Raw genomic sequence first — 144,179 nt, 5'->3', positions numbered from 1 at the left:
ATTAAGAGGCATTATTTCAGATTTGTTATTATTAAACCAAAACCCGTACACAGAATAGAATCGAGACAGTAGACCAAAGAACTCGGGGATAGAGGTAAGAGGGTCAGAAACATAAAGCAAAATATTGTCAGGATAAGAGGTACATTTAATATGCAGATTCCTATGAGTGAAACCAGGAAGGGTCGCAGAACGGCATAACGTTTCTAAAAATTGTTCTAACGTTAGAATAAACAACAATGGAGAGAGAGGGCAACCTTGCCTGGTGCCTCTAGTGAGAGGAAAATATGATGACCGAAGACCATTAAGAAAAACAGAAGTAGAAGGAAATTAAAAATGAGCTATAATATTATGTAGACATTTGGGACCAAATCCGTAACCAATTAAGAGCTCTAAAAAATAAATCCCAATTAACACAATCAAAAGTTTTTCAGCATCCGAGTTGACTACAGCTAGTTTGGAATTTGGTAATAATTAGCGCTGTAAATAATATTTAGAAAGATGCGAGAATTATCAGAAACATGTACAAAGCCGGATTGTTCAATGCAAATTCAAAAGGGATCAATTCAGTAGTACGCAGAGCCAATAATTTAGAAAACAATTTGCAATCTGCATGAATATAGGAAATAGTCCTATAATTTTTGCATTCTGGTAAATCTCTATGGGGCATATTATCAAGGACGGGCGTTAAAATTATCGCTGCTTTAGCAGCAGAAAACTGCCGCTAAAGCGGCGATAATGAGCTTGATAATATGCCCTTGTGAGTTCCCATAGAAGCCCAGGTTAACACCAGAACCTGGGCTTCTATGGGAATTCTCAAGTGCATATTATCAAGCCCATTATCGCCGCTGTAGCGTCAGTTTTCTGCCGCTAAAGCAGCAATAATTTTAACGCCCGTCCTTGATAATATGCCCCTATCTTCCTTGGAGATCAAACAAATCATGGCCTCCATAAATGTCCCCACCTTGACATCCACAGATAAAATATATTGGAAAAGACAGAGCAAATGAGGGACTACAGAAAAAGAAAATGTAGTGTAGAACTCGACAGTAAATCCATCGGGGACTGGAGCTTAATCTATTGGGAGCCTGGAGATGGCACCATGTATTTCGACAAGGAAAGAAATCAGCTTCTGAAGGTATAAAACAATTTGTTAGGTTTGTGGTTTAGAAATCATGTAAAAAAAGAATTGCAAGTACTCCCCAGAAGGCAAAGTGTCTTCAGTGTAGAAGTTAGTCTAAAATTCCACAAAGAGGAACATAATTTCCTGATCGTAGAAAAAGTTATGATCAAAGGCCTATGTCTTCTATCCTGGATTTTGTTCCAAAATTTAAAAATAATTGACCAACATCCTTCCTGCTTTGCTAAAGGCACCATAGTATTTTGAATGTATTCATAGTAGGGTATTGTTGGCATCCGTAACAGAGGGTCATTAAAATCGAGTTTGCTTCGTACGAGTTGTTCCAATACCTCTTTGTAACAAGCATTTGCAATGCAATAGGTCTCGCATTTGCGAGAGTTTAAGCTAATGGCATTGCAAATGACAATGTCTTTATTTTTGTTTTTTGATAATTAGCACATAAACACGTTGTCATTTACAGTGATCAAACTAGAAAAAGGGGATTGAGGCTACTATGCCCGCACTGGTAATAAAGTCCGTATAATTTGAGAATATGAAGGTGCTGGTGATCTGGGACACAATCCCCTGGATCCCAATAATAGAGAGCCAAGAAACTTGGCTTTCCGAACAAATGGCACAAAAGTGACCCCGCATTCTTCAAATGTAAATACATTATCAATGCAATTTCAGCAATGTATATTCACAAACTTCAATTCTTCTTCTTGTTGTTCTCCCAAGAATTGCAAAGTCAAGTTTCTTTGTCAAAAAAGATTCTTTATTCACAAATGATTATTAAAATCAATAGCGTTGTCATTTACGCTGCCGATAGCTCAAACTCTTGTAAATGCTAGACCCTGGCCGCCATTGTCCCGGGCTGCTTGAAAAGTGAAAGTGCGCATGGTGCGCTGTATGCTGCAGGAAAGCATGTAATGCCTGCACTAAATAAGACATGCCATGTAAAAACAGAAGTAAAATGGCCAGTCCTCATGGGAGGTTACAAATGAAGACAAGATGGTATTAAGGAAGGACTAACAAGCCTACTAACAAATCAGAAGCCAGCATTTACAAAGGACAATGACACAAGTCAATGAAAAATGTGGGCGGAGAGTGGGCGGGGCTTCAAGTCCATACTCGAATACAGCATGCTTCACAGAGCAGCGCATGTGCTGCCGAGGCTCAACCTCCTAAGGAGAAGGAAATTTCATTCACGCCACCTCTTCTCTCCTGGCCAGCTCCTAGGAAATGAACAACCTAAAAGAAAACTGGTAGAGTACCAGTTAACATAGGCAGAAAACTGGTATCCTGCACACTCAATACAAATGCACTGCAGACATATCACCTCCCTGTGCAAGCCACAGTGTAGACTTTGTTTGTGAATAAGAGTAGAAGGACGACAGACTGCCCCAGACATTGTCTGTGACATCAGCATACGCGCAACATCGTCACGCAACTTAGTCCGCTTTTTATGCGTGGCTAATGACTATTTGTGACAGTGATTTGTAAAACTACCATGACATTAATTATGTCAGAGGTGTGTCGTATTAATTAAGCAATGGCACTAGAGGGTAGCTCCGGTTGTGTTAAGGGGTACATAACGATGACCAAAAGGCAAATGCTCAGACCAAGCTACCTGATGAGAAGAAAGCCACACAGAGGAACTGACATCAACGATCTCGTGAGGCATAGGAGCTGCATTATAAGGCAAATGATGGGACAATATGTCAAGAAAACAAAGCAATGCTGGCCTGGCTTTTGTCACGCAGTTAGTCGTCCTTCCTCTGTCTCTGGGGGAGGGGCGCTTGATGTATTGCTGCTCGCATATTTTAACATGAGGCCCGTTGTAAAAGTTTAGCTCCAACCCCATCATTTTTTCACCCACCCACCCACCTTTGGTTTTGTTTATTTTACCCCACAATAAGTCATCGCGCTGAAACCTGTTGGTTTACTGGTTGTGCAGATTTCACATGGCACCCAAACGTCCTTCCTTCAGTCCACTGCGGGTGTGTCTGCTATCTCGTGCCTTGTTAGTCGAAGATGACCCTTCCGGCGGACTGTGTGCAGTTGACTGGATAGCGCTCGAGTTTCAGCAACCGTGGCAACCTTGAGAGGTTTCTACATCAATGTTTTTATTGACACCCGTCATGAAAGGAAAGTCGGTGTGCGTGAAGCAGGCCTGTGGAATCGGTTGACTGTTCGAAATAAATAGGAATGTGGGGAGGGGGCTCCCACGGTTATGAATACCCGCTTCCTCTTTCTGCTTTTTTGCCTATTTTGTCACCAACACATGCTCGAATTTGTTAGGTTGGACATCCTAGTTTAGAGATTTGACGTCCTTACCCATTTCAGACCTTATCACCTCGATTGAACTATGAAGCCTTTGTTGCATTGTACTGCTGTTAAAATCACACTTTCTCTCTGTCCACTGGCGTAAAGAAAATTGAGGGGGCCTCCCTGCACGGTGTGAAGAGGGGACCCCTCCAGGCTCAGTTAGGAGCTCTCTGGCCAGAGTGCAGTGCCAAGGGGGCCCCTTGGAGCTTGGGCCCCCCCTCACTGCAGGGGCTGCGGGGCCTGTGTTACGCCCCTGTCTCTGTCCAAAGCAATTGAGTTTACAGAACATGTCTGAGCCTGACCACCTGCCCCTGAAAAGTCCTTCTTCAGTGATATGCTAAAAATTGCTTCCTTAAAACTAGTAAATGTAAGCGTTCCTTTCCTTTGGCGTTTCAATGTTGCTCCTGTTTACACACATGTGAATCACCAACGCCGAGAACACCGGGTAAAAAAGTGGGGCTGAGGATGAGAGAACCGAGCGACCCGCACTCTTCCCACTCCACCGTTTTGTGTATGTAGATAATGTATGTGAAGTACACCAGTGCAACAATCTGCTGGGTGCTGGGGGACTCGTGTGCCTCAGTTGCTAACTGACCAAACTTAAATGCGGGCCCGGGTCGGGTAGCAAGGAGCTGTTATAATGAATGTCTGACAGAATATCGATTACAAAAATATCTACCTACAAAAATATCGCAACAAAAATGTCGATTACAAAAATATCGGCATGCTATCTCTAACAAGGCAAGTACAAAAATATCGGAAAAAAAAATCGATGTCAAAAATATCGTTATTAAAACAAGATAGTTTTTTTAAATTAAAAAAATATGTAATATAAATAAAATAATACTTATAAATGTAATGAACATAGTTAAAAATATGTTTTAATATTTAAAATTAATAAATAATATACGGAATTTAGTAAAAAAATGAATTAATAATATACATATAATACATACTATATACTTCCTTAATAATAACTCTTAAAATAATTTTAATAACTTATAAGTAAATAAAAATATTATAAATTACAAATAATTTTATACACATAAAATAGTAATATAAATAAAAATTAATACAAATGTAAAACGTAAGTAAATGTTGGATAGCGAAGGGCTAAAAATTACTATTCCCACTCCAGAGAGTGCAACAGTAGGGAAAGTGTTGGATAGCGTAGGGGTATAAATCACTATTCCAACTCCAGAGAGTGCAACAGTAGGGCAAGTTTTTCATAGCGTAGGGGTAAAAAGTACTATTCCCACTTCAGAGAGTGCAACACTAGGGAAAGTGTTGAATAACGTAGGGGCAAAAATTACTATTCCCACTCCAGAGAGTGCAACAGTAGGGAAAGTATTGGATACAGTTGAAGTTAAAAATAACATGCTTATAAATAAATATTTTAAAATAATAAAAAAATAATTATTAAATAAATATAAACTATTTACAAATACCAATACATAATTATTAAAAACAAGATTAGCAATAAATAATTAAGTAAAAATAAAGTAATAATAAATACCAATTAATAATAATTAATCACCAATTAATAATTATTTATTAATATAATTAACAACACAATTAATTAAAATAAATTATTACTTAATTGCATTTAAACTACTTCTCACCCTATTCCCCTATAAACCCATAACACGCTACAGAACATAATTATCAATTAATCAAGTAATACAAATTAATTACCAACTAATTAAAATTAATTTATATTTCCTAAAAATTAATAATTAATTTAGTATAATTAAATTACTTCCCACCCTATTCCCCTATAAACCCATAATCTGCTACAGAACATAATGATCAATTAATAAATTAGTTAAAATTAATTACCAATTAATAAAAATGAATTACCAATTAATTAAAATTAATTTATAATTCCTAAAAATTAATAATTAATTTAGTATAATTAAATTACTTCCCACCCTATTCCCCTATAAACCCATAACCCGCTACAGAACATAATTATCAATTAATCAATTAATTAAAATGAATGACCAATTAATAAAAATGAATTACCAATTAATTAGAATTAATTTATAATTCCCAATAATGAATAATCAATTTAGTATAATTAAATTACTTCCCACCCTATTCCCCTATAAACCCACAACCTGCTATGGTACTAAAATAGAAAATGTACTTAAATTACATAAATAAAAATTAAATTCATAATAAATGCATAATATACATAAAAATCATATACAAATCGATATTACTAACATCGATATTACTAACATTGATATTAGTAACATCGATATTACTAACATCGAAATTAAAAATATCGATTTAACTTACCTTCTATATTATGTCCCTTCGATATTTAAACATCGACATTATTGTATGTCGATATTTAAAAATCAATATTTTGTCTGCCTACCGTTATAACAGGTCACAGCCGCTGTTGTTGTCTGGGGCTACCTTCTGAAACACCAATGGGGTGTGCATCCTGGGACACTGGAAGTACACCAGGGAACAAATCTTATAAAACCGCTCCCCAGGCATCCGCTGTTTATTTTTGTATTGTGCTTTCACTTTAAAGTGAAAGAGAGAGGCAAAAATAAACATGCAGCGCCATGACTCCTTTTTTGTCTGGCCCAATCAGAGAGCCGGACTGGCGCTGGTAAGGTAGAGCGACAAAGCTTCTGATAAGAATCTTCGTCACAACAGTCGTAATGCAGGCGAGCCAGTCCAGGTGAGCCGGAACAAAAAGCCAAAGGGAGGCAACTGAAAACCCTCCTTTTCAATGGGAAGCCAGCATTTAACATAAACGCTGACGCTACCCGCATGTGCGCTCCAACGCCAGGCGAGACCTTCAAAGGAGAATAATATGCATGTTGTAACTTCTTCATATGTTGAAGTAGAGTGGAGGACTCCTTGGCAGTAGCCTTTTTCTTATACAAAACATAATTGATAATATAACCTTTCGCTGTAGCCTTGAAAGATTCCCAGACATGGTGGAACTCAACATCTGGACTGATGTTAGTATCGAAAAAAAAGCAAAACGATCATGAATTGCTCAACACATGAGCTAAATTGCTGATACTGTAATAGCCAATTATCGAAACACCATCTATTAGAGTGAATGAAAGAAGTTGTATACTCTAGGTTTATTTTCACCAGGAGATGATCCTAAACAAGACCCCATTTCAGCCTGTGAAAGATAGGTAAGGTTCTTATCCCAAAAACATAGTGAATTCTAGTGCAAGAGCGATGGGTAGGGGAAAAAGAAAGAATATTCTAAAAGGTCACGGTTATAAACACGCCATGCATCAACAAGCCATCTATGCATTATGATTCTGTTAAAGGCCTATTGCATATTGTTGGGAATGTACTTAGATTTTCGATCTAGAAAAGGGTTAATCAGTTGGTTAGAATCAGCCCCTAAAACTAAATTATCATGCAGTACAGATAATAATTTAGGTGAGAGCGAATCCTCGAAAGAGGCATCAGCATGACATCCGTTATTTCATCTGAACAGCAGTGTGAGGATATGGCAACTTTCTTTGTTGTGAAAGTTCCTACCATCTATCGATCCTTCCCACAAATGACCATTCCTTCTCCTACTGCTCTTCCTAGACCCTTGCCACTGCCTTTTCTAATAGCTATCTCCAGTATTTCACAGGATGAGTTCATTTGGCCGAGCAGGAAAGTCAAATCTGGCTCTCCTGCGAACCCTTTAAAGGCGGCTCAATTTAGGGGGTCACTCTCTCTTTTTCTGGCCCTGTTATGCCAGAAAGTTAACTCTTCATTTTCCACAGCAATTGTCCTGGTGCAGTGGAAACAGGCATGGGTATCCCCCATCCTCAAAAAAAAATCACTTGACTCGGCTAAACTCGAAAACTTCAGGCCTATATCTCTCCTCCCCTGGGTGGCTAAGATATCAGAGGCGCATGTTAATAACACACTAACAAATTTCTTGAACACCAACAACATCTTGGATCCATCTCAAAATGACTTCCGCTCGGGCCACAGTACGGAGACTGCTCTCCTGGCCATGACTGAACACCTGCGGTCCATTCTCGATTACGGTCAGACGGCGGCACTGATCTTGCTTGATCTTAGTGCAGCCTTTGATACAGTCTTGCATGGCATTCTGCTACAGCGGCTGAAGGAGGAGTGTGTGGCTGGGCCGGCTCTGGAATGGTTCAGATAATTTCTGATCGAAAGGTCTTTCCGAGTGTCAGCCCCCGTTTCTTTGTCAGGCTCATTCCATCGACCAGGGGGTGACCCAGGGCTCGGCGTTAAGTCCCTCACTGTTTAATCTGTATGTCCAGCCTCTGGCAGTGGTCGCCAGGCAGTGGGACCTCACCATGGTCTCCCATGCGGATTATAAGCAGCTTGTGGTGGCCCTGGCTGAAGATTCTACACTGAATGCCTCTAGGTTTAGAGGCGGCCTGGCTGCCGATGCAGAATGGATGACCGCTAATTGCTTACAACTGACCGCAAGCAAAACCAAGGTTTTGTTAGTAGGGAAGAACTAGAGCTTGTGGAGTGAGCAATGGTGGCCGGGTGTTCTGGGTCATACTCCTAACCCCAAAGCAGTGGTTAAGAACCTGGGGGTATGGATGGATTCCTCCCTCATTTTTCAGGACCATACCAAAAAAATTGCTGGCACCTGTTTTTGCCTCTTGTGGGGTCTTAAGCCCCTTCTGAAGTTTTTTGGCCCACCAGTGTGCCAGATGATTGTCCAGTCAGCTATTCTATCACGACTGGACTATGCCAGTTCTCTCCTACTAGGGACCAATCAGTCTGAAATAATACGGATGCAGCGTGTTCAAGACGCCGCAGCCAGAGCCTTGTTGGGGCTCTCGCGGTCCTGCCCCTCTGCTGGCGCCATTCAGAGACTCCACTGGCTCCCCATGGTGGAGCGCATCCAATTTAAGACGCTGAGTCTTTCTTTTAAGATTCTGAATCTTGCTACGCCTAGCCTGCTTGGTAACTTGCTTACCCCATATGTTCCCCCATGCCAGCTGTGCTCCTTGGGTCAGCACCTGGTCATTGTTCCCCGTGTGAAACTTCTTCGAGCGGGGGCCCGGTCGTTTTGCTGCTTGGCAGCCAAGCTATGGAACTTCCTGCCTGTTCAGATCCGTAGACTGGAAGGTCTGTTGGACTTTAGGAAAGCTATCAAAACTTTCCTCTTTCCTTTAATTTAGTCTCCTTGGCCGCTTTCTATTCTTCAGCGTTCCTCTGTCCTGGTGTTTAGGTCCGTTTTCTGATGCTGGCAGCGCCGGGACGCCCCTTTGCTGGGGCAGCTGCGCGCTATATAAATCCGAATAACATAACATAACATATGTTCATAAACATTAAAAAGGAATAGGAACAACCATTGATATTAACAGAAAGAAGTAACCATCCTCCATCAACTTTAGTTTCTTTTTTTTAAATGGCAACATTTAAAGTTTTATGAAACAAGATAACTCCATTCTTGTGATTTACGGCAGGTGAACAGTAAAGCGAAGCAACTCATTTCTTTTTTAACAAATGCATATCTTTTTCAAGGAGATGAGTTTCTTGAATCATGGCAATATGACGAGACAAATTAGGGAGATGAGTAAGAACTCTCTGGGCCAGATGTATCAAGGCTTTTACCGGTCACAAATTAGGAGATTCGCAGAATTGACCCGTTTGCAAACAGTAAAAGGTCTTTTGGGATGTATCATCCCATAAGGCAATCGCAAAATATGGAATCGCAAGTTTTGCGATTACCTATTTTGCAAATGCATTTAGGGAATCGCAATTTGCGAATACCTAATTGCAATGCAGTAAGCAGTAAAAAATTGCGACCTTGCTTTAAGTAATCGTAAATTACCACCAACATCAAGTTTGGGTAATTTGCAACTCCTTGGAAAAATGCAAATTTTTGCATTTTTCCAAGTGCCATGTGGCACACACACATGCCCTTAGGGCATGTATGTGCGCCTCAAGTGCACTCTTACATTTTTGGGGATGCATCAGGGTGGCCTTTTGCCCCACTATCACCCATGAAATTGCATTTGCAATTTGCGAGTACCTATTTGGTACTCACAAATTGCAAATGTCTTCCCCTTCATTCCTATGGACCTCTAGGCCAATAGGAATTAATGGGAAGGTATTCCTTAATAGCGAATCGCAATTTTAGGTTAGGAAGGTTTTAGGACAATAATTTTCATATAATTATAACTCCACGGAAGAGCGAAGCAGCGGAATCTTCGAGTTTTAATTTTGTAAGGATACAGTCTATAAGCATAAAATAGTAGGTAGTATTAGATCAAAATGTATGCGGTACATCATTTAATTTAAATGTTATTACTACATGCTGACGCTTACCTAAATTGTAAAGCATTTCGCCATAATAATTCAACTCCAAGAGTATTGCTTGGTTATAACATAGAAAGCGGCGGCGTGGGTGTATGATGACCGATCGTCCGCTATTTGTAAACCAAAGGCACGATATATCTAAACAGATAAGAGAAGAGAAAGAGCCTATACCTTAGGGGTAATCCACCAATATTAAAATAAATTTAATGACGCAACGCTAACAGTTTCTTACCGGAGGATGCACTTTAACGTGGCGTTTCAGGCGGGAAGATATTTGGTTTTACTTCAATGTTCCCAGTTGGTAGTTACGGTATATCTAGTTTAAAGGCGGAAACCGTATATGTTTAGGCATGAGACGACTTTATTTAGCTAAATTAGGTAGAGGATAGAATCACGGACTCTTACCGAAACTAGATATACCGTAACTACCAACTGGGAACATTGAAGTAAAACCAAATATCTTCCCGCCTGAAACGCCACGTTAAAGTGCATCCTCCGGTAAGAAACTGTTAGCGTTGCATCATTAAATCTATTGTAATATTGGTGGATTACCCCTAAGGTATAGGCTCTTTTTCCTCTCTTATCTGTTTAGATATATCGTGCCTTTGGTTTACAAAATAGCTGACGATCGGTCTGAAACGCCACATTAAAGTGCATCCTCCGGTAAGAAACTGTTAGCGTTGCGTCATTAAATTTATTGTAATATTGGTGGATTACCCCTAAGGTATAGGCTCTTTCTCTTCTCTTATCCGTTTAGATATATCGTGCCTTTGGTTTACAAATAGCGGACGATCGGTCATCATACACCCACGCCGCCGCTTTCTATGTTATAACCAAGCAATACTCTTGGAGTTGAATCATTATGGCGAAATGCTTTACAATTTAGGTAAGCGTCAGCATGTAGTAATAACATTTAAATTAAATGATGTACCGCATACATTTTGATCTAATACTACCTACTATTTTATGCTTATAGACTGTATCCTTACAAAATTAAAACTCGAAGATTCCGCTGCTTCGCTCTTCCATGGAGTTATAATTATATGAAAATTATCGTCCTAAAACCTTAGGGTAAGAGAGGTTATGTTCGTGTTGATATGGCACATTAAATTGAATTCTTGAGAATTTAAAAGCATTTCTTTAGAAGAGTCACTAACAAAACAATGCTCTTTGTCTCTGTGGCTACCGTTGTGTTATAAACTGCATTGGAATTTACGGTTTTAAAAAAGAAAAACTAAACATGTAAATAAAATATGGTTATTAAAATAGGGTTGGAATTATCTCTTGTAAAAAGGTGGCAGTAGTCACCACATTGTGAAATTAATAATTTAGAGGCCAGGTCTTGAAAAACTATAACCTTTCTTTATTTGCAGACCACTGAAAAATAATTATTCTTGAAAATCTGAAATCGAAATATCCATTTTTATAGGAAGTTAAACTGTCCTGATATATATTCCCATAAAGGTAAGAATTTGAATTAAATACAAAATGCGAATACGTATATTTTCGTGAGGTAGACCTGTGATCGTGGTCTATGCCCAAATTCAAGCGTGTAACCATCTAGCCTGAAACAAATACGAAATTAGCAGGAAACCGAATAGGTAAATTGTTTGGAACTTAGTTAGATAGACATCGGTTTGATAGGATCCTTCATTCAAATAAGAATAAACTTACAGAGCATAGGAAAAGGGTACTCTAGCTTTCCTGTTACTTACTATCTTTTTTTTCCTTTCTTTATTATCTTTTTACTACTTTTCCTGCTAAAATTCTCTACTCTATGATTAGTGTCTAACTTTAGCAAAATATCCTTTAGTCATGAATTATTATCAGAACCTCAAAACAGAATCATGAAATGTTAATGATCAATGTAGCAGAGACTGCAACCAGCTAATATGAGCAAGTAGGAAATGTAAACTTTACATATCAGTAAGAAGAAGATGAGAACTTAATCAATGTTTGTATTATAACAAGTGTGATAATAAGTTGAAGATTTCTGGTTTTTACTCATAATGCTTTCAGAAAACATATAATGCATAGGTATCTGATATGAATACAAGTTTTTGACTACTGAGCGGTACACCATGATTTGGATAAAAAATTGGCAATAGAATGTTTTTGGCAAACGGAAACTGATTCAATTATAATGTTATAATATTAAAAATATAAATAGTAAAAAATCTTTATAAATTTCTTTTTACAGAAACATGATGGTAAAAGTCCTGATGAAGGCATAGTGTGTATGTCGAAACGCGTCGACAGGAAACCATCTACCTTTTTAAAGAATAATCTTTTTATTGTGAAACATATGTATTAGTACAACGTTATTTTATCAATCTGGATCAATGTATTGATTTTTATTGTATGTCTTTATTATATTAAAAATTAATTTTTTCATATTGAATTAGTTATGTGTTTGCCTTAATCTAGTGTGCCATACCTTGTCTGTATGCCTGGGATTGTTATCTCACATATGAGGTCTGGCCTGGGACCAGGGTTCAATTCCTGCCTCGGCGGCTCTTAGACTCAATTTCCCCGGACCTGATAATTCTCGCCTCGGTGCCTAGTCTAATCATGGGTTCCACTCTGTGACTCTGGGCAATAGCTTGCTTAATCTCCACAACGGCCCCAGCAGCGCTTGGATGCCTGGCTTCACCTTGGGGGGTGCCTAGGAGTGGACATCTCACAGGAAAGCCAGGATGTGTTCCACAGCAGTATGAATACAGCGCTACGAGACCTCTCGGTAGAAGTGCGCTATATAAATACAAACACATTTACATGTAGTGCACCATTTTGGGAAGACCGACCCAAGTAGAGTGGCTCTCAAGCATCAATAAATCAATCAAACAATTTATAAAGCGCGCTACTCACCCACTAGGGTCTCAAGGCACTGGGGGGGTGGGTCTGTTACTGCTCGTACAGCCAGGTCTTGAGTTGTTTCCTGAAGGAGAGATCGTCCTGGGTCAGCCGTAGGTGGATGGGGAGGGAGTTCCATGTCTTGGCCGCCAGGTAGGAGAAGGATTTTCCTCCGGCGGTGGCCCTGCGAATGCGTGGTACGGTGGCGAGGGCGAGGCTGGTCGAACGCAGCTGGCGGGTGGGCGTGTAGAAAGTGAGGCGGTTGTTGAGTACTTGGGGCCCAGGTCGTGGAGAGTCTTGTGAGTGTGGGTGAGGAGTCTGAACGTGATCCTCTGGCTGACGGGGAGCCAGCGCAGGTCTCTCAGGTGGCCGGAGATGTGGTTGTGGCGGGGGATCTCCAGGACGGGTCGTGCGGAGGCGTTCTGTAGGCACTGGAGTATTTTCTGTAGTTTGGCTGTGGTTCCCGTGTAGAGGGTGTTCCCGTAGTCCAGTCGGCTGGTGACGAGTGCCTGGGTGACCGTCTTCTTGGTTTCGGTGGGGATCCATCGAAAGATCTTTCGGAGCATGTGCAGGGTGTTGAAACAGGATGACGAGACGGCGTTGACTTGTTTGGCCATCGAGAGGGAGGAGTCCAGGATGAAGCCCAGGTTTCGTGCGTGGTCCGTTGGCTTGGGGGTGGTGCCCTGGGCAGGGGGCCACCAGGAGTCGTCCCAGGCGGAGGGGGATGATCCCAGGATGAGGACTTCCATCTTGTTTGATTTCAGTTTCAGGCAGCTGTTCTTCATCCACTCGGCGACATCTTTCATTGCTTCGTGTAGGCTGGCTCTGGGGGTGGCGGGGTCGTTGGTGAGGGAGAGGATCAGCTGGGTGTCGTCGGCATAGGAAATGATGTTTAGGTTGTGTTTGCGTGCGATGGCCGCGAGGGGGCTCACGTAGACGTTGAAGAGGTTGGGGCTGAGCGAGGATCCTTGCGGTACATCGCAGGCGACTTCGGTGGCCGCCGATCGGAACGGGGGAGGCGGACTCTCTGGGTTCTTCCGGCGAGGAACGAGATGATCCACTCCAGTGCCTTCTCTTGGATTCCGGTGTTGCTGAGGCGCTGTATTAGTGTGCGGTGGCAAACTGTGTTGAACGCTGCAGAGAGGTCCAGCAGGATGAGGGCAGCTGTTTCCCCGTTGTTGAGCAGTGATCTGATGTCATCGGTGGCTGCGATGAGGGTGGTCTCGGTGCGGTGGTTGGCTCGGAAACTGGACTGTGAGGGGTCGAGGGATCCGTTCGTCTCAAGGAAGGCGGCGAGCTGTTTGTTGACGGTCTTCCCGATGACCTTGGCAGGAAAAGGGAGGAGGGAGATGGGGCGGAAGTTCTTGAGGTCGGTGGGGTCCGCTGTTGGTTTCTTCAGGAGGGCACTGAGCTCGGCATGCTTCCAGCTCTCCGGGAAGGTGGCGGTGGTGAAGGAGATGTTGATGATGTCCTGGAGTTGGGGTGCGATGACGGAGTCGGCCTTGTTGAAGACGTGGTGGGGGCAGGGGTCGGTAGGGGATCCGGAGTGGATGGTGTTCATAGTGCGGGTGGTGTCTTCGGTGCTGACCGGGGTCCAGTTGCAGAGGGTGGTGGTGGGGGGCATTCGTTCGGTGGTTGGGTGCGTGGTCTGTGCGCCGAAGCTGTTGTGTATGTCAGCGATCTTGCGGTGGAAGAGTGAGGCGAGTGAGTCACAGAGGTCTTGCGAGGGTGTGATGTCGTTGTTTCCGGCGCTGAGGTTGGAGAGCTCTTTAACGATGCTGAAGAGTTCCTTGCTGTTGTGGGTGTTGTTGTCCAGTCGTTCTTTGAATGTTGTTCTTTTGGTGGTGCGGAACAGCTGGTGGTGTATGCGGGTGGGGTTCTTGAGGGCTGTCATGTTTTCTGTGGTCTGGTCGTGGCGCCATGCTTTTTCGAGGGTGCGGCAGTTTTTCTTGGATGTTTTGAGTTTGTTGGTGAACCAAGAGGCTTTCTTGCTGCCGGGTCTACTGGGTGGATTCTTCAGAGGTGCGAGGTCATCGGCGCAGTTGGTGAGCCACTATGTGAAGTTGTGGGCTGCTTCATTGGGGTCCGTTGCACTGGCGGGAGGGTTCTGGCTGAGGGAGGTGGCGAGCTGGTCGGCAGTGATCTTGTTCCAGCTCCTGCGGGGAAACTGTTGCGGGTGGTGGTGGGTCGTGGTTCTCCTGAAGTTGAAGTGGACTCAGCTGTGATCAGTCCAATGAAGTCCGGTGGAGTGGCTGAAGGAGATGTGCTTGCTGGAGGAGAAGACGGGGTCAAGCGTGTGGCCGGTGTAGTGGGTGGGGGTGTTCACCAGTTGCTTGAGTCCGAGGTTGGCGAGGTTGTCCAGCAGGGTGGTGATGTTGCTGTCATTGTTGTTTTCCAAGTGTAAATTGAGGTCCCCTAGGAGGATGTAGTCAGAGGAGGTGAGGGCGTGCGAGCTGATGAAGTCTGCGACGGCTTCGCTGAATTGTGCGTGTGGCCCCGGGGGTCTGTAGATGAGAGTGCCTCTGAGGGTGGTCTTGGGGTCGGTGTGTATCTGGAAGTGAAGGTGCTTAGTGGTGGTGAGTGTGCCGTCGGAGTTGGTCGTGATGCGGATGGTGTTCCTGTGGACGATGGCGATGCCTCCTCTGGTCTGGTTGACGCAATCCCTCCGGGTGATCGGGTATCTGTCAGGGATGGCTATGGTGATGTCGGGGGTTGAGGAGGCGTTCATCCAGGTTTCCGTGAGGAAGGCGACGTCTGGTGATGTCGTGTCGAGCAGGTTCCAGAGTTCAGCGGCGTTTCTGTTGACGAAGCGGGTGTTGAGCAGGATGCACTTGAGGTGGTTGTTGCTGGTGCCTGGCCTTTCAGGTGCGGCGCAGGTCCGGAGGCAGGTGAAATTGCAGGCTTGGCAGGTGAAGGGTCCGTGGGTGCGTTTCGGGGTGGCTCGGTAGCAGGCGGGGTTCTGGCCGGGTTTGAGTGCGTTGAGGGTGGCGGCGTCGTAAGTCCATCGTGTGGGCTGGCAACGTCGTGGGGCAGGGGTCCTGGCACTGGGCGTGGTCCAGGCGCGGACGGGCGCAGACGGGCATGCCTTTGGTGCACCTTTGGCGCGCCAGCGGCACAGCCAAGCAGCGGTCGCCATAAGAGGGAGGAGGGGAGGAGTGGTCAGCTGGGAGGTGGGAGGGAAGAGCCAATGGGTGTAGGGGGGGCGGGCCGCATGGGAGGAAGCGGCGGGAAAGACGGGGGAAGCGGGAGGGGAAAAAAGAACCAAGAAGCACGGGATGCTTACACAAATGCGCGGGGTAAACGAAAGAAGAGAGGGGGCGGCACACGAGGCACTCACTCAAAAATGCGGGGTACAGAAAAAAAAGAGGCAAGGGGGCAGGCACACGAGGAGAACCAAGTCAGGCCAGGCGGCGATCGAGTAGAGCGCTGATCTGGGGAGGATCTGGCGGCAAGCGGCCAGGCAGGCAGAGCCACAGCAGTGGAGAAGTGACCTACCCGAGGGTCACGGGTCCTTAATAATGGCAGGGGGAATGCTAATTTTAGCATCCGTGTGTACCCTCTCTCTGCCACCTGCCATCATTGAGACATCCAAAAACAATCATTGCTGGCTTAGACGCACTGAACCTGCATCAGATTGTCCACAAACCAGCACACAACGCTGGACACATCCTAGATGTTATTTTTGCAAATATTGAACTAGTTACCTTTCAATTACTCCAGTCGCATGGTCAGACCACCATTAGCTTGCTTTCCAACATAAAACAAAACAAAGCAATACACCTAAAACTACCTAACATGCATTACCTCCTCGTAAGTCTTCCTCGCCACAAGAGTTAACAAAGTGATCTTTAGCTCCACCCACCAGAACCCTCCAAAGCAAATTAGCATCCCATGCCTCCCATCCCTCCCCAACTTGACCGACCCCTGTCACCCTTGACCCAGTATTAGAGGAGGGATGACCCACCCCATTACCTGTTATTTTTGTTCCGCGTTGCAGACTCTTCCAGAGCATGTTTCAGGTAAGTGGGGGCGAGGTCCTGCTCTAGCGGGTCCCATGGCCCTGGGTAGGAGGCCATGCGCTTGCTGGGTTCCCCTCCCTTCCCCCACCTCATGGTTGCCTGCTGGTGTCAGGGGTTTCTCTACTTGCGCTGTTGGCTTCTGCGGCTGCCCTGCACTAGCGGGTGTTGAACGTAGGGGGCTATGCTGTTTTATTCCGCCTGGCTCTTCGGGCTCTGGTGGTTTTTGGACGCTGCTGTTGGTCCTGCCCTAGTCTAACAGGCACTGGAGGCAAGGGTAGCTGCCGTCTCTAGTGTCCCTTGAATTCCCATGTGGGCTCACCTCTCTTTCCTGCATCCCTGCTCCAGCGGTGGTCGCGAGCATGCAGCAGGTTTAGCTTACCGGCGTGCCTGTATCCCGGTCTGTTTATTTTCCACATTTCTGCCTCTGCGCTGTCACTCTGATGGGTTGCGGGACACGGGACGTGCTCATGCTGTTGCAGTGGGTGACCCGGGGTTCTTCCGGCCTCCAGTCTTCCTTCCTGTCCTGCCTCCTGGGGAGGCTTGCCTCGTGCTGCTCATGGGCCCTATGCGGTCCAGCTTTTTGCTTGCACTTGATAGTGCATGGCTCACCTTGGTAGTGGAAGGTTCTGGATAGTGATTGGTTCCAGGTCTGGTGGTTTAGTGGTCTGATCAGCCCACTGGAGGGGCCTGTGCTTGGTGCATGTGGAGAGGAAGACTATACTCGGAGTAATGAAGATTACCAGTAAGTAACCTGGGGCATCCACCTATTGATAGTGGAACAAACTCAATTTTGAACACTTAGACACACAACTAACATCCAATTTAGATCTAGGCACAATACATTCCATTCAAAAATGGTATGAGTGGTACAGGAAGCTTTTGATATCTTAATACCACAAAGAACAACAAAACAGGAGAAAAGAAAACAGGCACCTTTGAGAAATACAGAGCTAAAAGAGATTAAACAGCAAAAAAGAAAGCTGCAATGCACCTGGCTCAAAACAAACACCAATCAAGACAAACTTCACCTAGAGAAACGTAACAGATTATACAAATCAGCAGTCAAAAAAGATACTTTTTAGACAGATTTCATAATGTGAAATGTTCAAATAAAGAGTTGCAGACAATTCTCACCGAATTTCCCAGAAGAATCTCATCCCATTTCTCAAGAATTCACAGAGAAACTGGCAAACCATTGTACAACCAAAGCAGACATGTTGAACTTCTATTTAAAACAAAGGAAAACCACCAACACCAACCCTTTCCCAAAAAATACCTCCATGAGTGGGACAACCCAGCCACTGCATTCCTTTCAACAAATATCACTCACTTAACTGGTCAAAGCAAGCAGGCAAGCTGGCAACCCTTCTTACCCATGTCCACCACAAACCTTCAAGAGAATTCTTCTAACTACCTCTGTTGCCACACCAGTAAGAAGAATCATCAACGATTCTTTAACTATGGGAATATTTCCAGAATACCTAAAAAAGTCTTACGTATGCCCAATACTAAAGAAAACTAACCTGGAACTGATTAACCCCGGTAACTACAGATTACCTTTTGGGCACAAGCTGTAAGAAAGACAGAGCAGCATTTGCCCAGATGTCATAATTCACTTAAGATAACTCCATACTTTCAGATTTCCAAACAGGTATCTGTTTAACCAGAGATATAGAATCTGCCCTCCTTGCTATCTGGGATGACGTTAAGAGCACAGTTGACCACACGAGGGCTTTTCCACTACTTCTCTTGGACCTCTCAGCTGCTTTTGACACGGTTGACCATGATACTCTAACACAAAACTCTACTAAGTCAGCATAGAAGGGACTCCTCTAAACTGGATCAAATCCTGCCTTCAAAACAGAACAAATGTCATCCATACCCCCTCTTTCTCCTCCAAACTGTACATCACAAAAGCAGGGGTCCCTCAAGACTGTATCACCTCACCCATGCTTTTCAGCATCTTCATGAAGTCATTACTGGCATGGATCAATATTTTTCCCCTCAAATGTTACAACTATACAAATGGCACAAATACTTATTAAAGTGGAAAGCCCCAACAACACTGGAAACTCACACATTTTAAGTTGCTTCAGAGCCGTTGATCAGTGGATGACTTGGGGCCATCTCAAATTGAGTAGTTCCAAAACAGAATTACAATTAGAAATATTATGACCTACTCACCGCAAGGCCTGACGATCTGGGAACACCGCCTAAAGCATGGGTACTCACAAACTTTCTCTCGGGCCAAATTGACAGTGTGGTTTGTGTCCGAGGGCCGCACCGGTGGGGGTGGGGTCAGTGGGGGAGTGGGCAGGGTTAGAGCTTGAACACAGGTCCCTGCAGCAGAAGCCTTAGTTCACTGAGCTACCAGACCTGGCATACACCTCTCTCTCTGTCTCTCTCTCTCTCTCTCTCTCTCTCTCTCTCTCTCTCTCTCTCTCTCTCGCTCCCTCCCTCTCTCTGTCTCCCTCCCTCTATCTCTCTCTGCCTCCCTCCCTCCATCCCTCTCTCTCCCTCTCTCCCTCCTTGGTCTCCCTCTGTCTCACTCACTCTGTCTGTCTCACTTCCTCTCACTCCATCTCTCTCCCTATCTCTCCCTCATTCTGTCTCACTTCCTCTCCCTCTCCTTCCCTCTCCCTTCCCTCTTCCTTCCTCTCCTTTCCTCCCTCATACTCAATCCCCTTCCCTTCCCCCTATTCCCTCTCTACCTCCCTCACTCCCCTTCCCTTTCTCCCTCCCTAACTCCCCTTCCCTCCCTCACTCCCCTTCCCTCCCTCCTTCCCTCCCCCTTCCCTCTTCCTTCCTCTCCTTTCCTCCCGCATACTCAATCCCCTTCCCTTCCCCCTATTCCCTCTCTACCTCCCTCACTCCCCTTCCCTTTCTCCCTCCCTAACTCCCCTTCCCTCCCTCACTCCCCTTCCCTCCCTCCCTCCCTCCCCTTCCCTCACTACCTCACTCCTTTCTCTCAATCCCTCCCTCTCTCTCTCACTCCCCTTCCCTTACTCCCGCACTCCCCTTCCCTCACTCCCCTTCCCTTACTCCCTCACTCCCCTTCCCTTACTCCCTCCCTCACTCCCCTTCCCTCACTCCCCTTTCCTCACCCCCTCCCTCACCCCCTCACTCACTCCCTTGACTCCCCCCCTCACTCCCCTCACTCCCTCCCTCCCCTTCCCTCACTCCATTCCCTCACTCCCTTCCCTCACTCCCCTTCCCTCACTCCCCTCCTGTCACTCCCTTCCCTCACTCCCTCCCTGTCACTCCCTTCCCTCACTCCCTCCGTCCCTCCCTTCCCTTACTCCCTCCCTCCCTCACTCCCCTTCCCTTACTCCATCCCTCCCCCACTCCCCTTCCCTCACCCCCTCCCTCACTCCCCTTCCCTTACCCCTCCCTTGCCTCACTCCCTTTCCTCATTCCCCTTCCCTCACTCCCTCCCCTTCCCTCACTCCCCTTCCCTCCGTCACTCCCTCTCTCCCTCCCTTACTCCCTCCCTCTCCCCTCCCTCACTCCCTCCCCTTCCCTCATTCCCTTCCCTCACTCCCTTCCCTCACTCCCCTTCTCTCACTCCCTCCCCTTCCCTCACTCCCTCAATCCCCCTTCCCTCACTCCCCTCCCTCACTCCCCTCCCTCACTCCCCTTCCCTCACTCCCCTCTCTCACTCTGTCTCCCTCTGTCGCCCTCCTCCCTCTGTCACCCTCCTCCCTCTGTCTATCTCCCTTTCTCTGTCTCCATTTCTCTGTCTCCCTTTCCCTCCCTCTCCCTCTGTCTCTGTCTTCCCTCCCTTTCCCTCCCTCCCTCTGACTCTGTCCCTCTACCTCCCTCTGTCACCCTCTGTCATCTCACCCTGCCTGTGTGTCACCCGGGCTGACACAGCTTCCCCAGCCTGCTTCCCCAGCGCGCACAGACACACAGCCCCACCCAAGCACTTCACAGGTCTTTAAAAAGACCATTTGCATGTGAATGGGGCGTTGCTGTATTTCACCTCCTCTTAGTGCCCCTGCAGCTCCACTCTGGCCTCGCAGGAATGAATCACCCGGCCCCCACAGAGCAGCAGCGTGTCTGTCTCACTTCCTCTTACTCCATCCCTCCCCCACTCCCCTTCCCTCACCCCCTCCCTCACTCCCCTTCCCTCACCCCTCCCTTGCCTCACTCCCTTTCCTCATTCCCCTTCCCTCACTCCCTCCCCTTCCCTCACTCCCCTTCCCTCCGTCACTCCCTCTCTCCCTCCCTTACTCCCTCCCTCTCCCCCTCCCTCACTCCCTCCCCTTCCCTCATTCCCTTCCCTCACTCCCTTCCCTCGCTCCCCTTTTCTCACTCCCTCCCCTTCCCTCACTCCCTCAATCCCCCTTCCCTCACTCCCCTTCCCTCACTCCCCTTTCCTCACTCCCCTCCCTCACTCCCCTCCCTCACTCCCCTTCCCTCACTCCCCTCTCTCACTCTGTCTCCCTCTGTCGCCCTCCTCCCTCTGTCACCCTCCTCCCTCTGTCTGTCTCCCTTTCTCTGTCTCCATTTCTCTGTCTCCCTTTCCCTCCCTCTCCCTCTGTCTCTGTCTTCCCTCCCTTTCCCTCCCTCCCTCTGACTCTGTCCCTCTACCTCCCTCTGTCACCCTCTGTCATCTCACCCTGCCTGTGTGTCACCCGGGCTGAGACAGCTTCCCCAGCCTGCTTCCCCAGCGCGCACAGACACACAGCCCCACCCAAGCACTTCACAGGTCTTTAAAAAGACCATTTGCATGTGAATGGGGCGTTGCTGTATTTCACCTCCTCTTAGTGCCCCTGCAGCTCCACTCTGGCCTCGCTGGAATGAATCACCCGCCCCCACAGAGCAGCAGCGTGTTTACAGACACTCTTTGAAAACACGAGTACGATGTCTCATGGTCGGCGGGCTGCCACGGAAGGCTTGCCGGGCCACTGCCAGCCTGCGGGCCGTACTATGTGTACCCGTAGCCTAAAGTATCTAAAGAAATAAGAAACCTCAGAACTAGGGAACTGGCAAGATCAAAGTTCGTTACTATAAAACTCTGTGACACGTCTTCCCCCACCTGGTGTTTCTACACGAGGTCCAAGCTACCATCTCTCTTGTACTGTCTTTCTTTTACTTTTCTTTATTGAAGTTTTCGAAGCATTGCAGAATTACAATGTTATCAATCAGAGAGGCATCATCTCTTAAGTTCTTCTGAAACAAAAAACAAACAAAATAAAAAGCAAAACTAGCAGAGAGCCCTTCTCTGCGAGAAGGAATAATATAACAACTAGTCTGCTTTTTCTTGGTATTTGTCGATAACAAACATGTTGAATTTGTAACACATCACTTTTGTAGTCCCATAGTCCAGCGAGTACTCAGAGGTAGTCCAATGAGGGACAGGTACTGTTTCCATCAACTAGGGGCCTCTCTGTGATTCAGGACTTGTAGTCAGCCTGTATGGACATGTAATTCGCTCTCAGGTAAGTGGCAAACACCCAGCACACGGAAGGGCATTGTCATATTTCCACCATTTATCCAAAGAACCACATTAGGGAATGTCTTGCGAGAGGGATTGCTGTGCATACATATTAATCTGCATCTAACTAATGTGCCAGCAAGTAGTCCCACAGTGGTTGCCATATTTTTTTGGGCCGTGAGGCAGGTGGCTGTAGTGTGGCATATATGTCGCTTGTGGTGTCGCAGTATATGAAATCGCACAACCAGGCTTTCAGTGTTGGAACCGGTGTTCCTCCCCTGTTCATTGAGACCTGTCTTTTGGCAATGAGTAAGGCAATGGCAGCAAATCTCCGCACTACCGCCTGTAATGACTTGTTGTAACCCGGCAGAGCCATCAGCGGAGTGGATAACATCGTGTATTTAATCATCAAGGACAACTTGTGTAAAACCATACCCCCAATATGCCTATATGGGTCCACAGTTCCAAGCAAAGTGTGTGAAGTCTGCAAGGTCTAGGATACATCTAGCACAGGTGTGTGGTTTAGTTGGGTCCATATTGGCCAGCAGGTGTGGTGTAATGTATGCTCTTTGTAGGTATTTAAAATGTAGCAATTTGTGCCTATGATTATTGGACACATAACGTGTTTGTTCACAGCAGTACAGTCTGGTCTGGCAGAGAATAACCTAAATCTTTTTCTCAGGCCACACAAGCTTTTGCCCCAGCTAGTGGTCGGAGTGTTAGTGATGTGTGATAAAGTCGTGAAACTAGATATGCGCCATCTGATGCTGTGATGATTAATGTGAGCTGTAGGAAATCTGCCGGCTCCTGTGAAGTGGATGGGAGTCTCCTGTTCAAGGCTCTGTGTGTGTAAAATGAAGTTGTCCATGTATGATGCATCCCTATGTGTTGTTAGGTCTTCCACTGTACGCAACCGCACACCCCATGAGAAGTCACCGACAGTATGCAGACCAAATGGGGCTAATGTTCGCTTAGTGAGCGTTTTATGTCGTTGGAGATCGACAAGGGTTGTCGGGCAATGGTATGTGCGGAGAGTAGAGAGAGTGTGCATGTAAATATCTTTGTAATTTGGACCAGGCACAATATGTGGTTAGTGAAGTTTGAATCTTGCCTGGATTCCTAGGTAGCCCCTGTGGCTCTGTTCATGCCTCTGTTAATGAGGCAGCCGAACTCTGCACCGTCTCAGCCCAAGAGAGGCAATGAAGGAGCAAGCCAAAAAAGGTGAAGGCGGCTCCGGAGCTTTGGAGTCAGGTGGCCATCTTGGTCACTGGCTCGCCAACACCACCACTCTTGTACTGTCTAAACTAGGACTGGGTGGAGTTGGCAGAGTTTTACTCCGTGGAACTCCGAAAAGTGCTAGAAAAACTCCATCACTTTCCGCAGAGTTCTGCAAGCGGTGAAGTCTGTTAAGTCGCGCTGCTCGCACTGATTTTTAGCACCAGGAGTTTGTTCAGCATGAACAGCACCACACATCGCACCAGAGGGCACTGCTGCTTTCTGCCAATTCGATTAGACATCCTACTCGAGTGCCAGCTTCCTCAGCGTGAATGGCAGATTTCTCAACTCGTGCGGACGCAGCCTGCCGCAACTGCCCATGATAAACAATCTCTCTGGGAGGAGGTCTAGCATGTGAGTTTTTTCACGCTAGAGCCCGCCAACTTGCTGTTGTCACTTTGCTGAGTTTCTCAGTACTCCACAGGAGCAGAGAGTGGGCAGAACTCCACAGGCAGAGTGGAATTCTTCACCTATCCCTTGATTATACCAATAGCCACTCCCACGGATCATCTTCAACAACTATGAAAATATTACAACAGATTCAGAACTCTGCTGCTAGACTACTATTTCATGTAAAGCCACAAGCCCACATTTCCTGCCTTGAGGGCACTACATTGGCCACTGGTTGACAGACATCCACATTCAAGCTACATTGTATCACCCAGAAAGCAATAAATGGAGCAGGAATGCACTTCATCAGGATTCAAATCACTAAATAGCAAAGACCTCTTCAACACCATCAGGAAGCAAACCTCTTCTATCCCTCAATACTCATTAACTTTTTCTACCAAGCACTGTGAAGAAATTGCAACATTCTTCTCTGAAAAAAAATCTAACATTGAACTCTCTCTGCTGCCACCCACGCCCATGCCCCATGATTGCCCCCCAGAATGAAGAGGGTCCACCCAAGGCCCTACCTCTACCCAACCGCTGTCTCCCCAATATCCATCTAGAAGCCATCGAGAACACCAACCGCATTCCTATAGGATTAAAAAGTGATGTAATTTGAACTTAATACAGCTGTATCCCTGAAGAAGTAGTCTGCAAACTACTCTCATGCATAAAGCCAGGGTTGAACATCTCAGACACCCTCCCTACTGCACTTGTCGGAAATCTTAGCTACATCATCTTCCCCATATGGTCCAAAATCATCAACTCCTCCCTATTGAGTGGCTCCATGCTGGCCGGCCTCCCTTAAACATGCACACATCACCCACCTCATCAAAAAAACAGATGCCAAACTGAAAGACCTTAACAATGACAGACTGATAACTAACCTCCCTCTTTTTGCAAAGCCATTGAAAACTGGGTGAAAAGAAAAATCTTGCACCCACTCCTTCTCGAGGGAACGCTCTCAGACTATGGAACTCGCTGCCACAGGATATATGTGACATTCAAACATTCCAACACTTCAAGAAGAAACAAAATGTTACTTCTTAAAAAGTACCTAAACCTTCCCCCTACCAAGCCACCCCCAGACCCGCTAAATAAATCTGAACTTCACTACATACTACCTCAAGGAAAACTGTACCTCCAATCCCGACCCTCACTATACTTTACCATAACTTCCTCAGAACTGTTTTGTTTACATATCCCACTGCTTCGCCCATACTGTTTGTATAAACTGTGACTATGTACCTGTATCTATTTCATGAAACTGTATTTATTCCATATTTACCTTGTGTTACCTCTATTTTGTCTACTCTGTAAAGCGATTCGATACCTAACTGGTCAAGTTTGCGCTATACTAAACTTGATAAATAAATAAATTAACCTCTGCTTTGTTTACCTTAGCCTGATCTGAGAGTATGTGATACATCTTTTTAATTGTAATTGTTGCTATTTGGAATATGACGTTTTTATCCAATTTTATTTAACTGTTTTTATATTGTATTATGATGTTTTATATTTCTGTAAATGATCAATTTATTTTTTGATCGAATAAATGTACTTACTTACTTACCTCCGCTCTAGATTGACACCTCGCCTCAAAATCCCACCACACAAGAAAAAAAACATAGGTGGCACAACCTTCTCTTTTCCAGAAGCCACACTATGAAACTCTTTGCCCCCAAACATAAGATCCAGGGATAACTGTCTTCTCTTCAGAATTTACTCAAGAGTTGACTCTTCCCCACCATACTCAAACATAAATGTACAGGACATCCCTGTGTATATAGGCATGTATTTGGATTATATGTATGTACCTAGATATGTGTATTCCTTTGTATAAATGTGTAAAATAATTATGTTTATAAATATATATTTGTTAGGTGTGGTTAACATTTTTTACATAGTAGCTAGGGTTATAGTATTCTGTGTTTAACTTGTATGTAGGTCACTACATAAGTAAGTGCATTTTTATCATGACTATTTATCTACAATAGTTATAAATTAGCAGCAAATATAACCTTAAATCTAGCTATATTAACTTTTGTATACATATATACCTTGCATGCACTTATGTATCTTTATATTACCATATTCATAATTCTGCATCTCCAATTCACTACCATATAGCTCACCATATGCCTCTCTCAATAGATCCTCTACCTCCACTCTATGACAAATTCCAAACCCAATTCTCCTGCTATGATACCCAGAATAACTCTTTCTAGATTCTTCCCTCCTCTACCCCTCCTTGCATCGTCTCAAACCTCTTTTGCTATTCAGATCTCCCAAACAAGCCTTTATAAACCCTTCTCTCATGTATCCCTCCTAGACTCATCTGATACCTCATCTTTCTCCATCATCCACTTCTAGAGAGACTTCCCATCTCCATCTCTATGTTACTCATCCCAAACCTCCTCCTACTGCTATGATCTCCAAATAAACAAGCACTTTCTAGACCCTTTCCTCTTCTATCCCTCCACTATCCTTTTCAATCCAACTAACAGACTTACATGTTCACCGCTAAAATTAATTTCATATTTCCCTATATAACTTCACCATTAATCCTTTTTGAGTTTGGGGTAGTGTGCTAGGCACCAAAAAGCACTTTGATACCTCATCAGGCAAAGTACACTCTATCTAAATGCAATTACTCCCATTCCCTGTATGTCTGAGTTGGAGTCTAAAATGTTTATGGTATCCTTTGGGCTGCGTTTCCCTCCATGTCTGAACTGATGTCTGGAATTTGAGTTGTATTTTTTTATTTATTTATTTATAATTACATTTATTAAGCGCGCAGCTACCCGAAGGTTTCCCGGCGCTAGGGCAAACTGAACGGTGAGAGGAGGGAGGAAGATAAGATCATAATATTAGTTGTTAAAGAGCCAAGTTTTTATTCCCTTACGGAATTTCAGAAAGCACAATTCAGTGCGCAGAGATTGAGGGAGAGAATTCCATAAGGATGGGGCCAACAGGGAAAACGAACGTCCTCCCATCTTGGCTTTGTTGGTGCGTGGAATCTTAAATTTATTCTGCGTCGAGGACCTGAGCGTGCGAGGAGGGATATATTGCTGCACCAGAGCACAGAGATAACGAGGGGCTCTACCAGTCATGATTTTATGCATGTAGCAGAGTGCTTTGAAGTTGACTCTGCTTTCAATCCGCAACCAGTGCAGATTCCGCATATGGTGAGCGACCGAGGATCTGGCCGGAAGGTGACAGATCAGGCGGACAGCCATATTCTGTACCACCTGGTACTTCTTGATTACCTCTTTAGCGGCACCTAGGAGCAAGATGTTTCCATAGTCCAGGCGTGAGATGACAAGAGCCTGGACTACGGTCCTCAAGGTGTCCGCAGGCAGCATCCAGGTGATCTTTCTCAGCCACCTGATGATGGTAGTACAGGTGGCTGAGACTTTCACAGCGTGTTGTTTGAAAGTGAGTTGGTTGTCGAAGATCACACCAAGATTTCGGGCCGACACAGATGGAATGGGTAGAGGACCCATCTCTGGAGGCCAATGGTGTGGGCCCCAGAGAGAGGTGTCTGGGCCAAACAGGAGCAGCTCAGTTTTGTCCCCGTTTAGTTTTAGTTTGTGCTTCAACATCCAGTCCGATATATGTTTCAGCCCAACTTGGAGAGAGGAAGAGGGGAGGTTTTTATTGGTGGAAAGGGAGTAGATGACTTGAGTGTCATCAGCGTAGGAATAAATTGTGAGGCCAGCCTGCTCCGCCAGGAAAGCAAGAGGCCTCACGTACAGGTTAAAGAAAAGGGGACTAAGGATAGACCCCTAGGGAACACCGTGAGAGGAAGGGAGAATAGATGAAACAGATGTGGAAGAAAAAACTTGAAACGTGCGGTCAGAAAGAAAATTAGCAATCCAGGCCAGGGCTGTGCCACCGACACCGACTGTCTCCAGGGTGGACAGTAAGATGGAGTGGGAGACGGTGTCAAAAGCGGCACTCAAGTCAAGCAGGATGAGTGCCACCGTCTCACCATTATCCACTTGGCGCCTGATGGTTTCTGATACGCCAAGGAGAGTTGTTTCTGTGGGGAAGCCAGCCCTGAACCCGGATTGAGAACCATGAAGAAAATTGGTAGATTCAACAAAAGAGTTAAGCAAAGAATTAACATGTTTTTCCAGAATCTTGGAAAAGCAAGAAAGCAAAGAAATAGGGCGAAAATTGGAAGGATTATTGGGGTCTGCATTGGCCTTTTTTAGTAGAGGTACCACCATTGCCTGCTTCCATTCATTTGGAACAATCGCTTCTGTTAGGGAAGCGTTCAGGACATCCAAAATAATGTGGAGTAGGGCTGGATCAAGGGAGCTCAGAACTTGAGGGGGCAAAGGGTCAAGGGGGGAGCCAGATTTGATGTCCTGGAGATACTTTTTTAGAAGCGCGGGGGAGATAGGATCCCAAGCGTGAAGTGCAGTGGTGGTGAGCAAAGAGCAAGGAGTAATAACCGAGGGAGAGTTACAAGGGTCTTGGGCAGCGTAAGTTGAGGGGGCAGAAGTAGAATTAAAGATGGCATAGATTTTCTCAATTTTATCACGAAAAAAATTAGCCAGAGCGTTACACTGGGCTGTGTCTAGACAGGGATCCTTAGGGACAGAGGAAGCACCTGAAAGCTCCTTGACTATTTTGAAGAGGGCTTTGGGTCTATTATGAGCTGTAAGTATGGTGCTGTTGGCAAAGTTAGCTCTAGCGGTGTCACATGCCGCATGGTAGGTTTTGAGAGCGGACTTGTATTTTGCTTTGTGCTCAGGGTTATAATTTGAGCGCCAAATCCGTTCCAATTTTTTGCAGTTGGATTTATCAAGGCGGAGGGAGTCGTTAAACCAGGGTGCCGGGGGGTGGTGAACTTGAGATTTGTTTTTTTGGATAGGGAGGCAGGAATCCAAAGCAGTGGTTAACCATGATTTAACAGCAGGTAGCTCTTTGATAGTCATATTAGAAACCAAAGGTTTGGAATTGGCAAGGAGAGAATTAAATTTATTTAGATCCAGACGTTTCCAGTTCCTGCTAGCTTTGTGAGGAGGGTCTGGCCTAAAAGAAGCAGCTTCATACGTTTTAATCGAAAAATTAACAACAAAATGATCTGACCAGAGAACGGGGGTAGAGGATTGATATGAGATGCCAGTTAAGTTGGAAATAATGGGATCTAAAAGATTACCGGCCTTATGAGTAGGGTCGGAATTAAGAAGGTGTAAGTCTAAGGCTTCAAGATCCTGTATAAGGCGTTTAGCAGTGGCACAAGAGACAGAATTAAAATGGATATTTAAATCCCCAACAATAGTGAAGTTGGTAGATTGTGCTAAAAAAGGGGCAATAAGTTCAGGAAATGACGCAGCCCAGCAACTAACTGAGCCTGGCGGGCGGTAAATCAGGGTGCCGGATAAGGTAAACTGAGGAGAGAGAGTTAACTTAAATAAACCTGCTTCACAGTTTGGAAAGTCAAGGTCTTCCCATTTACAAGAGAATTCTCTCTTGAAGATGATAGCAATTCCCCCGCCATCTTTAAGTGCTCGATTTCGTCCCACATAGGTGTAATCATTGGGAAGAGCCATGGCGATATCGGGGCTAGAGCTATCATTTAGCCAAGTTTCGGTGACAAACATGGCAGCAGGATTAGCTGTCACCAACAGGTCGAAAATATCTCTCTTGTGTTTAGAGAGCGACCGACAGTTAATGCTGATGAAGTTCAAAGCAGGTACGGAGTTGTGCGGAGTGGGAGGGAAGGTGCGCCTAGGGGAGGGGAAGTTCCAGAACGTGGATGACAAACTGTCAGTACATGAATCGAGGGAGTCCAAGGCAAGGGAGCAGTAGGGACAGGAAATAGGAGCATTCTGACAGTTCAAAGCGATATGCGAGGGGCACGATGGTCCCCGCAGCAGCAGTAGGGCGGAACGAGAGTAAGAGTTAGGGATAAGAACAGAGGGACTGGGCCCTGGGCCCGTACTGGCGCGGACGGGCGCAGACGGGCAGGACTTTGGCACGACTTTGGCGCGAAGTCGGCGCTCCCGCTGCGCTCGTCCGCTGCGCTTCCGCCATTGTGGCATTAAATACACCGGGAGAGATAACCACTACACCGCTAACCTGCCAATTGGGGAGCAGGGCGGAAGTGAGGATGAGGGCGGAAGTTGGAGTGCGCTCGTGTGGCCACCGCCGCTGTAAACGGCACAAGCCGTGGCGGATCGGTGCCAGGAGCGAAGGTAAGGAGGTGTCAATCAGTAACACACGTTGCGCCAGAAGCGGCGATCAAATAACAAACGTTGCGCCAGAGCGGCGATCAGAGAAGGTGCAAATACACTTTTAAAATGAACAAAATGCAAAGTAGAGCGAAGCGCTGAAAAGCGCTCACTCCAACATAAAATAGTGCTTTTAAAGGTTTAAAATATCAGGTAATGCACGAAGCCTCAGCAGCCTCACGTACCAGCAGTTAGCACCGAGCAAACAGCAAGGCAGGATTTAAATAGTGCCTTCTATTCCAACCACTACTGTATCCTGTGCTTACTTCACACAGGGAGAGCAAACAAAGACCAACCTAGTTGCAAAGTCTGAAAGTCATATCTAAACACAAAAGAGCAACCAGGCTCTTAAGAAAAGAAAATACAATAAAACAAATTGAAGGTTCTACCGGGAAAGACAACATTTTTGGAATAGACGTCTCACCCACTAAACAGTGGCATGCTTCTTCATCTACACCTATCCACTATCTTGGCCTCCCGTTCCCTGTAAGTCTGATGCGGTGTCTGGAATGTGTGTGGTATCCTGTGCTCCCATTCCCTGTATGTCTGAGCCGATGTCTGGAATGTGTATGGCATCTTGTGCTCCTATTCCCTGTATGTTTGAGCCGGTGTCTGGAATGTGTGCTGTATCCCGTGCTCCAATTCCCTGTCTGTCTGAGCTGGTGTCTGGAATGTGTGTCATATCCTGTGCTCCCATTCCCTTTATGTCTGAGCTGGTGTCTGGAATGTGTGTTGTATTCTGTGCTCCCATTCCCTGTGTGTCTGAGACGTTGTCTGGAAAGCTAAGAGTGAAGGATGTAATAGAATGTTGGTGTGCAGTTGTGAGGAAATGGGGTGCTTTACATGGTGTGATTGTGCAACCTCCCCATGTAATATATTAACCCCTTTTAGGATCAATATGTTTCGTTTTTGAAACTTTAGCTCAACCCTGGGCAACTGTGGCTCTGAGCAGCAAAGCTTACACAAAGGAACAAGTGTAAAGCATTTAATAAAGGGCTAAACAATTGAAGAAATAACTGAGACACCCAAGAACTCTGACACCAATTTATGAACATAAGGTAGACTTTATATATTTCTACAAACCACATTGAAAAATATCCTCTAGATGGTTTCGAAGCTCTGGAATTTGGCATTTAGAATTATTTTCACAAAAAATTTGGACTAGTTGTAATGCGGTCAGAGTTCCTTTGAGAAACCAACTCCGGCAGGTAGCCAGTGAAGGGGACCCGAAAGGCCCTCAGAAACAGTTACCTGCACAGAATAAGCAGTCTTCCAAAAGTTCCAGGCACTTTATCCACATTGCAATGGATTCCTATGGAAGTGGTCCTGATGCTGAGGATGCAGGATGCTGAAGCTGCACAATGATGCTGTGGCCGCGACATGGTCAAAAGAGGTAATCGTGCAGCTGCTTCTTGATCCACAGGCTTTGTGAGATGATCCTGGCCTCAGGTCGCAGTCACTACATTCCATGTATCCCTACATTGCTGGCGATGGTCAAAGCCATTGGAACCGTAGAATGATCAGACAAAGTCCTAAGTAAATGTGTTATAATTTCAACTCACCAATGTCATCTGTTGATCCTAACTAGGAATCGATCCTGGAAGATGTTTCATGTACTATGGAATAGAATTTATATCCTCTGGATTTGGGGCATTCCACACAGTATAAGACTGTCAGTTTGTACTGGGGCATAATATGCCTTAGATTGTCCCTGGGGGTATCACCTGGTCCCCCTGCCAGTGCTATTCAAATCAGTTTTCAGCATTAAGTATTCTCAACAAATTACAAAGCGAGGGGAAGAGGTCTCAAGCTTGTTCCTAACTTTAGTGGAAAAAACTGAAAAAAAGCAGGATCAGCAAATTGCAGCTCATATGTATTAATTAATTTGATGCATTCCGAACCCAACAAACCCTGCACAACCACGTACCGGCCCTCTCCATCACATAACGCGTCCAGAGACCTGAACCTTAAGCCTTGTTTAACCAATATTGCCACTTCCCTAGTGATTGAGGAACAGAAATAGAGGTACACGCTCAAAATTTTGGAAAAATGATTAACCCCCACAGAAGCAGCATGCGTCTCCTGAATGAATGAAACTTTCACCTTTGGCCTATTGAGGTATGCAGTCACCAGTCGGACCTTGTGGTGGTCATTCACCCCTCTCACATTACAGGCAAGCAGCCTAATCTGCAGTGTTGACCCCCTCCTTTCACTAAGGCTTTCTGTTGGGTCAGAAGTATTTCTGCTATCAAACCTCTGTGTCACCTGTGTTTTAGTAACAGTCACCCAAACAGCCCTCCAAACAAACACCTACCCACATTGCCTTATAACTTTCGCATCCAGCCTCATGGTGGCTAAACTGGAATCAACCACATTATTGCCCAAACTCATGTGATGCGCTACAGTGTTAGATATAAATAACAGTAGTGTTAGAAGCCGGTCCTTCTTCCATATCGATGAGAGATTTAACTTGTCTTGAGACTGTGGGTGTTCATTGAGGATGTGTAGCTAGAGCATTATGGGCGGAGGAGACCTTTTATAGCTCACAGACGGAGTAACTCCCTCTTTTAAAATCTTTAAAGCACGAGAGCAAGCCATGTTCATTGTGGAATTAAGATAAGTTTGCCTTTCATAAACAAGTGAAGAGAAGCGTTCTGTTTTTTATAGTATCTATCCAAGTATCAATGTCTTCAGGATGGTCCATCGACTAGGTGCTCATGTTTTATGAGACTAAGGGGTCGGGTACACACTGCTGATATTTCGAGTCCCTCTCCATGACCTCTAAACATAAATCCTCAGTTTGATTCTCCTCATTACCCCCTACCATTTTTCCCTTATGGTGTCCACAGAGTTTATCGTTTTGGAACAAGGCGCATGGTGAGATAAGACCTTTGCTTTGTCTTTCCCTGTCCAGGCAAACAGATTTATTTACTAGTTTTTTCTAGTGCGTAGGTGTAGCCTGAATGGACATTAGCGTGCCTTAAGAAAGTAAATAACTATATACACAGTATGGTTTAAGAAAGTTTACAGTGTTCAAACATCTAGGATTGCAGTTGCTACTTTCAGCGGATGTTCATTTTATTCCAGATTAGCGTGTTAAAAAATACACTGTACAGAAGTAGAAAGAATACAATTGTTGCCTACACGTGATATAGGAGATTGTAGTCACTAACTAAGTAGAGACCTCTTATTCACAGGTTGGCCAGCAAACTGTCCTGTAATGTCTGTACAAGTGGTGTCAGCTCCTGACCCACATGAAACCATAAACCTGATGTGCATGTACTTTGAGGGCTTCAAACCTCTAAGGCCAGTGGCATCTGACTTTCAACCGACTCCAAAGCTCCACCTGCCCTCTCCCGGGTAGTATTATTAATGGAAGAAATACAATATCAACCATAAACAGCATGAACGGAACATCATATATAACAAACTGAATGTTATTATCACAAATGTCCTAAAAACTGTGGATACGAGCCCTTGAAGGACTTGCAGAACAAATCTCACATAACTGAGTAAATAGGCAGAGCCAGGTCTTATCACAAGGTGGACAAAATAGTCCTTATGCCATAGTAGGTTAAGAACAGGGAAATAAATCTAGCTGTTGCTTTCGGTAACATTTGCATTCTGAGAAAGTTTGATGCTCTCTGGAATTTGCATATTGTCACCTCTGTGGGTGAGGAGTAAGTTGCCCTGGTACCTTTTCTTGACTAATCCTTCGGCATCTATGATGACTGCCACTATTTCTGTTCCTTTGTTCCACATTTTGCTCATGTATTTCATCCCCTAAATCTGTGATGAGGTGTGGATTTTTTGTTGTAGCAACTGATAACAGTTTCAAATGAAAGTCTTCACAATCAGTACATCTTACACCCAGGTGGCCTTTTTGATGCCTCATCAGAGAGTGTTTGAAGGAAATGATCTTTCATGATAATAATACTTAAATGGCTTCTATCCAGTGTATAATTTCTGATCAAACATAAGATATTCCTTTGTAATGGATGTCTTGTCACCCTGAAAACAGACACAGTTTCGCTCTGGAATGCATGTTGACAAATTTGGTTCCTCCAATGAAAAAACACTTTATAACAAAAAGTGGTTTCTGCCAATATAGCTATTGGATCATCACCTGGTCACATTTATTGCTTCAGTTACTTCCCATGTCCATTTGTAATGATTGCTTTGTCATGTTTAAAATATTCCTATAGTGTTGCTCCTGTGTGGAGGACAGGTGTCCTACTAGTGTCCTACTAGGTGTCCTACTAGTAATGGCTTTCTGATGTTGCATTAGCTTTGTGCTTGTAAAGGATGCCTTATTGCTTTGAGTGCAGTGATATGTATTCTCTATCATCATGACTTTCTCCTCTGTGTTAACTTCCTGTTATTGTAGTAGCTATGCGCTGCCAATAAATTAATTGTTACATTCAGTACATTTATATGGTTTCTCCCCCTCTCCCCCACCCCCAGGTGGACCTTTTGATGTTGTCTTATGTCTTTCTTTTTTGACACATGCCAGGACACATTTGTTGTGATATGAGTTCTATGTTTCATGACTTTCTTCCCTGTGTGGACTTTGATGGAACACTGGCTGTGCCTTTCTAATAAATCCTTTGTTGCATTCATGTCATTTGTCTACCATGTGAACTTTAGGATATAGTGTTAGTTTGTTTTGTTTTAAACAAATGCTTTGTCATAGTAAGTGCACTGAAATGGTATCTCCCATGTGTGAACTTTCTGATGGTATATTGGCTGTGCTGTATCCTTCTAATAAATGCCTTTTCACTTTCTGTACATTCATGTGATTACTTCATTGGGAACACTTTGTCTCATTGTGCACATGCATACAGATTTTTCCCAGTGTGAACTTTCTGATGCTGTTTTAACTCTCCCTTCCTTCCTTGCCACATTCAGTGTAGTCTTCAGTTTTGACTTTTGAGGTTGCGTTAGCTCTCCATTAGTTAAAAATGCTTTTCACATTCTATACATTGATATGTTTTCTCCCGAGTGTGGATTTGTTGATGCTGCATTTACTTATTCTTCCTGTAGAAGACTTTATTACATTCTGTGTATACACAGGATTTCTCTCTATGTGGATTCTCTGGTGTTCCTTTAGCTCTCCATTAGTTATGTATGCTCTGTGGCATTCAATACATTGATATGGTTTCTCTACAGAGTGAACTTTCCGATGTTAAATACAATTTTATTTACAAATAAATCCCTTTTCACATTCCGTCTATTCATATGGTTTCTCCCTGTTGTGGATTTTCTGATGTTGCTTTAGTTTTCCTTTTGTTATAAATGCTTTGTCACATTCTGTACATTGATATGGCTTCTCCCCAGTGTGGATTTTCTTATGTTGCTTCAGGGCATCCTTTGTTATATATGCTTTGTCACACTCTGTACATTTATATGGTCTTTCTCCAGTGTGGATTTTCTGATGTCTCTTCAGAAATCCATTTGTTATAAATGCTTTGTCGCACTCTGTACATTGATAACGGAGTTTCTCTCCTGTGTGGATTTTCTGATGACGTTTTAGATCTCTATTTATTATAAATGCCTTGTCACATTCATTACATTGATATGGTTTCTCCCCAGTGTGGACTCTCTGATGTTGTATTAGACGTGATTTTTGAATAAATGCCTTCTCACATTCAGTGCAGTTGAATGGTCTCTCTCCAGTGTGGACTTTTTGATGTCGCTTCAGATCGTCACTTTTTATAAATGCTTTGTCACACTCACTACATTGATACGGTTTCTCCCCAGTGTGGGTTTTCTGATGTAGCTTCAGCTCTCTCTTTGCGATAAATGCCTTGCAGCATTCGGTACACTGATATGGTTTCACCCCAGTGTGGACTCTCTGATGTTGCATTAGACGTGACTTTATAAAAAATGCCTTCTCACATTCAGTGCATTTGAATGGTCTCTCTCCAGTGTGGACTTTTTGATGTCGCGTCAACTCTCCATTTGTTATAAATGCCTTTTCACATTCTCTGCATTGATATGGTTTCTCCCCTGTGTGGACACTCCGATGTCGCAATAGGTTTCCACTGGAAATAAATGCCTTGTCACACTGAGTGCAGTTGAATGGTCTCTCCCCAGTGTGGGTTTGTTGATGCAGCTTTAGATTCCGCTTAAATCCGAATACTTTATTACATTCAGTACATTTATACGGTTTCTCCCCAGTGTGGGTTTTCTGATGTCTTATTAGGTTTGCATTTATTTATTTATTTATTTATTATTACACTTATTAAGCGCACAGCTACCCGGAGGTTTCCCGGCGCTAGAGCAAACTGATCAGTGAAAGGAGGGAGGGACATTAGTTGTTAAAAAGCCAGGTCTTTATTCCCTTACGGAATTTCAGAAAGCATTGGTAATAAACGCCTTGTCACATTCTGTACAATGATATGGTGTCTCCCCAGTGTGGGTTTTCTGGTGGAGCTTCAGCTCACTATTTGTTATAAATGTTTTGTCACATTCTGTACATTGATATGGTCTCTCTCCAGTGTGGACTTTCTGATGTTTCATTAGGTTTCCATTGGTAAAAAATGCTTTGTCACATTCTGTACATTCATAAGGTCTCTGCCCAGTGTGAATTTGTTGATGCCACTTTAGATTTGTCTTCCATCGGAACACTTTATTACATTCTGTACATTCATACGGTTTCTCCCCAGTGTGGACTTTCCGATGACTTGTTAGGCCTCCATTGGTAATAAATGCCTTGTCACATTCTGTACATTTATATGGTTTCACCCCAGTGTGGATTTTCTGGTGAAGCTCAAGTTGATCCTTTTTAATGAATGCCTTACAGCATTCACTACATTCATAAACTTTCTCAACAGCGTGGATCTTTTGATGGTGCTTTAGGCTCTGCTTCCTTCGAAACACTTTAGTACATTCTGTACATGTGAATAGTTTCTCCTCTATGTGGGCACTCTGATGCTGCATTAGGTCTTTCATTGCAAAGAACAATTTGCCACAGTCAGTCCATCAATATGGTCTTTCTCCAGCAGGAAGTTTCTGAAGTTGCACTTGCTATTTCTCTGCCTAATAAATGTTTTGCCACATTCTAGATATTCATTTAACTTTTCTCCTGTGTGCTCTTTCTCATACCAGGTTGGCTCTTCCTTCGTAATGAGCACCCCAGACTTGCTTCAATATGTCAGTGTGTTATGTCTTCAATGTTCATCAGCTGATGCCTAAGAGCCAAGTACATACCTCATTGGGCAGTGTGGGTTTTCTGCTGCAGAAAGAGCTTGGTGAGGCATTAGCCTTCAAGGGAAGAGATTTTGAGATATACTGTTTTTATATCACTTCCTACACAAGTGATGTTTAATGCCTTTACCATTTTCGTTCATCACTGCATTCATTTGACCTGTTAGATTAAGAAAAGGAAACACAGAACAAGCTTAAATGCAGAGCCCATCAGAAAAATCTATTGCCATTTAATGAGACTTTTAACTGTCCATATAGACTAGTGCTTTGGAGAAATTCTAGATTACACTTTCAATGTAAAGATACAGTAGGCAGAGCAAGGACATAGAATCCTTCCATGATTCCCTTCTATTTAGGAGTAAGGACTCAAGGAGAAACCACACACCAGAGAAGGTTACTGTTCGGTGCATAGTATCAAAAAAGAAAAACATAAGGTGCAATGAGGTGGCGTCTGTTACATCATTCTGTACGTATGCCCATTTTTCTCCACAAATGTGCGCTCCTAAAGAATTACACATGCACAGTTTTCCGTTTAGTCTGGTGTTACCCAATAACTTTTATTTTACAAAATACAAATATGATTTACTTACTTAAAGCGGTTTCAGGGGGGTGTGGTCTGGCCACGCAGGAAGATGGCCGCCTGCTAAACGAGCTCCGCCGAGGGATAGACCGCTGACGAGCTTTCTTCACTTACCTGCTTGTGTGGGTCATTTCTAGAATGACTGCAGCACTTGGCATGGCATGAGGATTGCTGCGGTGGTTTTCTTTTTCAGCTGACGGCTTCCGTTCCCGAGATGGCGGAGAGACGGTGAGGAGGCTGGTCACTTCGACGCGCACCGCGGTGTTCACGCGCTTCTGACACTGCGCTTCTCCTCAGCGAGGGCGGCGTCCTCATTACTCCAGGGCCGCGCCTCCTCGGATTGTAGGCCGTGCCCCCCCTCAGACGATGAGGGCGTGCTTCACCGCAGACTGCTTCCCTTAATGCTCCTGCCTCTCTTTTTAAGGACACAGCGCCCTCCTCAGGATTTTGTTATAATGGTTTTCTTGAAGTTACCAGCGATTTATAATGAAAAAGGCACCATAAACAGGGAAAGGAATGGACGTCTATAGGGCTGGCACACTCGTCATTATAATGAAGTGCGCTTTCTCATAGTTACATGTGTTCTACTGTCCAAGTGCAATAGCAATGCTTGCAGGTCTTTAATAACATGACTTTTTATTTCATAATAATTGTTATCACCTGCAGAATCAGGCTGTGACTGTCCCTTAAACAGCCAACGTTGCCGGTATGGGCAGAATTACTTGCAGCAGTACCGTTCCATGTTCTTTCTTGACTGTTACCACTTAGCTTTTACATTTACATTTACATTTACATTTACATTTAGCTTTGCCATTTTTCTTCAGTTGTATTAAGGGACATATATGTTATTTGGGTCAGACTAACTTGACTCTACCAGCTTTATCACTGCTCCTTAATGTGTCTTCTTGTTTTCCTACTGTGACACTTTGCCAGTTCCGCTTATAACGGAGGAAGCAGGCATTTGCTGTATGCTGATCGTACGCATACAACTTCTTACCTCCCTGTTATTTGATGCACCTCTGGCCTCATCATTGCTTCATATTCCAAATATTCCAATGTTTCCTCCATTCGCTATTGCAGACCACCGCTACAATGGTACAGAGACATGTCTAACAGTAGGAATGGTAGTCGTGGGCCTAAACAACCACCTTTCAATGAAGTGGTAAAACAATCCTCTTCCTTGACAGTTAAAGGTTATGGTTCTACGTCACCTCCTTCGTCGCAAGCTGCATTACCTCAGAGTGATAAGTCTCTTTCTGACAGGATGCAACGCATTTTACAAGAACTTTCTGGGGTCAATCGACTATTAAAGGGCCTAGATATTGCTATGACTTCATTAACTGCAGATACTAAGTCTATCAGAGCAGAACTTACTACTTTCACAACATGATTGACGTCATTGACTCTAAAATAATGGACATAGAGGGTCGACTGGATTCTGTTCAGGGTTCAGATCTAGACCTACTCTTCCTCCACAGTAAGATCATCGATTTGTAAGATCACAGTCGTAGAGACAATATCCGTTTTTTTTGGTTTCCCAGAAAATATTGAAAAGCAAGACATGTCCTTTCTTTGTGATGCCCTCCCAACTCTGACCAGGAATTTCTTTCACTCCTCCTCTTGAGCTCCAACGCGCTCATAGAATGGGTCCACCACGTCCTGGATCTTCTACAAGACCTAAACCAATCATTGCCTGTTTCCTTCGGCATGAGCAAACTAGACAGATTCTATCAATGGCTCGTACACGTGGCTCCTTTCTGTTTCAGGGTCATACCATTCACATGGCTGCAGACTTCTCTAAAGAAACGAATGACCGGAGGAACGCGTTTCTTTTCATGCGACCCCAGTTAATCAATAAATCAATCAATCAAAGACATTTATATAGCGCACTACTTACCCGTAGGGTCTCAAGGTGCTTGGGGGGAGGGGGGGCCGTTACTGCTCGAACAGCCAGGTCTTGAGCTTCTTCCTGAAGGAGAGGTGGTCTTGGGTCAGGCGCAGATCGGTCGGGAGGGAGTTCCAGGTCTTGGCGGCCAGGTAGGAGATGGACCTTCCTCCTGTTGTCGCTCTTCGGATGCGGGGGACGGCGGCGAGGGCGTGGTTGGCTTATCGGAGGTGGCGTTTGGGAGAGTAGAAGTTGATTCGGTTGTTGAGGTAGCTCGGGCCTTGATCGTGTAGGGCTTTGTGTGCGTGGGTGAGGAGGCGGAAGGTGATTCTTTTGTTGACGGGGAGCCAGTGCAGGTCTCTCAGATGTCCGGAGATGTGGCTGGTTCGTGGGATGTCGAGGATGAGTCTGGCTGAGGCGTTCTGGATCCGCTGGAGTCTCTTCTGGAGCTTTGCGGTGGTACTGGCGTAGAGGGCGTTGCCGTAGTCCAGTCGGCTGGTGACGAGGGCCTGGGTGACGGTCTTCCTGGTCTCGGTAGGGATCCACCAGAAGATCTTCCGTAGCATGCGTAGGATGTTGAAGCACGACGAGGAGACGGCGTTGACTTGCCTGGTCATGGAGAGGGAGGAGTCCAGGATGAAGCCCAGGTTGCGTGCGTGGTCCGTCGGTTTGGGTGGGGTGCCCAGGGCGGGGGGCCACCAGGTGTCGTCCCAGGCGGAGGGCGAGGAGCCCAGGATGAGGACCTCCGTCTTGTCTGAGTTCAGTTTCAGGCGGCTGGTCGTCATCCACTCGGCTACATCTTTCATCCCTTCGTGCAGATTGGCTCTGGCGGCGGCGGGGTCGTTGGTCAGGGAGAGGATCAGCTGGGTGTCGTCGGCGTAGGAGATTATGTTGAGGTTGTGTTGGCGTGCGATGGCCGCGAGGGGGCTCATGTAGACGTTGAAGAGGGTGGGGCTCAGCGAGGATCCTTGAGGGACGCCGCAGATGACTTCGGTGGCCTCTGACTTGAACGGTGGTAGGCGGACTCTCTGTGTTCTTCTGTCGAGGAAGGAGATGATCCATTCCAGTGCCTTCTCCTGGATACCGATGTTGCTGAGGCGCTGCACTAGGGTGCGGTGGCAGACAGTGTCGAATGCCGCGGAGAGGTCTAGGAGGATGAGGGCCGCTGTATCTCCGTTGTCCATCAGGGCTCAGATGTCGTCAGTGGCGGCGATGAGGGCGGTCTCGGTGCTATGGTATGCTCGGAAACCAGACTGTGAGGGGTCGAGGGATCCATTTGTCTCGAGGAAGGCGGCCAGCTGTTTGTTGACGGTCTTCTCGATGACTTTGGCTGGAAACGGGAGGAGCGAGATGGGGCGGTAATTCTTGAGTTCGATGGGGTCCGCTGTGGGTTTCTTGAGTAGAGCGCTGAGTTCGGCGTGCTTCCAGCTCTCTGGGAAGGTGGCGGTGTCGAAGGAGGTGTTGATAATGTCCCGCAGGTGGGGTGCGATGACAGCGTCCGCCTTGTTGAAGACGTGGTGAGGGCAGGGGTCGGTCGGAGATCCGGAGTGGACGGAGTTCATCATGCGGACGGTGTCTTCGGTGTTGACCGGAGTCCAGGCACGGAGAGTGGTGGTGGGGGGCGGAGGTTCGGTCGTGGCGTGCGTCGGTTGAGTGCTGAAGCTGTTGTGTATGTCCGCAATCTTGTTGTGGAAGTAGGAGGCGAGGGAGTTGCAGAGGTCTTGCGAAGGGGTGATGTCGTTGCTTCCTGCGTTGGGGTTGGAGAGCTCTTTCACGATGTTGAAGAGTTCCTTGCAGTTGGGTGCGTTGTTGTCCAGCCGGTCCTTGAAGGCAGTTTTCTTGGCGGTGCGGATCAGTTGGTGGTGCTTCCGGGTGGCGAGCTTGAGGGTGGTCATGTTGTCCGGTGTTGGTTCCCTTCTCCAGGCTTTCTCGAGGGCTCGGCAGTTCTTCTTGGAGCTCTTGAGTTCGTCGGTGAACCATGGGGCTTTCTTGCTGCCGGGTCTGTTGGGCGGGGTCCTCGGAGGGGCGAGTTCGTCCGCGCAGTTGCTGATCCACTTCGCGAGGTTGTCGGCGGCCTGGCTGGGGTTCGCTGAGCTGGCAGGAGGGTGCTGGCTCAGGGAGGCGGCGAGCTGGTCGGCCGTGATCTTGTTCCAGCTTCTTCGAGCAACCTGTTGCTGGTGGTGGTGGATCGTCGTTCTATCGAAGGTGAAGTGGACACAGCTGTGGTCCGTCCAGTGGAGTTCTGTTGCGTGGCTGAAGGTGATGTTTTTGCTGGAAGAGAAGACGGCGTCGAGTGTGTGTCCGGCGAGGTGGGTGGGGGTGCTCACCAGTTGCTTGAGTCCAAGGTTGGCGAGGTTGTCGAGCAGGGTGGTGGTGTTGCGGTCGTTGTTGTTCTCCAGGTGGAAGTTGAGGTCCCCCAGGAGGATGTAGTCAGCGGAGGGGAGGGAATGCGGGCTGACAAAGTCGGCGATGTCCTCGCTGAATTGTGTGCGTGGTCCCGGGGGTCGGTTGATCAGGGTGCCTCTGAGGGTGGTCTTCGGGTCGGTGTGTATCTGGAAGTGCAGGTGTTCGGCGGTGGTAAGGGTGTCGTCGGTGCTGGTCGTGATGCGGATGGTGTTCCTGTGGATGATGGCGATACCTCCTCCCTTCTGGTTGGCTGAGCGGTCCCTCTGGGTGATCTTGTATCCCTCTGGGATGGCGATGGCGATGTCGGGCGCTGAAGAGGCGTTCATCCAGGTCTCCGTGAGGAAGGCAACGTCAGGGGCTGTGGTGTCGAGGAGGTTCCAGAGTTCGATGGCGTGTCTGTGGACGGAGCGGGTGTTGAGCAGGATGCACTTGAGGTGGTTGCAGCTGGTGTTCGGTTTGGCAGGTGCTGGTGCCGGGCAGGTCCGGATGCAGGTGAACCTGCAGGCGTGGCAGCTGAAGGGTCCGTGGGTGCGTCGTGGGGTGGCTCGGTAGCATCCTGGGATTCGGCCGGTGTTGAGTGCGATGAGGGTGGCGGCGGTGTACGTCAGGCGGGTCGGCCGAGGTCCTCGTGGGCCAGGGGTCCTGGCACTGGGCGCGGTCCAGGCGCGGACGGGCTTACCTTTGGCGCGCCTTCGGCGCACAATCGGCGCGCCCGCTGCGCGTGACCGCTGCGCTTTCGGGGGGCGGAGCAGCTGGGAGGCGGGAGCGGGGAGGGTACAGAAGGAAAAAAGGGGCGGGGTTAGCGGCGGTGGCGGGAAGCGGGGAGCGGGGAGGGAGGACGAAGGGGGATAAAAAACTACAGGCAATGCAGAAAGAACAAACAATTACAGGAAACCAGGCAATATTAAATACTTAAACACAGTACAAATGCAACAAAGACAGCAGGGGCAGGTCAGGCGGCCACGGACCACGCCGCTCGAAGGCAGGGGGCGTGGTCACGCGGCGGCAGCCGGGGCAGCGAGGCAGATAGGCGGGGAGGCGCACGCAGCAGCTGGTGGCCGTGCGGCGCGGGGGTGTCTGTCAGGATCGGTCATGGCGCCTACCTGAACTATAGGGACTACAACTCCCAGAAGTCCCTGAAGGGGGGCGTGGCCTATAAAGGCGGGGTGAGCCCTTCAGACACTGTTCGTGATTTTGATGTTTGCAGTACTTCTGGGTTCCTACGTTGTGTGCTGTTATCTGTCCTCTCCCTGTAATCTACAGCGAGAGGTTTTGACCCCTTTCATTCCGCTGTTTGCGCGAGTGGAAAAGAAACGCGCTCAGTCATTTGGATTTAACTCGGAGTTTACTGAGTAAAGCGCGGATTGTGCTTCTGGTTGTTTTTTCCTCCTGGCGTTCCTGTTGGCGGCCACATACCGTGGCGGGAAGGAGAGCAAGGTTCAAAGAGGAGGAACGGACAGTGACGAAGTGGCAACAGTACTGTGAGTTGTTCAGCAGTGCGTGCCCTTTAACGCATTGTTAAAAATGTATTGAAAACTTCCTCTGTAAGGACAAGAGATAAACGGAAGTGTTCTGTTAAGGATTGTTGGTGTTAAGATACAGGAGAGCGGAGTGCATTGCGGGGCAAGCCTTCTGCACACTGCCGCTACGAAGAAAAGCACTAGTGTCTACAGGGGTAATTGCCAAAGCGGAAGGTAGTGGGGGGATTCCTACACCTTGCCGTATTTGGAGCGTTCTTCAGTGAGGACACTTTGATTGTTGAAGTGAGAGCGGAAGACTGTAGTAGGAAGCTACGTCTTGCCGTATCCATTAAGGTTTATCTTTGTACATTTCTGAAGGAAGAACTGTATTCTAAGAGGTTGAACTATTTGATTTATTCACGAATATTGGTGGAACTATACACGTTTAATTTGAGCACTGACCTATTCACAAGGCGGGGTATGTACAAATCCTTTAGCGAGTATTGAACATTTATTCTCTGGGTTATCTGAGAGTAACAGGTGTTTATATTCCATAGGGACTAGCTGTGCAGTTTGTTCACATTCTGATAAAAGGAGGAGGTGGAGTGCATTTCTTCTGGAAAGGTGAAGCCTTTACTACACTTAGAGAGAATGCAAGAGAGTTGGTTTCCCCTGTGACCAATAATAACCTGTATGCTTGTTTTCTTGTCTTTCAGCTATCGCTTCCCTGCTGTCCCCTTCCGTCCCCTCCTTGTGCTATTCCTTTTTTATCCCTCGCCCTATCCCACGAACACGCTGTGTTGTTAGTGCCAGCGTGTTGGTGAGGTCGGGAGGAGGACATATATGTGCAACGACCGTATCCTGCAGCGTGGAGTCTGACAGAATCACGAACCCACGAATTGCATACTGCCTGGTACGATCGGAGCACATATGGCCACTTTGGATGATGTGTTAAGGGCTCTGGTTTTGGTCCAACAAGAATTGGCTTCGTCTAAAGCTGAGGCGGTAGCTCTTAAGGATAGGGTTGAGCAGTTATCAAAGAATCCTTTTTCTTCCGGCCCCTCCCAAATTCAGGTTACAGTCCCTCCACCTATTCCGTTAGCCACCCCAGAACGTTATGGGGGGGATCCACGCAAAACGCAAGCATTCATGACTCAGATCATGCTTCACTTCTCTTGTAAACCAGCCTCCTTCCCTACGAATCACTCTAGGGTTGCGTATGCTATATCTTATTTGGTGGGGGATGCAGCAAATTGGGCAGTCCCTTTGGTAAAACGTGACGATGCCATGTTGTCCAACTGGACTGCGTTCAGAGAGGAATTTGAAAAAGTCTTTGACAGAAGGGCCACTAATTTCAGCGCTGACAAAGAGTTACTATCCCTGCGTCAGGGGAGGAGTGATCTAATAACCTACCTAACCACGTTTAATCGGTTAATAGCTGAAACAGAATGGCCAGAGGGCAAAAGGATGTCCTTATTTTATCAGGGTTTGAAGGATGAATTGAAGGACGCCGTGGCACACATAGACCCTCAACCCACTACCTGTGTAGATATGGTGAACTTGGTATTGAGGTTGGATGGGAGGTTGACTGAGCGGAGTGGGGATCGGAGAAAATGGGACAGAGGTTATACCCGTAATGTAAGTTTCCCTCCTAGGGCTATGGGTACCGCAGAAGCTGGGGTAGAACCTATGGAAATAGGAGCTATTAGACCCCCTTTGTCCAAAACTGAAAGAGAAAGCAGAAGAGTACAAGGCCTTTGTATGTATTGCGGGAAGAAAGGACATTATGTCCGAGAGTGCCCTTCTAAGCCCAAGACTCCGAATACTTGGAACAAAAACCAACGGGTGGCGGTGTCCAATACAGCTAGAGAACTTGAAGCAGGGTTGGTATCCTCGCCTAGGGAGGAAGAGACACCTGACTGGAAACTTACATCTTTGTCTTCCTCAGGGATAGGGGAAACGGAATCCCACCTGGTGCTAGCTATGACATTGGAGTGTGAGCAAAAATCCCATCAAGTAATGGTTATGCTGGACTCAGGGGCCACAGGTAACTTTATAGATGATGGGTTGGTGGCTCGTTTGTTGATACCTAGAGTACCCAGAGGCAGTCCAGAGGAGGTTTTGGCGGTCGATGGGCAACCCATTAAATCAGGTCTCATAACTGAGAAAACCGCAGAAGTGGAATTGTCTATTGAGGTGTCCGAAGGCAGACATGTAGAAAAGATGGAGCTGAATATAATCGATGCTCCGCAATACGAGATTATACTGGGGATGCCGTGGTTTACGTTCCATAACCCTTCCATCGACTGGAAATCACGCACAGTGCATTTCTCTTCAGCATTTTGCAAGGAACATCTAGTGCCTTATGTGTCTTCCCCAGTAGCAGTATTAGCCTTGCAATTTATGGTGGCTACCGCCGCTGAAAAGGAGGTGGAGCTTCCGAAACACTACGAAGCCTTTCAGGATGTCTTTAGTGAGAGCAGAGCGGAGAAGTTACCTCCACACAGAGCATATGACTGTCGCATTGATTTGGTTGATGGGGCAGTGATTCCTACATGTCGAGTATATGCTTTGTTGGTCCCCGAAACCGCTCACTTAAAGGAGTACATCGATAATTACGAGAGCATAGGCTTTATAAGACCTTCACGGTCCCCTGCAGCCTCTCCCCTTTTCTTTATAGCAAAAGCCAATGGTGATTTGAGGGCGTGTGTGGACTACCGCGTCTTGAATAAGAACACCATCCGCAACCGATACCCTCTCCCCCTCATTACCGTATTGATTGATCAAGTGAGGGAGGCTATGATCTATACTCGCTTGGACTTGCGAGGTGCCTATCACTTGGTCAGGGTTCGTGAGGGGGATGAGTGGAAGACGGCCTTCAAGACGCGGTATGGCCTTTACGAATATCTGGTCATGCCATTTGGGCTGTGTAATGCCCCTGCGGCTTTTCAGTTCCGGATCAATGACGTTCTGAAGGAGTTTATCGATTTGTTCGTAGTTGTCTACATCGATGATATTTTGGTATACTCAATGAAGGAAGACAGTCATGTGGAGCATGTATGTAAGGTCCTGGCCAAGCTGAGAGAACATAGTCTCTTTGTGAAACTCAGTAAATGCGAGTTTGGAGTGTACAGTGTAGAATTCCTGGGTGTGATGATTAGTCCTTTGGGGTTGCAAATGTCGGAGCGCAAGGTGGAGGCAGTGCGAAACTGGCCTGTTCCGAAAAATGTGAGAGAGGTCCAGAGTTTTTTGGGTTTCGCGAATTATTATCGTCGCTTTATTTTGCATTTTTCATTACTGGCTGTGCCTATTACAAGGCTTTTGAGGAAGGGAGTGCCTTTTGAGTGGACATCTGCAGCAGGGGATGCATTTCAAACCCTTAAGACTTCATTCACTACTGCTCCGGTACTGTCTCATCCCAATCTGGAACACCCCTTTGTGGTAGAGGCTGATGCTTCGGATGAAGCTATCGGGGCGGTGTTGTTGCAGAGAGATGTAGGTACAGGGCAATTGCACCCAGTGGCCTTTCTGTCAAAGAAATTGAGTTCGGCTGAACTCAATTATACGATAGCAGAAAAAGAACTACTGTCTATAAAGAGGGCTTTTCAAGAATGGAGGCAATATCTATGGGGGGCCCGTCATACCATCACAGTATACACTGACCATAGAAACTTGCAATTTATGTCATCTGCCAGACATTTAACACAAAGGCAAATGAGATGGATGCTCTTTTTTGCAGAGTACAACTTTGTAGTCACTTTCCGCCCGGGGTCTGAAAATAGAAAGGCTGACGCCTTATCTAGACAAACCATGCCAGTGGAAAGTGTGGAAGAGAAGCAGGCCATCATACCTACAGGGAAAGTCTTATGTGTGGTGAGAGCAGAGACCTTTTTGGATGACGTGAGAAGTCATCAGTATCCTGGAGGGTGGAGGTCATGGGCTCAAGGCGTAGTGGAGAGGAAGGTGAGAGACGGGTTGCCCTTCTTTCAGGAAAAGCTGTTCCTGCCCTCAATTCCCTTGCAGAAGAAGGCTTTTTGCTGGTGTAATGAGGGAGAGCTTGTGGGACATCCTGGTATACGTAAAACCCTCGAAACCATTCAAAGGCATTTCTGGTGGGCTAACCTGATTAAGGATGTTACGCTGTGGGTGACCCGTTGTGATGTTTGTGCTAGAGCCAAGGGAATAACCACTAAGAAAGCGGGGAAACTGATACCCATGCCTACACCCAGTCAACCTTGGCAGCAAATCAGTCTGGATTTTGTGTCTGGTCTTCCGTTGGATAAGGGATTTTCAGCCGTTTTGGTAGTGGTAGATAGCCTCACTAAAATGGGGCATTTTATTCCCTGTAAAACCCTTCCAAATGCCAGTCAGACGGCCCAACTGTTAGCCAGCAATGTTGTCCGGTTGCATGGTATTCCTAGGGTGATTGTGTCAGATAGAGGACCGCAGTTCATTGCAAGGTTCTGGCGCATGTGGTGTCGCGCCTTGAATATTGAGTCTAATCTGTCCACCAGCTTCCACCCCCAAACAGATGGGCAGACAGAACGTCTGAACCAGACCCTAAAGAAATACTTGAGATGCTTCTCTAAAGAAGCTCATGAATCCTGGGTAGAACTTTTGTGGATGGCGGAACTAGCCTATAACAATGCTTGGCATAGTTCAACGGGGATGTCACCCTTCAAAGCTAATTACGGTTTTGATGCTAACACCTTACCGGTTGACATTCCCGCTGATCTCCACGACCAGCCTTCTGTTAAAGAAAGGGTCTTGCTGTTGAGGAAGGTACACAAGGGGGTGCAGGTGCATTTGAACAAGGCAAAGGAGGTGTACAAGAAGTGGGAGGATCGCCGTAGTATAGAGAGCCGTCAGTATGTAGTGGGCGATAAAGTCTGGTTGTCCACAAAGAATATTAAGTTTAAGTTACGCAGTGTATTCCATCCAAGGTTCATCGGCCCTTATCCCATCATGAAACAGGTGAATCCTGTAACATACAAATTGAAATTGCCAGGATCTTTGCGCATACACCCAGTGTTTCATGTACAGTTGCTGAAGCCTGCGCTTACCTCTCGCAGAGCGGCCCCTCCACCGGTCTTTTGTGACGGGGGAATGGAATACGAGGTGAGGAGCATTAGGGACTCCAAGTGGAGCAGAGGCGTCCTTAAATACCTGGTGTCATGGAAGGGATATACCGCGGAGGATGATTCCTGGGAGCTCAGTTCGGATGTGCATGCTCCAGCGGCGGTGCGTTCTTTCCACAGGAGGTTCCCTGCTAAGCCTGGCCCTAGAAGGCGCTAGGGACGGGGACATACTGTCAGGATCGGTCATGGCGCCTACCTGAACTATAGGGACTACAACTCCCAGAAGTCCCTGAAGGGGGGCGTGGCCCTATAAAGGCGGGGTGAGCCCTTCAGACACTGTTCGTGATTTTGATGTTTGCAGTACTTCTGGGTTCCTACGTTGTGTGCTGTTATCTGTCCTCTCCCTGTAATCTACAGCGAGAGGTTTTGACCCCTTTCATTCCGCTGTTTGCGCGAGTGGAAAAGAAACGCGCTCAGTCATTTGGATTTAACTCGGAGTTTACCGAGTAAAGCGCGGATTGTGCTTCTGGTTGTTTTTTCCTCCTGGCGTTCCTGTTGGCGGCCACATACCGTGGCGGGAAGGAGAGCAAGGTTCAAAGAGGAGGAACGGACAGTGACGAAGTGGCAACAGTACTGTGAGTTGTTCAGCAGTGCGTGCCCTTTAACGCATTGTTAAAAATGTATTGAAAACTTCCTCTGTAAGGACAAGAGATAAACGGAAGTGTTCTGTTAAGGATTGTTGGTGTTAAGATACAGGAGAGCGGAGTGCATTGCGGGGCAAGCCTTCTGCACACTGCCGCTACGAAGAAAGGCACTAGTGTCTACAGGGGTAATTGCCAAAGCGGAAGGTAGTGGGGGGATTCCTACACCTTGCCGTATTTGGAGCGTTCTTCAGTGAGGACACTTTGATTGTTGAAGTGAGAGCGGAAGACTGTAGTAGGAAGCTACGTCTTGCCGTATCCATTAAGGTTTATCTTTGTACATTTCTGAAGAAGAACTGTATTCTAAGAGGTTGAACTATTTGATTTATTCACGAATATTGGTGGAACTATACACGTTTAATTTGAGCACTGACCTATTCACAAGGCGTGGTATGTACGAATCCTTTAGCAAGTATTGAACATTTATTCTCTGGGTTATCTGAGAGTAACAGGTGTTTATATTCCATAGGGACTAGCTGTGCAGTTTGTTCACATTCCGATAAAGGGAGGAGGTGGAGTGCATTTCTTCTGGAAAGGTGAAGCCTTTACTACACTTAGAGAGAATGCAAGAGAGTTGGTTTTCCCTGTGACCAATAATAACCTGTATGCTTGTTTTCTTGTCTTTCAGCTATCCCTTCCCTGCTGTCCCCTTCCGTCCCCTCCTTGTGCTATTCCTTTTTTATCCCTCGCCCTATCCCACGAACACGCTGTGTTGTTAGTGCCAGCGTGTTGGTGAGGTCGGGAGGAGGACATATATGTGCAATGACCGTATCCTGCAGCGTGGAGTCTGACAGTGTCCTAGAACTAGGTCACACTCACCTGCGTCGCACGGTCGCCATATATGGCCAAGTGCGCGGGGGGCGGAGCAGCTGGGAGGCGGGAGCGGGGAGGGTACAGAAGGAAAAAAGGGGCGGGATTAGCGGCGGTGGCGGGAAGCGGGGAGCGGGGAGGGAGGACGAAGGGGGCTAAAAAACTACAGGCAATGCAGAAAGAACAAACAATTACAGGAAACCAGGCAATACTAAATACTTAAACACAGTACAAATGCAACAAAGACAGCAGGGGCAGGTCAGGCGGCCACGGACCACGCCGCTCGAAGGTAGGGGGCGTGGTCATGCGGCGGCAGCCGGGGCAGCGAGGCAGATAGGCGGGGAGGCGCACGCAGCAGCTGGTGGCCGTGCGGCGCGGGGGTGTCAAATGGACATCAAATATGGATTATTTGAACCTGCACGTTTTCGTATTACTAGGAATGGAGAGTCCAAAGACTTTTACGATCCTGTACTTCTACAGCAGTTTCTGAATAGTATCAGGTCTGATGATATGGAAACTCAGTCTCCTTCCAATGCCCAATCTTCTCAATCCAAGCCCTCATCTACGAATCCATCAACGTCCCATTTATATACATCTCCTGACTCTAGACAAGGTGGCAGAGATCTTACTCGCCTGCCTCGCTCTTAGGATGACAAGGATCCGGCTCTACGCTCTGTCTCTTCTCACACTAACACGCAGCAAAGAGACAAGTCTAGATCGCCTCTTAAGACGCCATCTGATGCTGACTGAATTCTTTTAATGCTTTAATGCTTTATTACTTTTCTCCTTATATAAGCTTATAGTAGAGTTTACTGTCCACAATGCTTTTGTTGCTCGCTTTATACATTGAGATTTTATTGCATGGTATAATAAGGTTTTTTTTCATTAATGTTCTATATAGTGTTCTATGCCCTGTTGCTCTTCTATATATTTACTGCTACTATGTGATTTTCAGTTTTGTGGTTATTTCATCATTTTCAGGCTTTGCTTATTATACGTTATAAGGCCATTATCCATTTCACAGGAGACCTTTATTTTTCCCATGCTCATTCCCCTAGCTACGGTGTTGTTATTGTTATTGCTCTTATTGCTAAATGTTTCATTTTTTACTTTCTCTGGTTTTATATGATGTCACTTTGTTTCATTGTTTTCTATGTTTAAATTGTCTTTGATCATTTTCTTTTGTTTCTCTTCTGTTGTATGACTTTGTAGTTTTCCCTCCTTTTCTTCTACCTATTATCTCTTTCCCTCCTTTTCTATGACATTGTTGGTCTGTTCCCTTTCCGTGTTTTGTTCCTTTCATTTACTATGTCTTCTCTTCTTCTCATCCTATTAATCACACCCAGGTTTTATATTAACGTTGTGTTCTTTTTTGTAGTATGATCACTTTTGTTCTCTGTTTTTGTATTGTGGCTTACACCTTCTTGATCTTTTATATTTTGCGTTAGCCATTTGGCCTCCTTAGAGTCTTTACCTGATCGCAGGTTTCCTTCACAGCTGTTATCTTATACATGGCAATACTTTTCCGATGCATTCTTTTCCCTATGACGCTATGCTTGTTGTTAAATTTGACATTATTTATTTCCTCCAACCCGCTTTCAACAGTTTCATATATATTGTTTCTAATAAGTTCTGCTGTTCTTTATGCTTCTATTCATATGCATTTTTACCCCTCCTTATCATAGTACCGGACCTCTTTCTTCATCTTATTTAACTTTCATATTTCTTTTACTTCACTTCTCACACTTCTTATATTTCTTATTTCACTTTCCTTGTTTTCATTTCCCTGATTGACTACTGAGCCACGATACGTTGTCTCACGGAGGAAGGAGACGCTGTCCCTTCAAACCGGAACCTTTATAGAAATCACCAACACCTTTGATGTGTCAAACCTGTACCTCAGCAACCGATTGAGACGTTATTTTTCTTCATTAATTGAAAGAGATTACACTGAACTTAGAGCGTGTCATGCGATCGTTGTCTTAACTCACTGATTGACGCGGTTAGCATTTCTCTGCAAGAATTTTATGGATGCAATATTAGAAAATTCTGGGACAGCCAACTAAAGGAGATACACCGCTTTACACCCTAAGGGAGTCTCTCCTTCAGCAATTGAAACACCCTCGTCCTGATGATGGTCTTTTTGACATCTGCAACCAAGACCGAAACGTCGACACTCCATCAACTCCACTAATGTTGTTTTACAACACATATTCGTAACCACATTTAATTTACCATTTTGGGTTATGTTTTGTTTACTAAATAGGAGCTGATGTGTTTTGTCATGAACTATAGATAAATTGTTTTTAATCTTTGTTCATGATCTGTTGCTATCATTAATTTGTACATTTATCTCCCATAATTTGTTTTCAGTAAAGATTTTTTCAAACATAAAAACCCCCCTGCTCTGCTCTTTCTTCCAACCTTCCACTGATTCGTTTATCCATTTAAAGAAATATTGTTATCCAGTGGATACTGTTGAATGTTACTATAGTACAACTCAGAACTAAGACCGAATGATCTAAAAATAAATCCCTTGTAGCACCTCTTTGTGTTGAGTTATCTTATACATGGCAATACTTTTCCGATGCATTCCTTTCCCTATGACGCTATGCTTGTTGTTAAATTTGACATTATTTATTTCCTCCAACCCGCTTTGAACAGTTTCATATATATTGTTTCTAATAAGTTCTGCTGTTCTTTATGCTTCTATTCATATGCATTTTTACCCCTCCTTATCATAGTACCGGACCTCTTTCTTCATCTTATTTAACTTTCATATTTCTTTTACTTCACTTCTCACACTTCTTATATTTCTTATTTCACTTTCCTTGTTTTCATTTCTTTCTCCTCATATTCTTCTCTTATTATATGATTCTCTTAGCATGTTCTAATAATTTTTATACAATATTGACTATGTTCCATGAAAGTATTGTATGTTTTCCAACTTTAGTTGTTGCAAATATGTTCTAAATGCATTTCATAATATTTCGTATTAACAGGTACTCTCCCAGACCCCTATTCTTCTTTGCTTGAAAGGGGTCTGACCTCCCTTGGCGTTGCTGTAGGTGCACCCAGACCCGTAGTTAACAGTTTAGGTTTCTTTTTCTTTCTTTCTCTTTTTCTCTCCTCTCTAGCTTTAATACTTTTTCTTTCTATTTCTATTTGCTTTGTCTGTTCCAGTTTTCACTCTGCGTTTTTAATTCTTTTTTCCTTTCCTTTCCTTTCCTTTTCTTTTACTTTTTCTCTTCTCCTTTCCCCTCTCATCCAAAGTAACAACTTTCTTCTACTCCTTTTCTTTCTTTATTTTCTTTTCTTCTTTTCCTTATTATCTTCTTGTTCAATCCTATTGTCATGTCTTCTATTCATCCACTATCTGTGATTTCCTGGAATGTTCATGGGCTCACCCACTATATCAAGCGCAAGAAAGTTCTTTCTTACTTGCATTCTAAACATGTAGATATCGCCTTACTACAGGAAACCCATTTGGACGATGTTGAATCTAGTAAGCTTAGCAGGGATTGGGTTGGTAAAGTCATTCATAGCAGTGTTTCGAAGCCTGATCCCACCAATCCTAACCCTGTTCGTAAGTGTGGGGTGGCCATCCTGTTTCGGAAATCACTTCTGTTTACAATTATTAAGACATGGACTGATCCAGATGGTCGATATGTATTTGTCAAATTGAAAATTGGGAACTCTTTTATTTGTCTGGGTTCTGTTTACGTTCCACTGGGTCCCAAAAAACAATTCTTCCTTCGTCTTAATCGTCTTCTTAAGGAAATAAATGCTTCTCAATTTCTCATTGGTGGTGATTGGAATTTGGCACCGGATCCTGCTCTTGACAGAACAGGTTGCATTGACACTATCAACGCTTCGGACAGAGCCATCTTCTGTGACATTCTTGCTGACACTGGTCTTGTTGAACACTGGAGACTAAGTCACCCGCAGGATAAAGAATACACGTTTTTTTCTTCTACTCACGGTACGTTTTCATGCCTTGACTACTTTCTTCTTTCGCAACATTCAGTCCGATTGGTTACTGATTCCAAGATTTTAGAAGCAGCTATATCTGATCACTCCCCTGTTCTTGTGTCTCTAGATTTGGGTCTTATGAGTCCGGGGCGCAAATCGTGGAGTTTGAATATCAACAAATATAAAACGCCAGCGGGTAAACTTCTTTTGCAGTCCCACTTACGTGATTATCTTCTCAATAATGAAGATTCGGTTTCCTCTAAAAGAATGGTCTGGGCAGATGCTAAGGCAACCATCAGAGGTCAACTTATGCGGGACGCTTCTCTTTATAATAAAAAGAACGCTGCCAAGCAAATTGATCTGGAAAAGGATATTCGCCGACTCTCTCAATTATATATTTCAAAACCAACTCTCCAAAACCGAAAGTTATTGGAACAGGCGCGCATGTCCCTCAATACACTTTTCACTTCTAAGGCGGAATATGCCTTACAAAAGATGAAAGGTCGTCACTATGAACAAGGGGAGAAAGCTGGTCGGTTATTGGCTGCGCAGCTGCGTCAAAGAGAGGCCGCTATGGCGATTCCAGCAATCAAATCAAGTGGTGGTGATATCCTTACTCGACCACAAGAGATAGTTGAGGAGTTTGCCTCATTTTATAGATCTCTCTACTCCCCAAACACTCAGGTAGACACGCTAGCGATGTCTAAATTTCTAGATGCAGTACATCTTCCACGACTCTCCGATGATGGAAGAGCTCTACTTAAAGGACCTACCACGATGGATGAAATCTCCTCAGCTATATCTGCCTTGCCGTGCCATAAAGCTCCGGGGGATGATGGTTTTCCTCCTGAATTTTTTAAATGGACTGGTCAGAGCATGACTGATACTCTTCATGCTGCCTTTGGGGAAGCCATGGAGGAGTCTTCTCTTGGTTCTATCTCTAACAAAGCCATCATAGCGGTCTTGCCAAAACCTGGCAAGGATCCTCTATTGTGTGGTAGTTATCGTCCTATATCTCTTTTAAATTCTGATGTTAAGATTCTTGCTAGCATTCTCGCATCACAACTCCGCAAGGTTTTACCTTCTTTAATCCATAACTCCCAAGTAGGTTTTGTTCCTGGTCGTTCCTCTCGAAACCACTTACGTACTCTCTCCCATGCCCTATAGTCAGCTAAGCATCTTGCCGATGATGCCCTACTTCTTTCTTTGGATGCTAAAAAGCTAAAAAAGAATTTGAACGCATCAAATGGGAATACCTTTTTACCATAATGCAAAGATTTGGATTAGGAGATCAGTTCATAGCTATAGTGCGACTACTTTATGATATCCCATCTGCTCAAGTTAACTGTGGAGGTTTTCTCTCTACCTCATTTCCTACCCAGAGGGGTACCCGTCAAGGTTGTCCACTCTCCCCTCTTCTTTTCCTTTTGGCTATGGAGCCTCTGGCTGCTGCAATTCGTCAATCGGTTGCTGTGGTGGGCGTTCCTCTTCCAATTGGTCACTCAAAAATGTATTTATATGCGGATGATATTCTTCTCACAATCACTGATCTTCCACGCTCTCTCCCTGCTCCCCTCCGTGTCATTGATGATTTTTCTTCTTTCTCTGGCTACAAGAGAAACTGGGATAAGAGCGAAGCCTTACCTATTTCCATTGGTACTACAAAGGATGCAATCTCTGGTTTTCCATTTCATTGGCAACCTTCTCGGCTTAAATACTTAAGGATAATCCTCAACAGGGGATTGGATAATGTTGTCATGGACAATTTAACTCCTTTAATTGCGCAAATGCAAAGAGATTTCGATAAATGGAAGGCCCTGGGTTTAACCCTTTGGGGACGGGTTCAGGCGATTAAGATGGTCATCCTACCACGTTTTCTTTATGTTCTGGGTATGCTCCCTTTGACTATTCCTTTGGCTACTCTTCGGTCCATTGATTCATAAATTGCATTTTTTATATGGGATACAGCTAAACCGCGTCTCACCTTAGCCAAATGAAAATCCCACCAATTGCAGGGAGGTTTGGGTCTCCCCTCTATCGAGCACTATTCCCTTGCCCTTCATCTTTCCCATCTTTCTTTCTTTTTACCTAAGTCTAAAGACATCCCTCAATGGGTTCCACTTGAACGCCATTTATTGGCTTCTGGCCCTGGTTTGTCCCTTCTTTATGTCAAGGGTTCCAGTTCTCTTGACCCCAAAAATCCTATATTATCTGCTATGTATAAGTCTTGGCAAAGAAGTCATCGTATCCTTAAATCTGACTCGCGGCTTCATTTTAATGCTCCTATATGGTCTAACTCGGCTATTCGAGTTCGAGGTCACACTGTGTCCTGGCCTCTGTTGCAGGAAGCAGGTATTCATTCCATGGAACAACTGTTCCATGGTGACAATTTTAAATCCTTTCCCCAATTCAGTGAGGAATTCCATCTACCACCCACACAATCCTGTAAATATTCCCATCTTCAACAAGCTATCACAAAACATCTAGGTTCCCCACCCGAGCTGTTGTCCGCTTCTCCTATTTTATCCTATCTGAATTTATGGGGAACTTTTAAGGGTGTCACTTCTGGTCTTTATAAGACTTTCTTACATCCTCTATTTTTCGCAACCCCTTTCAAAAGCTCTTCAATCGAAATGGCAATCACGCCTATCTGTGATATGCTCAGATACTCAGTGGGATCTCATTTTGGAAGGATTACATAAGGGTGTTCGAAAGCTCACCTTAAATTCTGTATTTTTAAAATTCTCCATGAATGGCACTGGTCCCCGGTTAAATTACATCATGCTAAGTTACTTTCGCATTCTTTGTGTTGGAGATGTTCTGCTTCCGGTTGTGATATAACGCATATTATCTGTGAGTGCCCTCGTACTAGATCATTTTGGCTTTTTGTACGAAAGACTTTGGCTCATTCTGTCATTGCCTTTGCCCTTTATCTCGGCAAATATAATCTTACATGACTTTCGTGGTCTTCCAAAGTTTACTAAACCACAGACTCGTCTCCTACATACTGCCCTAGCCACGGCAAAAATGTGTATATTGCGTCATTGGAAGTCTTCATTATCTCCTTCTCAGGAGGAGTGGTTGGTGGCAATGGTACAAACAGCTTCTTACGAACGTATAATTTATAATTTGCAGGATCAAGCTTCCATTTTTCTCCAAGTTTGGTCCCCATTCTAGAAACCACTCGGTCTCTACTCCTTCTTCTTCTACGGCTGCTTTTCCTTCTTAATTCCACCTTCTTCGTACCATGCTCACTCTCTTTTATTCCTCTATCCCACGCTCATTTTTCTTACTTCCATTTCACTTCACAATTATTTTTTTTACTCTGGGGCTTCTTTTCTCTCTCTCTTTCTCCTAAAATTTCTTTTTCATTAGTTTCTTTTTCTTTTCTCTCTTTTCTTTTTATCCTTATTGTTGCCCTATGAATTCTAGAGGATTTGGTGTTTTATGCCTCCTTTGTTATATTTTATGACTCATTTCCTCATTTATGCTATGTTTCACTTTAACCTCTGCATATGTATCTGCATTTGTGCTTTATCTAAAATGTTCTTAATAAAAATGTCAACACAAATAAAGCCATTCACATTTTGCCTCCGCCCACCACTCAATACAGCATGCCGGCTGCAAATGATGTTGTAAATTCCTTCTGGAGCTGCCTTTGTTTACCTGTTTGCTGCTATATCACAGTATACTAGTTGGTGTCCATTTTAATCTATTCTTTATAACGTAATTCAGTTTTTAGAATGTACACAATGAGATGCCTTTATAACTGCACTCCTGTATGTATTTTAATTGAGGACTTCCGCTATGCTTGTAAACCAACTTAGTAGGTCTTTAAGGTCTTTCTAGCTTGCTTTCAGTGCACTTGTTTGCTGTGCTTATACAGGTATTTTATTATTACATTACTAATTGTATCTGTGCTGTGCTGTCTGTCTTTGCAATCCTAACTATCAACCTCAGTGCGCCGCTCAACCCGTCTGTCTACCTATCCTTCTATGTATGTATCTACCTATCTATCAACCTATCTATCTACTGTCCCTCTATCTATGCAACATTTATCTTTGCAACAGTATCATTCTTTTTTAATTCCATCTATATTTGCAAATCTATCATTCTATCTATCAATGTATCTATCTTTTCAAGTTTATCTATCTATATCTATCTGTAGGGTTGGATCACTGACTAAATATCAAAGGTCAAAATATCGACCTACAAAAATATTGCAGCCAAAATATTGAGGACAAGAATATCGACATCCTATCTACATTAAAGTAAGTACAAAAATATTGGACAAAAATATAGATGTCAAAAATATCGTTATTAAAAATATCGTTTTTTATTTAAGTTAAAAAAATAATGTAAAACAAGGTAAATAATAAATATAATTAAAACAAACAAAAATATTTTTAATGCTTAAGAATTGTTAGTAATATATATAATTTTAAAATACATTAAACATATACATATAATATATATCTACTTACTTATTAATGTTTTAATATTTATTTTAATCATTTATAAATGTTTTTTTTTATAAATTATAAATACATCTATACACATAAAACAATAATATAAATAACAACAAAAAATGTATATATAACAAATGTAAACAATAAAAAAAATGTAATCTTTTTTAAATTAATTATACAGTACATTAGCTAAAATAATACAAAAAATGTTAGATAGCGGAAGAAATAAAATTAATATTCCAAACCCAGTGACTGCAACAGTAGAAAAAGTGTTGGATAACGTAGGGGTAAAAATTACTATTCCCACTCCAGTGAGTGCAACAGTAGGGAGAGTGTTGGATAGCTTAGGGGTAAAAACTACTATTCACACTCCAGTGAGTGCAACAGTAGGTAAAGTGTTGGATAGCGGAGGGAAAAAAATTACTATTCCCATTCCCATGAGTGTAACAGTAGGGAAAATGTTGGATAGCGGAGGGGTAAAAATGATTATTTCCACTCCAGTTAGTGCATCAGTAGGTAAATTATTGGATAGCGTAGGGGTAAAAATTACTATTCCCACTCTAGTGAGTGCAACAGTAGTGAAAGTGTTGGATAGCGGAGGGGTGAAAATCACTATTCCCACTCCAGTGAGTGTAACTGTAAGGAAAGTGTTGGATAGCGGAGGGGTCAAAATTACTATTCCCACTCCAGTGAGTGCAAATGTAGGGAAAGTGTTGGATAGCCGAGGGGTAAAAATTACTATTCCCACTCCAGTGAGTGCAACAGTAGGGAAAGTGTTGGATAGCGGAGGGGTAAAAATTACTATTCCCACTCCAGTGAGTGCAACAGTAGGGAAAGTGTTGGATAGCGTAAGGGTATAAATTACTATTCCCACTCCAGTGAGTGCAACAGTAGGGAAAGTGTTGGATTGCGTAGGGATAAAAATTACTATTCACACTCAGGTGAGTGCAACAGTATTCAAAGTGTTGGATAGCGTAGGGGTAAAAGTTACTATTCCCACTCCAGTGAGTGCAACAGTAGGGAAAGTGTTGGATAGTGGAGGGGTAACAATTACTATTCCGACTCCAGTGAGTGCAACAGTAGAGAAAGTGTTGGATAGCGTAGGGGTAAAAATTACTATTCCCACTCCAGTGAGTGCAACAGTAGGGAAAGTGTTGGATAGCGTAGGGGTAAAAATTACTATTCCCACTCTAGTGAGTGCAACAGTAGTGAAAGTGTTGGATAGCGGAGGGGTGAAAATCACTATTCCCACTCCAGTGAGTGTAACTGTAAGGAAAGTGTTGGATAGCGGAGGGGTCAAAATTACTATTCCCACTCCAGTGAGTGCAACAGTAGGGAAAGTGTTGGATAGCGGAGGGGTAAAAATTACTATTCCCACTCCAGTGAGTGCAACAGTAGGGAAAGTGTTGGATAGCGGAGGGGTAAAAATTACTATTCCCACTCCAGTGAGTGCAACAGTAGGGAAAGTGTTGGATAGCGTAAGGGTATAAATTACTATTCCCACTCCAGTGAGTGCAACAGTAGGGAAAGTGTTGGATAGCGTAGGGATAAAAATTACTATTCACACTCAGGTGAGTGCAACAGTATTCAAAGTGTTGGATAGCGTAGGGGTAAAAGTTACTATTCCCACTCCAGTGAGTGCAACAGTAGGGAAAGTGTTGGATAGTGGAGGGGTAACAATTACTATTCCCACTCCAGTGAGTGCAACAGTAGAGAAAGTGTTGGATAGCGTAGGGGTAAAAATTACTATTCCCACTCCAGTGAGTGCAACAGTAGGGAAAGTGTTGGATAGCGGAGGGGTGAAAATCACTATTCCCACTCCAGTGAGTGTAACTGTAAGGAAAGTGTTGGATAGCGGAGGGGTCAAAATTACTATTCCCACTCCAGTGAGTGCAACAGTAGGGAAAGTGTTGGATAGCGGAGGGGTAAAAATTACTATTCCCACTCCAGTGAGTGCAACAGTAGGGAAAGTGTTGGATAGCGGAGGGGTAAAAATTACTATCCCCACTCCAGTGAGTGCAACAGTAGGGAAAGTGTTGGATAGCGTAGGGGTTAAATTAACATACTGATAAATATATATATTTTTGTAAAAAATAACATATTTATGAATATTTAACAAAATAATTTTTTTAAAATACCTATAAAATGTAATTAATATTTACTTAAATAACATATAGGGCCAGATGTAGGTCACCAATTACCGGTCAGTAACGGCCGATTTCGGCCGTTACTGACCGGTATTTGGGATTTGGCATGTAGGGGGCATTTTATTTACAGAATCAGTATATTTACCGATTCGGAAATCAAGATGTAGGTGGCACTGTAATCAGTGCCACAGGCCCTTATCGAATCGTTATTTACCATGAAATACTATTCCATGGTAAATAACAAATTCCAGTGTACATGCACATCTCAAGGCCCATAGGAATCAATGGCAATTACCGAATCGGTAAATACCTATTCGGTAATTACAGACTCCTACCGATTCGGTAAAAATTACCGATTTTTTATCTACATCTCATTTACCGAATCTAGAATACCAAATCGGTAAAATTCGGTATTTTAGAGTCGGTAAATGAGGATTACCTACATCGGGCCCTAAATTACTTCCCACCCTATTCCCCTATAAACACACAATGTGCTACACATACATTTAATTATCAATTTTTCAATTAATTTTTTTTTATTAAGAATTAATAATTACTTAACAATAAATTATTAACAATAACAATAATCACATATTAACTAATTAATTATATGTAAATTAATTCCCATCCTATTTCCCTATAAACCCACAACAGCTTAAAAATAAAATAATTAATTTACTTACCAATTAATCAATTAATTAAAATTCACTACCAAATAATAATTAATTTACAATAAATTAATTAACAATAACAATAAATAAAACATATTCATACATTATTAATAATCAATATAATTATAAATTAACCAATTAATAAAAATAAATGACCAATAAATAATTAATTTACAATACATTATTTGCCAATAACAATAAACAAACATATTAACTGATTAATTATATTTAAAATACTTCCCGCCCTAGTCCCCTATAAAACCACAACCCACTACACATTAAAAATAACATAATTAATGGAATTACCAATTAATCAATTAATTCAAAATAATTACCAATTAGTAATTAATGTACAATAAATTAATTAAAAATAACAATAGATAAAATGAATAATACATTATTCATAAGTAATACAATTATAAATGACCCAATTAATAAAAAGTATTTAACAATTAATAATTATTTAACAATAAATTATTTAACAACAACTATAAATAAACTCATTAACTAATTAATTATATTTAATTTACTTCCCACCCTAATACCCTATAAACCCACAACCCGCTCTGATACTAAAACGCAAAATTTACTTTCATTTTTTTTAACTATTCTCTAAACGTTTAATACATATATATAAAAATTATGTAAAAACTTTAAAAAAATGTTAAACATACATATAAAATACATACTAAAATACATAACACTAAAAAACATCAATAATATTTACAACTATATTTTTGCAAACGATATTATTAACTTCGATAATACATACTTCGATATTAAAAAAATCGATATTACTTACCTTAAAGTCGACATTCTGGTCAATGATATTTTTGACTTCGAAATTCTGTCCCTACAATATTTAGAACTCGATATTAGTGTAGGTCGATATTTAAACTACAACATTTTGACTGAGCCCCCTGCAGGGTTATCTTTATCAATCTGTCTGAGAGTTTTTTCTTAAGTGCAGTGCTTAATAAGAGTTTCCTATAAGCTTCTGAAGGTGGAATGACGCTCGGTCTGTTTGTGGTAGTCACAGCGGAGTATATGGGACCATCAGAGGTGCCCATGAATACTGTGTAGCACATAAGCATGGGTTGAAAATTCGTTCCGCCCGCGGAATTTGCAGATTTTCCGCGATTTTGCGATCCGCGAATCTCGCGAAATCGCGGTATAATCCGCGAATCAGAGGGGACGAATTTTCAGCCAAGCACTTACAGGGTTACAGCAGCAGGTGCAAAAGTTGAAGCTAATTTTTTGTAACCTTTTACAAAAGGGTTTCAAAGAAATTAACTTCAACTTGGGCACCTGCTGCTGTAAGCCTGTAAGTGCTTCCTGGCGCATCGTTGCCTGCTTGCAAATATTCTCTGACCCTGCTCTGACCCTTGAAGCAGCGTCAGAGAATAGTTATAAGTAGGCAATGAGGCGCCTGTCACGAAAATTAAAACTCAACAGGAAGCACTGACAGATATAAAAACAAGGATTTGCAATGCAATAGGTCTCGCATTAGGAAAGTTTGAGCTATTGGTCTTGTAAATGACCCTTTTTTTTATTTATGTGTTGGTTTTGAAAGTAGGTAAATTAATACCTTTGTCATTTACAATGCCAATAGTTATAACTTTCGCAAATGTGACACTTATAGCATTTGTAATGCAACATGTTTCGTATTTACGTGACCTAGCTGTATTGATATTACAAATTACAATGGCTTTTAATTTTTTTAAATAATTAATACTTAAATAAAAGTGATTTTAATTTATAATGGCAATAGCTTAAACTTTTATAAATAACTTTTGTGAAGATTATGTTCAGTGTATTTTATTGTGACGAAAATCCAAGAACAGAAGTGAAATATTAACATCTTTTTGTGACATTTGTAATAAAGCTTGAAACATTGAGAGACCATATTTGAACCAGTTGTTGTTTAATGGTTGAGCAGATTGATGCTGGGTTGGCGCTGAGTGGTGCTGTGGTGGTGCTGAGTGGTGCTTTGGTGATGCTGAGTGGTGCTGTGGTGGTGCTGAGTGATACTGGGATGGTGCTGAGTGATGCTGGGGTGGTGCTGTGGTGGTGCTGAGTGATGCTGTGGTGGTGCTGAGTGATGCTGTAGTGGTGCTGAGTGGTGCTGTGTTGGTGCTGAGTGATAATGTGGTGGTGCTGAGTGATGCTGTGGTGGTGCTGAGTGATGCTGTGGTGTCGCTGAGTGATGCTGTGGTCGCGCTGAGTGGTGCTGTGGTGGTGCTGAGTGATAATGTGGTGGTGCTAAGTGATAATGTGGTGGTGCTGAGTGATGCTGGGGTCGCGCTGAGTGATGATGTGGTGATGCAGAGGGCAGAAAGGCACAAAAAGCAGTCTAACAAAGGGCAGAAGGGCAGAAAAACAAGGGAAAAACGAGTCTAACAGAGGGCAGAAGGGCACACTAAACCAGTCTAACAGAGGACAGAAGGGCAGAAAAACAAGGGAAAAACAAGTCTAACAGAGGGCAGAAGGGCACAAAAAACGAGTCTAACAGGGCAGAAAGGCACAAAAATGAGTCTAACAGAGGGCAGAAGGGCACAAAAAACAAGTCTAACAGAGGGCAGAAGGGCACAAAAACAAGGGAATAACAGAGGGCAGACGGGCACAAAAAACGAGTCTAACAGAGGGCAGAAGGACAGAAAAACAAGGGAAAAATGAGTCTAACAGAGGGCAGAAGGGCACAAAAAACGAGTCTAACAGGGGGCAGAAGGGCAGAAAAACAAGGGAAAAACGAGTCTAACAGAGGGCAGAAGGGCACAAAAACAAGGGAAAAACGAGTCTAAGAGAGGGCATAAGGGCACATAAAACAAGTCTAACAGGGGGCAGAATGAATCCTTCCCTGCGTGTTTGTCCACGAAGATGCCACCTTTTTGTGCAATACCTCTACTCAACTGGAGTACTTTCTACTGTCTAATCAGTAAGTGCTCCCTCGTTGGCTAAATGGATGGGGCAGATTTACAATAACTGGTGGATCCCCAGGGATGCGCCAGTTATTGTGCGCCGCAGCTCCTCCACCCATGGTGCGTCGCATTTACAATGCGGCGCACCATGTGGCAAAAACGGCATAGATGCCTCACGCATCTGTGCCGTAAAAGCAGCGCATTGCTGGAGCTGTGTCGCGCTTGCGATGCAGCTCCAGCAATGCTCTGGGGGCCCTATCTCCACAATGCTGCATCAAGCCTTGCGCCTGCTTCAAGCAGGCGCAGGGTTTTGAGGCAGAATTGGCCTAAAAGTGACTGAGTGAATTCTTGTAGATTTCACTCAGCCACTTTTAGGAGGCGTTCCTGCGCAGGAAGGCCCTCCCCTGCTCCGGAACGCCCCCTGATGGTGCAGGGCTTTACAACGCGACGCATCTCTCAGATGCGTCACGTTGTTAATACCCAGCACCATGGCGCATCTTTTGTGCTGCCGCAGCGTCACAAAAGGTCTAGGTTGAGGGTGGCAGTGGTGAGCCAGAGGGTGGCAGTGATGAACCAGAGGGTGACAGCGATGAACCAGAGGATGGCAGGGGTGAACCAGAGGGTGACAGTGCTGAACCAGAGGGTGGCAGTGTTGAACCAGAGGGTGGCAGGGGTGAACCAGAGGGTGGCAGTGATGAACCAGATGGTGGCAGGGGTGAACCAGAGGGTGGCAGTGGTGAACCGGAGGGTCGCATGGGTGAACCAGAGAGTGGCAGTGGTGAACCAGAGGGTGTCAGTGCTGAACCAGAGGGTGACAGTGGATAACCAGAGTCTGGCAGTGGTGAACCAGAGGGTGGCAGGGGTGAACCAGAGGGTGACAGTGCTGAACCAGAGGGTGGCAGTGTTGAACCAGAGGGTGGCAGGGGTGAACCAGAGGGTGACAGTGATGAACCAAAGGGTGGCAGTCGTGAACCAGAGGGTGGCAGTGGTGAACAAGAGGGTGACTGTGCTGTACCAGAGGGTGGCAGGGGTGAACCAGAGGGTGCTGTGATGAACCAGAGGGTGGCAGTGGTGAACCAGAGGGTGGCAGGGGTAAAACAGAGGGTGGCAGTGTTGAACCAGAGGGTGGCAGTGCTGAACCAGAGGGTGACAGTGGTTAACCAGAGGGTGGCAGTGGTGAACCAGAGGGTGACAGTGCTGTACCAGAGGGTGGCAAGGGTGAACCAGAGGTGCTGTGATGAACCAGAGGGTGGCAGTGGTGAACAAGAGGGTGACAGTGCTGTACCAGAGGGTGGCAGGGGTGAACCAGAGGGTGCTGTGATGAACCAGAGGGTGGCAGTGGTGAACCAGAGGGTGGCAGTGGTGAACCAGAGGGTGGCAGTTGTGAACCAGAGGGTGGCAGTAGTGAACAAGAGGGTGACTGTGCTGTACCAGAGGGTGGCAGGGGTGAACCAGAGGGTGCTGTGATGAACCAGAGGGTGGCAGTGGTGAACCAGAGGGTGGCAGGGGTAAAACAGAGGGTGGCAGTGTTGAACCAGAGGGTGGCAGTGCTGAACCAGAGGGTGACAGTGGTTAACCAGAGGGTGGCAGTGGTGAACCAGAGGGTGACAGTGCTGTACCAGAGGGTGGCAAGGGTGAACCAGAGGTGCTGTGATGAACCAGAGGGTGGCAGTGGTGAACAAGAGGGTGACAGTGCTGTACCAGAGGGTGGCAGGGGTGAACCAGAGGGTGCTGTGATGAACCAGAGGGTGGCAGTGGTGAACCAGAGGGTGGCAGTGGTGAACCAGAGGGTGGCAGTGCTGAACCAGAGGGTGACAGTGGTTAACCAGAGGGTGGCAGTGGTGAACCCGAGGTGCTGTGATGAACGAGAGGGTGGCAGTGGTGAACCAGAGGGTGGCAGTGGTGAACCAGAGGGTGACAGTGCTGAAGCAGAGGGTGGCAGGGGTGAACCAGAGAGTGGCAGTGCTGAACCAGAGGGCGGCAGTGGTGAACCAGAGGGTGGCAGGGGTGAACCAGAGGGTAGCAGGGGTGAACCAGAGGGTGGCAGTGGTGAACCAGAGGGTGGCAGTGATGAACCAGAGGGTGGCAGTGGTGAACCAGACGGTGCTGTGCCCATACATGACCGCATGGGTAACTTCGCCATGCAAGCGGCCTGCGAACATGCAAAAAGCCCCGCGAACACACAAAAAACCCAGCGAACATGCATAAAACCCCGTGAAAACGCAAAAAAACAAAAATCCGCAAATTCGCACGAATTCGTGGATTTTGCGGATTGCGAATTCGATTTTGCACAAATTCGCGGAACGCGAATTCGCACATTTTGCCCATACTTAGTAGCACATATCTTGCTTCCATACCTGTCTCATGTCCCCATGGTTTGCACCCAGGGGGTCTATTCACTGCCTGTCACTTACATTCAGTTACTACATCGCTGTTCCCATTACCTGCAGCAAGTGTCTGAAAATAAATGCCTCTTTTTGTAAGTTCACCCCCACATTTTTGGACTGATGCTGCTAGTTTTTTTAATCTGAGAGTGGACTGAGGCCTGCTAACTAGACAGCAGTGCCTGTTTCCTCCCCCTATACAAACTGCATGTCAAATTATAAACTCCCAATTGGCAAGGACTAAGATACTTATAAATCCCTAATATATGGTAACAAGGGCATGTAAGGCAGGGTGTCCACTGTGACTGACAAGGTACAAAATGGCTCCCAGCCTGTCAGGACAGCGCTTTCCCTGCGAGTTCAACTTTGCCATTCACACCAATTCCAAAGCCAGCCTATCCCTTAACACTATATACGTCCCGCCTAAGGAGGGCCTATAGAGCCCTAAGAGAGCGAGCTGTATTTCTTTTAAGTAAGATATATTTTTTTATATTTTAACAGTAACACTTCAAAATTGTTGTTTTGCTGTGGATAAAGTTAATTGCCCCATTGGCTAATACAGGGCTAGCAGTTGGCACGCCAACCCATCTAACTCCTGCATGGGACTACTTAACTGGACCATGTAAGTTAATAAATTAATATTTGCATTAAAACAAACTCTTCTAATGCTTTATGTTCCCATGCTGCAGAAAATGCTTAAAGTATTGAAGGTTAAAGGGCAGGCCATTATCAGACTTCACAATGGCTGGAATGCCCCATGTCGCAAATATGTTATCTAGTCTCTCAATAACTCATTTATTTATTATTTATTTATTTTGAGATTTATAGAGCGCCTGGTGACCCGAAGGCATCCCCGCGCTGTAAGGTTGTGAAATCCAGGAAGGGGAGACCAGGAACTATTTGGGGAAGAGGAAGGTTTTAAGTTTTTTACGGAAGAGGGCGTGACATGGTTCAAGACGCAACATGCGAGGAAGTGCGTTCCATTTTGAAGAGGCATTGACCGAGAAGCGGCGGCCACCGGTGCGCGACTTCTTAAATCTTGGGACTATGGCAAGATGTTTGCTGTCAGAGCGAAGGTTTCTGGGGGCTTTGTAGGGGATGACCATGTCTTTGAGGGCGGCAGGTTCAGCCCCATTGATGAGTTTGTGCGTGGTGCACAGGGCCTTGAACTCTATTCGCTGGCGCACAGGGAGCCAGTGCAGAGATTTAAGGGCCGGTTTGGTCGAGGCTCTGGGAGGAAGGTTCAGAATGAGTCTCGCCGCAGCGTTTTGTGCACGTTGGAGTTTGGCCAAGGTGGTTTCAGGAGCGCCGAGGTACGCGGCGTTGCCATAGTCAAGCTGCGCTAGTATAAGCCCTTGGACCAGAAGTTTCCTGGACAGGGGGGGAAGGAGAGGGAGAATCTTGCGAATTGATCGGAGAAGGCCAAAGCAAGTCCCAGCGGTCTTGGCTGCCTGGGTCTTCATGGAAAGGTCATGCTCCAGCCAGAAACCTAGTGTTTTGATTTCTGTCTTAGGAGTGGGGATATCACCGAAGGCGTCCGGCCAAACTGATGGAGGAATGGAGGACCATTTATTACCCAGAAGCATGATTTCGGTTTTTGTACCGTTCAGCTTCAGAGAGGATTCGCACATCCAGGTGTGTATATCTTGCAGGCAGTTCAATAAGATTTCTGGGTGATTGTCCAGGTGGGAAAGAGAAACGACAAGTTGGGTGTCGTCGGCATAGTTGACTATTTTTATCCCGTAGGGGGTCACAACATCTTCCAAGGGGGCCATGTAGACATTAAACAGGGTGGGACTGAGCGAGGACCCCTGGGGCACTCCACATGTGAGAGGGAGGGGGTCTGAGCGAAAGTTGCCGTCCCACACCTGAAATGAACGACCGGAAAGGAAGGATTTGATCCAAGCATGTGCGGTTCCCACAATTCCTGCCCTGGCCAGGCAATGGAGGAGGACACGGTGATCCACCGTGTCAAAGGTGACACTGAGGTCCAGGAGGATCACTGCCACTGATCCTCCTGAATCCAGGATACATCTTGCCTCCTCGATGACGGAGAGGAGTGCAGTGTCTGTGCCTTGGCCCGGCCGGAATCCTGTTTGGGACTGACGTAAGATTTTGTTTGTCTCAAGGAATTGGGAAAGTTGCACGTTGACTAATTTCTCAGCCATCTTGCTGATGCAGGGGAGGAGAGATATGGGTCTGTAGTTGGCCATATCGTCCGGGTTCAAATGGGGCTTTTTCAGCAGGGCCTTGACGACTGCGCTCTTCCATGTGGAGGGCACTGTGCCATGGGAAAGAGATGTGTTAATGAGGTCCCTGATGGTGGGGGATATGCTGAGAGACACTGTTTTTAAGAATCTGACGGGTGCCGGGTCCAAGGGGGATCCGCTTCTCATTTTGGCCAGCGTGGCGGTGAACTCATCGAGGGAGGCTCCTCTGAAGGAGGTCAGCCGCGGGGTAGGGGGGAGCAGCGGGGGCTGAGGGGATGTTGAGCAGTTCCTTGACTATCAGGTAAGATTCTTTGGCAGAATTGGCCGCATTTTTTATTCTATTATCATAGAATGTAGTCTTGGCTAGTTTAATGGCCGATTTGTAGCGTCTTACCGCGCTGTTGTAGGTGTCCTTATTACTGTGGAGCCAGTCTTTCCTCCACAGTCTCTCAGCCTTTTTACACTCTTTGCGGAGGTCTCGGAGTTCAGAGGTGTACCATAGGGCATGGCCCTTTGTCCTATCTTGTTCATGTGTTGTGGATGAAAGATCTTCTATGAGTGGGAAGCGAGAGTATTCATCTACAATTGCTAGGAAATGATGTCTGCTATCGAGTGGAACAAAGAAATCGATGGCTATTCTCTCTCAGATATGCTAAGGGAGTTCTGACATGTTCAACATATGTTGACAAATTTGTAGAAAGGCAGTTGCATAGATGACAGGCCTGGAGTTTCTTTTCAACCCTCTCATCTAAGTATGGGAACAAAACTCTATCTCTGAGAGTTCTCTTTGTGGCAACAATAGCAAGATATCCTTCACAAGCCACTTCAATCATTTTTTGTTTCCGACTCTAGGAAATTAGGATTCTCAACCCTCGCAATATGACTCCTTCTTGAGTTATGGATAGTGCATCTTTGGCATGTTTGCATTTTTGATATTCACCATCGTTTGTGAGAGGTCAAGTATGTTTGTTCCATAACTGATATGTAATTATGGTCTGAGCCAACAAAATGGCAGCTAATATGTTCAGTTCGACAATAAATTTGATGCAGGCTTCAGCCATCTTGTATGGAGCACCTTGACCTTGTAAAGGCACTCTGGAAAAATGAATCCGGAAGATTTAGATCCTTTCCTGGACAATGCACAATGGATTAGTTGTAATCCTTCCATCGTAATCCTCATCTTTCAATGTGAGGAGGCATCTTGGCTTTTGAATTGCTAAAGATCGTCAGTAAAGCTTGATGATCGGTTATCAGCATAAAATGCTTTCCATAAAAGAGCCCATGGAAATATTCACAAGCCCGTACCACAGCTTTGCTTACTTTCTCAGGTTGTGAATAAACACATTCTGTCTGGGAAAACCTCTACTGGGATATGCCACACTATGTCCCTCCATGCATTTGGCTGCACACTGTGCTGTGCAAGAATGGCACCAAAGCCACCAGGGCTAGCATCAAAAACAACCTGTTAGACCTGGCTATTTCTGGTAGGCTAAGGCTGACGCCAAAGCCAGGCAGAAACCACCAATCTAGTCAGGGCAAGGAAGTCACACGCCAAGATAACCCCTGCTCACCCCCTTGGTAGCTTGGCACGAGCAGTCTAGGCTAAACTCGGAGGCAATGTGTAAAGCATTTGCGTCAGCGCACAATAGCAACAACATACTAGGTACACCACAAAAGAGACTCCACACAAGGTTATTATAAAAATACCTTTTGTATTGTAAAAGCACATCAGATAAAATCACACATATACATGGTGCCAATTGGCACGGGCAATATTCACATGGGATTATTCACAAGACAGGGCCACAAGGGCCACTGTCATATTCAACACTTTCCGAAATAGAAATACTTGTCAGAAATTAGAATAAGCATATAAAATCACTGTGTCACAAAGTAACAGTTATGAATCACATCCAGTAACTACTGGGAACAGGTAAGTACACACTACGCAACCCTAAACACCTTAGGAGCATGTCACGCAGGTAACCAGGACCTCACTAGGACCCCCTGTACTAGAAAGAACAACCACCTAAGGATGAAATCCACTTAGGGGTATAAATCAGAACACCCTACCCATGATGCATGAATATACATTCAGAGGAGTAGTAAAGAAAGAAAACACATGATGTATAGACCTACACATTCAGCGGTGTTAAGGACAGAGCACATGATGCAATCAAAATACATTCAGGGGTGCAGCGCAAGAAGACACATGATGACTAAACATTCAGAGGTGCAGCGCATGAAAAGAAAGACACATAATGCATCAAACATTCAGAGGTGTCAAGAGTAAAGCAATAGCGCAAAAATCACATGAGGCCTAAAAACCTTCAGAGGTGCAGGAATAACACATGATGCAAAAGATCACATTCAGAGGTGCAATAACCATACCATTGCGCAAACTCGCATAAGCCACCACCTGTGGCAGTCCCTAGGCCAATGGCCTTGTTGGGGCTCAGACGCCCTGAGTCTCAGTGTCAGGGTTGCGCTGCCATGCAGCGCCAGTCTCAAAGTTCAAAAAGCCTAAACGTGGCAGGTGCCCACTAAGTGCTGGGCACCTGGAGAACAACAGAACTGCGCCAGGGCCCTCACTGGCCCTTAGGAGCAAACTGCGCCAAGGCTGGAGCCACACAGGCTCTGGGCATAACACACATGCCCCAGACGTTGGAGCCACAGAGGCTCTTAAACAATGATGCCAACCGTTGGAGCCATACAGGCTCTTAAAACAAGGATGCCCCCATGAGCCTCACCGGACTCTAGCCCTCACACTCGGGGGCCGGAAGGGACGAGCACCGAAAATATGCCCCGAAGTCCCCCCTCTCGGATATGGCCCTCTCTGGAGCCAAACGGGCTCTACACATCGTTGGGGCGGCCCGCTGCCATCCGGGGCCGCCCTGAAGCAGTGCCTCCAACCCGGCACCAACACGACGAAATGCGGGCCCTCAAGAGCTCCTCACGGGCTCTGTGCTCACGGTGGGGCGACCCACTGCCATTCGGGGCCGCCCTTCCTTGGTACCTCGACCGGCACCACGAGAACCCATCTGCTCCCTCACGGAGCAGCAACAGCCCTGCCCCCGCCTCACCCGGTCCACACGGAGCCCCCCAGCCCTTCAACTCACCGGGCCTCAGGGGCGGCTCCTCCGGGCAGCGGCTCTCTTCTTCTGGCCAGCGCGGGGCTCCTCTTCCACCATGGAGCCCCGCCGGGCCGCTCAGACGCTCTCCTCTCGCTGCAGGGCGGGGGCGGTCGAACTTCTCTCTTCCTGCAGGGCTCCCTCGGTACACGGGAGCCCTGCCAACCGGCCGCCTCGTCTCCTCGGGGCCCCCTCAGCCGAGAGGAGCCCCTCGAACGGCCGCCATCTCCAGCGCCTCCTCCTTTCTTCCTCCCGCCTCACAGGCTGAGGGGCGGGACTTCCGGCCGGCCGCGAAGAGATTGGCCGGCCGGCCAGGTACTTCCGGGTCGCCGCGGGCAGCGCAGCGGCCCTCGCTAGGCAGGCAGGCGGGCAGGTAATCAAACTATCGGTGTGGGCAGCCGATCCAAAAGCGCCACATAAGCGAGGTGGGCACTCGTAGTTCCAACAAAGATCCAGCGGGGCAAATCCACGCCGGGTGGGCACCGGCTCCCAGCAATAAAGCGCTCCTAGCGCTAAACACGATCCACAGCGCTACGGAGCAGGAAAAGCGCTCCTAAGCGCTACAAAGTCCAGAGAAGGCGCTCTCAAGCGCGTGGGGGGAAATTAAGCGCCCCAGAGCTCCAGACAGCAGGCAGAGCGCTCCCAGGCGCTCAAGGGGAAGCACAGCGCCTCCAGGCGCTAGAAATCAACTCCAGCGCTCTCCTCAGAAAAAGGCAGCTTCTCCATGCTGCCAAGGTCCCAGAGCTTCCCCAGGGGCAAAGCCAAGTCCCCCCTTCAGCCCAGGCAGGGCAGAAGGGTCCCCCAGGAGTCCAGGAATCCAGGCACCCAGGGGCTGGGCAGCGCCCACCCCTGGTAGATCCAAGTCAGCCACAAGAGCAAGGACAAGAACAAGTTGGAGGGAGACACACTCCTTCTTATACCCAGGAATGTCTTTGAAGTACTTCGTGCAAGGGACCCTGAGTGCTGGAATGTTTCTGGTTTACGTCTTTCCTGACAGCTTCAGGGCCAGAGGTGACAGTGAGCCGTCAGGAAGGAGAGCTAGCAGGGTGGCCGACAGGCACGGCCCGGCACCACCAGACGCTCTTTCCTCCCATCCCTGACAGCAGAGGGGCCTTTCATCAACGGCTGACTCAGACCCCCTCCTCTGGGGCCTTGCAGACCCTGCAGACCCTGTCCTACTCAAACCGGACAGTCCATCCACCAGCAGGTCCAGGCACTCCTGGGCAGACTCACCAGCCAATCACACGCTGGCACCAACTTACACAAATATACCAACTTCCAAAAGTAGTACTTCCAGACTAGGCACAAACAAGCTGCATACATCATTTTGCAGCATTCATTCTCACGAGTTCACACATATCAAACTCGACCCCTGCACTCCCCACACAACAGGAACTACCATGGGCATACATATTCCCCATTCATTCCTATGGGAGGGCAGGTCACTCACCCTTCATACAGAGAGCTCCAGCACTTTACACTGTACCACAGTGAAAAAAGTGCGCAGAGGCCTAGAATCACCAACACCAGGTTCCAGAAAGAGGCTAGGGAAAAAGCAAAAAGTCTAGGGGTGAACCTGCCTAATGGGCCGGGTCCAACACAACCTCTGAATGAAGCTTTGGGTTAAAGTAGGCCATTTCAGTAGCATTTTCAATGGCTTGTTTGATTTTCTTAAAAACTTTTCTTGCATTCATGTGACCACCTATGTTCATTATTTCTCTTTGTCAATTCTCGTAATGGAGCACTTAAAGTCGCAAAGTCTTGTATGTATCGTGAACAGTAACTGGGCATGCCAAGAAATTAACGTAGCACAGAAACATCCTGTGGGGAATCAGCATTTGACAGTGCTTGTGCTTTGGCAGGATCTGGTGTCAAAGATATTGCCAAAGAACTTTAGCTTCTTTTTATGGAATTCACAATTGTTTGTGTTTAATGTCAAACCTGCATCAGTAAGTAAATTTCATACTTGTATGAGAGCATTATCATGCTCCTTCTGTGTAGCTCCGAAAACCAATACGGCATAGCTATAATTGAATGAATTTACAACAGGCTGTATAATACGTCGAATGACTTCTTGAAAAAGTTCAGCAGCCAATGACACATCAAAACAGAGTCTTTTGTATTGAAACTGACCAAAATGTGCAGAAATGGCTGTAATGTACCTGCAATTGTCTTTGAGTTCCAACTGATGATAACCTTTATTTAATTCAAGGCGAGAGAAAACTTTTGCACGTTTAATTGTGAACATGTCAGCAATATATGGGCATCAATGTCGTTCTCTATAAATTGCCTTGTTTTCAAGACCCATATTAACTGTCACAATTAGACAATAGGGTGGTGTGACTGTGGAAAGAAAGAGGGTCTACATATCCAGAAAACCTATCTCTTATTCCTGTCCTACCTCTCTTTCTTTTCTGTATCTAAACACCTCCCTCTCTGCTACTGGTGCTTTTTACCAGTGAATTCAGTTTACCGGATTGTTGGGCTGAAAAGCGTTTCTGTTCTAAGGACTTCCTGTTTCATTGTCAGGGGATATTGGTGGAACTCAGGCCGCCAAACTTGCTATGCATAGCGTTCGTGCTGGAGCGCGACTGTGCTTGTTCCCGCCTGTATTTCCTTGATTCTCGAGGGCGAGTGAGGAGACCCTTCGGTGCTCTTCCTTCTCAGTTGGGAAGGAGTTTACAGCGCTCTCGGGCCAAATCTTGCCTTTTGTTTTTTGTTTTTCTTTTTTACCGCGCTGGAGCGCGACCGCAGTAACACTCTGCAGAGCATTGCAGGGTTGGTTTAAAGACGATGATCGGGTGAACGTGCTGGAGCGCGATTCACATTTGTATCCTACTTTCCTTTTCTTCGTGAGCCGGTGAGAGGCTAGGAGGTCCTGTTATCTATCAGGGTGCTTAGGGTTATTACATTTTTTTATTATTATCTACTGCTGAACACTCGCTGAGTGTATGGTTTCCTGGAGACTCCATCATTTATCTGCCAGAAGGGAACTATACGTCATTGACTGGACATCTGCCAGTGGATAAGTACATTTCTATTTTTTGGGCTTCAGGGCTTTTCTTTGCCTCTCAAAGTTCCAGCGACATTGCACGCATTGTAGTATAACCTTCTACGTTATGCTGAAGTATGTGTATATGCCAGCAAAATGTTACTAAGTTTAAAAATTATGAAAAAATTAAGTAATACTATTACAAAATGTCAGATAATATGTGTTTTCTTGCAGCATAATTTGGCCCTCTCATGCTGCATAATTCCAGTTGCCCAGTTCTCTTCAGGCATTATTTTTATTGACGCACCACTGTCGATGATAATGATAATGTAATCTTTGAACAATGTTTGTATGAGTTTTGTTTTTTGTCAGGTCCACTTTTCCTAGACTGACATTTTGCCTCACATGCAGACAGTCCAGCATGCACATGTTTCTCTGAGGTAAACATCCACATGGCACAACCACCTTCACTTTCACTCAACATTTAGGCTGATTAACAGTTTGAAGATTTAGATGCTGATAGTCTTTGTTTTGTGTAGATTTGCTTCAATTGATGTCACTGCCTTGTGGGTGTGGGCCGAACCTTGCATTTGGAAGGTTCTGGTGGCCATTTTGTCTTCACGCCGTGACGCATTAAGGGGCCCATTAGGATGGTGGGTGGATTGCCCCCGCCAGGCCGGCGGTAGAAACCGCCGGCCAGGCAGGGACAGTCCGCCCGCCATCCTCAACAAAGTGACCCCTGCCACATTAGGATGGCTGGGGGTCCGCGGCGGACGGAAAGTCCGTCCGCTGCATTTCCGCCTGTCGCGAAGTCGACACGCGGAAAAAGTGCTTTCCTGTGGTGGCGGTGTCTGCGAGACACTGCCAACCATATTAGCATGAGGACGGGAGGGTGCCTTTCCGTGGGGGCGTTGCCGCCACCGAAAAGCATGCAGTATTTCTGTTTGGGGGCCCGTTGTGGGTCCCCAGGATGATGGGGGGTGGGGGAGGCACATTCGGGGTACCTATGGTACCCCCTACATGTGCATGCACAACATGGCAGGCACCACGCGGTGCCGGCCACGTTGTGCATGCACATGCACGACAAGCATTTTTAGCATTGTGGCGGGCGGTGCTAAGAGCACAGCCCGCCACAATGTTAAAAATGCAGGATGTGCCCGCCCCCGTGTGGGCGCATCCTAATACCCCCACGGGACCCCCGCCCTTCTGGCGGGCAGTCCCGTTATCCGATAGGATGGCAGGCATACAAAGTCCGCCCGTCGTATTGGCCCCCTTAATATTTGCTTCACTATGCAAACTGTAACAAAATAGTTCTCTTTCCCACAGCCTTTACATATCTGTCCAATGGCAGGACATTTATCTAAGTGTGGAAATGAAAATCCACAACTAAAACATAACTGTCAAAGTCACTTTGCGTCCTTCTGTCTTTTGCTTAGGCTTACTTTGAAAACTCATGACTGTTTAATCAGGGGAAAACCAAAGGTGGTGATGGACGGAGCGTTGACAATACAAACACTCACCCCAGTCAACTGATCTGGGTTTAATCCATCACCGTTCTTTGGCCCACTCTGGAACAGTCCAGCCCGAACTGCCAAGCCATGTCTTCCCTGGACCGGAATCAAGCTTCCCAGGACCGGTTTCTGGCATTACAGCCGTCTTCAGCCAGGCTTGCTTGACTCCAGTGGCAAAGTGAGCAAGGGACTCACGTCTGAGCATACCCTGCCAACTTAGGGCGAACAAAGAAAAACCAAAGGTGGTGATGGACGGAGCGTTGACAATACAAACACTCACCCCCAGTCAAAAGATCTGGGTTTAATCCATCACCGTCCCTTAGCTGACTCCGCCACCCCAGTTCAGACATAGCCATACGCAAATCAGTCTGACCCTGTGCCTCATGGGAACAGTCCAGCCCGAACTGCCAGGCCATGTCTTCTTTATTGAGGGGGCCTGCCACCTCCATGTCAGTAGCATGTCTTTGTCTGGCAGCCATCAGCACTCGCTCCAGACTAAGAGTTTCTCTCAGCACCCATTGTCTGAATGAATCTGACAAGCAAGTTATAATTGTTAGCAAATGTGCTTTGTAAACCTGGTTGAATCTGCCTTCAGTGGCAAAACTCCATATAATGTCCAATACTATCTTGCAGGCCAGCGGGGTACCTTTATTTATGGTTGAACCAACAGGTTCTCAGTCAATGACGTGTAGATTTTTTGCATAGTTTTCATGGTCTTCAACTGTTTCACAGCGGCTGAGCTGCTCTTTGACTCAACATGCATGAAGAGTTGATTCTGTACTTCGAAAGCGACCCACATGGTATTCACGAGCAGTCTGCCTGGACCACAGCAAAACTCTCTGGCAGAGCACGGTCTCTATTCAGGTTACTTATCGCTTATCTCGTCGCCAGATGTAGTGTCCACCCCAGCCTGGGTATCTGCCAATGACTACACCACACACAGAGCTTAATATTACACATCTTCTGCATGTTACTGCGAACTCAACATTCCATACCAAGCTTTCATTGCATTCTGTTCTAACACCTACGTCTTAGCTCTATGGAGTCTGGTTGGAGCCAAAGGGGTGCTGTTATAAAAACTCATAAGACACTACAGCGAGGACTGACTTAAGTCTCTAGTGCATGGTACCCAGGGCATGTAAGGCAGTGTCCTTTCAGGGCTTCAGCATTTCACACACTGTGTGTGACAAGGTTCAAAATGGCTCCCAACCTGCCACTGCAGACTGGAAGGACTGTGTTTTCGCTGCCAGTTTAAATTTGCCATTCACACCAATGGGAAAGCCATCATATCCCTTAACACTGCATACAAGTCAACCCTAAAAAAGCCTGTAGAGCTCTTTTGCACAGAGCTGAATTTTGTTAAGTAAGACATATATATTTAATATGTTTTAACAACAGCACTTCCAAATTGTCATTTTGCTGTTGATCAAGTTCGTAGCCTCATTGGCTAACTCAGGATTAGCAGTTTGCACCCCCAGCCGGCTAACTCCTGAATTGGACTTCCTAACTGGGTTGTGTAAGGTATCAAATTAATTGTGGCATTAAACCTGACCTGATGCCCAAGTCAAATTCAATACAACTATTAAAGTTAAGCAACTTTTAGAAAGTTGCCACTATGTACTCCAGATAGCCCAGAGGCCTCACAAATTTCCAGGCCCACAGACAGCTTTCTGACTGCCTGGGGAGATGTGCAAACAACTCCCCAACAAAGGAACAAAGGCAGTAGGTACAGAGTGAGGTCTCACCTCCTCTCCAAGGATGGCCACTCAGGGTGTTGGCCAGAAGGTGAGCTTCAATGGTGAAGCTGCCTTTATGAGGGAAGTAGAGCCAACACCCCAGAGCAGGATGCCTTTAATTCCTGCAGATAAAGTAGAGACATGGTCAAGGAGGGAAAACTGGTCCCCAAACTGGTTCTACTGTGGGCATGTAGACCTCTGGTAGCCACAAACCTACGGAGGGCTACCAAGCGCCTAACAACCAAGGAAGGGTTGTGCCATTTTGAAAGGGGCAAGATGCCAGTCATCACAGGAACTTCATTACTAGGTACACGGGGGACCCAATAGCCCATTGGCTAGTGATGGCATGGTCCCCTCAGTGAAATTTTCTGGGATCAATATGGCCCCCGTGGCACTCTGATCCTCAGATCATGGTGGATTTGAATGGAGAACTGAAGGACTGCCCAGCTGCCCTTGGACTCACACAAAGAGAGGCCTCACTGTCAGAAGGACTGTACCTGCTGCACTTTGGGCTAGCAAAGATTGGACTGTGCCTGCAGCTCCTGGCTCAGGAAAAATGAGATTCCTAGCTCCAACCTTCAGCAGTGACTCCAAGGATTAGTCGACTGATCTCCTGGGACCAGCTCCAGAGACACAATAGGTGAAGAGGCTCAAACAGGCAAGTTGGTAGCCATTCCAGATGTATCACTGTTACCAGCCACCGAGCACCCAAGAGGACCAATCCGAGGTAACCAAAAGTTGCACCAGAGTCTGTCTGACCAAGAAGTGCTATCCAAGTCCGGATTTGTCTCTTCCAATGGACAATAGACCCCAATTGTGGTACAGACTGACCACTAGCCCAGCATCTGCTGGCCTGCTACTTCAACATAGAGGTCTTCAAGGGACCATGATCTCTATGGCCAAGTTCGCCCCACTCTACCCGTGGACCAAGGAGCAAGGACCAAGGACCAAGGAGTTTGAATGTCAGATCTTTGGTTAAACACCATCAGTCACTACGGGATATGATTGACGTGGACCTTCCCGATATTATCTTCCTGACCGAAACTTGGTTACAGGACGCAGACACTGCCATTATTAACCTGGCTTTCCCCTCTACCTATACGGTGTCTATCTTAAACCGCTCGACGAGGGGAGGTGGTATAGCCATGGCGACGAAATCATGTTTCCCGGTTGAGTGGAAGGCCTTAGACCTCCCTATGTGTGAAAGCGCATTGTTTAAGGTAAAGATTAGTCATCAATTCACCTTCAGCGGTGTGCTTATCTATCGTCCACCTGGGAATGACACCGCCTTCAAGGCTGCCCTCGTGGATGTAGTCAGTTCCTTGACCGCAACATGCTCTAATTTCAATATAGTAGGTGACCTAAATATACATCTGGATCAGTCGTCATCTCCTTCCATCAGCTCTTTGCTGGCGGACTTAGAAGCGTTGCAACTTGACCAACTGGTCACCTTCCCCACTCACACAGGAGGACACATATTGGACCCTTTTTTTACCACTTTAGCTCGGGCTAGATCAGCTGACCCGATGGTGGTGGGTTGGACTGACCATCTACTAGTTAAAGTGTCATGTCCCCTTGACACCCCACAACTGAAACCTGCAGGTAAACAGAGTTTTAAGCGAAACTGGCGTAAACTTAAGTTGGAGGAGTTTGTCAGGTTATTGGAGGTACAACCCCTTGGCAAACTGCAGAATGTAGAACAGGGCTATGAACAATTCTGCAACTGGGTTCTTACTGCCCTCGACTCTCTTATACCTTTGCGTTGGGCAAAATGTCATGCGAAAAATCGTAGCCCTTGGTATAATGAGACTCTTGCCGAGCTTAAGAGAACTTGCCGGCAAGCTGAGAGGGCCTGGAGAAAAGCTTTTGATCCCACGTTAAAATCGTTGTACTTTGCCCAGCTTAAGTCCTACCACAGAGCTATTTGTCAAACCCGGGCCGCATATTACGCAGCTGAATTTTCCAACAGCCCCAACCCCTCTAAGTTGATCTTCAAGGTACTTAAAGACCTGATGGGGAAACGGGCCACCTCGCAAGAAATCTGTACGGACTCACACTGTGAAAGCCTGGCATCCTTTTTCGTGGAGAAAGTACAGAAAATCTACCGAGGATTCGCACCAGCTGGCCCCGGGGATGCTCCTAGCGAAGTAGAGGTCCTGGTGTCTGAAACCCTGTCAACCCTGCCGACTATGTCCAATGAGGCTTTCGACACTCTGAGCCTCAAAATTAAATCAGGCTCTCCCTCAGACCCTCTGAAGCCGGAGTTTTTCGCCTCTCTCCCGCCTCTCTGTCGTGAGCCTATTCGGGAGTTGATCAATCTCTCCCTCAGTGAGGGTGTGGTTCCATTATCCTGGAAGCAGGCTGTGGTCAAGCCCATTTTGAAGAAACCTAATGCTGACCCCTTGCTCCCGGAGAATTATCGGCCCATCTCCCTCCTGCCTTGGACCGCCAAGGTCACGGAGGCACACGTGAATACCATTCTGTCTGCCCATCTCTCGCGTAATAACATCTTAGACGAGAGTCAAAATGGGTTTCGTGCTCAACATAGCACTGAAACGGCTCTGCTCTTTATGATCGAGCATTTGCGATCAGTGCTAGATGCGGGGCAGACCGCGGCGCTCCTATTGTTAGACCTGAGCGCCGCGTTTGACACGGTGTCTCATGACATTTTGCTGCGGCGTCTGGAGGAAGTGGGAATTGTCGGGAAGGCTCTTAAGTGGTTCCGCTCATTCCTCTCGGACCGGTTTTTTAAAGTAGCCATTCCACCTGGCCAGTCCTCGTACCATTCTCTGGAACTGGGAGTCCCTCAGGGCTCTGCCCTCAGCCCCACATTATTCAACTTGTATGTGAAACCGCTGGCTGCTGTCGTCAGGCAATATGGCCTTACGATGACATCGTACGCCGATGACACGCAGCTGGCGGTGACACTCAGTGGGGTCCCTGAGGTGACTGCTCCCAGATTCCGGGCAGGACTGATTGCTGTGGCTAGCTGGATGCGTAACAACTGCTTACAGCTTAATGCCATGAAAACCGAGGTCCTGATTGTGGGGAAGCAGGCGGAACTCTGGGGAGACCAGTGGTGGCCTCTCGAACTGGGGGCGATGCCCATTCCAGTGGACGAAGTCAAAAATCTGGGGGTATGGCTGGATTCTAACCTTTCCTTTACCAGCCATACAAAGAAGACAGCAGCCACTTGCTATGGCATTCTGCGAGGACTCAGACCAGTCCTCAAATTTTTCGACCCTCCCACACGTCAACTGGTGGTTCAGGCCTCTATCCTTTCACGGATAGATTACGGCAGTGCCTTGCTCCTTGGAGTCAACCAGGCCGAGGCGACTAGGCTTCAGAGAGTGCAGAACGCTGCTGCACGGGCCATTGTAGGTCTCCCGAGACGATGTTCTGTCTCTCCTGTCCTGACCTCCCTGCACTGGCTACCGGTCAGACAGAGAATCAAATTCAAGGCTCTCTGTCTGACATTTAAGATCTTAAAGCTTTCTTCTCCCCCGGCCTTGACTGGCCTTATCTCTTCTTATGTCCCCACGCGATCCCTCAGATCCGAAGCTCAGTATCTGGCGAACAAACCTAGGTTCAGGCTTAGCAGGATGGGAGGACGTTCCTTCCGTGTGTTGGCGGCGGATCTATGGAACTCCCTACCTGTTCACATTCGCGCCCTTAACAGTTTGACCCTCTTCAGAAGGGCCATCAAAACCTTCCTGTTCATCTCTGTCAGTTAATATCCCCTTTTTTTTCAGCTCTGATCTGTTGTGTTGTTGCATATGATCAGGCGCCAGGACGCCCCTTCGCTGGGGCAGCTGTTGCGCCTAATAAATGTTATTAACAAAACATAACATAACATACACAAAAACACATCGCCAACTGCACCACAATCGGAGCATCCTTTGAGCATCCCTCAGCATTAGAACCACTCCATTGAGGTCTATGGCAGTTGTCACATAAAGTTTGGATTTTGCTACATAAATGCCCAGGTGGACAGGTAACTGTCCAAAGTGTCCACTCTGGCCCCCTAGAACTCTTTCCGGCTAGAACTGGTTGCTCAACCCGGGACAGAGTAGCCAAACTAACTGTTTCCAACTTTTCAAACGGTTTCAAAGTTTTTGTTGACCAGGGTGGTGCTAGAGAGCCCACTGCAAGATGGCCACACATTAGTGCAGCTCTGCTAGCAGGACCCTAATCCCCCAAGTATCCGGGCAATAATGAGGCATTTTTATCTCTGAACTGGGGGCAAACACTCCAAAACCCCGTTCCTGCCGCTGATCAGAGCAGAGCAGAGCCAGTCAGCAGAGCAGAGCAGATCGGAGACAGCCAGCGGAGTCAGCGGTGATTGTTGCCACCGCCACCGCTACTGCTACTGCACCAAGAGATGCCGTGGAGGCCGCGAAAGATGAGAAAGGTAATGCGGTGAGCCCGAGAACCTGCTCCCGCCCCGCTCTGGAAAATTAGCGGTGGCGCAGGAAGCAGCGGGAGCCACGAAAACCAGAGCCACGAAAATCAGCAAAAAACGGCGAGGCCGGCGGAGAAGTGGGACTGGTGGGGTCTGGCGGGCTGGGATAACCCAGTAATTTCACACCTCCCTCCCAGCCTCATACAGTCTTCTCACAGCCACCTACAGTCATCTACAGCCACACACAGTGGCTGCGCTGCCCGACTACCTGTTAACTGCCTGTAGCCTGTTGCCCCGCTGCTCCTGCTGTGGTGGTCGGCAGCCCCTTGGCAAACCCACCGCAGGGAGCAGAGACAGTGGGTGATGGGCAGTGGGCAGAGAAACACCAGAGAAAACAGAGAGGCAGTAGCTACAGCAGCAGGAGCAGCGAGCACCAAGTCCCCAATAAAGAAGGAGCACCCAGGGCTGCAGGACAAGCAAGGGCAAGCAAGCACCAGACTATCGCTCCCATCTGCATTTTACTTCCTCTCATTTTCCGGGCCGCTCATCACCAGGGGCACGGGGGCTCTGGGACAAAAGGAGCCACAAGGGGCCATAAAGCTACAAAAACAACTACATTACAAGCTACAAACTACAAAGCCTCAAAGCTATGAAAGAGGGAAGGCTACGGAATTGAGAGAGCTATCAATAGCGAAATCACTGCAACTGCGGTCTGCGGGAACAACCAGTCCATATTTTGCGGTCAGCCAGCCAAGCCGTGACCGAGGAGCAGAGGAGCAGAGTGGGCTGTGGGCTGCGAGCTGCATGCGGTCGTGAGCGCTGAGTTGAGCGCTGAGAGAATAATGCTGCCACTGCCGTTGCAGGGGAAAAAGGGGAGAGAACTATCAATAGCGAAATCACTGCAACTACGGTCTGCGGGAACAGCCAGTCCACATTTTGCGGTCAGCCAGCCAGGCCTTGAGCGAGGAGCAGAGGAGCAGAGCCGGCAGTGGGCTGAGAGCTGCGTGTGGTCCTGAGCGCTGAGTTGAGTGCTGAGAGAACAACGCTGCCGCTGCCGTTGCAGGGGAAAATCATCACCGGAGAGCCGGAGAGCTGTGGAGTTGTGGAGCGGTAAGCCGAGACCGGGTAGCATGGTCTCCCGCCTGGTCTCCCGCTTGGCTCCCTGCTTGGCACCCCACTCCTGAGGCAAGGTCCTGCTAGATCTCTTGCCCGCTCTGTATCTCGCTTAATTTAGTCTGTCGTCAGTAGATAATGAGATCAGGCCGACAGCGAGGGGCGCCGCCCAAACCTCAATCGAAGCACCATCAAAAGAGTGAGGAAAGCATTGATGCTTGTGTCTCTATAAAGAAGTGTACGAATTATCCAGCTAAAATGTCAGTTACCTCTACAAATCCTGGTCAAGACTGCGAAAATAAAGTTCATGTTACTCAGCCGTCTATTAAGAGTTTTTTAAGTATCACCAAAAACAGTACCAAAAACAACAAAGTATTATAAATAATGAGAATGTCAATTATCGATTATCACCTTCATCACCCTCATCGTCAACAAGTGTAAAAAGAGTTCACCCGTGTGCAATATTACAATCTAAGTTGTCTTCAGAAACAGAGGAATTAAAAGATGGAGGTAATTCTCAAGCCAGGATCAACAAGCATTGGAAATGCAATAGGTCTCGGATTTATTTGAGTTAGAGCTAATGGCATTGTAAATGTCAATGTCTTTTAGCCATGTGTTATGGAGTGTATGCATGTGGTGTGTAATGGAATTAAGTGGTTTGGATTGGAATTGTTCACCCTGCACACTCACACACTGCTCACCCTGCACACTCACACACTGTTCACCCTGCACACTCACACACTGTTAACCCTGCACACTCACACTGCTCACCCTACACGCTCACACACTGCTCACCCTGCACACTCACACACTGCTCACCCTGCACACTCACACACTGCTCACCCTACACACTCACACACTGCTCACCCTACACGCTCACACATTGCTCACCCTACACGCTCACACACTGCTCACCCTACACGCTCACACAATGTTCACCCTGCACGCTCACACACTGCTCACCCTGCACGCTCACACACTGCTCACCCTACTCACTCACACACTGCTCACCCTGCGTAATGCAAAAAGACCTAGCTCTGCCCTTTGGCCTGTGTTGTAATCGTACAGTAGGTTGTGAGTAGCTGCGCTTGATTGGTTGAGGCATCCCCTCCTTGCTGCTCCCTTCACAGAGGGCCGGCTGCCTCAATGAAGCTCCCACGTGTTCAGATGTTCTTTGTTTTAGCTCCTGTGTGTCAGTGCACCGTGTAAGCGCACAAGCATACCCTGCTCTCTCTGGAACAGGAACTCGGCACTCACCACTCTGCACTCACCACTCTGCACTCCCCACTCTGCACTCCCCACTCTGCACTCACCACTCTGCACTCACCACTCTGCACTCACAACTCTGCATTCACAACTCTGCACTCACAACTCTGCACTCTACACACTCACTCTGCACACTCACTCTGCACACTCACTCTGCACTCTGCACACTCACTCTGCACTCACACTCTGCACTTTGCACTCACTACTATGCACTCTGCACTCACACTCTGCACACTCACTCTGCACACTCACTCTGCACTCTGCACTCACAACTCTGCACTCTGCACACTCACTCTGCACTCACACTCTGCACTCTGCACTCACACTCTCCACTCACTACTCTGCACTCTGCACTCACACTCTGCACTCACTACTCTGCACTCTGCACTCAATACTCTGCACTCACTACTCTGCACTCACTACTTTGCACACTCACTCTGCACTCTGCACTTACAACTCTGCACTCTGCACACTCACTCTGCACACTCACTCTGCACTCTGCACTCACACTCTGCACACTCACTCTGCACTCACTACTTCACAATGTGCACTCTGCGCCCTCTGCACTCTGCGCACTCTGCACTCACACTATAATAATCCTTATGTCCTGTAACCAAGGGTTTGTGTGTTTAATACACTCCAGCATTGCCAGTTACCCGCGGTTAAGTGCCCCTTTGGATGCCCGTCAACAAAGTGAACACAGTGTGCTCCAAGGGCAGGGGCTTGTCCCGGCTGAGAAGGGAGGGGGCATTGAAACTACAAAGATTTGTTGATCCTGTACAAATCCGGGCTGACGTTCTTTACAGAGCCTAAAACAAATCAAGAGCAGCTTAGCGTGTACCTGTGTGCCATTGTAGACCAAATTCAATAGTTACGCATAAATGAAAAAAAACTGTATAACATGGTGGAACAGTTTTCTTGTGCAATTGTTCCTGCGTAACGTCCATTATTGATAAAGTTCACTGCAATAACCTACTTTTCTTAGCCTTTGACATTTACTTTACTAAGAACCGGCACGTTAATAAATAAATAAATATGTGCGACGGCAATAAAGCAGCATTGAAAGCGATCACTTTCGCGATCACTATTGTGGAGGTGAAGGAGCACATAGCAGAGAATGGGGCATGCGCGCCCGGCATCTAGCTTCAATTACCACGGGCCCACAAGCTTTGCCAGGGAGCCAGCATGCGCGCACACACAGCTGAAAAAAAATTAACTGGAGAGTGCTGAATGCGCGCCCAGCATCTGGCTTCAATTACGGCGGCCCCTGGCAGCTGGTAATTGATGAATTATAGCCTTCTGCTGTGCGTCCCCGCACGGAATATGCATGAAGTGGAGAAACTCTACAGACTATGGCCTATTGCGTGCTGGCTTGTAAAAACATAGCCATGCGAGGGCCAATTGCCATGCAGCTGCCATGTATAACAAACAAAATTCACGCGCTTCTCTGGAATTCGTAGGTTAGTTTGTCGAAGTCCTCTCTAAAGGACTCTGAAGCCACACCCACTTCGTGGGATGTAGGCCAAGCCCTAAAAACGCTGGCTTAGAAAAGGATGAAATGCCGCGAAACCCCAAACCACTATTAACATCTTTTGGCCAGTTACAGACAAAAGCCCAAATCCATTTGCAGGACTCTGTTACACAATCCGTTGTGATATCTACGGCTGACGAATCTCTAGCAACTAGACAGGAGGAGTTTTATAAATCGCCGGCTAATAGCCAAAAAGAGATCGGATCAGTGATCAACATCTCCTCAGGCCAGGACCAGAACGTAAGCAATTAGGTCTTCATGTTAGACTACATCGCTGATGAGTCCGAAACCAAGAGGGGGTGCAAAATATCAATACCAGCGATAGCTGAATTAGCATCTAGTTAAATCTGGAAATGGAAGGCCTTTTAATTTGGACCAGTCAAGTATAATTTTGGAGAACAGTTTTATCATTAATAAATCATTACTGGTTCCAGGTACAGTTAGTGCTGAAAACGTTCCCATCTCAGATGAGGAAAGTAAATCCCCACATATAGTTCTAGATAATCAGTTTAACTCAGTGGATCTATCTTTATTAACTAAATTTGATGGGAATTTCCAAGCTAGATCTGGTGATATAGAAAGAAAACCTCTAGCCCTGACCGTGGAATATGGGAGTGTTTACTCCATACTATGGATTCAATCACTAATGCTCTTAATTTCCACTCGGATAAATTAAATATCCAGGTAGATATTTTAAACACACTGGCTTCCCGTGTAGTGGGGATAGACGCATAACTTCTCCAATTGACCAAATTGATAACCAAAGTCCAATCGAATAAAGAGAATCAATTTATAACCTGTACTTGTGCACAACTGATTGACAACATTTCAGATCTACCGTCAATTGTTAGCTCCATGGTACAGGAAGTAAAACTGATGTCAGGTAGAACAACCCAAGGTAAATTAATTACCAATGACGATACCATTAATTTAACTAGGGCAAAAATGTATTGAAATTATCCATTTCAATCAGGATTGATCACCATAGAAAAATCTGTGAATTCACAAGAAAATATGAATAGCAGAATTAGTAAAAACACCAATACGAATGAACAACCTGCGAATGATGCCATCAATTTGAAAATATGTAAGGTAATTCAAATTAGCCCTAAAAGTATTGAATCTAAGAAACAATTGATAGTTGATGAGGCGAATACGATCTGTCCTGAAGTAAATCAAGCATTAAGTGTTATTAGAAACTCTGAGGCGAATATGATCTGTCCTGAAGCAAATCAAGCATTAAGTGTTATTACAAACTCTGAGATTCTGTCCAAACGGAAAAGAAAAAGGTTAAGGAAAACCCACAATAAAATATCACAGGAAAAAAAAACTCTCAGAGTGGTTGTAATTAAAGAACCTAATGAGCCTCAAGAGTCTGATATGAAAGCCCTATTTCCGATTTTTAGATCTGCGGAAACACCTTTGGTTCATCCAAAGATTAAACAAAATGGACAAACCATTAATACTCCCATCCATGACGTGTCCAATGTCAGTTTATGGCCTAAAATTCCTGTTCCATCGAAGTCATGGATTATTATGCATGAACAGTCTCCTAAAGAATCGGTTGATCAACGTGGAGAACAAAATATCTTTACTCAGAAAATTGTAAATAATGTTAACCATCGAAGTCATAATAATATTCATATTGATCAACCACGTATTCATGATCAAAAGATATTAGAAGCCCATGTTTCAAGTCAATCGACAGTCCCTGTCCCGGCTTCTATTATTCGGAAGAGGGACCCAATTGGTTTCATAAATAAGGAGGAAACAGAGGCTTCAGATCATTCGTACGAAAGGAAGAAAGTAGTCTTTTGCCCTCAGTATACAACAAGAGGCCCTTATGATATCTTGAACCGTGGAAATATTTTGAAACTATTGAATGCAATAGTAGACTTGAAGGATGTAACATCAGATGATTTGGAATCAGTGGAGTTTAAGAAAGATTGTAATGACTTTTATAATGAAATAACAGTTACAACTTGGCAAAGTGATAAAATTGTCAGTAAAATAATCGCTAACAATAATCAATTTGAGAAATGAGGCATCAAAGTTTGGAGAATTCATGGGTCCCAATATCCAACCCTGTTGATTCCTAGTATGTCACCTTGCAGCCCGGTCTTAAAGATTTGTGAACAAAAAATAGGTCCGGAACCACATGTTAGAGTTCTGAAAGGTGCCTCTGGTCCATCAACAAAGCTGAATTTGTCGATCGGTATTATGGTCAGGAGTTGTCAACCAGATCTTCGAATATGTGAAGAGTTAAAGAAAGAAACCAATCCGGTTGAGGATTGGAGTTGGCTTCCATTGATATTGACAAATGGAAACTCTGTGAAGAAAGATTGAAGCAGGTTTTCCCTTGAAAAAGTACTAAAACCTTTTAAAATCTGCTCTTGGAACACAAATGGTCTTACATCGCTTCTTGAAGATTTGGATGTAATATGTTTTTAAAAACCTTTAACATATAAATGTTCCAGGAAACTTTTAATATGTTTAGTGAACCTCTTATTGGCTATTTTGAATATTCGAATGGGGCTATTCGTAAGGCCTCTACTGGTCGTCCTAGTGGCGGCCTCTCTATTTATGTTTCTGTGAACTTGGATATTAATCATTTTGAGATTGACCTTCAGGCAAAATAGATACAGTATATTAAATTAATTTCTAAACAATCAATTATCTTTTTAAATATTTATTTAAGTTAGAAAAAAAAGGTTAAATCCACTCAACTTTCGTGTTCATGGAAAATAGTGAAAGTGCTATATTACGACCATTTAAATGACTGATAGTCCTTTCTGGTGATTTTAACATGCACCTTTTTTCCTGTAAAAAGCTGAAAACACATTCGAAAATGTTATCCCAATGGATTAACTTCGAGTTAATAAAATTTAACCTTAAGATTAAGCAAGACGAAGACAATACACTGACATTTAATAAAACGTATAGTCCTTCTATTATTGGTTACTCCATAAATTCTGAGAATCCTTTTAGTTCACTACAAAGTTATCAGGTAGTACCAAGGATTGAGAGCGATTATAATCCACAAATTATTTATCTTGCTTTTTCTTTTGATTATTTACCGGAAACAAAAATAATCAAAACTGCTCCTACTCCATTTAACCATAAACGGTTAATATGGAATGAGAGTACTGAAAGGGATATATTGGAAGTCCTTTCCTGTTTAATTTTAAATGTACAAGATGCTATTGCTGAAGGGAAAGCCATGGTTGCTCTTTGGCTTTGTTTATGTTCCGCTCTTTTGGCTAATTTTCCTAATCCCAAACCATCTCAAGGTTTGACTTAAAAGAATCCAGGGTAGTTTTCTCATCGTTTACTATACCTTAAAAGAAGTCTCAATAAAACAATAAGAGCATTGTATAGGAAAGCAAAAGTAACATCTAATTTTGTTATATCCTAACAAATTAGACAAACGAAAAAGGGATACAGGAACGAAATATGGAAGGCTAAACAATCGTACTATGAAGGAATTTGGGTTAAATTACATTTTGAATGTAAATGTAAAGATTCACGGTCATTATGGAGTATTATTAATAATCTTGAACTTGGTAATCATAGAGGCAATAGTGCCAATATTGAAGAATTAAGCTGGGTAAACTTTTTTAATAACCTTAAATCTGTTCCTCCGGGCCCAGAGTATGATTCAAGTAAAATTAATCCCACCCATCATGGCCAGCTAGAAAGCATAAAAAATGGCGGGTCAGACTTAAGTGTCTACGATCCTTTAGGTTCTTTTGATAAAGAGCCATGGTCAGTTGATAAAGTTAAAAAAGTAATAAAAAACATTGGCCATAGGTATTAACTCTCCTATTTAATGAAGTGCTTAAAACAGGTTTAATTCCTGAATCATGGCAGGAAAGTATCATCCAACCAATTTATAAAAGCGGTCCCCAAGACAATCCCGTAAATTATCGCTTAATCACCTTAACAGATGTAGAAGCAAAAATATTTGCTAGTTGTCTGCTGGAAGAACTGGAATCATGGGCCTTGAGAGAGGATCTGATTCCAAATTTATAAACTGTTTTTAGAAAGTTAGAATCGACCAACACAAATTTGATTTTATTGACATTATTGGGCGAAAGAGCCAAATATAGTAAACAAAAGTTGTATATTTGTTTCATTGATTGAAAAGCCACCTTTCATTCTGTGCCACAAAATGTACTATGGTCAAAGTTAACTAATTGGGGTATTTGGAGCATGGCTTGAGCGCCGATGTAGGTAGAGGCGTACTCCAGACCTCCTCCGTGGCTGACCCTGAAATTCATTGATCCTGGCCAGATAACTTGGGCCCCGGCACCGCATCTTGCACCGGACTGCCTTGTGCCCCTCCTGACATGTGCTGCAACTACCGTTGGGGGCTGGAGAGCCCTGCTTTCCACCAGTGCTGAGGGCCGCTGCAGCGGCGAACAAAATGGCGGCCCCGTGTAGCCGCGCTGTTGCCTGACTGTGGTGGCGGCTTTGGAGCCTGGGGGATGCCCTGTGGGGACGGTGGCCCAACGGACTGCGCTGGTGAGGAGGTTGTGGCCCCATTGCTACTCGACGGTGAGGAGGCTCAGCACGAGGGCGGGTGAAGGCAGCAACACCCTGGCTGACAGGACGCGGAGCCTATCCCTAACATGGCAGCGTTCGGGACAGGCTTGACGCAATTTGGGAACCGAGGCGGGCTGCCTCATTGCCACTAGCCCTGCATAACATTTGATCAGGGTTGGGGAGACCTTGGAACTGCCCTGGAGAGTGCTGCCTGCGACTTGGAGGGCTGGACTGTTCAGGAGTGGGCTGTACAGAGGACTGGCCCTGAGAAGAGGGGCAGGAGTGCATGGTCGGGGGGCCCCATCTCCACTGGTGCGGCTCTGGTCGCTGCTGGGGGACTGGGCCTCTGTGTTGGGCTCCCCCGAGGAGGCATGGTGGGGTGTACCCTGGGGCCTCGCCTTGTCCTGAGGCTGAATCGCCCTCCCTGCCGGGAGAAGCCACAAGAGATTTTGGGGGCGCTCCTTGTTGTTGAGGTGGTAACTGTGCACCCCCCCTGAGCTGGACTGGCAATTGCCGCTGAATGCGCACCACCTGCCGGGCAGAACTTGGCGCTGCGAGGAGAGATGGTGTGCTAGGCTGAGACCTTCCCTGCTAAGCGACCCTAGACGGTGGATAACTGCGATGCCTGTGAGCCCTAAGACGACAGGACCCAAGCAGCTCTGGGGGTGCGTTGCGGTATCTCTACACAGGTGATGGACTTACAGAGAGGCCGGGCGGGTAGCGTGCTAGGCCACCTTTTAGAGACTGGGACGCCGACGCCGTTGCCTGGAGCCTTCATCCCTGAGGTAGGACGGGCCGGCACTGTGACCCCCCCTCTGACGGGCCCTCCTGGCAGCGCAGGTGGTGTGGCCGGCGCTGAATTGGAGCTCTATTGCGAGGGGGGCAACGATCTGGCTCTGGGTGTCCTCCACTGCCCGAAAGGAGGAAGACGACAATTAGTGGCGGGCAGAGCAGCGGCTGTGGGCTGGTGACGGCCGAATTTGTCCTACGCAAGTCCAGAGTGGAACGTGGGGATGAGATTTCTGGTGAGGTCCTCGAGGGACAACGATGGTGTGCTGGTGCAGAGCGGGACTGTGGGCTTTACCGATGCTACCACTCTCAGTAGTGCCTGCCTCTCATCATGGGTCGAGTGTCCAGGAAGAAGGGTTTTGAGGTCCTACACCTGGATGAGCCGGACCAGCACACAGACGATGAGAATGGTGATGTCGGGAAGCGGAGACCGGGACGGCCCGGGGATCCCACCTTGGGTGAAATTATGCAGGCCATCGGGGCCTCACAAGAGGCACTTGAGAAACGGATGGACGCCATTGGATCAGACCTTACCCTACTGAAGGATGACCATAGGAAGCTTAAGGAGAGGGTGGCGACCCACGAAACCACCATGAAGGACATCCGGATACGATGGCAGCCCTGCGCCATTCTTTAAATGAAGTAACGCACAGAGTCAAAGTGCTGGAAGTAAGGGCAGAGGACAGTGAGGGGCGCTCGCGGCGCAACAATCTCCGCATAGTAGGGATTCCGGAGCGAGAGGAGGGAACAGACGCTGTCCGGTTTCTGGAGAACTAGTTGCAGACAGAGGTGGCGCCAGAAGGTTTGTCCCCATTCAATGCGGTGGAGCGGGCAGACAGGGTTCCAGTTCGCCCACCAAAACCTGGTGCTCCACCACGGCCAATAATTAATAAATAATAATAATTAAGGCATTCAAGACAAATAGTGAATCTCCGAGAATGAGTATATGTGCATGGAGAAACATAGGTGGAGATAGAATCTGTTCTTGGTGTAGTCACTTCTGTTTATTGTTCCATTTCCAAAGCCAACACGTGTTTCATCGCAGGGAACAAACTGCAAATCTTCAGGGCTAGATTGAAAACAACCTTTGGGATTAAATACAATCCATACGGATGTATCCCCATGTGAAGCGGTAACCGGGAGGAGAAATACGTTTGTGGATGGGCGGGTACGCCGTTTTGTCCACGTAGGCAGTTAACCTAGTTGTAGTTGATCTCCCTCTCTTAGGTTTCCCGGCGCCGTGTATCAGGTACGGATCAACGAGATTTCGTACAACCCGACCTAATATTTTGGAGATCCGAATCAGGATTCCACGTAACACCCGGACTGGGCGTTTGTTTAACGAACCTCTACCATAACGTTTTACTACGAGGACACGGAACAGAGTCTGCACACTGACCGGCCATCTCCTTAAATTTCATTACCAAATAATGATAGAGGACTAGACATCCGTATGGATTGTATTTAATCCCAAAGGTTGTTTTCAATCTAGCCCTGAAGATTCGCAGTTTGTTCCCTGCGATGAAACACGTGTTGGCTTTGGAAATGGAACAATAAACAGAAGTGACTACACCAAATACAGATTGTATCTCCACCTATGTTTCTCCATGCACATATACTCATTCTCGGAGATTCACTATTTGTTTAGATTTGTCTTGAATGCCTTAATTATTAGATTTTCAAAAAAACTTACACTATTATTACTATTGACTCACTGAATGTTTATAGTGCAGGGGCATAGTTGTTTTTCAGGAAACAGCAAGGTGTTGATCTTCCCGGATTATACAAGGGAGGACCAACGTCAACGGTCCTCCTTTCTGGCTGTCAAGAGAAAATTACGCCAGCTCCATCTCCCCTACGCGATGCTATTTCCGGCCCATCTGCGGGTGACGGCGGACGAGGAGACCCATTTCTTGCTTACCCCGCAGGCGGAGTGGGACTGGCTGGAGAGCCGCGCTGGCGGGAGGTGCGCACTCCGCGGGCGATGACGCGACGGGAATGTCAGGAAATATACCCCGCCGAGGGGGAGACCCACTTCTCCGATAGCTCAATGGCAGGAACGAGACAGTGTGGTGCAGGCGGTGGCGGACATCAGTCGTGGGGTGCCCAGAGTGGGACGGAGAGCCCAAGATCTGGTAGCGCCCAGGGACTCTCAGATATGGAGCTCCCGGGTCACCCCGCAGACAGCTGATGGAATGTTTGGGTGATGGGGCTGTGAGGGGTATGCGGGGCCCCTGTTACAAGGGTTGTTGCACTTCCTGATGGGGGGGCAGTCTACTGTGGGGCAAAGCGGCAGCTGATGACTTTCCAGGATTGCCGGGGACCCCGCTGGCTCTGCGGATTCTGCACAAAGAATGGGGGAGGCGGGGGGTTCTGGGGGGCATTGCGCGAGAGTTACACGCTACCTCTTAGCTATGGCTCTTCACATGAGTAGTTTGGTTTGGATGGGAACGTGGTTCTGTGTGCCTGTCCTGGGGTGTAGGAGTTGGGGGAAGTTTGAGAGTTGGGACTGATGGGGGAGGGTCAGACATGTTGCTTGGGGGGCTTAGAAGAACACGTATATGGGATGTAACCATGGGCACCTCCGTAGGTCTTAAGATTATATCTTGGAACGTTAGGGGGATGCACACCATGTGTAGGCGAGACAAAATACACGCCTACTTAGTGCGGTGGGGAGTGCAAATTGCACTGCTTCAAGAAACTCACTTGACGAAGGCAGATGGGGTGGCATTACAACGCTGTTGGAGAGGACAGGTGTTCCAGACTTCTTACTCGACTTATGCCAGGGGGACACTGATCTGGGTGCATGCAGGAGGACCATTTCAATGTGTGAGGCAGGTGATAGACCCGGAGGGCAGGTTCACTGTGGTCACGGGGCGGCTTGATAGGCGGGACATCACAATAGGGAGTATATATGCCCTCAATGTCGAACAGTCTGCCTTCTTTGCACAGCTCTCACAGACCTTGGCGGGGGAACTGACAGGTCCTGTTCTTTTGGTGGGGTACTTTAATTGTGTGACAGATGTGGACATGGACCGCTCCCACCCACCACTCCACGACGCCCCTACTTGTAGAATAGCAGATGTCCGGCGGGACTGGCAACAGAGTTGGGGACTCACAGACTCCTGGAGGGCCCATCATCATGACGATCGTGACTACTCTTACTCTTCAGCCGTCCACGAGCTACATATCAGGTTGGATGCTGTGTTGTGTTCCCCGGATGTACACTTCTTGATCACGATGAGTGAGTATTTGTTTAGGACAATCTCTGATCACAACCCTCTCTTGGTGGCCCAGAATTGTGTTCCGCTCCGAACGGTAATTCCTAATTGGCGTCTCCGGCCGGAGACCTTGGAGGACCAGGTCTTCCGAACCACCATAGGTACTGCTATAGATGATTATTTTCAGCTTAACGTGGGCACCTCTTCCAGTCTGCATAATGAATGGGATGCGTTCAAAGCAGTGATACGCGGGCGGTGCATTGGGGAAACCGTGGGAGTACGTAGGACACTATTGAATGAGGTACAACGGGCAGAAAAACGGCTCAGGGAGAAAGAAAAGGAGAGGCCGGGATGGGAGGACATACAGGAATGGCTCCTGAGGGTGAAGGAGGAGTTGGCTACGCAAGTAGAGAGGCTGAGATGCTTCAATTACAGGGCCTACATGGTGAGGGCGCACGCGGAGTGAGATAAATCCGGGGCTCTGCTGGCGTGGTTGGCGAATCCTGCGCGCAGGGGCACACCGATTCTTGAGCTGCGGGAAGAGGGGGGGATGGAGCATTACGAGCAGCAGGCCATTAACACACAGTTCCTGGAATACTACTCCACCCTTTATTGCAGCAAGCTGGACCCCAGAGAGCTAGAGGAAGGGGATTTCCATGATGTAGAGTTACTGCAGGTTGAAGCAGACGAGGCGGAGAACCTGGGCCAGCAAGTAGAATTGGGTGAGGTCCGGAGCGCTCCCAAGCATATGGCCAAGAACAAAACCCTGGGCACTGATGGGTTACCATCGGAGTTCTACGTCACATATATGGATGCGCTGGCTCCAAAATTGGTGTCCCTTTACAATTGCTCAAAGCAGGAGGGATGCTTGCCTGCCTCGACGAGGGAGGCAGTGCTCCTTAAGCTGGGCAAGCCAGAATGGGACCGAACAGCGTATCGCCCCCTGGCGATGTTAGACATTGACTATAAGATCCTGAGCGGTATTTTTGCCTGATGGGGCACATGACCACTCTGGTGCACGGGGACCAGTCTGGGTTCATTCCCACCCGGAACAGGGCCATGAATATTCGACGGTTATGTCAACTGATGCAGGAGGAGGCAGCTGGAGGTAATGAGGCGTGTGTACTATCTGTGGACATTGAAAAGGCCTTTGATAGCCTAGAGTGGCCGTATCTGTTTCGGGTGCTAAGGGCCTTCGGCTTGGGGGAGGGGTTTGTGGCCTGGACGAAGCTTCTCTACTCTCGCTCGATGGCCAGGGTTCGCACCGTGGGGGTGATTTCGGCTGCTTGCGACGTGGGCAGGGGGACAAAGCAGGGCTGCTCGCTGTCTCCCCTCCAGTTCGCCCTGGCAATGGAGCCGTTGGTGGTTTATGCACGAACAGGGAGACATTACAGGGGTCTAGGGGGGATGGGTCAGATGCACTACATTGCCTTATATGCCGACGATTTGCTGATGTTCCTTGCCAATACCACTGATGAGTTACACAGTGCCTGGGAACTCCTGGAGAAATTTGGGCGAGTAGCAGGCCTTGAAGTTAATTTGCCAAGACCTGTCTGTTTCCACTGCACGGGGGCAAGGGGATCCTCCAGAGGGGATTGACGTAAGATGAGAAGGCAGTGGTTTACCCTACTTGGGGGTTAGAATTTACCATGAGGCCACTGATTTATTTAATGGTAACGTAGGGCAGGCCCTGCGGAACACCAAGAGTAACCTTGATTTCTGGGGGTCTCTACCTTTGTCGGTTGCGGGACGAGTGGCACTGCTAAAAATTATAACCCTACCCCGTTTGCTGTATTATTTTGTTACACTGCCGCTCTGGGTGCCTGGCCTGGGAAGTGCTTCGCCCAACTCAACTCCATGGTTTCCAGTTTCCTTTGGGGATCAGGGAGACGACGAGTGGCGCTGCCTATTATGATGCATTCACGACAAGAAGGGGGCCTTGCAGCACCTGATTTTGAGGCTTACTACCATGTGGCACAGTTCCAATGACTCACGCAGTGGATGCAGGGAAACTGGGAGTCGAAGTAGATCAGAGAGGTAGGGACACGGGGCTTCGCCACTTAATTAGGATTCTGTTACATGCGTGAAAGGGAGACACCCAGAGAGTTTTGGGTATTGTGGCACTGCTGGCATAGGGCTCTGAGACGCGCTAAAATGTGTCCGGCATATGCGCCCGAGATTCCAGTGTGGTTTTGTGAGGCACTGCCGCACGGAGGGTACTGGCAGCGTTTGCGCGAATGGGAGGAGATGGGGATCTCATCCATTGGGGATCTCTATGAGGGCGGTGCCCTTTTATCATTCCATGATCTCATGGAACGCCACAAACTGCCTGCTCAGGACTTTCTTCTGCATGTGGCGGTAACAGCGGCAATGCGCAAACATTGGAAAACGGGGCTGGCAGAACCGCAGGCCTTCCTCCCTTGCCAATATGTGAACAACTCTGCGGGTCGGATCAAGGCGGTTACGTGCTTGTATCGAAGACTGACACAGGGTTTACGGGGTCCTCTTGTGGGATTACGCACTAACTGGGAGGCAGATTTGGGAGCGCCTATTGAGGCGAATCCCTGGGAGATGCTAATGGAGCGGTCATGGAAGTGCTCTCGAAACACGAGATTTCAACACATCCAATTCTATGTGTTTCATAGGGCATACCTCACTCTGGAGGATGCTGCGTTTTTGCACATGCTCTGGGTTTGCCCATTGCTTCAGGGGTTTTTGGGGAGAGGTCCTACCTAAATTGACAGCTGTGACGTATCGGGAACTGCAGAATACTCCAGGGATGTGTTTGCTACATTGGTTCCCCAATTGGTTCCCCCACACCACCACACACAAAACCACCAGTAAGTTCCTGAATCTGGGGTTAGTCCTGGCCAAACGTGAAATCACTAGTCATTGGAAGGCGGTCACAGCCCCCAGTGTTGCGCCTTGGCTAAGGGAATTCATAAAGTGGGCGGACTGGGAGGGGACCCTCTGGCTCCAACTAGCTCAGAGAACTGATAACGACAAACTGTGGGACACAGCGAGAGCCTGGGTGATGATGGTGGACCTGCTTAAAAATCCGACTGACAATGAGGACTGATTCTTCCGGTTTTGGGTGTCTTTTCTGCAACATGGGACCAGAGCTGCAGACCACAGGGTGAGAGGGGGGGTGGGTGGTATCGCTACCTTATGTGCATCACCCTAGGAGGACCATGACTCACTGACAGGGAATCTGACAGAGGGTGTGGGGTGAATAATGTGCAACAACGGTGCTATTAGGGAAAGCAACATGTCTTAGGGGAGGAGGGAGGCCCGGTTATGGGGAAGTTCGAGGGGGATCGTGCTGGAGGGGGTGTTATGTTCATTGTTTTCTGACATGATGATTTACTGTGGGCAGTGTTCGTTTAAGCTGGGACCCACACGACTCAGCCTCTTGGGGCCAAGCTACTCGACGATGGGACTATGCCCCCCACATTCGGAGGGACTCCTCTCCCTGCAGCAATGAATGGGGTGGCATGGACGAACTAGTGAGGTGAGGGGCCGTATCATGATGTGGTCACAAATGTCCTTTGAATAATGCTGATATAATGAAGTCTATGAGCTTGTGTGTCTGATGCGCCTGTTAAGACTATGTAAAATTAATAAAGTTTGTTTTAAAAAAACTAATTTGGGAAAATCTAACACTTTATTAAAGATGATCAAATTATTATACTCGAACACATGGGTACAGATCAAAGTCGGCGACGGAAGACATACAACTCGTCGCCTTGAGACCAATATTGGCTTGAAACAAGGATGTCTCTTGGCACCCTGCCTTTTTAATCTTTTTATGTCTGATCTCCCAGCCCATTTTAAACATGTTAATGCCCACTCCCCTGCTATTTTGGGCAAAGAGTTTAAATATTACCAATATGCCGACTACACCATTTTATTAAGCCAAACTGTTATAGGACTAAAAAGACTTATAGATTCTTTTAACCAATATGTTATTCAAAATGGTCTAAAAATAAATACTAAAAAAACGAAAATAATGACTGTGGAAAAAATTAAACTAGGATTAAAAGAATGGAATATTAATGGTTTGGCCATTGAATGTGTAAAATTGTACAAATACTTAGGAATCACATTTGATGATAGAATGTCATTTAGGCAGCACTTTAATAACCTTGAAGCTAAGGGAACATCACAATCATTTGCTTTTAGAAAACTGAGAGATAAGCTATTATGTCCAAATTATGATCATCTGCTGAAGGTTATGAAAGCAAAGTTAATTCCATCTTTGGATTATGGTTCCATTATTTTTCACGGAAAAGATGTGTAAATTCTTGATGACATTGAATTAAGGACATACAAATCAGTTTTTAGGATTCTCAGATATATTAGTCGTGCCAATATAAGACTAGAATTTGGTCTAAAAAACTGATTTTGGCCCAACAATCTACATTTCTAAAGTCCTCATTGACATTGTCTCGTGCTGAAGACCGTTCTCTTGCAAATCAGTGTTGGCTTGAGATAATGAGAAGTGAATATGCGAGTAGTTGGCACATTTATTTAAATGAGTGTCTATATAACTTTGATTGTCCAAATTTAGTAGACGAAGTGAGGAGTAAAGTGGTTTATAAAAAATCAATCAATCAATCAGCTATTTTATTGTCAACTATAATGGATAAAGATGAATTAAGGAAAAAAAATCATCTATGGTCAATTGCTAACTCCTTTGGTAAACTGGTTCCCCAACCTTATTTGTTGTTTCATTTAAAACCTTAAATTAAGAATAAATGTATGTTATTGTGGTTTGGGAGATATCCAACTAAAGATGGAATACCAAAATGGGAGAACAAGTGGCCCTCCAACCTATGTAGGGTATGTGGGTCTTGTGAGGAAACCCTAGGACATATAGTAACTTTATGCCCAAAATTGCTAGAACAGCGAAGGACCATCTTAAAGTCCATTTTTTTTTCAACAGATTTTATTTGTCTTAGGTCACATATAATGCATAGCTCCAGAGCCCGTAGTCTTCGGCACACATCAATATATGAGCAATATAATCTTGGACATTTTGTTCCTAAATCAACAACACTCCCCCCTCCCTCTCCCTCCGTTTGTGCAGATGTTGCCACTTATTTACAAAGACAAATCTGGAAGTCACATCCCCAGTCTAGCCAAACACTCCCTCCTTTCCACTCATGTGCCACCTGTCATATTGTCGGAAGGGCGGCCCTCTAAAGTCGGGTCCAGGTCCAACCCTCGATAGTCCGCCCATCTCTTCCAGATGTTATAATGCTTACGAGGGCACCCCCTGGCTATAAACACAGGTTGCTCAAGACCCATACAGAGGTCCATCCCATTTTCCCATGCCGCTAACGGCGGACCTTGAGGCGCTTCCACACCTTGGCAATGTCCCTCTTTGCCAGCGTAAAGCCCAACAATAGCAGGTGGTGCTTGTACCTATTGCCCCCTATCCCCTCCATCACATGCAACAAAGCTAATTTCGGCGTGCGTGGATGCTCCCACCCCACGACCTCTGACATACAGGCAAACACCCCACTCCAGAATCTCTGCAATCCCGAACACCCCCAAACCGTGAGCATTAGTGTACCCTTCTTCACTCCACAGCGGAGGCAATCGGGGGAGCTGATCATGCCCGCCCTCCAAAGGTGCTCTCGGGTGAAGTATGTGCGGTGTAGGTATTTAAATTGAATCGGGCGTAAGCGCGTGGAGATTGCTGCTCCCCTCAGGCTAGCTAGTGCCTCTGCCCAGTCCTCCTCCTCTAAGTCCCCCACGTCTCCTCCCCACGCAGTCCTAAGTCTGTGAAGGTCAGTGGAGCAGTGGTGCACCAGCGTTTGATAAATGCGTGACATTTTCTTGTCCGGGAGCTCGCCCATAAAAACCTTGGCCTCTAGCGGGCTAAATTCAGGGAGAGGCCCTATGTCAGTCAGGTAGGGCATCAGCGCGTGCCTAAACTGCAGGTATTTATAGAATTGGGAGCATGGCATCCCGTATTCATCCTGTAAGTTCTGAAAGGACTTCAGGGTACATCCTGTCATGACATTGCCTAATGAGGAAATCCCTATCGCGTCCCAGCCCCCAAAACCCCGCAGGGCATTCAGATCGGGAAAACAACCATTTCACCAAAGGGGAGTCTCCTGAGTCAGCACGTTCCACCACCCCATTCTACCCAAAGCTCGCCTCCAGACATAAAAGACCACCTGCGTGGCGGACGGAAGACACTTCCGAAGTGGTGCGGAATACAACAGGGCGTGAACAGACTCAGAGCCCATTAAGTGCCGCTCCACTGCATAGGCCGGATCTCCCCTATCCCCATACCACCACTCATTGAGTACCAGCAGATGCGCCGCTTGATAATAGGAGAAAACATCAGAAGTAGCAAGCCCCCGGGTATGTGGATAAAAACATGTTCGCAGACCCACCCATGCAGTCCCCCCTCCCACAAGAACCCACCCAACGCCGAGTTGACCTGCTGAAACCAACGGGGCGGAATCCGGAAGGGATGATTTTGTAGTTGGTACAATAAACGGGGAAGCGCCACCATTTTAAAAATAGCTGACCTGCCATAGATCGTAAGATGCATGCAAGACCAAACCTTCAAGTCTTCGCGTGTGCGGTCCCATACCGGAGTGAGGTTGTGATCGCGGGAGGCAGTCACCTCTTCCGACAAGTACACCCCCAAATATTTCATCCCTCCGGTTGCCAGTTTAGAAGCCCCTGTGCCCGCCCGCCGCCGACCCCCCGGGACCCACAACGTCGATTCACCTGGATTCATATATAGGCCGGAGGTTTCACCAAAAATCTGCAAGATACGTAGCAGCCGCGGTCCCGATCTGTCCAGGTCTGTAATGAAAAAGAAGACGTCATCGGCATATAATGCTATTTTGTCGGTGAGGCCCGGTGCCCACCTAAAACCCCTGAGCTGGGCATCTATGCAGACCCACGCCGCCAAGGGCTCCATGGCAAGTGCAAAGAGATAGGGGGAGAGGGGACAACCCTGCCGAGTGCCCCTCTGGATTGGGAATGAGCATGAAATCGCTCCCCACACTTGCACTGACGCCTTAAGGTCTGTGTACAATAACTGTAGATACGCCATGAATCGTGGACCAAAATTAAGGTGCCGCAGCAAGGCAAATAAATAAATCCAGCTCAGGGAATCAAATGCCCTGTCCATATCCGCTAGAAATAATGCCGCCTGCTCCCCAATCTCTCCCAGGCTGAGATTGCAATTAAAGTCTATTTTTAATGGATTGGGAGTAGGATGTTGTAGAAACGCAATTATTTTATGTTTAAGTGGAGCTACCACCCGTCTCATTTTCCGATTTGTTAAGTTTATTTTTATAGCTGAAAAGAAACTTTGTAATATAGACAGTTCAAGTGAAGACACTTTTGCTATGAAAATTATTTTAAAAGCTGCAATGATTGTCTTGGGTTATGCATTGTCCTCAAACTATGGTTGTTAGGGTTTGATGGCCCAAGTGCGGTTTTTTATATCGGTTTCAATTGTTTTTAGGGAGAGTGTGGGCATTTTGAAGCTTGGTTAAAGTCTATTACTATAAAATCACTTTATTGCAAATGCCGTTTCTAACGCATCTTCATAATGGTGGGTCGTTTTTCGTGTACCTTTTTATCTAAAAGGTTACTTGACAACTTTAGATGCTAGCACAAGGCACCTTAATTTCTGCTGCTAAATGTTCATTAGCTTAATTGAATTTTATGGTCAAATTGTTCCTAAATGTTATTCCTTTGTGCTTTTTATTTATTTGTGTCTTTGATTTAAAGTACTGTATTTTGTGAATTAATGCTGTAGGCACTTTCTTCTAGTAAACCGATTGTTTGTAGTCAAACAAACTATGTCAGGGCTTAGCTGTGGATCTCGTCTTGCATATAAATGTACACTGTATCTGTAAATTTTTAATCTGACTCTGTTTTGGATATGTGCTTTGCTGATTGTAATGATTTTAAGTAATCAACAAATAAATATTTCTTCAGTCTTCACCCCGTTCCTGCATTGTCGTATGAAATCCGACTGCGGGGCGCCCGAATGCATGTGGAAACGAAAAGCAGTGAGTGAACGGCACTGCTATCTAAAATGGTGACCCGAGGCCAGTAGAAGCATAGAAAAGAGAGAACTGACCCCGCAAGTATGGCGGAAGAGCTGGACTGCGGAGATGCTGGTGGTCCTCACTGACCCTGTGAGACAATCGCTGCTAAGCACAGGGCGTCCGTGGGCGAGACGGTGAGCCCGCTGTTCAGGGTGTGTCAGCTGCCTCGGGTTCCGAAGGACAACGGTAGGATGCACTGGCCAGCCAAAGTCCCTCTGCTGATCCCCTGACGGTGGGGCCGTGACTGCTGAGGTACTGTGAAGGCGCTGTCCCGGGTTGGAGGTAGGGCGGACAAAACACAGATGCTCACTCATTGCAGAGCGAACACCGCTGAAGCTGTGGCTCCGGAGGACGATGCCCATTCACAAGACCCCAAGCACAGTGGCTGTCGTTGCCGAGGGGCACCTCACAGGGCCAAAATAACTGAATCCTTTATTGTGGCCCCGGGGCATCACGGACAAGATGCATGGTGTGCTCCCTGCGAGTGCCCGAGTAAGGACCATAACTATCAGACTCCCCCATGCTGAATGTGGGATCTGGGGTGCAGCTGCTCAGTCATTGCAGCACAAGCACTGCTGAGGCTGCGGCTCCCGGGGATGATCCCCATTCACAAGGCTCAGAGCAGAGAGGCTGCCACCACCGAGGGGCGCACCACATGGCCGAAAATACAGAATCCTACATAGCGATCTTGGGGCATCGTGGGCCAGATGCATGGTGTGCTCCCAGCGAGTGCCTGAGTAAGGACCATACATATGAGAACCCCCCCCCCCCCACCGAGTGACCTGTGGGGCTTGTGTCTTCGCTCAAGCGCCATACTGCAGGCCTGAGCAGACAACAGCAATGAGAAGACCACACAATAGCTGGCCCCTGGCGATGGGCAGAAGGTAACCTGCCAAGTGCGAGTGTAAAATTCACCAAGCGAATGCAATGGGGAAAACAGACAGACAACAATCCTGACTCACCTTTGAGGCGAAGAAAGCACCTAGGGCTACACAACATGAGCACTCCGACTCCGAACGGAATCCTCCTCCACAGCCCAGGATGGCCCTGGAAGCTACTCTGCTTGCCATGGAACAGAGCCTGCAGTCAAAAGATGGTAAGATCGACGTCTTGACTAGACGCGTGGACAATATGGCCTCTAAATTAGGTAAACAAGCTACCCGTCTCACTACAGTGGAGCAAGGCATTTCTGGAGCTGAAGGTGATATTCAAGAGCTCAGGCAGAAACAACTGAACATGGACAAGATCTTGGCTGTGATTCGCGCAAGAAATCACTGTCCACTACTTCTTAGTTAGAAAGAAAGGCCACTTTATTAAGACAGGTGCAAACAAAATCTGAAACAAAACTATTTCAATTATTTATTTAATAAACCAAAATTCCTTCAGCTTAACTTAGCATTCTTACTAACGAGTAAACCCCCCACCAAGATAACTCGAACAAACCCAGAAGCAACTGACTCTTGTAGATACCCCCCTCCTTTCCTTTAACTGCCCTTTGAGGATGGACCAACCCACTTCAGGCTGCCCACCCCCCATTAAAACTCGCCTACCATAAGAATAAATGAACCTAAACCTGTCTTAGCGTGGCAAGCCTACAGATATTGTTGTCAGTACCTAAAGCACCTAAAACTAAAACAACCTGACAGGGAAAAAAGAGGGAAGAGGGAAAAAGAGGGAAGGGGGGAAAAGAGGGAAGGGGGAAAAAGAGGGAAGGGTGGGTGGGGCAAAACAAACTATGCTACCCGCCTCCCGCCGGCACAGTTCCCTTCCCACTCTCCCTGCCTCTATTTATGCCCTCTGTCCTCGCCTATCTGATTATCACCTGCTCCCCGTGGCCAGCCCTCGCGCGAACCTACCCAGGGAGAGACCGGCTCGCGCACGGCTCTCCCTGGGCCCCCCCTTGAGCCAAAAACCAGGACTAGGAGGCACGCTCACGACACAATAATTTGCGCATAATGTGTGTCCGAGAGTCCACAAATACAGCCCGTCTAGAAAAATACATGGAAGAAATGCTAGAAGGTGTATTCGGAAGTGATGAGCTGTCGGCTGAACTAATAGTGGAACGAGCCCACAGATCCCTGAAAGTACGCCCACCTCTGGGGCCCCCCAAGGCCGATTATTGCCAAACTCCTGAATTAGAAGGACAAGGTTCTGCGCCTCTCATGTGAAAAAGGTGTCACACAGTATCAGGCAAATGAAGTGTCTGTTTTACCCCGACTTTACTGCCGTGGTTCAGGTGGCACGAAGGGAGTTCGCCCCAGCGATGAAAAAAACGACAGACACTGGGCCTCAAATACGCCATGCTGTATCCAGCTCATCTGAGAGTGGACCACGACCTTCGTCAAACCATGCCTGCCTCCCCAAGGCAGCTATGTACTTCATTAGGACTGTGGGGCACCCCGCCATACGTCCCCGAGTGGCGATGCAACTACGGCTGACGCCAGAGATTAATGATTTAGACTCGATCTAAGGGAAGCCTGTACAGAAAAGTCTTTTGAGGAATGACTTGGAACTGTCTGGGCTCTTGTACTAGGCATGTGTTGCGTAGTTATAGAAGAAACAGACAGAGTCTGTAAGCAATTTAGTGGTGGCTATCTGATGGGTTTGCAGATGGGTTCATACTAGGCCCCTCTGCATAAAGGCACTCCACACAACACCATACTAGTGTTTAGTGGGTGATTGAAGCTGTGTACCCCTTAATCTATATCATCTACTGGTCAGGAACGATTTAGTGTCCTCCAGCCACCTCTGTTGGAACGGAGGGCTGATGGCATCTTGCGGCCCCCGAGAGGGTAAAACCCACTAAGAGCAAATGTGTTCTACTACATGTTTCAGTCCCCAGGACCAGAATGCTTTGTACGATCCAATTGTATTAGTGTACTGTACTGGGCACAGCTTCGGTCAGTTGACGGCGCTGAAGTGGGTGGGAGGAGGGTATGTTATTGTTGTTTTGCTGTTGAGACTGACTGTATGCCATCTGACACACAACCACACAGATGGGCCTCTCACCATGCGACCCCACATACATTGTGTTAGCATAATATGATAGTGTCATGTGTGCAGTGACAAGTAACCATAACCTACTCACATGGAACATGCATGGGTTGAATAATCCTAGAAAGGTTAGGCAGGTATTTTGCATACTTGGACCGTCACCAGGTACACAGTGCATTCATACAAGAAAAGCACCTTACCGCGCATAAGGACGCGACGGGCACACATGAAACAGGCTTCCTCCTACTTCTTCTAATCCTCCTACTCCAGAGGAGTCCTCATTTTGGTCTGTGGAAGAACCCCCTTTACCACATTGCTCTCTGAAATATATGATCAGGCAAGGTATGTCATAGAACAGGGGACAGGTTAGGAAAAATAGCAAACATACATTAAATAACTGAACTCTAATGGGAGCAAAATATGGATAGTCCACAGTACCATATTTTAGAAAAATATATCTTTATTCTATTTTCTGATAGTTTTTAGGATATTTTTGATTCTTTACCATTTATAAAACTGTCAGATGCATTTAATCACATTATTTGCAGTTACTATTTACATGTATACTCCTAAACATAAAAAGCGGATATGTATGATGATGGCTAGCGGCAGAATAAAGACTGCACGTTTCAGCACTGCTACCTTCATCAGGACACCGTCTTTTAGCATCACTACCAAAAAGAAGACAAAAATTACTTGCTATATATCTGACTTTGAAAAGGGCAGGGGCCATGCAGGGAAACAACACTAACCCTAATCAATGTCAAAGGCCCGATACACAGCGAATCAGAATTCTACACCACTCTCTATACCCAGATATATAAGCTACAACCCTTATCTGGGGGGTGGGATATTAACTTTCCATTAGACCCAAACATGGACAGACCTACAGGGCCGCCTGGACAGATCAAACAGGCGAGCAGGGCACTTTGGGAGGGTCTGGGGGACTACAAACGTACACATCTATGGCGTATTCAGCACCCAGAGAGCCGAGAAGGCACGCTCATCTCAATGGCACACAATATTTGGTCACAATTGGATTACTGGCTGGTGACCAGGGAGGCTAGCACATGGGTGCAAGATGTATATCATCTACCCAGGACACTGTCAGACCCCCCCTCCCCCGTGCTACTGTCTCTGGCACTGCCGCCGGGTCCGGCCCTTTCAATGGAGACTTCAGGCTTCTGCTTTATCGGATGTAGTTTTCAGGGACGATCTTAGGACAGCCTTCGTGCAGTACTTTGCTGAAAATAAGGGCTTGGTTGATAAAGCCGGGATATTGTGTGAGGCGTTTAAAGCAATGATTCACTGGACATCGGGCTGGACTCCGGGCTGGAGTGCTACAGTCCATACGTTCTCACTTGAAATACCTTATCTCTCTAGAGGTCGTAAGAAGTCACTCCAGAGCCCAAGACACAGGCAGACAGAAGAACTCACCTGTCCAAATACGCTGAGGTAGCAGATCACAAGCTTTGTTATTTGTCGAATCGCTGGTCCGCACAAGCATATGGAGAGGGAAGCCGACCTGGGGGCAGCTTGGCAACCAAGATAAGGGGACCTCGAGACATCCCACAAATACCTAGTATCACCACTAAGGAAGGGACGCGACATCATGACTCCCGAGCAATCCTGAAAGGTTTCGTAGAATTCCACGCCAAACCCTACAGCGAGCGCCCCTCGGCGTCTCCACGTGAGACAGACGCGTATCTCAATAACATTGCACTAGCGTGACTATCGCCGGGTCAGAGGGAGTATCTGGTCTAGCAGATAACGGAAGAGGTGGTGGGTGAGGCCAGCCACTCGATCCAAACAGGAAATCACCTGGGGGCGACGGTCTCCGAGTTGAGTTTTATAAGATGTGCTAAGACCTGCTAACACCTCACCTTCTTGAAATGTTCCAAGAGGCATATGACAGGCAATCTCTACCCTCCCCCCCACTTGCTGGGAGGTGCTGTTAATCATGCTATTGAAACCAGGGAAAGCACCTGAGAAAGTGGACTCATATCGCCCGTTGTCACTAATCAACACTGACTTTAAAATATTAGCGAAAATCATTGTATACCAGCTGCAGCCATTGCTACGGTCTCTGGTATTGTGGGACCAAGTGGGGTTTATTCCCACTAGGTCCACTGCTCATTATGTTCGCACCCTCTTTGCTGTTATATATGCTGGCTGCAGCAGTTTTCCTGGACGCCCCTAAGGTGTTCAACTCCATACAGTGGTCATACATGTTCACAGTGCTGGTCCGAAAGGGGATGCTATCAGCTTCCCTATCTGGATTCGATTGCTGTGTGCAGACCCCATCGCAAGTGTTGCATAAACGGCTCTCCGACCTCGCGCCAATATACAGTGGAACGCGGCAGGGCTGCTCACTCTCCCCTATTTTTTTGCCTTGAAACTGGAGCCCCTTGCATGCATTATCAGACAAAACCACTCGTCTTTGGCTTTGCGCTTCTGCCAACATCCCCTAGCCATCTCACTCTACGGCAGCGATATGGTGGTGTATGTGAGGGAACCCGGTGTAAACCTTGATTCGACAGTGAGACAGTTTGTCAAGTACAAATGGTACTCTGGTCTAATCATCATTCGGACCAAATCGGTCGTCTTTCTGCTGATCCCCACCACAACTCCGCATGTGCTAGCGCACCCACTGAATGGGGTACAGAACGGGAAACATCACTCACAACGCAACTCTTACCACGCAGTGCCTTTACAACACGGTCATTACAACGCAAACCATTACAACGCATTGTGCTGGGGGGCGCTCTAGGAAAGGGAATAGATTTAATTTACTATCCAACACCTTCCCTAGTGTCCACGGGGACTGGAGTTGGAATAGTAAATTAAAGAATTCACTATCCAGCGCCTAAAAGCACTATGCGTTGTAATGGTATGCGATGTAAAAACCGGGTTGTAAAGGCAGGCGTTGTAATAGCCTGCGTTGTAACGTCATACATCCGTACAGAACCCCTAAAATAACTGGGGATCTGGATACATCATGACCCAGAAGTTGTAATGTGTAAAAATCATGGAACAGGCGTGTCGAAGCTGTGAGATGAGATGACTGGCAGGATTGATCTTCCCTTCTCTCTCGCTGACAGGCTAGCAATCATTAAGATGGTCGTGCTACCCAAGCTTTTCTATTTGTTTGTCAACATCCCCATCCAATTAACACAAGAGTTTTTAAAACATCTCAATCTTGCATGCCAACTCTCACATGGGCTGGAAACAGCCACGAATCAGAGGGCAGACGCTCACACGTCCTTGTCTCCGACGAGGTATCGCAGCTCCGGAATTGTACCTGTATTACTTGCGTGCTCAGGCCCATTTCACTCACTACTGGTGCCCCCAAGAGGACATGGCACACGCCCCTGTTGAAACGATGAAACCCACCCGATCCTCCTTACACGATAGAGCTGCATGTGCGGCCGGTGAATGGCCCAGTGTACAGCACAACTGGAGCATGGTAGGCACGGGCTACACGTGCACACAATCCTCCACTGTATGCAATGTCACTACTACTAACACACCAGCCATGCCTATCAATCACGAAGGAGGCAGGGGCAGGAACCCTAGAGCGGGAGACGGGGCGAGGACTGTGGATGAAGCTTTCCCTGCGGGATCTTTTCTCATGCTCACAGAGGTAGGGCAGGCAGGCGTGCACCCCGCTGCATAGCTTTGTATACTACAGACCAAGGGCAGCAATGAAAGCGCTATACTCCTGCTCTCCCCAAGAAGCACCTAGGCTGTACTCACTACAGACTCTGCTCTCACGTGCCAATCGGAAAAACATATTACCAAATTATAGAGCTCCTCCCAGGGAGAGAGAGGTGGGCCCAAAGACAAGGCCACTCTGGACACCCCAACAATACAGGCAGACTGAGAGTTCTGCTGTGTCCTACTGGACAAGCTGACACCCACCTGTAATTTCAAGATAATACATTTTAAGTATTTGCAGCACGCCTATCACTCCCCCCTCAGGCTTCATAAATGTGGGTTGTGAACAAAGCTACCGTGTGTGAGTGCCAGTCTTCTGAAGCGGGCTTCGGGCTCCTAGCGTGGACCTGTGGCCCGGTGTTCCAAAACTGGAGGAAGGTCGCGCAAAATGGAAGGAACGCGGATAGATTGCAATCCCACAATGTGTCTTTTGGGCCTTATTAAATTGTCCTTGCCAACGATACGCAAACTAGTAGTGGTGTCACTGCTAATGGCCAGACGCAGAGTGTCAATGTGTTGGAGAAGGAGGAGAGTGCCAAGGCGTGCTGACTGGGTATATGATTAACCATACTGTAAGGCTCAACTGGAACCATACACTGAAGAGCCACCGCCGGCATCCAGACCAAGAGACTTTTGGACCCCATATGCAGGCTATATGCTGTCCACAAATGCAGAATAGAGTGACTCGCCAGATTGTATCTCCTGTGCAATGTGGGGGAGGTCGGTGGATGGGAGGAACAATGACAATGTTTATAATTTCTTTATAATTGTGTGCCGGGATGCTATGCTAGAGTCTCTGGTTTGCTCTTTGGTTTACTGAATAGGTTTAGGCCTGAGATATGAATAAAACCCTAATGGAAAAAAAGAAAGAAAAAACGTTTATGCTGAGTAATGCTTGATTGCACTTGCATCCAAGAGTGATGATATCTTTTAAAATCTGTATCTCTCGAACCCACCAGTGGATTTCATTCATCAAATTCTCTAAAAATTCATAAAAATATAATCTATTTTTATAAATTTGTATTTACTTTCTTACATGTGTTGTTGCTTTATTACGTTGTTTGGTGCTGTAAAATGTTTTATACATAGTTCCTTTGCTAAGCATTACTGCATGCAGCCGCATCTACCCAGGGTTGTGCATGAAGTTAAGTAAACAAATCTGACTGGACCCAAGATGGTATTTGTGAGTTTAATGCATGATAGAATCCCACAGCCATATCATATAGTACACCCAAATCCTCAGATTAGTGGCAGGGGTGGGATCCAGAACTTGTGTTTAGCTGTACCTTAAAGTTATTTAGTGAGTGGCCACTAAAAGAAAAGAACCAAGTCTACACGGAGAAAAGGTTTTTCTGAGAATGCCAAGTTCTGTTTCAAACACAACAAGATTATGGACGGAGTGGTGAAACTTCCAACAACTCACCCTCAGTCACATATCTGGGTTTAATCCTTCGTTCTCCGCTCACTATGCCATTCCAGTTTGGACCCAGCCATATGCATATCAGTCTTGACCCTGCTCCCAGCACGAACTGCCATGCCAGGTCCTCCCTGGACTGGAAACAAGCCTCCTGGGACCCGTTTCGGGGTTTCACCTCTCATTTGCCAGGCTACCTTGAATCCATTGGCACAGCTAGCAAGGGACCCATTTCTGCTCACCATATCACCCCAGTTTGGAACCAGCCATATGCAAATCAATCTTGGCCCTGCTCCTCATGGGAACAGTCCAGCTTAAAATACCATCCAGGTCCTTCCTGTACCACAACTTGGGACCTGATTCTGGGTTCCACACCTCATCAGCAAGGCTACCTTGAATCCATTGGCACAGCTAGCAAGGGACCCATTTCTGCTCACCATATCACCCCAGTTTGGAACCAGCCATATGCAAATCAATCTTGGCCCTGCTCCTCATGGGAACAGTCCAGCTTAAAATACCATCCAGGTCCTTCCTGTACCACAACTTGGGACCTGATTCTGGGTTCCACACCTCATCAGCAAGGCTACCTTGAATCCATTGGCACAGTTAGCAAGGGACCCATTTCTGCTCACCATATCACCCCAGTTTGGAACCAGCCATATGCAAATCAATCTTGGCCCTGCTCCTCATGGGAACAGTCCAGCTTAAAATACCATCCAGGTCCTTCCTGCACCACAACTTGGTACCTGTTTCTGGGTTTCACCCCTCATCAGCAAGGCTAGCTTGAAACCAGTGGCACAGCAAGCAAGGGACCAACGTGGGGCCATACCCTTGGCCACCTAGGGCAAACATAGCAGTTTGGGCTGGACTGTTCCCATGGAAGGCAGGGGCAAGACTGATATGCATATGGGTGGGTCTAAACTGGAATGGCATGGTGTGCAAATCTCTGTACTGGGAGTGAATGTTTGAGATTGTTTCAGCATTCCGTCCATAAAACCTTTTTGCAAGTTCTGTTACAAGGCACCTGCTCTCCAAGAAAAAAAGTTTAAAAAATTGCAAAATGTTTTGCCAAAAGTCTTCAAAGATGGAGATGGGGAATGGAGGGGATTAGGCCACCTTGTCAACATTGAGGATCAATAATCTAAGAGCACTGTGCAAGGGGTTATATATTTTCCAGGTCCTTCTGCGACAAAGGAGGAGCGGGAGAAAGCCCTGAGAGCCTGGGAAGAAGCCAGAAGGAAGGAGGCTCAACTGGAGGAAGTAATCACCCCTGAGAGTTGGTAGAAGAAAGAAGGCAGTATCTATTCTAACCCAGAGGTAGGCCCTAAGATTGTGGTCCCCTCAGCAAGATCAAGAAAAGTATGCAAGCGACACTAAAGACATATTAAAAATTATTCAAGAGATTAATTTTGATCCGAATTCCGATTTACTCAGGATTCTAGACGTTTAGGCCAAGTATACAAGAATTCCTCGGGAGGCATCACTAAAGGTTTTAGAGACTTTAGTGAACATGGTACCATTGGACTCCATCACACCCATACATTTTGTGCTCAATTGTGCACATATGGTCCTTACCCGAAACTACCTTCAATTTCAGGAACAATTCTACCAACAGACACATGAGACATCAATGGGTAGCACCTTCACACCAAGCATAGCATGTCCCTATGTACCCAATTTTGAAACCATACATATCTTTAATAGTGACAACCCATTCAATACTAATATAAAAATCTGGAAACAATATATTGTTTACATTTTTGTCTCTGTTATATTATGTTAGTTGGACTTATAATGGGCACAGCTACTCAAGAGTGTCCCGATGCGAACACTTTAGGGGAACAGGAAACTCGCAGATGAAAAGATATGTTTTAAGATTTTTCTTGAAAGCAGACAGGTCTTCAATACTGCGTAGAGCCAAGAGGAGTGCATTCCACGCTGCCCGCCGATCTCTGAGTCAGAGACCTGGCTCCCAGCCTCTCAAACTGAAATCGAGGAACCTGTGCTAGCCAGAGGGATGCTGATTGCAGCAGTCTTGAGGGTGCGTAGAATGTGAAACATTTTTGCAGATAAGAAGATCCAGTGCCGTGTAGGGCACTGTGGGCGCGTACCAGCGATTTAAACTTGACCCGTTCAGCTACGGGAAGCCAATGTAGCGAGCGCAGAAGGTGCTGCATGCTATGTCTGGAAGGGGAATGAAGCAGAAGTCTCAGAAATTTCCAGATGGATTAACTCAAGACATACATTCTTAGGATTTACTATAACACTGGATAAGAAGTCTATATCTGTCCTTGATTTGAGCGTGCAAGCACAAGACTCCGGCGTAAAAACCAAGGTGTATTCAGGGGATGAGTTTTGACCATTCCATTCTATACTTGGAGCACAGTTTTCACAGATTACATCGGGAGCGGGGGCACTTCCATGTACCTTGCAGGGGCCCCCTCAACTTTCATTATGACACTGGCAAGCCACACTAGCAGGTGCCATATAATGAGCAAGCCACACTAGCAGGTGCCATATAATGAGCAAGCCACACTAGCAGGTGTCATATAATAAACAAGCCAAACTAGCAGGTGTCATATAATAAACAAGCCACACTAGCAGGTGTCATATAATGAGCAAGCCACACTAGCAGGTGTTCTATAATAAACAAGCCACACTAGCAGGTGTCCTATAATGAGCAAGCCACATTAGCAGGTGTTCTATAATAAACAAGCCACACTAGCAGGTGTCCTATAATAAACAAGCCACACTAGCAGGTGCCATATAATGAGCGAGCCACACTAGCAGGTGCCATATAATGAGCAAGCCACACTAGCAGGTGTTCTATAATGAGCAAGCCACATTAGCAGGTGCCATATAATGAGCAAGCCACAGTAGCAGGTGCCATATAAGGAGCAAGCCACACTAGTAGGTGCCATATAATGAGGAGTCCACACTAGCAGGTGTCCTATAATGAGCAAGCCACACTAGCAGGTGTTCTATAATAAACAAGCCACATTAGCAGGTGTCATATAATAAACAAGCCACACTAGCAGGTGTCCTATAATGAGCAAGCCACACTAGCAGGTGTTCTATAATAAACAAGCCACACTAGCAGGTGTCATATAATAAACAAGCCACACTAGCATGTGTTCTATAATGAGCAAGCCACACTAGCAGGTGTTCTATAATAAACAAGCCACACTAGCAGGTGTCATATAATAAACAAGCCACACTAGCAGGTGTCCTATAATGAGCAAGCCACACTAGCATGTGTCCTATAATGAGCAAGCCACACTAGCAGGTGTCATATAATAAACAAGCTACACTAGCAGGTGTCCTATAATGAGCAAGCCACACTAGCATGTGTCCTATAATGAGCAAGCCACACTAGCAGGTGTTCTATAATAAACAAGCCACACTAGCAGGTGTCATATAATAAACAAGCCACACTAGCAGGTGTCCTATAATGAGCAAGCCACACTAGCAGGTGTTTCTATAATGAGCAAGCCACACTAGCAGGTGCCATATAATGAGCAAGACACACTAGCAGGTGGCATATAATAAACAAGCCACACTAGCATGTGTTCTATAATGAGCAAGCCACACTAGCAGGTGTCATATAATAAACAAGCCACACTAGCAGGTGTCCTATAATGAGCAAGCCACACTAGCATGTGTTCTATAACGAGCAAGCCACACTAGCAGGTGTTCTATAATGAGCAAGCCACACTAGCAGGTGCCATATAATGAGCAAGACACACTAGCAGGTGGCATATAATAAACAAGCCACACTAGCATGTGTCCTATAATGAGCAGGCCACACTAGCATGTGTTCCATAATGAGCAAGCGACACTAGCAGGTGCTCTATAATGAGCAAACCACACTAGCAGGTGCCATATAATGAGCAAGCCACACTAGCATGTGTTCTATAATGAGCAAGCCACACTAGCAGGTGGCATATAATAAACAAGCAACACTAGCATGTGTTCTATAATGAGCAAGCCACACTAGCAGGTGTCATATAATAAACAAGCCATACTAGCAGGTGTTCTATAATGAGCAGTCCACACTAGCAGGTGCCATATAATGAGCAAGCCACACTAGCAGGTGTCATATAACAAACAAGCCACACTAGCAGGGGTCCTATAATGAGCAAGCCACACTAGCAGGTGCCATATAATGAGCAAGCCACACTAGCAGGTGTCATATAACAAACAAGCCACACTAGCAGGTGTTCTATAATGAGCAGTCCACACTAGCAGGTGCTCTATAATGAGCAAACCACACTAGCAGGTGCCATATAATGAGCAAGCCACACTAGCATGTGTTCTATAATGAGCAAGCCACACTAGCAGGTGGCATATAATAAACAAGCAACACTAGCATGTGTTCTATAATGAGCAAGCCACACTCACAGGTGTCCTATAATAAACAAGCCACACTAGCAGGTGTCCTATAATAAACAAGCCACACTTGCAGGTGTCATATATTAAACAAGCCACACTAGCAGGTGTTCTATAATGAGCAGCTCACACTAGCAGGTGCCATATAACGAGCAAGCCACACTAGCAGGGGCCATATAATGAGGAGTCCACACTAGCAGGTGTCCTATAATGAGCAAGCCACACAAGCAGGTGTCATATAATGAGCAAGCCACACTAGCAGGTGCCATATAATGAGGAGTCCACACTAGCAGGTGCCATATAATGAGCAGGCCACACTAGCAGGTGTCATTTAATAAACAAGTAACACTAGCAGGTGTCATATAATAAACAAGCCACACTAGCAGGTGCCATATAATGAGGAGTCCACACTAGCAGGTGTCCTATAATGAGCAAGCCACACTAGCAGGTGCCATATAATGAGCAAGCCACACTAGCAGGTGCCATATAATGAGCAAGCCACACTAGCAGGTGTCATATAATGAACAAGCCACACTAGCAGGTGTCATATAATGAGCAAGCCACACTAGCAGGTGCCATATAATGAGCAAGCCACGCTAGAAGGTGTCATATAATAAACAAGCCCCACTAGCAGGGGTCCTATAATGAGGAGTCCACACTAGCAGGTGTCCTATAATAAACAAGCCACACTAGCAGGTGTCCTATAATGAGCAAGCCACACTAGCAGGTGTCTTATAATGAGCAGTCCACACTAGAAGGTGCCATAAAATCAGCAGTCCACACTAGCAGGTGCCATATAATGAGCAAGCCACACTAGCAGGTGCCATATAATGAGCAAGCCACACTAGCAGGTGCCATATAATGAGGAGTCCACACTAGCAGGTGTCCTATAATAAACAAGCCACACTAGCAGGTGTCATATGATAAACAAGCCACACTAGCAGGTGTCATATAATAAAGAAGCAACACTAGCAGGTGTCCTAAAATGAGCAAGCCACACTAGCAGGTGCCATATAATGAGCAAGCCACACTAGCAGGTGTCATATAATAAACAACCCCCACTAGCAGGGGTCCTATAATGAGCAGTCTACACTAGCAGGTGTCATATAATAAACAGGCCACACTAGCAGGTGTCATATGATAAACAAGCCACACTAGCAGGTGCCATATAATGACCAAGCCACACTAGCAGGTGTCATATCATGAGCAAGCCACACTAGCAGGTACCATATAATGAGCAAGCCACACTAGCAGGTGTCATATAATGAGAAAGATACACTAGCAGGTGTTCTATAATGAGCAGTCCACACAAGCAGGTGTTCTATAATGAGCAGTCCACACTAGCAGGTGTTCTATAATGAACAAGCCACACTAGCAGGTGTTCTATAATGAGCAGTCCACACTAGCAGGTGGTATATAATGAGCAAGCCACACTAGCAGGTGTCATATAATAAACAAGCCACACTAGCAGGTGTTCTATAATGAGCAAGCTACACTAGCAGGTGTCATATAATAAACAAGCCACACTAGCAGGTGCCATATAATAAACAAGCCACACTAGCAAGTGCCATATAATGAGCAAGTCACACTAGCAGGTGCCATATAATGAGCAAGCCACACTAGCAGGTGCCATATAATAAACAAGCCACACTAGCAAGTGCCATATAATGAGCAAGTCACACTAGCAGGTGTCATATAATAAACAAGCCACACTAGCAGGTGTTCTATAATGAACAAGCCACACTAGCAGGTGTTCTATAATGAACACGCCACACTAGCAGGTGTTCTATAATGAACAAGCCACACTAGCAGGTGCCATATAATGAGCAAGTCACACTAGCAGGTGTCATATAATAAACAAGCCACACTAGCAGGTGCCATATAATGAGCAAGCCACACTAGCAGGTGTCATATAATAAACAAGCCACACTAGCAGGTGTTCTATAATGAACAAGCCACACTAGCAGGTGTTCTATAATGAGCAGTTCACGCTAGCAGGTGTTCTATAATGAGCAAGCCACACTAGCAGGTGTCATATAATAAACAAGCCACACTAGCAGGTGCCATATAATGAACAAGCCACACTAGCAGGCGTCATATAATAAACAAGCCACACTAGCAGGTGTTCTATAATGAGCAAGCCACACTAGCAGGTGTCATATAATAAACAAGCCACACTAGCAGGTGCCATATAATAAACAAGTCACACTAGCAGGTTTTCTATAATGAACAAGCCACACTAGCAGGTGTCATATAATAAACAAGCCACACTAGCAGGTGCCATATAATGAGCAACCCACACTAGCAGGTGTCATATAATAAACAAGCCACACTAGCAGGTGTTCTATAATGAGCCGTCCACACTAGCAGGTGTTCTATAATGAGCAAGCCACACTAGCAGGTGTCATATAGTAAACAAGCCACACTAGCAGGTGCCATATAATGAGCAAGCCACACTAGCAGGTGTCATATAATAAACAAGCCACACTAGCAGGTGCCGTATAATGAGCAATGCCTCACGAGCAGGCGTTTCATAATGAGCAAGCCACACTAGCAGGTGTCTTATAATGAGCAAGCCACACTCGCAGGTGCCATATAATAAACAAGCCACACTAGCAGGTGCCGTATAATGAGCAAGCCACACTAGCAGGTGTTCAATAATGAGCAAGCCAAACTAGCAGGTGTCATATAATAAACAAGCCACACTAGCAGGTGCCGTGTAATGAGCAAGCCACACTAGCAGGTGTTCTATAATGAGCAAGCCACACTAGCAGGTGTCTTATAATGAGCAATCCACACTCGCAGGTGCCATATAATGAGCAAGCCACACTACCAGGTGCCGTATAATGAGCAAGCAACACTAGCAGGTGTTCTATAATGAACAAGCCACACTAGCAGGTGTTCTATAATGAGCAGTCCACACTAGCAGGTGTTCTATAATGAGCACGCCACACTAGCAGGTGTCATATAATAAACAAGCCACACTAGCAGGTGTTATATAATAAACAAGCCACACTAGCAGGTGCCATATAATGAACAAGCCACACTAGCAGGCGTCATATAATAAACAAGCCACCCTAGCAGGTGTTCTATAATGAGCAAGCCACACTAGCAGGTGTCATATAATAAACAAGCCACACTAGCAGGTGCCATATAATAAACAAGTCACACTAGCAGGTTTTCTATAATGAACAAGCCACACTAGCAGGTGTCATATAATAAACAAGCCACACTAGCAGGTGCCATATAATGAGCAACCCACACTAGCAGGTGTCATATAATAAACAAGCCACACTAGCAGGTGTTCTATAATGAGCCCTCCACACTAGCAGGTGTTCTATAATGAGCAAGCCACACTAGCAGGTGTCATATAATAAACAAGCCACACTAGCAGGTGCCATATAATGAGCAAGCCACACTAGCAGGTGTCATATAATAAACAAGCCACACTAGCAGGTGCCGTATAATGAGCAATGCCTCACGAGCAGGTGTTCCATAATGAGCAAGCCACACTAGCAGGTGTCTTATAATGAGCAAGCCACACTCGCAGGTGCCATATAATAAACAAGCCACACTAGCAGGTGCCGTATAATGAGCAAGCCACACTAGCAGGTGTTCTATAATGAGCAAGCCAAACTAGCAGTTGTCATATAATAAACAAGCCACACTAGCAGGTGCCGTGTAATGAGCAAGCCACACTAGCAGGTGTTCTATAATGAGCAAGCCACACTAGCAGGTGTCTTATAATGAGCAAGCCACACTCGCAGGTGCCATATAATGAACAAGCCACACTACCAGGTGCCGTATAATGAGCAAGCAACACTAGCAGGTGTTCTATAATGAATAAGCCACACTAGCAGGTGTTCTATAATGAGCAGTCCACACTAGCAGGTGTTCTATGATGAGCAGTCCACACTCGCAGGTGCCGTATAATGAGCAAGCCACACTACCAGGTGCCGTATAATGAGCAAGCAACACTAGCAGGTGTTCTATAATGAGCAAGCCACACTCGCAGGTGCCATATAATGAGCAAGCCACACTACCAGGTGCCGTATAATGAGCAAGCAACACTAGCAGGTGTTCTATAATGAGCAAGCCACACTAGCAGGTGTAATATAATAAACAAGCCACACTAACAGGTGCCATATAATAAACAAGCCACACTAGCAGGTGCCGTATAATGAGCAAGCCACACTAGCAGGTGTCATATAATAAACAAGCCACACTAGCAGGTGCCATACAATAAACAAGCCACACTAGCAGGTGCCATATAATGAACAAGCCACACTAGCAGGCGTCATATAATAAACAAGCCACACTAGCAGGTGTTCTATAAAGAGCAAGCCACACTAGCAGGTGTCATATAATAAACAAGCCACACTAGCAGGTGTCATATAATAAACAAGTCACACTAGCAGGTTTTCTATAATGAACAAGCCACACTAGCAGGTGTCATATAATAAACAAGCCACACTAGCAGGTGCCATATAATGAGCAACCCACACTAGCAGGTGTCATATAATAAACAAGCCACACTAGCAGGTGCCGTGTAATGAGCAAGCCACACTAGCAGGTGTTCTATAATGAGCAAGCCACACTAGCAGGTGTCTTATAATGAGCAAGCCACACTCGCAGGTGCCATATAATGAGCAAGCCACACTACCAGGTGCCGTATAATGAGCAAGCAACACTAGCAGGTGTCATATAATAAACAAGCCACACTAGCATGTGTTCTATAATGAGCAAGCCACACTAGCAGGTGTTCTATAATAAACAAGCCACACTAGCAGGTGTCATATAATAAACAAGCCACACTAGCAGGTGCCATATAATGAGCAACCCACACTAGCAGGTGTCATATAATAAACAAGCCACACTAGCAGGTGTTCTATAATGAGCCGTCCACACTAGCAGGTGTTCTATAATGAGCAAGCCACACTAGCAGGTGTCATATAGTAAACAAGCCACACTAGCAGGTGCCATATAATGAGCAAGCCACACTAGCAGGTGTCATATAATAAACAAGCCACACTAGCAGGTGCCGTATAATGAGCAATGCCTCACGAGCAGGCGTTTCATAATGAGCAAGCCACACTAGCAGGTGTCTTATAATGAGCAAGCCACACTCGCAGGTGCCATATAATAAACAAGCCACACTAGCAGGTGCCGTATAATGAGCAAGCCACACTAGCAGGTGTTCAATAATGAGCAAGCCAAACTAGCAGGTGTCATATAATAAACAAGCCACACTAGCAGGTGCCGTGTAATGAGCAAGCCACACTAGCAGGTGTTCTATAATGAGCAAGCCACACTAGCAGGTGTCTTATAATGAGCAATCCACACTCGCAGGTGCCATATAATGAGCAAGCCACACTACCAGGTGCCGTATAATGAGCAAGCAACACTAGCAGGTGTTCTATAATGAACAAGCCACACTAGCAGGTGTTCTATAATGAGCAGTCCACACTAGCAGGTGTTCTATAATGAGCACGCCACACTAGCAGGTGTCATATAATAAACAAGCCACACTAGCAGGTGTTATATAATAAACAAGCCACACTAGCAGGTGCCATATAATGAACAAGCCACACTAGCAGGCGTCATATAATAAACAAGCCACCCTAGCAGGTGTTCTATAATGAGCAAGCCACACTAGCAGGTGTCATATAATAAACAAGCCACACTAGCAGGTGCCATATAATAAACAAGTCACACTAGCAGGTTTTCTATAATGAACAAGCCACACTAGCAGGTGTCATATAATAAACAAGCCACACTAGCAGGTGCCATATAATGAGCAACCCACACTAGCAGGTGTCATATAATAAACAAGCCACACTAGCAGGTGTTCTATAATGAGCCCTCCACACTAGCAGGTGTTCTATAATGAGCAAGCCACACTAGCAGGTGTCATATAATAAACAAGCCACACTAGCAGGTGCCATATAATGAGCAAGCCACACTAGCAGGTGTCATATAATAAACAAGCCACACTAGCAGGTGCCGTATAATGAGCAATGCCTCACGAGCAGGTGTTCCATAATGAGCAAGCCACACTAGCAGGTGTCTTATAATGAGCAAGCCACACTCGCAGGTGCCATATAATAAACAAGCCACACTAGCAGGTGCCGTATAATGAGCAAGCCACACTAGCAGGTGTTCTATAATGAGCAAGCCAAACTAGCAGTTGTCATATAATAAACAAGCCACACTAGCAGGTGCCGTGTAATGAGCAAGCCACACTAGCAGGTGTTCTATAATGAGCAAGCCACACTAGCAGGTGTCTTATAATGAGCAAGCCACACTCGCAGGTGCCATATAATGAACAAGCCACACTACCAGGTGCCGTATAATGAGCAAGCAACACTAGCAGGTGTTCTATAATGAATAAGCCACACTAGCAGGTGTTCTATAATGAGCAGTCCACACTAGCAGGTGTTCTATGATGAGCAGTCCACACTCGCAGGTGCCGTATAATGAGCAAGCCACACTACCAGGTGCCGTATAATGAGCAAGCAACACTAGCAGGTGTTCTATAATGAGCAAGCCACACTCGCAGGTGCCATATAATGAGCAAGCCACACTACCAGGTGCCGTATAATGAGCAAGCAACACTAGCAGGTGTTCTATAATGAGCAAGCCACACTAGCAGGTGTAATATAATAAACAAGCCACACTAACAGGTGCCATATAATAAACAAGCCACACTAGCAGGTGCCGTATAATGAGCAAGCCACACTAGCAGGTGTCATATAATAAACAAGCCACACTAGCAGGTGCCATACAATAAACAAGCCACACTAGCAGGTGCCATATAATGAACAAGCCACACTAGCAGGCGTCATATAATAAACAAGCCACACTAGCAGGTGTTCTATAAAGAGCAAGCCACACTAGCAGGTGTCATATAATAAACAAGCCACACTAGCAGGTGTCATATAATAAACAAGTCACACTAGCAGGTTTTCTATAATGAACAAGCCACACTAGCAGGTGTCATATAATAAACAAGCCACACTAGCAGGTGCCATATAATGAGCAACCCACACTAGCAGGTGTCATATAATAAACAAGCCACACTAGCAGGTGCCGTGTAATGAGCAAGCCACACTAGCAGGTGTTCTATAATGAGCAAGCCACACTAGCAGGTGTCTTATAATGAGCAAGCCACACTCGCAGGTGCCATATAATGAGCAAGCCACACTACCAGGTGCCGTATAATGAGCAAGCAACACTAGCAGGTGTTCTATAATGAACAAGCCACACTAGCAGGTGTTCTATAATGAGCAGTCCACACTAGCAGGTGTTCTATAATGAGCACGCCACACTAGCAGGTGTCATATAATAAACAAGCCACACTAGCAGGTGTTATATAATAAACAAGCCACACTAGCAGGTGCCATATAATGAACAAGCCACACTAGCAGGTGTCATATATTAAACAAGCCACACTAGCAGGTGTTCTATAATGAGCAGCTCACACTAGCAGGTGCCATATAACGAGCAAGCCACACTAGCAGGGGCCATATAATGAGGAGTCCACACTAGCAGGTGTCCTATAATGAGCAAGCCACACAAGCAGGTGTCATATAATGAGCAAGCCACACTAGCAGGTGCCATATAATGAGGAGTCCACACTAGCAGGTGCCATATAATGAGCAGGCCACACTAGCAGGTGTCATTTAATAAACAAGTAACACTAGCAGGTGTCATATAATAAACAAGCCACACTAGCAGGTGCCATATAATGAGGAGTCCACACTAGCAGGTGTCCTATAATGAGCAAGCCACACTAGCAGGTGCCATATAATGAGCAAGCCACACTAGCAGGTGCCATATAATGAGCAAGCCACACTAGCAGGTGTCATATAATGAACAAGCCACACTAGCAGGTGTCATATAATGAGCAAGCCACACTAGCAGGTGCCATATAATGAGCAAGCCACGCTAGAAGGTGTCATATAATAAACAAGCCCCACTAGCAGGGGTCCTATAATGAGGAGTCCACACTAGCAGGTGTCCTATAATAAACAAGCCACACTAGCAGGTGTCCTATAATGAGCAAGCCACACTAGCAGGTGTCTTATAATGAGCAGTCCACACTAGAAGGTGCCATAAAATCAGCAGTCCACACTAGCAGGTGCCATATAATGAGCAAGCCACACTAGCAGGTGCCATATAATGAGCAAGCCACACTAGCAGGTGCCATATAATGAGGAGTCCACACTAGCAGGTGTCCTATAATAAACAAGCCACACTAGCAGGTGTCATATGATAAACAAGCCACACTAGCAGGTGTCATATAATAAAGAAGCAACACTAGCAGGTGTCCTAAAATGAGCAAGCCACACTAGCAGGTGCCATATAATGAGCAAGCCACACTAGCAGGTGTCATATAATAAACAACCCCCACTAGCAGGGGTCCTATAATGAGCAGTCTACACTAGCAGGTGTCATATAATAAACAGGCCACACTAGCAGGTGTCATATGATAAACAAGCCACACTAGCAGGTGCCATATAATGACCAAGCCACACTAGCAGGTGTCATATCATGAGCAAGCCACACTAGCAGGTACCATATAATGAGCAAGCCACACTAGCAGGTGTCATATAATGAGAAAGATACACTAGCAGGTGTTCTATAATGAGCAGTCCACACAAGCAGGTGTTCTATAATGAGCAGTCCACACTAGCAGGTGTTCTATAATGAACAAGCCACACTAGCAGGTGTTCTATAATGAGCAGTCCACACTAGCAGGTGGTATATAATGAGCAAGCCACACTAGCAGGTGTCATATAATAAACAAGCCACACTAGCAGGTGTTCTATAATGAGCAAGCTACACTAGCAGGTGTCATATAATAAACAAGCCACACTAGCAGGTGCCATATAATAAACAAGCCACACTAGCAAGTGCCATATAATGAGCAAGTCACACTAGCAGGTGCCATATAATGAGCAAGCCACACTAGCAGGTGCCATATAATAAACAAGCCACACTAGCAAGTGCCATATAATGAGCAAGTCACACTAGCAGGTGTCATATAATAAACAAGCCACACTAGCAGGTGTTCTATAATGAACAAGCCACACTAGCAGGTGTTCTATAATGAACACGCCACACTAGCAGGTGTTCTATAATGAACAAGCCACACTAGCAGGTGCCATATAATGAGCAAGTCACACTAGCAGGTGTCATATAATAAACAAGCCACACTAGCAGGTGCCATATAATGAGCAAGCCACACTAGCAGGTGTCATATAATAAACAAGCCACACTAGCAGGTGTTCTATAATGAACAAGCCACACTAGCAGGTGTTCTATAATGAGCAGTTCACGCTAGCAGGTGTTCTATAATGAGCAAGCCACACTAGCAGGTGTCATATAATAAACAAGCCACACTAGCAGGTGCCATATAATGAACAAGCCACACTAGCAGGCGTCATATAATAAACAAGCCACACTAGCAGGTGTTCTATAATGAGCAAGCCACACTAGCAGGTGTCATATAATAAACAAGCCACACTAGCAGGTGCCATATAATAAACAAGTCACACTAGCAGGTTTTCTATAATGAACAAGCCACACTAGCAGGTGTCATATAATAAACAAGCCACACTAGCAGGTGCCATATAATGAGCAACCCACACTAGCAGGTGTCATATAATAAACAAGCCACACTAGCAGGTGTTCTATAATGAGCCGTCCACACTAGCAGGTGTTCTATAATGAGCAAGCCACACTAGCAGGTGTCATATAGTAAACAAGCCACACTAGCAGGTGCCATATAATGAGCAAGCCACACTAGCAGGTGTCATATAATAAACAAGCCACACTAGCAGGTGCCGTATAATGAGCAATGCCTCACGAGCAGGCGTTTCATAATGAGCAAGCCACACTAGCAGGTGTCTTATAATGAGCAAGCCACACTCGCAGGTGCCATATAATAAACAAGCCACACTAGCAGGTGCCGTATAATGAGCAAGCCACACTAGCAGGTGTTCAATAATGAGCAAGCCAAACTAGCAGGTGTCATATAATAAACAAGCCACACTAGCAGGTGCCGTGTAATGAGCAAGCCACACTAGCAGGTGTTCTATAATGAGCAAGCCACACTAGCAGGTGTCTTATAATGAGCAATCCACACTCGCAGGTGCCATATAATGAGCAAGCCACACTACCAGGTGCCGTATAATGAGCAAGCAACACTAGCAGGTGTTCTATAATGAACAAGCCACACTAGCAGGTGTTCTATAATGAGCAGTCCACACTAGCAGGTGTTCTATAATGAGCACGCCACACTAGCAGGTGTCATATAATAAACAAGCCACACTAGCAGGTGTTATATAATAAACAAGCCACACTAGCAGGTGCCATATAATGAACAAGCCACACTAGCAGGCGTCATATAATAAACAAGCCACCCTAGCAGGTGTTCTATAATGAGCAAGCCACACTAGCAGGTGTCATATAATAAACAAGCCACACTAGCAGGTGCCATATAATAAACAAGTCACACTAGCAGGTTTTCTATAATGAACAAGCCACACTAGCAGGTGTCATATAATAAACAAGCCACACTAGCAGGTGCCATATAATGAGCAACCCACACTAGCAGGTGTCATATAATAAACAAGCCACACTAGCAGGTGTTCTATAATGAGCCCTCCACACTAGCAGGTGTTCTATAATGAGCAAGCCACACTAGCAGGTGTCATATAATAAACAAGCCACACTAGCAGGTGCCATATAATGAGCAAGCCACACTAGCAGGTGTCATATAATAAACAAGCCACACTAGCAGGTGCCGTATAATGAGCAATGCCTCACGAGCAGGTGTTCCATAATGAGCAAGCCACACTAGCAGGTGTCTTATAATGAGCAAGCCACACTCGCAGGTGCCATATAATAAACAAGCCACACTAGCAGGTGCCGTATAATGAGCAAGCCACACTAGCAGGTGTTCTATAATGAGCAAGCCAAACTAGCAGTTGTCATATAATAAACAAGCCACACTAGCAGGTGCCGTGTAATGAGCAAGCCACACTAGCAGGTGTTCTATAATGAGCAAGCCACACTAGCAGGTGTCTTATAATGAGCAAGCCACACTCGCAGGTGCCATATAATGAACAAGCCACACTACCAGGTGCCGTATAATGAGCAAGCAACACTAGCAGGTGTTCTATAATGAATAAGCCACACTAGCAGGTGTTCTATAATGAGCAGTCCACACTAGCAGGTGTTCTATGATGAGCAGTCCACACTCGCAGGTGCCGTATAATGAGCAAGCCACACTACCAGGTGCCGTATAATGAGCAAGCAACACTAGCAGGTGTTCTATAATGAGCAAGCCACACTCGCAGGTGCCATATAATGAGCAAGCCACACTACCAGGTGCCGTATAATGAGCAAGCAACACTAGCAGGTGTTCTATAATGAGCAAGCCACACTAGCAGGTGTAATATAATAAACAAGCCACACTAACAGGTGCCATATAATAAACAAGCCACACTAGCAGGTGCCGTATAATGAGCAAGCCACACTAGCAGGTGTCATATAATAAACAAGCCACACTAGCAGGTGCCATACAATAAACAAGCCACACTAGCAGGTGCCATATAATGAACAAGCCACACTAGCAGGCGTCATATAATAAACAAGCCACACTAGCAGGTGTTCTATAAAGAGCAAGCCACACTAGCAGGTGTCATATAATAAACAAGCCACACTAGCAGGTGTCATATAATAAACAAGTCACACTAGCAGGTTTTCTATAATGAACAAGCCACACTAGCAGGTGTCATATAATAAACAAGCCACACTAGCAGGTGCCATATAATGAGCAACCCACACTAGCAGGTGTCATATAATAAACAAGCCACACTAGCAGGTGCCGTGTAATGAGCAAGCCACACTAGCAGGTGTTCTATAATGAGCAAGCCACACTAGCAGGTGTCTTATAATGAGCAAGCCACACTCGCAGGTGCCATATAATGAGCAAGCCACACTACCAGGTGCCGTATAATGAGCAAGCAACACTAGCAGGTGTTCTATAATGAACAAGCCACACTAGCAGGTGTTCTATAATGAGCAGTCCACACTAGCAGGTGTTCTATAATGAGCACGCCACACTAGCAGGTGTCATATAATAAACAAGCCACACTAGCAGGTGTTATATAATAAACAAGCCACACTAGCAGGTGCCATATAATGAACAAGCCACACTAGCAGGCGTCATATAATAAACAAGCCACCCTAGCAGGTGTTCTATAATGAGCAAGCCACACTAGCAGGTGTCATATAATAAACAAGCCAAACTAGCAGGTGCCATATAATAAACAAGTCACACTAGCAGGTTTTCTATAATGAACAAGCCACACTAGCAGGTGTCATATAATAAACAAGCCACACTAGCAGGTGCCATATAATGAGCAACCCACACTAGCAGGTGTCATATAATAAACAAGCCACACTAGCAGGTGTTCTATAATGAGCCCTCCACACTAGCAGGTGTTCTATAATGAGCAAGCCACACTAGCAGGTGTCATATAATAAACAAGCCACACTAGCAGGTGCCATATAATGAGCAAGCCACACTAGCAGGTGTCATATAATAAACAAGCCACACTAGCAGGTGCCGTATAATGAGCAATGCCTCACGAGCAGGTGTTCCATAATGAGCAAGCCACACTAGCAGGTGTCTTATAATGAGCAAGCCACACTCGCAGGTGCCATATAATAAACAAGCCACACTAGCAGGTGCCGTATAATGAGCAAGCCACACTAGCAGGTGTTCTATAATGAGCAAGCCAAACTAGCAGTTGTCATATAATAAACAAGCCACACTAGCAGGTGCCGTGTAATGAGCAAGCCACACTAGCAGGTGTTCTATAATGAGCAAGCCACACTAGCAGGTGTCTTATAATGAGCAAGCCACACTCGCAGGTGCCATATAATGAACAAGCCACACTACCAGGTGCCGTATAATGAGCAAGCAACACTAGCAGGTGTTCTATAATGAATAAGCCACACTAGCAGGTGTTCTATAATGAGCAGTCCACACTAGCAGGTGTTCTATGATGAGCAGTCCACACTCGCAGGTGCCGTATAATGAGCAAGCCACACTACCAGGTGCCGTATAATGAGCAAGCAACACTAGCAGGTGTTCTATAATGAGCAAGCCACACTCGCAGGTGCCATATAATGAGCAAGCCACACTACCAGGTGCCGTATAATGAGCAAGCAACACTAGCAGGTGTTCTATAATGAGCAAGCCACACTAGCAGGTGTCATATAATAAACAAGCCACACTAACAGGTGCCATATAATAAACAAGCCACACTAGCAGGTGCCGTATAATGAGCAAGCCACACTAGCAGGTGTCATATAATAAACAAGCCACACTAGCAGGTGCCATACAATAAACAAGCCACACTAGCAGGTGCCATATAATGAACAAGCCACACTAGCAGGCGTCATATAATAAACAAGCCACACTAGCAGGTGTTCTATAAAGAGCAAGCCACACTAGCAGGTGTCATATAATAAACAAGCCACACTAGCAGGTGTCATATAATAAACAAGTCACACTAGCAGGTTTTCTATAATGAACAAGCCACACTAGCAGGTGTCATATAATAAACAAGCCACACTAGCAGGTGCCATATAATGAGCAACCCACACTAGCAGGTGTCATATAATAAACAAGCCACACTAGCAGGTGTTCTATAATGAGCCGTCCATACTAGCAGGTGTTCTATAATGAGCAAGCCACACTAGCAGGTGCCATATAATGAGCAAGCCACACTAGCAGGTGTCATATAATAAACAAGCCACACTAGCAGGTGCCCTATAATGAGCAATGCCTCACGAGCAGGTGTTCCATAATGAGCAAGCCACACTAGCAGGTGTCTTATAATGAGCAAGCCACACTCGCAGGTGCCATATAATAAACAAGCCACACTAGCAGGTGCCGTATAATGAGCAAGCCACACTAGCAGGTGTTCTATAATGAGCAAGCCACACTGGCAGGTGTCATATAATAAACAAGCCACACTAGCAGGTGCCGTGTAATGAGCAAGCCACACTAGCATGTGTTCTATAATGAGCAAGCCACACTAGCAGGTGTCTTATAATGAGCAAGCCACACTCGCAGGTGCCATATAATGAGCAAGCCACACTACCAGGTGCTGTATAATGAGCAAGTAACACTAGCAGGTGTTCTATAATGAACAAGCCACACTAGCAGGTGTTCTATAATGAGCAGTCCACACTAGCAGGTGTTCTATAATGAGCACGCCACACTAGCAGGTGTCATATAATAAACAAGCCACACTAGCAGGTGTTATATAATGAGCAAGCCACACTAGCAGGTGTCATATAATAAACAAGCCACACTAGCAGGTGTTATATAATGAGCAAGCCACACTAGCAGGTGTCATATAATAAACAAGCCACACTAGAAGGTGTTCTATAATGAGCAGTCCACACTAGCAGGTGTTCTATAATGAGCACGCCACACTAGCAGGTGTCATATAATAAACAAGCCACACTAGCAGGTGTCAAATAATAAACAAGCCACACTAGCAGGTGCCATATAATAAACAAGCCACACTAGCAGGTGTTCTATAATGAGCAAGCCACACTCGCAGGTGCCATATAATGAGCAAGCCACACTACCAGGTGCCGTATAATGAGCAAGCAAAACTAGCAGGTGTTCTATAATGAACAAGCCACACTAGCAGGTGTTCTATAATGAGCAAGCCACACTCGCATGTGCCGTATAATGAGCAAGCCACACTACCAGGTGCCGTATAATGAGCAAGCAAAACTAGCAGGTGTTCTATAATGAACAAGCCACACTAGCAGGTGTTCTATAATGAGCAGTCCACATTCGCAGGTGCCGTATAATGAGCAAGCCACACTACCAGGTGCCGTATAATGAGCAAGCAACACTAGCAGGTGTTCTATAATGAGCAAGCCACACTCGCAGGTGCCATATAATGAGCAAGCCACACTAGCAGGTGCCATATAATGAGCAAGCCACACTAGCAGGTGCCATATAATGAGCAAGCCACACTAGCAGGTTTTCTATAATGAGCAAGCCACACTAGCAGGTGTCATATAATAAACAAGCCACACTAGCAGGTGCCATATAATAAACAAGTCACACTAGCAGGTGCCGTATAATGAGCAAGCCACATTAGCAGGTGTCATATAATAAACAAGCCACACTAGCAGGTGCCATATAATAAACAAGCCACACAAGCAGGTGCCGTATAATGAGCAAGCCACACTAGCAGGTGCCGTATAATGAGGAAGCAACACTAGCAGGTGTTCTATAATGAGCAAGCCACATTAGCATGTGTCATATAATAAACAAGCCACACTACCAGGTGCCATATAATAAACAAGCCACACTAGCAGGTGCCGTATAATGAGCAAGCCACACTAGCAGGTGCCATAATAAACATGCCACACTACCAGGTGCCGTATAATGAGCAAGCAACAATAGCAGGTGTTCTATAATGAGCAAGCCACACTCGCAGGTGCCATATAATGAGCAAGCCACACTACCAGATGCCGTATAATGAGCAAGCAACAATAGCAGGTGTTCTATAATGAGCAAGCCACACTCGCAGGTGCCATATAATGAGCAAGCCACACTACCAGGTGCCGTATAATGAGCAAGCAACACTAGCAGGTGTTCTATAATGAACAAGCCACACTAGCAGGTGTTCTATAATGAGCAGTCCACACTAGCAGGTGTTCTATAATGAGCAGTCCACATTCGCAGGTGCCGTATAATGAGCAAGCCACACTACCAGGTGCCGTATAATGAGCAAGCAACACTAGCAGGTGTTCTATAATGAGCAAGCCACACTCGCAGGTGCCATATAATGAGCAAGCCACACTAGCAGGTGCCATATAATAAACAAGCCACACTAGCAGGTGCCGTATAATAAGCAAGCCACATTAGCAGGTGTCATATAATAAACAAGCCACACTAGCAGGTGCCATATAATAAACAAGCCACACTAGCAGGTGCCATATAATAAACAAGCCACACTAGCAGGTGCCGTATAATGAGCAAGCCACATTAGCAGGTGTCATATAATAAACAAGCCACACTAGCAGGTGCCATATAATAAACAAGCCACACTAGCAGGTGCCGTATAATGAGCAAGCCACACTAGCATGTGTCCTATAATGAGCAAGCCACACTAGCAGGTGTCATATAATAAACAAGCCACACTAGCAGGTGCCATATAATGAGCAACCCACACTAGCAGGTGCCATATAATAAACAAGCCACACTAGCAGGTGCCATATAATAAACAAGCCACACCAGCAGGTGTCATATAATAAACAAGCCACACTAGCAGGTGCCATATAATAAACAAGCCACACTAGCAGGTGCCGTATAATAAGCAAGCCACATTAGCAGGTGTCATATAATAAACAAGCCACACTAGCAGGTGCCATATAATAAACAAGCCACACTAGCAGGTGCTCTATAATGAGCAAACCACACTAGCAGGTGCCATATAATGAGCAAACCACACTAGCAGGTGTTCTATAATGAACAAGCCACACTAGCAGGTGTTCTATAATGAGCAGTCCACACTAGCAGGTGTTCTATAATGAGCAGTCCACATTCGCAGGTGCCGTATAATGAGCAAGCCACACTACCAGGTGCCGTATAATGAGCAAGCAACACTAGCAGGTGTTCTATAATGAGCAAGCCACACTCGCAGGTGCCATATAATGAGCAAGCCACACTAGCAGGTGCCATATAATAAACAAGCCACACTAGCAGGTGCCGTATAATAAGCAAGCCACATTAGCAGGTGTCATATAATAAACAAGCCACACTAGCAGGTGCCATATAATAAACAAGCCACACTAGCAGGTGCCATATAATAAACAAGCCACACTAGCAGGCGCCATATAATAAACAAGCCACACTAGCAGGTGCCGTATAATGAGCAAGCCACATTAGCAGGTGTCATATAATAAACAAGCCACACTAGCAGGTGCCATATAATAAACAAGCCACACTAGCAGGTGCTCTATAATGAGCAAACCACACTAGCAGGTGCCATATAATGAGCAAGCCACACTAGCATGTGTCCTATAATGAGCAAGCCACACTAGCAGGTGTCATATAATAAACAAGCCACACTAGCAGGTGCCATATAATAAACAAGCCACACTAGCAGGTGCCATATAATAAACAAGCCACACTAGCAGGTGTCATATAATAAACAAGCCACACTAGCAGGTGCCATATAATAAACAAGCCACACTAGCAGGTGCCATATAATAAACAAGCCACACTAGCAGGTGCCGTATAATGAGCAAGCCACACTAGCAGGGGTCCTATAATCAATACATCATATATGTGAGGTCAGAAGGAGCAACAGGGTCCCTGGTCCGCTCTGAAGAACGCTCAGCATCAGCATGAGATACAGGAAGTGACGTTGTGACACTGCACATCTCCCAGGTGGCGCTCGAGTGACGCATTATAACAACAGCATTCTGCAGCAAATACTTGTATTTATTTAGACTTTCAGATAATACCACTCACGGAGAATCCTGCAGCCTCTCTACACACATGCTCAGAAGAGATCCGTGTGATGTGACGGGTTGTGTGTTTCCCGCCTCGTTGTTACCTCCACGTACACAATAAATAAACTCCGGTTACGAGGTCCTGCTCCATTCACCTGCTACTTCAAAGGATTGCAGACTTCACGCATGCAAGGACGGAGAAGTTAAAACAGATGCAGCAATGTCCCCTGTATGTCCCCTGTGCTCTCAAATAAAGATTTTACACTGAAAACAGAGCGGGGCACGTTAGAAAGGCGACATTCAACATGCTATTCAATGCGCGTGTCAATTCCAAGAGTGAAAAGAGACTGACCTTCAAGGGACTCGGCCTCCTCTGTTGCTGGTGACGTCTCCTGCTCCTTTTTGCCCCGGGGTGTTTGTTGTGGGGTTCGGGTCCCTCCCAGGCTGCTCTTAGAGTGTAGGAGAATGAGCGCTCTGCTGCTCTCTGCTCCTGTTACAAGACACGAAGGGGGTGCCGGCCTCTGCTTCCTGTTACTAGACAGGAAGGGGTGTCAGTTGAAACCTGCTACAGCAGGAAACAGATGTGGCTTTTCGGGGGTGAGGAGAGGGGGCGGCATACCAAAGCTGTAGCTTCCCGCATCCACAACGGTACAGTGTGCTATTATGTGAGGACAGTGCCCTGCAGATAGTTCTGATATACTAACATATCCACGTCAGACACCCTCAGTGCTTTCAATAGGGCTCTCCTACAGTGCTTTTCTTAGGGTTCTGATATAGTTAGATATATACATCAGACATCCGCAGTGTTTTCCATATATTTCTAATATACTTACATATCTACGTCAGACACCTGCAGTGCTTTCGATAGGGCTCTGTTATACTTAAGTATCTACATCAGACATCCAAAGTGCTGTCCAAAGGTTTCTGATATACATACATATCTACGTCAGATGCCTACAGTGCTTTTCTTAGGGTTCTGATATAGTTAGATATATATACGTCAGACTTCCACAGTGTTTTCCATATAGTTCTAATATATACTTACATATCTACGTCAGACATCCGCAGTGCTTTCCATAGAGTTCTGATATACATACTTCTGTAGGTTAAAACCCGCAGTGCTTTCCATAGGATCCTGACATTCTTTTTTTGTATAATCTTTCTTTATTGAAACATAAAACATCTGTACAACAAGGAGCATCAAAGGTACAATCACAGATAATCTTGTTGCTTTGGTAATAACCTCGTCTACTACACCATTGATAATGATTGCTACTAGGATTAGGACCAAGTGGCCCCATCCAAATGTTCTTTGTGTCCTCCTTTTTTATGTATTTCAAATCATTTTTATTTTCAAAACAGAAATAAAAAGTACAAGACAATTCAATAAGGATCAAAGAAGCATAAGAGATATTACAAATGATTCATCATATGCACAGGCCTGGTCAGGCAATCAAGAGGAGAAAATGGTGAGTGAATCATTGACTCATTAGTGTAGCGGACAAACCTAAGTAAACAAAAAAAAGACATCAGCAGTGGTCATGCAGTTACATATATATGAGTACATTCGTAATTGTGAAGCCATCAAGTGACGCGCTTATGGTCAAGTCTTGACTTGAAGAGTTGCTGTTTAGAGCCGGTTGATTTGAGAGTAGGTCATTGGCCGAAGGGGATCTAACGAGAAGGAGGAAGCGTCCAGGGCCTTCCAAAGTTTTTTATGGGAGATGCGTCCTGGTGAAGAGTGTAGTGATGGATTGTCGGCACCCCTTAGAAAGGACAGCCAGTCTTGCCACATTTTGAATGACACCTCAGAAGGATTCTTCCACTTACACAGAATAACCTTGCATGCCAAGGTTAGAAGGAGGTCAAGAAGTTGTCGATCGACCGGATTTGCCAGATGTGGCTCTTGTACCCCCCAGTAGAACATACACAAACTCTCTAGGTGGATTGAAAGCAAGGATGTGCTTAATACAGTCAAATATTCTGTTCCAGTAACCCTTCAGTAAAGGGCAATTAAATAACATGTGTGCCAAGTCCCCCACTTCTGCCTCACAATTCCAGCAAGTTGGGGCGTCTCTTAGCCTAGTTTTATAGAGTTTTTCAGGTGTCCAATACGTTCTGTTGATTAACATGAATTTAGTCTGTGACATAATAGGGGAAACCTTATTTCTAAATGCAGTGGTATGTATTATATCCCAGTCAAAGATCATACCTGTCGTGTTAGATTCTGTTTCCCATCTCGTCTCATTTTTCCTGCTCGCTTTCTGAGGGAGGGGAAGGACCATTTTATAGATCTTTGAAACGAAATGCCCAGATTTGTAGATGCGTGTAACAGTGCTCCATAGCCATGGTTCAGATGGGGACAAGGAGTGTGTAGAAAGGAGTGTTTTTAACTTCAGGAAATCATAGTCTCTCTCTAAATTTTTTAATTCTATACACGCTCTCCCTCTCCAGATATCTCCTAATTTCTCCAAGCCTATGGGCCCCGATCTAGCAAAGCCCTTCAATTTACTGGCTTCTCCCAAGCAGTCACCCACCCATAATGGGGTCATCCGCGATAGTCTCTTGTCCCATCCCACGTACTTCATGACTATCTTCCATATTTTCACTATTGTTTTGGTATGTGAGAGTACTTGTTTGCCTATCCGTTTTGAGAATAACAGTCCAAGTGGGCCCTGCGTCCCCATACTTAGTCTATACACCCTGAATGCTGGCACTGCCCTGTCGTCGAACATCCAGCCGTTTACATTTGTTAGTTGAGCTGCCCAGTAATATCCTGGTTCACCTGGTGTCGCCAGTCCACCCTCAAATACCCCCCTTTGTAGCTTACTCAACGCAATTCTAGGGGCAGCCCCACTCCATATCAAGGATCGGATTTCTGAGTCTATTCTGCGAAAAAGGGAGGGAGGGACCTCATACAGTGAGTTTTGAAGTACATAGAGCAAGCGGGGGAGAGCCATCATCTTAAACAATGCCCCAGGTTTTGGCTATAGAATTCTGCTGGGTCACGGGTAATATAGATCCCCAAATATTTAAAGCCATTCTCCTGGATGGGCACGTTGGATCTTGATATCATGTTGCATCTTGATGTTAAAGTCAGGGACTCTCCAGTCAGAGGAAAAAGTCGGAGGGAAAAGCAGGGATTCACCCCAGTTTTTCCGAAATCCAGAATATTCCCAGAATATCCAGAAGACCTGCAGAATACTGCCGACTGATTGCCTTGGTTTCCTAACATACAGCAAATCGTCAGCATAGAGTGAGATCTGGTCTTCCCCCTCCTCCCCAATTGGTATCCCCCAGATCAATAGGTCCTGCCTCACCCATGCCGCCAGTGGCTCCAAGGCCAGTGCGAAAAGGATTGAGGAGAGTGGGCATCCCTGCCTTGTTCCTCTCTGCAGAACAAAACTTTGAGAGACTGTTGCATTGACCCTTACACTGGCAAGGAGTTGGTATTACAAAAGCCTGATCCAGCCAATGAAATTGGGTCAGAGACGGCAATGTTCAAGGGCCGCGTATAGGTATTGCCACTCCACACTGTCAAAAACCATGCTAACGTATAACGATAATAGTGCTGTCTGCTCATGTGTCTGCATCTGCTTCATGTGTAGGATTCCAAAAAGCCGGCGGAGATTTTGCCTTGTGCTCCGATGTGGCATGAAGCTCGATTGGTCTGGATGTATAAAGGACTCTATAACATTTGCCAGCCTCGTCCCCTGGAGCTATACAAGCATCTTTATTTCAAAATTTAGGAGGGAAATTGGCCTGTATAAGCCGCAGTAAAAGGGCTACTTCTTCGAGTTCGGAAATACAGCTATCACAGCGGTTCTTTGATCCGCTGGTAATGTTCCATTATTCAACACATGGCTAAACATATTTAGCATATGTTCGGCTACCACGTCAGCCATGTGCTTTATATAATTTGAATAGAAAAGAGAAAATGCTAGCCCTCGAAATGATTTTTCTCACAATTTTTGAGAATACAAACAAGGGGGAAACCTTTTGTTTGTATGGGTTATTTTATTTGACCCTTTTATAAATTTTCAATCATTTTTAGAAACATTTTTTTCATGGGTGAGAGAAGCACACAAAATACTAACATTTACATTATTTACAACTCTCATACATACAACTATCATACAACTATCTGACGACTGACATATATACAAATAATCCACAATTTATATACAAGCTTCTTTTGCAAGAGGAAATGAGTGACAATTGAACAAACACAAATAGTTATTCTTTGTGGAAAATCAAATCATTGTAATGCCCAACCAGGGTCAAAAAACAGAAAAGGCAACAGAAAATTGAATTTAACTCTTCAATTAATTCAGATTAGTGAATAGACAACGTAAGAATTGCTAAATCATAATGCCTATTTGCTGTTTTGCCGACGCGTTTCGAATCTGGGTGCAATCTCAGATTCTCCTCAGGGCTCTTTCAATGTAGATACTCTAGAAAAAGAGAGGAAGCTTGTTTTAACCACTAATTATAGAGATGTGTAGACCCCTAAGACAGAGAAAATTCTGCGTCCCGCGCTAAACAACACAATATAATTCCTTGTAGAAACCAGCGCGATTGAAGCACGGCTTTTCGGCACGCCGCGGAGGAGTTTTCGGCATGCCGCCTGCCCGATAACAAAGGAACAGCGGGTTTGGCGTAATAACAACCACCTCTGCTCCAAAATCATATCCTTCAGGTATGTCCCACCGCATCCCACCGCATCCCTTGTAACCTCAAATGTTGTTTTGGATTAGAGCAGCTTTACTGAGCACAGCCCATGTTTATGCGTTCCAGGCATTAATGATCTCGCTTCGCGAGCGGAGAAAGTTCAGCGTGAAAGAAATCAGTAGCTTCGCTGTTATAACAACTTAAGGTAGGACTTGTTAGCTTTTGAGTTGTGGAGCCACAGTAACTGCGCGTCTCTGGATGGTCTGGTAATCATCTTGTATATATATATTCTTTTAACAGAACCTCTGCCAAAATCAAAGCCCTATCCTTACCTGATTAATGGGACCGCGGGACCGCGTAATCCATTCATGAAGGTAATAAAAGTCTGTGACAATCTGTCTAGTCAGGGGGTCTACACATCTCTATAATTAGTGGGTAAAACAAGCTTCCTCTCTTTTTCTAGAGTATCTACATTGAAAGAGCCCTGAGGAGAATCTGAGATTGCACCCAGATTCGAAACGCGTCGGCAAAACAGCAAATAGGCATTATGATTTAGCAATTCTTACGCTGTCTATTCACTAATCTGAATTAATTGAAGAGTTAAATTCAATTTTCTGTTGCCTTTTCTGTTTTTTGACCCTGGTTGGGCAATACAATGATTTGATTTTCCACAAAGATTAACTATTTGTGTTTGTTCAATTGTCACTCATTTCCTCTTGCAAAAGAAGCTTGTATATACATTGTGGATTATTTGTATATATGTCAGTCGTCAGATAGTTGTATGATAGTTGTATGTATGAGAGTTGTAAATAATGTAAATGTCAGTATTTTGTGTGTTTCTCTCACCCATGAAAAAAATGTTTCTAAAAATGATTGAAAATTTATAAAAGGGTCAAATAAAATAACCCATACAAACAAAAGGTTTCCCCCTTGTTTGTATTCTCAAAAATTGTGAGAAAAATCATTTCGAGGGCTAGCATTTTCTCTTTTCTAGTTATATTAGGTCCAGCTGCCCCTCTATCCCAGGACCAAACTCCGTTTTGTTTATATAATTTGAATGGCAGGCCGTTGAGGCCTACAGCGTTCCCGGATTGGAGAGCTTGTGTCGCAGTGCATACTTCTTCACTCGTTAAGTCTTCCTCGAGATGCTCTCTATCTTCTTCAGAGAGCCAAGCCATTTTGATATCCCTAAGAATGACTCAACACTCATTTGCTGTATGCTCAGCATGAGGAGAGTAAATATTCTTGTAATATTTTACAAATTATTACGCGATTTCTTCTCCTATCTCATGCTTGTTCCCTGCTTTGTCTATCAAGCCGGGATTGAACCCCCCCTCGTCTGCCTTCCCTCTAGCCATGCCAATAATTTGTAGGCCTTATCACCAATTTCATACACTCTGTGTTGTGTTGCAAGCACATATGCCCTAGCACTATCTTCCAATAGTTCCTTAAGTTCTTTTTGTCTGAGTCTCAACCAGTGTCTGCAATTGGCATCTTCCGTTTCCCCTTCTACTACCTGTGTCTCAAGACGGACTATTTCCTTCTCCAAGGCTATACATTTGAGATGTTTTTCTTTTTTAATGACACCTATTCTAGCTTGGGCCTGACCCCTCATACCAGTTTTAAAGGCCTCCCAAAGGGTAACTGCCGAATCCACAGACCCATGATTTTCTTCAAAATATCTTTCAGCCTCTTCCCTCAGTTGTTCTCTGAGTTGTTCATCTTTCAAATACAAACTCTTGGCTGGAGCATTAAGTCTTTTGTTAGGCCTGCGAGCCTCACTTTCACCGGGGAGTGATCAGAGATGCCCCTTGCAACATGCGTAGCATTTCTAAATTCTCCCATGTAGACGTTTGTGTTATAATATAGTCAAGCGCGGCGAGGCTACCCATTGCCGCTGATAAATGAGTGTATTGTTTCACCCCGGGGTGCCGATGCCTCCAGACGGTATACAGACAAAATATTGAATCAAAAGTATAGAATAGCACTAATATCGAAGTCAAAATATAGAATGGACAAAATATTGAATGGACAGAATATAGTCAACAAAAATATCGAATTTAAGGTAAGTAATTTAATATCGATTTTCATAAATATAGAAAGTCAAAATATTGAAGTATATAATATAGGTATTAAATATATCGAATTTGTATTAATATCGAATTTTTTAAAGTGTTTTGTATGTTAGTATATGTGTGAAAAGTATATATTTATTTTATAATTATTTAAGTAATGAATTGTATGTTATTTAATTTTTGCGTAATTTAATTCTGTAGCGTGTTGTGGGTTTATAGGGGAATAGGGTGGGAAGTAATTTAATTACAATTCATTAAATATTTAAATTTATTTATTGGTATTTATTTTGAATTAATTGTTAATTAATTTTTAATTGGTAATTAATTAAATTGTAATTGGTAATTAATGTTCCTTAATTGATTAATTGATAATTATGTTAATTTTATTAATTTATTTTCCATAGCTAGTTGTGGGTTCATAGGGGAATAGGGTGGGAAGTAATTTATTTATAATTAATTAATTATTTTAATTTATTTATTGGTATTTATCTTGAATTAATTGTTAAATAATTTTTAATTGGTAATTAATTACATTTTAATTGAAATTATTTTTATTAATTGATTAATTGATAATTATGTTAATTTTATAAATGTATTTCCCGTAGTGGGTTGTGGGTTTATAAGGGGAATAGGGTGGAAAGTAATTTAATTGTAATTAATTAAATATTCAAATTTATTTATTATTTATTTTGAATTAATTGGTAATTAATTTTTAATAGCTAATTAATTAATTGTTAATTGCTAATTAATTTGTATTAATAGGTAATGAATTGTAATAATTATTTTTTATTTGTATTTTTAATTGAATATTTATTATATTATATTAAATTGTTAATTACTTTTAATTCATTTTTTGGGTATTAATATTTAATTTATTTTTATTAATATAAGAAGTATTTACTTTCCCTACTGTTGCACTCACTGGAGTGGAAATAGTAATTTTTACCCCTACGATATCCAACGCTTTCCCTACTGCTGCACTCTCTGGAGCGGGAATGGTAATTTTTACACCTACGCTATCCAACGCTTTCCCTAGTGTTCACTGTCTGGAGTGGGAACAGTAATTTTTACCCTCCCATTATCCAACGCTTTCTGTACTGTTGCAATCTCTGGAGTGGGAATATAAATTTTTACCCGTACGCTATCCAACGCTTTCCCTATTGTTGCACTCTCTGGAGTGGGAATAGTAATTTTTACCCCTACGCTATCCAACGCTTTCCCTACTGTTGCACTCTCTGGAGTGGGAATAGTAATTTTTACCCCTACGCTATCCAACGCTTTCCCTAGTGTTCACTGTCTGGAGTGGGAATAGTAATTTTTACCCCTACGCTATCCAACGCTTTCCCTACTGTTGCACTCACTGGAGTGGGGATAGTAATTTTTACCCCTACGCTATCCAACGCTTTCCCTACTGTTGCACTCACTGGAGTGGGAATAGTAAATTCTACCCTCCCGCTATCCTACAGTAAAAATATTGGATATTATTAATTAATATTATGTTAATATATATATATATGTGGTAAAAAATTAAATTGTATGTATTTTTTTACTTAAATTAATTATTTAATACTTTTAAAGTTATTTAAGTATTTTTAAGTATGTTTTAGTTAATTATAGTTATTATTTCATTAATTTTAAATTACTTTTAAGACATTTAAAAAAATTCAAATTTTGACTAACTATATATATTTTTTTGATATTTTTGATTCGATATTTTTGGACTTACCTGTTTGTAGATAGGACTTTGATATTTTTACTTTCTATATTTTTACTTCGATGTTTTTAGTATTCCATATTTTTGTATTCTATATTTTGTCAGTGATCCTTCCAGACGTCACCCAACCCCAGTGCATCCAGGAATCCCTGTAATGGGCCTGTTGCCGATGGTTACCTGCACCTACTACGCCCGTACCCAGTACGTCTAGCTCAGCCGAGAGAATATCATTCATGTTCCCACCCAATAACAAACCGCCCTTGGGCAGTTGTAGCAACATCTTTCCCAGTGCCTCGAGGGTGACCGACTGCAGCCCAGGGGGGCGAATAGACCGAGCATAAGTTGATCTGTTTCCCATCCCACTATCCACAGATGGCTACGTATCTGCCTAAATCATCCTCCCACAGACTGTGATCTATGAATGGACAAGGCTGTTTAATCAATATACCCACTCCTCTAGAGCCAGAAGCGTCCACCCCGAGGATAATGCCATATCTATCCAGGGCTTTATAATGATTTCCCCGAAGGTGCGTTTCTTGTAATGGAATAATATCTAGGGCATCATGTTTAATGAACTGTAGCACCATCGCTCTTTGATCTTACCATTTAAGCCGTTTACATTCCACGACCATATTTTGAGCGCTGACTGTGAATTACTATGGAGGGTCATCTAGGCGCCCAATTCCTTAGAGGGTTTCCCACTCTACATACAGTTTCCACTGTGTTGCCCACATGCTCTCATTACTCAAATTGAGTTTTAAACAAATCATAACATTCATACTACTCCTGTCCCACACCCTCAATCCCCTCCCTGCTACTAAGGTTAGGGAATCCCCAACTTTCCAACCTGCAGAATGCCTGTTGCCCCAAAACCTGCATAATAGCGCTAACTAATAATCAGAGGGGTGCTTGATCTAGTGGGACATACAAACAATTCGGTACATGCCCTCACCCCCCACCCGTGCCCCAGAAAGTTGCATCAATGTCCCGTAGGAGTCCTAGCACTATGCATTTTGTCCACTTCATGTGCCCCATTGTGTGTAGGCCATTACTTTTAGTTTCCTCTATTGTCTCTCTATTGTCTCTCGAAGTTCACTGTGTGCACCCTCTTACCCAACATGGTACGGTCTTACCTCCTTTCGGTTCTTCCGGAGACCATTTGTCACTCATTTCACACCTGGGTTGAGGCAGTAGACTCGGAGCAGGCAGTGTGCGGTTCTAATTCTGTTGGTGGCGCCCTCTCGATCTTTGCGAGGTCCACTCCCACATCTAGTGTATTGTTCTTGCCTTGGTCTGGTAGTGCACCATCCATCTAGCCACTCCCTCGCTTCCCCACGATTTGTGAAATGCAATGTTTTCCCTTCTGCTATGACCCTCAATCTGTCAGGGAAAAGCATCATGTACTTCAATTCTCTTGAGCACTACTCCTTTTTGTTATGATCAAAAATACGTCTTTGCCTTTGTACCTGCAATGTGAAGTCTGGAAAGAACTTGATCATGGAGTTCTCATTTGGGAGGTCTCTCTCTACACTGGCCGTTTGGAGTATTGTATCACCGTCTTTGAAGTAAAACACTCTTGCTATTATTGTGCGAGGTGGTTGTCCTGGATTTGGGCTAGACCCCAGCATTCTATGGACCCTTTCCATAGAGAAGAATTTTGACAGGCGAGTGGGCTGCAGCATGTTGATGATCAGATCCTCGAGGAACAGATCAACACTCTGTCCCTCCACTCCCTCGAGCACTCTCACTACACGTATGTTGTTGCGTCTCGCCCTCCTCTTCTTGTCTTCTAAGCGCACCTTCATTTGCGTCGCTTGTTGCGTGAGGGTGGACACTTGGCGGTCCAGTCACTTCAGCTGAGACTGGAGTTGCGTAATGTTGGCTTTGGCCACGGCTACCGTCTCATTGAGTTTTCAAAGGTCAGCTCTGATCAGTGTGGCTCTATTTCTTGAGGGTTTATCTGGGGATGGAGCTCATTCCGCGAGATCGCGGGGACGGGCCTCCTGTCTTTCAGATGTGGGCGCTAGTCGGGTGGTGGTTGTGCTTTTAGCCCTCACTCGCACCTTATTCACTGCTTCTTTCTTCACCTTCTTTTGCACGGCCTGATACTTTGGCCCACAATGTTGATCCGCCCTCTGCTGGTCTCTTCGCCTCACCTCATTATGGCCGCAGGGCTGCTGTTGTTACCCTGCACTTCCATGCGCTGGGGCTTTCAGTCGGCATTTGTTGCTTAATCTCCCAGAGGGCTCCCTCTTGCACCTCTATTTCCTGCTCTGGCTCGGTAGCATTGCGCTTCCGCTTCAGTCTGCCCCACGTAAGCGAGACCCAGCTCCACCGAGTAGGGTCTCGAGTTCAGGCCCAACTGCGCACTGCCCCAGCTCCACCTCATCCGTATTGAGCATTATCTTCGCTATTTAAGTGTCCG

At 45.7% G+C, this 144,179-nt stretch overlaps 1 protein-coding gene across 1 annotated transcript; it reads right to left on the bottom strand.

Moving 5' to 3' along the window:
* Positions 1-31,028: 31,028 nt before the first annotated feature.
* On the bottom strand, positions 31,029-133,781 carry LOC147709798 (uncharacterized). The gene is made up of 3 exons (XM_086928265.1): positions 133,647-133,781; positions 36,344-37,345; positions 31,029-36,191 (listed from the first exon to the last, which is right to left on the bottom strand). The coding sequence occupies exons 2-3, from the start codon at positions 36,928-36,930 to the stop codon at positions 35,207-35,209; spliced, it is 1,572 nt and encodes a 523-aa protein (XP_086784391.1). The 5' UTR covers positions 36,931-37,345; positions 133,647-133,781; the 3' UTR covers positions 31,029-35,206.
* Positions 133,782-144,179: the final 10,398 nt, after the last annotated feature.

Source organism: Lissotriton vulgaris, chromosome 6 (genome assembly GCF_964263255.1).
Source record: "Lissotriton vulgaris chromosome 6, aLisVul1.2, whole genome shotgun sequence".
Taxonomy (NCBI): Eukaryota; Metazoa; Chordata; class Amphibia; order Caudata; family Salamandridae; genus Lissotriton; species Lissotriton vulgaris.
This window is presented reverse-complemented; position numbering and strand designations above follow the sequence as displayed.

Coding starts and splice junctions, on each gene's coding strand:
- LOC147709798 (XM_086928265.1), bottom strand. CDS start 36,930: ATGAAAGACCTAATGCAGCATCAGAGTGCCCACATAGAGGAGAAACTA. Junction 36,192..36,343: donor TGTGACAAGGCGTTTATTAC/CAATGCTTTCTG, acceptor AAATAAATAAAT/AAATGCAAACCTAATAAGAC.